Consider the following 144,179-nt stretch of genomic DNA (forward strand, 5'->3'; position numbering starts at 1 on the left):
TCCTTCAGTGCAGATATTTCAGGCTCTATAAATTCAGAGGAGTAACCTGAGGGGAAGTCATATTTCAGTGAACATATTGTAGACTGCAGAGTCACTGTGTCAGTGTGTGTGTTCTTTGCAGACCTTGTAACAACCAGTTTGGAGTGTGGACATTTTTGCCAAGTCAATTGCTGGTCTTCACTTTTTCAAATTGCTAATTTAGGGGTAGGAACTAGGATTAGGTTTTTTGTCAATCATCCAATTCTGGTGATCATGCTTCCTCTGTAGCTTGATCTTCTTGTTCTTAGCTGACAGGAGTGGAATGGATTTCTCCTGCTGTAGCTCACCTGGAATGAACCACTTATGTAAATGGGGAGGTGTATCTAATGAAGTGGCCACTGAGTGTAAACACTTGTGTACTCTACGCGCATGCTTGCACATGGTTTGGATGGGAACAGATTATAAGCATTCCCATGAAAGGCCTGATAATGTCAGGGTGTGACATTTGAGGACTCCTCTGGCCCTATGTGTGCCCCCATAGCAATGCTCTGAAGCTCTCTGTGTAGCCATCTAGCCACAACATTTGGATGGATGGAAAGGACAGTGTATTATGATAACTCCTTTGGTTGCATTTTAATTATGTTGTCATGGAGATCAGAATTTTCATGTGTGGATAGTGTGCACGTGTCTGAGCCAAATGATGCCTTTGCCATGGTAATGAGTCTCATGTACCAAACCAATTTCTGTGATTCACTATGAAACACTTCTATCGCAGAGCATGATGGGATAGCTATCAGCACGGGGCAAGGCAGCGGCACAGTGGGAAAAGTTGAAATCGGTGAAGTTCAACCCCGAGGCGGAGCGGTTACCAATCAGATCTGAGCAAAAGATCCGCTGTGTAATTTTCTCCCCCTTGCCAAATATTAGTTCCTACATTGTCATTATGGAGGAGAGGCTGATAATGGCTGTGCGAACACGCCGGTATCTCCGTAGCTACATGGCTGCAGCAACAGCAACAGTTTTCCTCTGTTGATCCATGGCAGAGAATAATAAAAAAAGTACTCTTACCTTTGTTTTATACGTAATGGTATCCCATCCAAAAACAAACAGGAACACATGTGACACGCCCACAAACGGCCAATTCTAGGAGGTGGCAGCGGTGCCTGGCGGCCTCTTCACTCAGTCACTCACTCACTCACTCACTCACTCACCCATTCACTCACACACTCACTCACCCATTCACTCACACACTCACTCGCCTATTCACTCACTCACCCATTCACTCACTCACTCGCCCATTCACTCACTCACTCACTCACTCACGCACTCACTCGCCCATTCACTCACTCACTCACTCACGCACTCACTCACCCATTCACTCACTCACTCACTCACGCACTCAATCACCCATTCACTCACTCACTCGCCCATTCACTCACTCATCCACTCACACACTCACTCGCCCATTCACTCACTCATCCACTCACACACTCACTCACTCACTCAATCACCCATTCACTCACTCACTCACTCAATCACCCATTCACTCACTCACTCGCCCATTCACTCACTCATCCACTCACACACTCACTCGCCCATTCACTCACTCACTCACTCACTCACTCACTCGCCCATTCACTCACTCACTCACTCACTCACCCACTCACTCACTCACTCACTCACTCACTCACCCATTCACTCACTCACTCACTCGCCCATTCACTCACTCACCCACTCACTCACTCACTCACTCACTCACCCACTCACTCACTCACTCACTCACTCACTCACTCACCCACTCACTCACTCACTCACCTACCCACCCACTCACTCACTCACTCACTCACTCACCTACCCACTCACCCACTCACTCACTCACTCACTCACTCACTCACTCACCTACCCACTCACCCACTCACTCACTCACTCACCCAATTCAGCAACTTAGTTGACAAAATCCTGGGAACTATCATCCTGAGCCAAGTACCTCTATAGCGGCCCGACATGATGGTCCGTGAAAACTCGTGACATGCCAGGCTTGTCTGTCTAGACACAGCCAATTGATTTTGTCCCATTAACCTTGTGTATAACAGACTCTCCCTGCTGTCTAGTCAGAAGGAGCACAAGCCTTGAGACAGAGCACTGATAATCAGGCATTGATGCACAGATGATAAATAGACTTGTTCCTCAACTTTCTCTGGCTCCTGCCCACATATAATGTCACTTTAAGCTGTCAGTACAAGACACAAGGTGTTGACAATGAGGCATTGATGCACTTGACACCTGACAGCCTAACAAATGTGGTTATGGTGCCACAAGTTGCAAGGATCTTCACTGGCACGCTCTCAACTTTAAACAAACTACATTTTTTTCAATCGCTTATTATGCCAAGTATAACCTGTGGTGTGCCAAGGACCGGATGAAAAAAAATTAATAGGTTGGAAAATAATTAAATGGAAATGATTTTTATTAGGTTTTCTCATGTGGATAATTTACCAGGATCCCCACACCCAAAACAAAAATGCTAAAGAAATGTAAATTCTATTAAAAATCTCAAAAATAGATGCTCCGAGCCCAAACCGTTTCTCATGCCTGAATTATTCTCACAATGCAACACTGAAATACTGCCAGGCTGTCCACTCGCGGTTCTTTGATTGAAAAATAGGCTATGCATTGAAACCACTCTTGTATAACCAAGTTTTCCATGGATAAAAAAAGCAGCAGGGATGTATGCAAATTGGAATGTCTTTCAGTACGTCAAACTTCCTGACCTCTCTGCCTTTATACGTGACTTTCTTCTGTCTCTCTTTCTCTTTCTCTTTCTCTTTCTCTTTCTCTTTCTCTTTCTTTTTCTCTTTCTCAATCTCTGTCTCCCTCTCCTCTCCTCTCCTCTCCTCTCCTCTCAGGTTTGGACCTCCATTTCTGATGCGTGAGGACAGGAGTATCTCCTGGGACCAGCTGCAGCAGAGCATCCTCAGCAAGCTCTATTACCTGATGCTGAATGGATCCCAGGCTCAGGTGGGCCAGCACCGCCATCAACTTATTATCCACTTTGTGTATCCTGGACCCCTCAGTTCAGGGTTTCCCTAGTCCTCTTTACACAACTGAACCAGATTAAGATGTCGGTACAGAGCAGGGATAAAGAGAAGCATGATCAATATCCATTAAGGTTGTTTGTTTTGTTTTGTTTTTAAATTAAAGGATAGTGCCAATCTTCTGTCCTGACTGGCTGAGTCACATTCAAAGCTGTAAAATATCCATTAAATGCACACATTGGACTACATAACAGTAAGTTTAAAGGGATAATTCACAACATTCCTTTGGTAATAGTGTTGTGCACTGCATTTCCCAGCAATCACCTCACAACAGTGTCACCAGTACTTTGACATCACTTGACTGACAGAAGCTTCCACGCCTCCGAACGAACAAGCATGTGCTGCTCTATTGAGACTAGTGACACAACTACAGATAGTGGAACGACAGAATTTCAGCCAGTGCTAAACAGCGACCTAGAGAGTCTACAGAGACAATAATCTCTACACTATATAAATATATCAAGCACGTTTAATTGAGCAACTATTTTGTTATTACTGCACATGTCCTACAGTTGATACCACATGTTAATTGGTGGTAACCCCTGTTACTGTTGGCTATTACTAGCCAGCTATCACTCTTATTGCTCAGATTTTTGTTTCACAAATTTTACTTGAACATGTGTCTCACCATTTCCAGCTGCAAGTTAGATAATCACCGCTCACACAGCTGGTGGATTATATATGCATCGTGGTTACCATGGCATTTGCACTGGCAATTTTCCAGATTTACTCTACACAGGAGATTTACAGTACCAGGTCTGAACTGGCTTTTCTGTTAGGTTGAAACGACAGTCAGAGCAGGGATAACTTTTTACTGGTTTGTCATCTGTACACGGAATATGAAGCGGGCTCAGAACCACATATTTCATGGAGCAAATGCTCTGTCTAAAGCCAGCTTCAGAGACTGAGTCAGGACCTGAATTAACATGGGTCCCTAAATTATTCCTGGAGAAGAGCTGAAACTGAGGCTGATGCTGGCTGTGTTATGCTGCTGCAGCCTCCCTAAATCCCTGCAACATAGAATGGGCTAGATCAAAAGAATACAGATACATTTTTTGACAATGAGCCATCAATAGCCTGTAGAAGATCTTTTGAATATGTGGTGGATAGAGAGAAAAGTAGAAGAGTTTGAAATCCACTCACCAACAATGACTACCACTGTATGTGTGCTGTAAAAGTGAGTGTATGTTTTTTTCCTGACAGCTTTCAAACACAGAAAACCTATTTTATTTATTGGGTGCAAGGTAATTGTTATAGCAAATGATTCAAATTTAAAGTATCCGTGTGCTCCGATCCCCCCAAAGGTTAAGCTGAAGCGTGAAAAACCTTCATTCAGAGAAAAAACAATTTTCTTTCAAAATTGGAGGCAAAGAGAACTCAAGTCATTGTGAAACCATGAGACACACACACACACTGACCCACAAGATAATGTCCTGGGCAGTCCAAGCCTCTTATACTTGAATAATTATGGTTTCATGCGCTGAATGTGAATTTCAATTAGGTCACCAGACTCGCCACCCACTCAAACCCCAGTAAGTTGTTTTTATTCCGCCTCTGTTAACACTACGGGAGAGACTCCATATATTAGAATAAAGAATGAGAGGAAGAATAAACAAGAAATAGGAGGTAGATCTGAATTATCTTCTGTCTATCTTCTAGGTAATTATTACTACTACACCATTCACCCTCCCTCTATATTCATAGTTAAGATTTGCATGAAATACCTGTGATTCTAATGTGTTTGTTCTCTGCAGTCCCATATGTCAAGGTACTTTCTTTTCAATCGATCCGTACTGTGAGCTTTGACGATAACCCCTGACAAGCACGTCTATACTTCAGCTTAATCTGCTTCTCATATATAGTTCCAGTCATCTCTACACCAGTAAGCCCAGCACCATAGCTGAAGTCCACACACACACACACACACACAAACACACCCACACTGTCCCCACTGCTGGTCTCGGAGTTGCCATGGGCAACGCCACGGTGACAGGCAGTATTTGAGGAGGCCTTCTCCAGAGCAAACAGCCCTCAGATTTATAAGGGGGGGGGAAGAACTAAAGAAGAGAGGAATATCTGCCTGTTATTTACCGATCACTATCTCAGTTACTTGGTTACCTCCTCAAAAGCCCGCCTGGCCAGATACGCACTCCTTCAGCCCTCCCTCACCCTCCCCTTCCCCTTTCTTCTCATTAAAGACAAATCACCAGGGTCCGCTGGTTGTAGATTGGACAGATAGTTTTGCCTGGGGAGACCGTCCATATGCCGCGGCTGCAGGGGCTCAGATCTCGCTGATGCTTTGTTGTCTCGCTCCTCTCTACTTTTAATCTTCAGCGCGCTGTGTGGAAAAACTGGGGGAAAAAAGGGCCGCAATCTGTCTTCAAAACAAGCTTGTGACTTGCGAGCGTGCTGTTACTGTATATCACAGTGTAATATGTTCATAAATAATCCATCAGTCGCAAAGGCTTTTCACAGTTCCCATTCCTTTGATAGACAGTGAGCCTGTGAGTACTTTGCTGCCATTAATTGTCTTGTCGTCCCCGTTTCTTCGTGATGAGATGCTTTGGCGCCCCCCAGAGGTTTGGATCGCGGCACACAGCTGCAGGTTCCGGGTATGAAAGAGCAGGGACAGATGACTTGACAGCTACAATCCCCAGGCCATTGTCAAGATGGTTATTAGTTAATCAGGCAGTATGCGATCTGACGTTCTGTGGGAGAAAGAATGATCAAAATGGAGAATTTGACTCACTCGGTAATGTATTCAATTGTACGCCATGGGCTATGTACTGTTTGTGTATTGTATGCCAGATGGATGATTGGGGGATTTTATGGCATAAAACCCATGCTCACGGAAAATAAAAGTTCAGTAATGGGATGAGAGGTAGAGCATAGTGTTGGATATCCTGCAAAAGCCTCCTGTTGCCTTTTTTTAATGAAGCTGACAGCCAAGCATGTGTAGAAAATGTTTAACACGAGAAAGGCCAAGCTGTGGTCAATTGTCAGCTTTCAAAATATCCCTCCATTACATTTCCTGGACTAATTTTCTATACAAAGTAGCATTGTTAGATTTTCAAAATCACATAAGGAAATAGTATTATAATTATATTTACCCCCTTCAATTAACGGCTTAATGGATTCCATTGGCCTTTCTATTTATATTGACCCTGAAATCAAGGCAAATCATTGGAGATGGATCATAAAATGTCAAAAAAAATGGCATGGGCATCAATGAGTAAAACTGCTTAATTCCTTTCATAATTCCTAAAAGCGGATATAATCATGAGGTTTGCAGGGGTCAGTGTGCGTCCTCGTCCTCCCCCCCCTTTTAGTCCAGAGAGCCAAATCAGTCTCCAAAGTTCCTTCAAAAAGCCACCAAACTCTTGAGTGATTACTCATTAGGGTGAAGTGTCTGGTCCGCTCCGCTTCATTATAGTCCAGCTTGAGATAAGTCCGACCTGCGTGTGTATGCTTGCCCAGGCCCTCAAAACAGAAAAGAGAGACTTTTTCATTTGCCGCTTTAGGCCCCTATTAACAAACTAATTTATTTCTCTTTATGCTCGGCTGCAGTTCCTATTCTCCAACGGCGGCCTGTTCAGAATGAACACATTAGCAACCCGATTCTGCTCTCCGCTCTCTAATAACTCAGCCCTCTTGTCTTTGCAGCCGAGGCAGAGGCCTTCTAATCCATCTCTAAATGCACCTTCTCCGTTCAAGGGTGGAGGCGGCGAGGCTAGGTGCCAGACACAAATAAGGGAGCTTGTGTTTTAAACAATTATAGCGTTGTTGTGCATAGATCCTGCAGGATTCAACCCCCAAAAGAGAGAATTGTTGGCTTGGTGCGGCAAGTAATTTCACGAGTTGTTCTGCAAGCTGAAAGTTTCTTCAATTTCCTAATTCCAAATTGCTTGTACAAAGCCTGACATTCACATTCTGTACAGAGCATCCTACTTCAGAGGATTAGAATGTTCTCCCAAAACAAGTCGTACCTTAACTCAAACCCCAGGTGCATTGTTTTGCATTATTTATATCCTCTACAGAATGCTGGATTGCTATTTACAGAATAGGGCACACTTTCCCAAAAGTATTTTACCTGTGTAATCATTTTGTTTATTGGCTAAAATGATCACATGGCTGAGATATTAAGATGCCAGCCTTCCTATCTGCGTCACTTCAAGATGTTGCAGTGATTTTTATAGTATTGGTGTATCTTTCTCACCCTAAAAAATGAAGTGTTGCAATTTATATTGAGTCTATCGTACAGAATATAGGTTTGATATTTATACTAGTAGTGTCTAGTAGTCTCTCTACTAAAGACAGCTGTGATATTTACAGTATTGGTGCCTTACTTTATACTGAAGCATGGACAATTGCTCTTCACAGTGTGTTGTGTGTCTGCCTTACAGAAGGCTTTCTTACAGCAGTGGTTCCAAACCTTTTCAGCGCTGCAGCACATTTATGCAAAATCCAAACTTCCAGGGCATACTTCATAATTGTGTGCCTAAAAGAATTAAACCTAGTACAATCATACAGAGAGGAGATAGCAAAAAGTTGCAGCTGCAGGCCAAGGAACGAACTGCATTAACTTTTTGGCTGTGGAATGGGAGATAGGGGGATGACTGTAGTCTGTTTTAGTTTGATTTTACTGAATGTACTGAATCATTGACTAATGTGTCACACACCTGCTGTGACACACCTGAGTGCACACACTGCTTACCAGCACACTGCCTGGGCATACTGGCTGAAAATCAATGTTTAATACAGCACTGTTTTTATTCGTGGCAAAAGCCGTTTAGCCAGCGTTCAGGCAATGGGACCCTAAAACTCTTCACTGACACCCATACAACTAGGTGGGGTAGGTGACCCCCCACCCCACCTACTGACTGGTACGGGAAAACTCTGGATTACAGCTGTATTAATGTCCGTTCCTCTCCCTGCAGAATGCTGGAGTGCTGTTTAAGATCAGAGTGGTGGGAGGATCAGCATCCTACAGCTACCTGTCACCAAAGGACAGCAGGCCACTGTACCACCCTGCGGTTGACAGGTAGGACACACACACACACACACATACACATACACATACGTACACACACACTCTCATACCTCAGAAACATGACATATCAGCCAGCGTATAATGTCAAAGGTCAAATGTCAAAAATAAAAATATGAGGCACAATGATAAAATTGAATTTACCCTAAGAACTTTATTCACATTCAGATCCACAGCGGACAGGTTGTCTGGCCTCAGTCTGGTGTATTACAGAAAAAAAAAGCCTTTTAGAAACCAATGGGCCATAAGAGGATTAAAGGGAAGAGGTTGTAATGATATCAGCTGAACGCTGTGTAGATAAGGCCTTTATTTCCTGTGTGATAGAGAGCAGCAAGGTGTCGCCATATAGCTGTAGAGCTTAGCATAAATCTCTGCTGTTGTGTTACTGCGCTACAAGGAAGGGTCAGGCCTTCCACAAAGAGCTGGGAAATGAGGTCATCTTCCAGGTTAGACTACACATTCAATAGATTCTCATGTGTGTGTGTGTGTGTGTGCCTGTGTGTGTTTCTCTCTGCGTGTCTGCCCAGTGATTTCTCTCTCATGTGTGCATGTAAGTGAACACCTCAACCCACAGTTCATTGCTCGTCTCAACCTAGCCTCATTCATCATGTGATTAGCTACTTCACTTTGTATGTGAAAGGACTAGTACCTAGTACCCAGTAACTGATAGGATTGGCACCAGTGCGCATGCTAACACTTTAGCATACAGTATGCTAAGTAATCGTAGGCAATTAGCGTTATCCAAAGTATAGAGATAAACCTTTAAGTAATCCAAAGTTAGTATTGTTTTATTTTATTCTATGGTCTGTAGATTCATAACCTCTGAAAACAAAATCACAGTCTTCATTATTAGTGAAGTCTATGATGAATTAACCGCAAAAACCTGAGCTGTTTGGCTAGCACTCACTCCCTATGTAAACAAAACAAGTTGCGCTCAAAGTCTCGTGGGAAGAGAGAGCTTCTTCCACTGGTAAGTGCATCTTTTTGATGAATTTTATGTCTGTTTTACCAATTTACCTAACCAAGCCTAACATGTTTAGACATGTGTCATTAAAATGAACAAACCATCCAGCCTTACAGCTGCTACAAGTTCTCATTTTCACACTTAAAACTTAAAACACTGTATGCTAAAGCGTTAACGTTAGCTTGCTCACCGGACAGAACTATCTTACTGGACACAGAGATGATTTTGGTGCCAATCCTCCCAAAAGGTCAATGTGGTTCTTTAAGAAAGAACATTTTTACAGCAGAATTTTAAGACATTGTTGCTGTCACCCTCTCCATCTAGCTGTTCAAACACTGCTATTGCTTTCATAGGCTGCATTTCTCCCCTTATTGGCTACACACTTGCATCAGCCACAACATACTGTATCTCCCCTATTCTTCAAAAATGGCAGTTTCACAAACTCCCTCCCCCCTTACACGAAGTAAGGGGGTTTTCCTCTGTCCAGCACAACATGTGGGACTAATTCTGTTTTTTTGTTTTTCTTTTTTTTTTTTAGGGGTTTTTCTGGTTTTTCTGTCGAGTACAATGTTCCTTAGACAATAATAGCTGGAGGCTCACAGTTTCAGGTACGAAGTAGATTAGATTACAGAAATGGGCCTTAGTGAAGGAGAGGAGAGGAACAGAGGAGGGGTGGAGAAGAAAAAAAGGAGATGGAATGATAAGGAAAGCAGAGGAGAGCAGGTTGTCTGAGGAGAGGAAATGAAATAAAAAGAGGAGGAAGAGAAGACATGTGAAAAAGGGGAGAAGGGAAGGGAAGCGGGGGCGACAGTCTTTGAGTGGCAAGCAAGGTCAGGTAGGAAAGTGAGACCCAGATGAACAATAAACAGACAGGAGAGGATCCAGTGTGGCCTTCAGCTGGAGAGAATAGAGAGAAGAACAGGCAGATGGTTGGTTCCTACTGTATGACAGTAGGAGTATAGTCATTTATTTTGAGGAATCTCCATCTCATAGCAACAGATTACAATGATTATGTGGGTTCTGGGCTGAAAAAGTTGAAAAACCCAAAGCAGAACATTTTCCATTCCTCCCTACAGAATAGTTCGCTCCATTACATTATGGCAGAACACTCTCCCCAAGGACGAGGCCAGTGGTCTCTCTCTCTCTCTCTCTCTCTCTCTCTCTCTCTCTCTCTCACTCTCTCTCTCTCTCTTTCTCTCTCTGAATCATGTTCAAAACATAACGCTTCTGAAACAGTAACTTGATTTTTTACTTACTGTCATCATCTGACTTTTAAAATAATTTTAAAATCTAAATCCTCATTTCTGTGGTAGCCAAATTCAGATTTTGTTCTTGTTAATATGTCAACTGTTGGATTAATTTTCAATTCAATTCAATTCGACTTTATTTCAGACACATATAGGTCCATACTGTTTTGAATACAGTAATTCAAAACAGCTAATGTTATCAGACTTGTGATTTTGTCAGAGAGCTATAAACTGTATTTGTCTTTATAGCAGTACACCTCTGAGGTTACTCATTCATCTAAAAGCAATTATCATCCCAGTGCTCTTGTACAACTCAAGTGCAATTACAGTGGAGAGATAAAGGAGCATTTGCAGATAGGTGGGAAATTAAATCAGAAATATGTCCCGTGTTTAGTTTCTTTTCATTTTCATAACCAGCATAGAAAAATAAGCAAAAATCCAACAAAAGCTGTGTGAACCCCTGAAATATTGCTTTTATCAACACTTCAGCCTGTATTCACAGCTTGTGTGAGCCTGACATCTAGTGGCAGTATAGTTCACATTCAAGCAATGTCCTTAAGTGAGTTCTACTTTGGAGACAGAATGAGAGTTTTCATACTGAGGATCTGTCAATATTCGCCCATGCTGCAAGTCCCCAGACTATCTGGAATAGCCTAATGTTGCCGGGTAAAATCAAAAGGGACTTGCATTTGGACACGACTCCCAAACAACAATCTGGTGCTAGTCATCAGTCATATTCCTGGAGGCTGGAACACAAACAACACTTGCCTTTAGCATTCAGTGGGTGTTTAAATGTGCTTTGGCCTCCTATCAGTGGCGTTTGGCTGGTGCATACTGATGCTGTTTCATCCTCCCTCCCGAGATCAGAGCGGTGAAGTTAAGTCTGCAAAACAAACATGAAATCCCCTGGTATGGCTTGACATCAGACGCTTGCATACGAATACACGTGAGACCAGCTGTTAGCCTTGGCCTGGTGGAACTGTCAGATGTCACGATGTGTATTCCTGCCGATGCCATAGTCAGTGTGTGTGTGTGTGTGTGTGTGTGTGTGTGTGTGTACATGAATGTGAAATGAAATGAAATAAAGATCGTTTAGATGTCAAAGCGCAAATAAACATTCAGTTGAGTCCACAAAGGAAGCCTCTAGCCTCCACATTGTCAGTGGGGCAGTTCCAGCATTTGTCACATGATGGCATCACAGAGCACAGCCTCACTTGACTCTCTGCTTTCAGGCTTTGGGAGACAAGACAATACTTCACTGACACTGACTGAACTGTCTAAGATCATAGGAAGAATAGCATATATGTATTCTGTTTTAGGAGAGTTTTACTTTGATTGTTTTTGTCTTGTTTGATTACAGAGCTCTGAAGTTCTGCGGCCTGGGCGGACCTTCCCATGTGAAGCTTGTCATCGAGTGGGAGCACAAGATTAAAGACTGGTAAACGCACACACACACACACACACACACACACACACACACACACACACAGACGGACACATACCCACATGCGCTTACACAGTGATTATCTGTAATTGAGTCTGACATTCTGAATGTCTTCACTCCATTTGCTTGATTTCCTGAAGACATACTGATTGAGTCCCTCTCTCTTTCTCTGCCAAACGCCACACAGACATACACACATGCGTAAATGCACTCGCAGATACATACTTTGATGATGATGATGATGATGTTTTGTGTGTGCGTGTGCTCCAGTCTGTTTGGCAGCATCCAGGAGGAGGTGGTGAAGGATGCGGAGAGTGTGAGAAACCAGCAGCAGCAGCATCTACAGCAGCACAGTTGCACCTTGGACGAGTGCTTCCAGCTGTATACCAAAGAAGAACAGGTAAGACTGAAGGCCACACAATTGTTGTTGGTACATCTGTGTTCCCATCTGTAGAGCCCCCACACATATTTTTATACACAGCTCATCTTTCCCATAATCCCCTCCCCCTCCTCATTTGTGCATTGGTTTCTTTTACTGTATTGTGTAATTATAGCTGCCATATGTTTCTCTTTACTATTCTTTTACAGAGCAAATTTCTTGCTCTATAAAGTGCACTGGGGCATGCTTTTCAAGTAAACTTTAAATAGAAATCAATTTCACTTATTTATACATCTGTGGACATGCAATGGCCATTCCTAAAAAAGGTTTCTGGTTACATTCATTTCAGTCGTAACATGAACGTAGCTTGAATGTAGCTCCTGCTGCTCAAGAGAGAGCGACAGAAAAACAAAAATCTCCTCCAAGCGGTATCCGTATTCACCTATTTTTAATTATGCTGCAATTTTAATTGGAGGTTTTCTGATAAGAAATTGCACCCAGCGGAATGACGAGGACGCACGTCTGTGGAGATATCTGTGAGGATGAGGGGCGTCGCATGTTCTAAGACTTACAAGAGCATTTTAATTTCCCAGGAACATGCTTTATTTTTTATCTACAACTTAGGTCCACAATGAAAAAAATGTGGCGTATCCTGGCTCTTGAATCACATCCATTCTATGAAGTAATCGGCAAAAAAAGAGTGTTCAGGACACCTCGCATCTACAATGTATCGATACATGACAGAATTTGATACATTGTGGAGGAGAGACTTAACAGAACTATGGAACACTGTGTGGTCAAATATCTTATATATAGCTCTAAGAAACCCAGCCACCAGCAGACCAGCCTCCAATTGCAAACAATGCAAACTGCACATTGTGCGCGCTAAATACTGTACTGTATACCTTCTGTCACATGGTGTGGGTTGTCCAGAAGCAGATGTTTGGCAGATGGTGGCACCCAAGCTCTTTCCCTCCATCTGCTGTTGTGTTTATCTCAGTGACCCTTCTAGTATCCGTCCGGTCTTGTATGCGGCAAAGAAGATGGTTGCACAGCAATGGAAAAAGGATATATATACACACACACACACACATCTATGATTACATGTAGGCATATGTATGTGTATGTCTATGTACGCATACATAACATATCATTACATGATACTTGCATGATTATGCAAATTTGGATAGTATAGGCATATACTGTATAGTATATGTATACACAATTGTATGAAATGTATCTATCATTTTGTTTTCCCTGTCCACCTTCTTTGTCTTGCTCTTTCTTTCTTTCTTTCTTTCTTTCTTTCTTTCTTTCTGTCTTTCTTTCTTTCTATTTTCATATACTTTCTTTCCTACATTGATATAGTGTGCATGCACATGTGTATATACCCATGTATACTGTATATGCAGCTATGTATATGGAGTGAATGTAGTGCAAATAGTATTGCCCTGTATGTGTATGCATATGCATATGTATATGGCATACTATTTTGCTATTATATCTGTTGTTGCACAATGTTACAATTAAGAAATTGAAATAAAACTTAAAAAAAAAAAATGGTCACAAAAAAAAGCAGTAAATTAGCAAGAGGAGCAGTCCTATACCAGTCTGTCTCTGGGATGGTAAATCTAGAGCCCCGCATAATTGGTTATACTGTCTGTCACCTTGGTTGAAATATTATAGCTTTCTAACTGTTGTGCCGCTGTGTACCTACTGATTTTCCACTGGACAACACTAGTCATTAGTACATTTAGGTCGCTGTGCAGTTGCAACCACGGGACACATGGCACTTAGAGAACACTTTCAGGTAAGGTTCCCTGCAGGGAGGCAGATATTTGGGTCTGATGATGAGAGGCCAGTCTAATCTGTACACTGCTGCAGGCACAACTGAGGCAGAGACAATTCTGTAGGCATTACTTGGCAACCTGCCTAAATGATTTTTTTTAAAAAGGAGGCTTTTCACTGAGTTGAGCTGAGATGAGTTTTGACTTTGAGACTATAAAGGCTGCTGTAACACACAGGACAAAAGGACCCAGCTTTTAACTGACAGAAGGTGATACTCAAGAGGCAACATTCACATTCACAATTCTGTTGCATAAATTAAAAATAAAAGTGTTGAATACTCAACTCTAACCCTTCTTCCAGAGGTTTCAAATGTGTTTATTAAGATGCAGCGATCTTACGTAATATAAGACACTGAAATAAAGATCTACAAGCATCCTGTACGAAGAAAACATAAAAACCAGTCTCCCTTTTGTCTCCCTAGACAAAGAATAAATAATAATAAAATAATAATAAATAATAAATATAGCCGCAAGCGGCAATTGAGGGGTCCAAGCACAATTTGATAAGACAGACAGATAGACAAAACATTACAGAAGGTAGAAAGACACACACAAAAAATAACATGTTGTGAAGTTCGGACATGCAGTCTAACACCGGCTTTTGTGTTGGCCCGTGACTTCTGTCAAGTTTATCTTTTCATATGGTCATTTGTCCAAAAATGAGAAACTTAAGACATGATGCTTAGTTATCACAAGCTTAATGGTGTGAGGAAATAGCATTACCCATGGGATTTGAACCCACAATCTTTTGCATTGTAGACCTATTCATTAACCATTAGGCTACTGAGTCCACAGGGGGCAATGGAGGGAGCACAAAAAAATAGGGCCAAGTAATGAGACTGTCCAAGCTATAGGCTATTTAGAGCCTTAGAGTATTTTAACTATGGTCAACTATGGTTACAATACCACCAAATGTTGCATGCTATAATTATTAATACAACGTTCACATTTTACAATTCTGTTACATAAATTAAAAATAAAAGTGTTGAATACTCAACTCTAACCCTTCTTCCAGAGGTTTCAAATGTGTTTATTAAGATGCAGCGATCTTACGTAATATAAGACACTGAAATAAAGATCTACTATACTAATTTCTGCTAAAGGTAAGATATCAAAGGCTGCCAGACCTTTTTAAATTCTTTGATCTTGTCTCTCCAAGTGTAATTCACTGATCTTTGCAGTAATAAGATGTTAAGTCAAGAGGCGTTGTTGGGCTATTCTCAGTTTCTTCAGTTGTTCCGACCCTAAGATTACATCTGGCTCTATCTGAACCTCTAGTACTTTAGAGAGAAATCTGAATATTTCAATCCAATATTTCTGTATTTTGGGGTGCAGGGAAAAGCTATGAACTAGGTCTTCACTTGCGTTTTATATCATTTATATCATTTATCACATGATGGCAAGACCTCTGGAAATATTGGTGCTCTTTTTCCCTGGAATAGTGGAATCTATGTAGAAATATATTGTAACATGTATGGAACATGTATATATTCCAGGCTGCCATCTACTGTCTTTCCCCCTGTTTCTGCTTCTCATACAGCCTTTATCACATCTGTACCCAAATGGCGAATAGCTTGGAAGGTGCCATGCAATCGAGAGATAACATGGTCTCTCCCTGGTTTTAAGCATCTAATTTATCATGGCCTGTGCTCTCCAAATGGGGAACATAAGTGCGTACATAATTTCTAACCTGGAGAAATATAAAAAAATATATAATTTGGGCAGTGCATATCTCCCCTGGAGCTGATGAAAGGATGCAGATTTCCTGTAGTTTTCTTATTAAATGAAAAGCTCTATCTAAGTTGGAGTGTAAAACAGGAACTTGCGGCTATTGGAAGTAAAAAATTATATTGCCCTGAGTTTAAAGTGCTTTGTCACCTGATTCCAGATCTGTTTAGTATCTTGAGTAATGGGATTGTTTCTATAATATGTTTTATTTGGCACCGTGGAGGCATAACTATTGCCCCGACAGAGCAGCAAACTCATTCAGCCTCTAGCCAGCCAGACAGATTAATAGTGTCATTCAGCCAGCAAAGACAGTGCAGATTTTTGCTGCCCAGTAATAGAATTTGAAATTAGACAGGTCTAGCCTCCCATTACCCAGTCTTATCCTTGCAAAGATGTTCTTTCTTAATTCTGTGTGTCTCTTAGTCCTACACAAATGACAGTGCCATTGTATCCAGTTGTTTAAAGAATGCCTTAGTAAGATAAATGGGTATATTTTGAAGGAAATACAGTAGTTGTGGAAGGAAGACGGTCTTAATAGTATTAACTGTACCTATCCGGGAAATAGGAAGTGTCCTCCAAAACTGAATATTGTCTTAATTTCTCCCAAACAACTGGAGTGAATGGAGACAGTTTAGTTCCTTTTCACATGTATTTCTTTCAAATGTAAAAAAAAAATGCATGTTTTAGCCAATTTACTACACTGCATGCATACTTATTTTACATCAGCCATTTTCCAAAGCATACCATACTTTCTTAGATTTATTTAATATTTACTCAAGTTCCCTATTTTTTTTTTTTTTTTTATCCAAACGTTCAAGTGATAAACCTACTGTAAAATTCTCTTTGTGCCCCGGTTTAAAAGTCATGGACGTTTGAATTTAGTTCATAAAACAACCTTTCTTCGGGGACTACTAGTCCATACCCGGGGATGCGCGCGTCACAACTCAGCACAGACTTGCCAAAAATGCAAATAAACAGCGTAAATTTGGGAAAATGGAAAAATCAGCTTCTTCAGTCCCCGCCTATGCCAATGCTCAATGCCCATGTGCAGTTTCAGATTGATTGGCCAACCCATTGAGGAGCAAAATGGATGCAGACAGACAGACAGAAGGACAGAGTTTTTCTCATTTTATAGTAGGATTTTCTGGCGGAGACGTACATTCTGTTGTGTCTCTGCATGGAAAGCATTTCCGAGTTCCAACAGAGAGGAATGGTGCATTCATGTGCTATTGGATAAATCCGGGGGAAAAAATCCTCCTAGTTATACAGACTATCATAACTTTTTAAAGCAAGAAGAAGTGAAATCAACATCATCATCATCATCATCATCATCATCATTATCATCGTCTTTTCACAATGTTCATGTTTGCTTCTGTGTGAATTTTCGACCAAATAGCATGTGAATACAATACTGTTACTACAATACTGGCAGTCCCAGATATCAGAGCTTTCCACCAGCATGTGAAGATATGTATTCTTTTCAAATCAATGCGGGTAAAATTACCATGCAATAAATACAGTAACAATACAAGTCAAGTCAAGTCAAGTCAAATTTATTTATACAGCACATTTCATACACAGGGCAACACAATGTGCTTTACATAAAAAGACAATACAGTATGCATATGCAATATGCATCAACAAGTGTTAGTGCAGTTACACAAGAATCAGTGCAGAATATGCCAATGTCAAAATATACAAAACACACACACACAGACTCACACACACACACACACACATACACATTAAGAACTTAGCCATAGATTGTTGTGAAAAGAAAGGTTTTTAACCTGGTTTTAAAGGTGTTCAGTGTGGGGGCCTCTCTCAGGTCCTCAGGCAGGGCGTTCCATCTACTTGGGGCATAAATACAAAAGGCAGCATCCCCTGCTTTGGAGTTAGTACGAGGGACGGTTAAAAGACCGCTGCCTGTGGACCTGAGAGTTCTTGCTGGTTTGTATCTAATTAGCATGTCTGTTATATACTGAGGTGCAAGGCCATTTAGAGCTTTGTAAACAAGTAGTAGAATTTTAAAATCGATTCTAGTTTTGACAGGGAGCCAATGCAGGGATCTAAGAACCGGCGTAATGTGTTCAGACTTTTTAGTTCCGGTGAGAACGCGTGCAGCTGCATTTTGAATTAACTGTAGTCGCCGCACAGCTGATTTTGGGAGGCCGGTGAAAAGACCATTACAGTAGTCTAGTCTACTTGTTATAAATGCATGAATTAATTTCTCAGAGTCTGATTTTGATAGAAAGCCCCTCAGTTTTGAAATGTTTTTTAGATGGTAGAAGGCTGATCTTGTGAGTTGATTGATATGGCTCTTAAAATTTAGATCGCCGTCTATGATTACACCCAGATTTCTAGCTTCACTTTTGCTCTCCAGAGACAGAGAACTGAGATGAGCTGCAATTTTCTGTCTCTGAGCCTTTGCACCAAAGATGAGTATTTCTGTTTTGTCTTTGTTCAGTTGTAAAAAGTTCTGTGACATCCATAGATTAATATCATCAATACACTGAGTTAGGGAATGTATGGGATCTAGGTCCTCGTGGGACAGGGATATGTACAGTTGTGAATCATCTGCATAATTATGGTAGTTTATTTTGTGTTTCTGTATGACATGTGCGAGTGGGAGCATATAGAGATTAAACAGTAGTGGTCCAAGAATCGAACCTTGGGGTACTCCACACATAATACTCACTCTTTCCGAGGCAAAGTCACCAATGGACACAAAGAACTGCCTATCCTGTAGGTAGGATCTGAACCAGTTTAGAACCGGGCCGGATAGGCCGACCCATTTTTCTAACCTCTGTAGTAAAATGTCATGGTCAACAGTGTCGAAAGCGGCACTGAGATCCATAAGCACAAGAACAGATAGTTTATTGGAGTCTGTGTTTATATGCAGATCATTCACAACTTTGATAAGTGCTGTTTCTGTGCTATGGTGGGATCGAAAACCAGATTGATAAGTGTCTAGAAGGCTGTTTGATGTTAGATAGTTATTAAGCTGAGAATAAACTGTTTTTTCAAGTATTTTGCTGAGGAAAGGTAAGATGGAGATGGGCCTGTAGTTAGCAATAACTGTTGCATCAAGGTTACTCTTCTTCAGAAGTGGTTTAATGACAGCTGTTTTAAGCGCTGCAGGAAATATACCTGACTGAAGAGAGCAGTTAATCATTTCCAATACCTCAGGTGCTAAGCAGTCAAAAACAGTTTTAAAAAATGTGGTAGGGAGAGGATCCAAGCAGCAGGTGGAGGAACTGAGCTGCCCAACAAAATTGTCTAGTTGTTGTAGGTCTAGAGGGTCAAAATGAGACATGGCACAAGTAATATTCCTGGAGAACTGGAGGGTAGGTTCATTTATAGAACTTGAGGCACTAATGTTCTGTCTGATGGCAGTAATTTTGTTATTGAAGAATGTGGCGAATTGCTCACATTTTTCAGTGGACAGCATCTCTGATGGGGTTGGACAAGGTGGATTAATAAGTCGATCAACAGTAGAGAAGAGCACTTTGATCAAAGTAAACCCGGGCGGTATGTTCACTTTGATGAATTACCTATCTTAATTAAGTTTCAAGTCTCTGCAAATTGATTTTCATACTGTAGTGACATGAATAGATGAATGGAAATGGAATGGAAATGAATGGCTGCCTGGAAGGTAGGAAAAATGCATTCAAACATCTATAAAAGTACACTTTGCTTAATAGGAACACTGCTTGGGCTTCAGTGTAGTATGGAGAGGTGCTCATTGAAGCTTGGGTGAAAAGGTCAGGTGTTTCAGCAGAAAAAAATTGTCCTTGGTACTCTTTCCATATAAAAAGTAAAAAGCCTTTATTGTTTAGTGGCTAATGCATTGCATACACGTTTAAAAATGTTAAGAAGCACCGACGCATTGCGGCACATACATAGCCTTCCCCAGGGTGCAAAATGTGAAAGGAAAAACAGGTGCCATATATTATCTATTAGGTCACATGACCAGGAAATGGCTGCTTTATCACATACCCATGACCTACATTTACATATCTACAATGTTTACATCCAGTAGGCCTACATACATTTCATACAAAAGGAAGAATATTAGGCACCGCTATCCCCCCATATACATCAAAAAGAATAGAAAAGATACAAATATAGAACATAACAATCCGAAAACACCATCACTTTTACAGAAAAGGAGTATAATCAAGATCCTCATTTAGACCCAGACATTGGCCTTCAACTTTACAGTCCAAAATGTCGCTCTCTGAGCCAGTTGCTTAAGTCTGTTGCCCCCTCTTTGGTTTTTGGATACTACTTCCACCACACTTGCTTTTAAAGAGCATGTTTCTCATCCCTATAGTGTTTGGCCATAGGGTAGTTGGTGACTCTAATGGCATTCTTATGTTCTGCCAATCTGTCTTTTAATCTCTTTGTTCGTCTCTTTGTTCGTCCCACATAAAAACATCCCCATGGACATTCCAACCTGTAGATTACATGTGTGGTATTGCAGTTTGCAAAGGAAAGCATTTTATATATCCTTTCCCCATGTGCATCTACAAATCTATTGCTTTTCACAATGTTCGGACAGTGATTGCAGTGGCCGCATGGGAAAGTACCTGGTGGCTCTTTGAAAATGTCCTTCAGGGTGGGGTCCAAATGTGGTCTTTCAGTTATCCCTCAGTTCCTCCTCACAATACTTTTTATTTGTTCTGCCTCCGTACGGTATTGTGTGACAAAAAAAAAAGTTCACTTGGCTTATTAGGTCTTTCCTTGGGTCCCAATAGAGTTTTCCTCTCCAGAGCTGTTGCTTTTTCCCGTGCCTTAGTGAGCACGTCTGGCTTATATCCCCTGTGTCTGAATCTTGTATACGTCTCAGTGGCCTTCTTATCGAAGTCATCCTCTATATCACAAGTCCTGCGTAAACGTTGGAATTGTCCAAAGGGTATGTTGAAGCTGTCAGCTCTTAGTATGGTATTCCGATCCATCTCCTTCCTATAGATTGTGGTGTGCAGGGTGTCTTTTTCTGTCTTTAGAATCCTTAGTTCCAAAAAATCAATTGATGTCGAGCTCAGTTTTAGTCAAAACACAGAATAATGTCATCTATATATCTGGTATACCATAGTATATTGTAAAAGTATAGTATGCTTTGGAATATAGTTGGTAGTAATCTAAAGTATACGTGAATTGTAGTAAATGGGCCAAAAGATGCAAAAGCACCGGTATGATCCTTTAATGCCTTTTACGTTGCATGAGGAGAAAATGATTCCTTCCTTCCCTACATCCTGAATACTTAAATCCATACTGAATCCATTTTAAAGCTATCATTCCTCCCTCCCACTCGATCTTCCCAACCATAAAAATAAGTAAACGTATATGTAAATTCCATATGTCAAGTTGATGCAGTAATTTCCCAGCACAATTTCCCCAGGAGGTGATAACAATCCCCCCCAATAACAAAATTTAAAAAGTTAACCTCCAAAACTTCAAGTAGATAAACAAGTAGCAGCTCAAGAGTTTTTGTGCAATAACAAAACTGGACTTCTCAGTGTCTGAAAAACATTTAGCAATTATTGTAACAGCCATGGCTGTTACAATAATTGAAAGTAGTACAAAAATAGAAAGTAGTACAGTCTGTGAGTGAAATATCCCGGTCAGTACACTTCAGTTTTTTAAAATGTTATGTACAGTCGTGTGTGTGTGTGTGTGTGTGTGTTTGTGTGTGTGTGTTTAGACCTAGGGCTGGACAGGTATATCAGACCATCTATATAACCAGTCAATATCTGGCTAAAGTTCTGCCTCGTCCTCATATCAGCACTGATGCATATCCTCCCCAGTCATTAATGCGTAATGGTAAGAGTATTACCAAAAGTATGAAATGTGATAGTCCCATCTACACAAAAAAGTAAAAATCTGGGATGTTAAATAGGAAGACAACCATCAAAGCCTTGATAAACACTGTGTGCAGATGAATTGTGTGTGTTAAACCTGCAATAAGTGCTATCAGACCTTATAACCAATCCTGAAACCAATGTGTGCTATGTGGGGATTTTATTGATACATAATGATATAAACCAATATCCACACAGCAGCCAACTGTGTTTCTGTTTTCGCCTCTTTTCTAAAGCTTATTGTCAAGTTCCGCTCCGGAACAAAGCTCCTCCCGGTCCATTCAGTAGCTTTTCAAAAAAAACTAGCTTGGCTCCTCCCTCGCTGTTCAAAAGCGGCGCTCTCCCCCTCTCATTCCGGAAAAAAATTCTCTCCTTGCTACCTACCTCTTCCCTTGTCATTGTGGGACATGTAACCTTCAGCGGGAGAAAGTTGTGCCAAAGCGAGACTGGTAACTGACGACACTTCACAGCAGGTACTTTTAGCCTAGCTATTAGCATTTATCCTTCCATTTGTCCTTCGTAGGCCTCCATAGTGCAGTGGTTTTGCTGTGTGTTATTTACAAATGTGTTGCAGTTTCTGGCGCCCTCTAGTGGCCAGAAAAAATGCTTATTGTAGTGTTAACTTAACCAGTAAGTAAATCAGTAATCAACTGTTTTGTCTCCTACTGTCCAAGCTTTAGAAACCCTCATCATCAGTCCAGCCCTAGTTTACTTTCCCTTAGTAACTGAAATAAAATGTCTTTATGAATCACAATATATTTGTTCATTCTCGTTCTGAGCTGCTCTATGTAACTGGATGAACCCCACCACCAACCCCTCACTCCTAGCTGGGAGACACTGCACAGAATTGTAAACATCTTCATTATGAACTACCTTAGCTATGAACTGAACAGTCAAATTATAAACATTTTCATTATGAACCTTACCCTATGAACTGCACAACACAGCCATCTCACCGCTCAAAGTGTTACTCACCTCTGCAATTTGCTCGTCAGTCTTATTACAAATCTCCTAGCGTATTGCTGCTATCACAGACAACACTGTATTGTTGTTGACACTCTGTATTCTGCACAGAGTTTTCCTCCATGGCAGCACTCAGCTTCACTTAGTCCTGACCCCTCACTTCCCTCGGTCTTTGTGTTTGCTCTTGATTTTGGCATTATCGGTCTTGAATATTTATCCAGATGTTTTATAATGTGTTATGGAGTATTAAGATTCAGATCCATATTTATTGTCGCCAAGTAGACATATGCACATACAAGGAATTTAAATTGGTAAATTGGTGCAGTGCAAATTGCAGACAGAAAAACCAAAACAAGAAGTGGCACCCAGTGCAATATTCAGACAATAGCAGTTAAAATCGACAAAATAGTACTATATAATCTGAATATAAAATACAGAAATGTACAAAATAATAAGTTAATAAACACCATTTACACCATGATATATATGCATGTGTGTGGACTGTGTGTTTGTGTGAGCGTACGTGTGTGTGTGAGTTAAATTTGGGGGGGGGGTTGGGGTTGAAAAACAGTCACGCCACCATGCAGAGTGAGTGGGAAACCCGGGGAATATTTATGAGTTTACCTGCCATGGGGAAAAACCTGTTCTGATGGCGTCAGGTTTTGGTCTTGATAGATTGCAGCCTCTTGCCGGAGGGGAGATTTTGAAAGATGGGGTGGCTGGGATGAGAGGAGGCCGCCATGATCTTTTCAGCCCGCTTTCTGATTCGGGAGGCCTATACCTCCTGAAGGGACGGCAGGTTGCAGGTGATATTCTTTTCTGCGGGCTGGATGATCCGATGCAGCCTGTATCATAAGTGTGTATGCTCCAAAAATATGGAATGAACTCCACGTATCATTGAGACTAAATGCCCTGATACCATTAGGACAGTTTAAATCTCTGGTGACTGATTTGACTATGGAAGAGAGCACATGCACCTGTATAGTATAACTTAACCATACTTAATTAATATTGCCTGGCTGTAATACTCTTTGTTGTCTTTTATTTCTGCTTTTTTACTGTTTTTCTATTGTTGAGTCTCATTTGGGCTTTTCCAGTATAAATAAAGCATAAATATACAAAAAGAAATTATAGCTGTATAACTGTATTAGTGCCCCACATTAATCAATTTAAACATGACTTTACAGACATCATCTTGAGAGTACAGACATTTGTCTTAAGTTTCATGAAGATTGATCAAACTATCTTGAACAATTTCACAATTGTCACAATTTCTTGGGCACGATCCTAGAGCATGTCAACAAAATTTCATCAAAATCTCTGTGGGCAATTATGGGATATAAACTTTTTGCATTTGTGACACCCACTGGTGGTAGAGCTGAAAACGCTTTTGTGAGCATGCTCAAGCAATACTCAAATTTTCGTTTGATTAGATGAATCGCCAGTGAGTTATGGTTTTGTTGCAAGTTTATTGGTTGATAAAAGCCAAACCATCTGGCCGATCAATTACCTTTATGCAACCAACCAACCTTGGTGTGGACCAAGATGGTCCAATATCTGACGTGGAAATGCCATATCTTCACAATTGCTGGCTTTGGCGGAGTTATGCACTCTACTGAGTGCCATCTTTCTAGTTTGATGATGGTGCTGATGTTCTGCTCCCACTTGAAGTCACACAGAGTGAGGGGCGTGGTTGGGGATGACCTTTTCCTGATGTCTCTCATTTCAACTGTAGGTTGTTTTTGCTGCACCATGATATCAGGTGGTCAACCTCCCATCTGTATGCCGACTCATCCCCATGGTGATTAAGCCAATGAGGGTCATGCCATCTGTATATTTTGTTTAATGATTCCCTCCAATGCAAGCAGATATCTGATGGAAATTTTGCTTCTTTTGAATATGTGGCTCTTCAGTTGAATTCCTCTTCTCGAGCTATGTTCCTAAATATCTACAGGCCACCTAAATACTGTGCAACCTTTTTTGATGACTTTACAGAACTGCTGTCTATAATCTGTATTGACTTTGACTGTGTAGTTATTGTTGGTGATTTTAACATCCATGTTGACAACCCCCAGGACAAAGGGACTAAAGAACTGTGTTGTGTTCTTGATAACTATGGACTGACTCAGCATGTGACGGAGCCCACACACAACAAGGAGCACATTCTGGACTTAATTATCTCCAAGGGTCTGAACATTTCTAAGGTTGTGGTGACTAATGTTGCTCTCTCTGATCATTTCTGTGTTTTCTTTGAGAGTACTATCTCCGTGCACACAAATGTTCAAACAGAGGCAATCGCAAAACGGTATATCACTGAAAACACCAGTGAATTATTTATTCAGGCTTTCTCTTCCACACCCGCCCTCTCTCGGGTCTCAGTCAATGAGCTTGTAGATAATTTATTGATGCCATTGCACCCACTAAGGGGAAGGTTGTCTCTGGTAAGAAAAGATCTCCATGGAGAAATGCCACGCTGGTAAGAATAGAAAAAAGAGAGTGCCGAAAGGCTGAACGCAGGTGGCGAAAAACAAATCTCTAGGTTCATTATAAAGAGAGACTTCGCATTTATAATTTGGAACTGAGAAATGCAAGGCGGTTCTTTTTCTCTGACATCATCACCAAAAACAATAATAATGCACGTGCCTTGTTTGCTACTGTTGACAGGCTAACAAACCCCCCTGTGTCAGTAGCCTCTGAACTTCTATCCACCAGGGCCTGCAATGAATTTGCCTCCTTCTTCACTGACAAAATTCAGAAAATTAGACAAGCAGTCAGTGCCTCCATATTAGGTACAGGATATGTGTTGTCCCTGTGTCCACTTAAAATCAATTCAAATACCATGACACAATTTTATCCGATCAACCATAAAAACCTGCCAACAGGCTTTTTCAAAAATGTTTCAAATTGTATGGCCTCAGACCTTTGTAAATTGTAAACATGTCTCTTCTCTCAGGTGTCTTTCCACAGGCCCTGAAAACTGCAGTCATCAAGCCACTCTTAAAAAAGAACAACCTAGACACGTCACTAATGAACAATTATAGGCCCGTATCAAACCTCCCGTTTTAAGTAAAATCATTGAAAAAGCCGTTTTTCAACAGCTGGACAACTTCTTGGCACTAAACAACTGTTTTGATGTCTTCCAGTCAGGATTTCAACCACACCACAGCACTGAGACTGCCCCTGTTAAGGTCTTCAATGACATCCACTTAAACACAGACAGTGGCAGAATTTCAGTCTTAGTATTACTGGATCTCAGTGCTGCATTCGACACGGTCAACCACAACATATTACTAGACCGACTGGAAAACTGGGTGGGACTTTCCGGCACAGTACTAAATTGGTTTGAATCCTATTTAAAGGACAGGGACTACTTTGTGTCTATAAATAATTACACATCTGAGCGGACAAAAATGACATGCGGAGTTCCCCAAGGCTCCATTCTGGGGCCTCTTCTATTCAACATCTACATGCTTCCACTGGCTCAGATTATGGAAAACAACAAAATATGTTACCATAATTATGCAGACGACACACAAATTTACATAAAAATATCACCAGGGGACTATAATCCCATACAAGCGCTGAATAAGTGCATTGAACAAATCAATGACTGGATGTGTCAGAATTTTCTTCAATTAAACAAAGATAAAACTGAAGTAATTGTTTTGGAGCCAAGGAAGAATGACTAAAAGTCAGTGCACAGCTTCAATCGGTAATGTTAAAAACCGCAAACCAAGCCAGAAATCTTGGAGTAGTCATGGACTCAGACCTGAATTTCAACAGCCACATTAAGACAATTACTAAGTCAGCCTACTATCACCTTAAGAATATATCAAGGATTAAAGGACTTATGTCTCAGCAGGATTTGGAAAAACATTTATCTTCAGTAGACTCAACTACTGTAACGGTGTCTTTACAGGTCTCCCAAAAAAATCGATCAGACAGCTGCAGCTGATTCAGAACGCTGCTGCTCGAATCCTCACTAAGACCAAGAAAGTGGATCACATCACTCCAGTTCTGAGGTCTTTACACTGGCTTCCTGTCTGTCAAAGAATTGATTTCAAAATACTATTATTGGTTTATAAAGCACTGAATGGTTTAGGGCCAAAATACATTTCTGATCTTCTGCTACGTTATGAACCATCCAGACCTCTCAGGTCGTCTGGGACAGGTCTGCTTTCTGTCCCCAGAGTCAAAACTAAACATGGAGAAGCAGCGTTCAGTTTTTATGCTCCACATATCTGGAACAAACTCCCCGAAAACTGCAGGTCTGCTGCGACTCTCAGTTCTTTTAAATCAAGGCTGAAGACTTTTCTGTTTGCCGCTGCCTTTTATGACATCAAATAACTATTCATCTCTCACACTGCACTGTAACCTTTATTCTTGTATTTTACACCTGTCTTATTCTATTTTAGCCTTTTTTTTTCTTTTTTTTTAATCTCTTAGCTCTTTAATGAACTTATGAATTTAATTTTTCTTGGTCTTTTATTTGAATTTTATCCTTTTCATTTTGTCTCGATGCTTTTAATGTTTTATATAAAGCACTTTGAATTGCCTTGTTGCTGAAATGTGCTATATAAATAAACTTGCCTTGCCTTGCCTTGCCTATATTTCACGAGTTGCGCTTGGAGGTGCAGCTGTTGGTATAGAGGGAGAAGAGTAGAGGAGAGAGACACAGCCTTTAGCACTGCCAGTGCTGATGACCTGCTTTCCCGATCTCACATAAATCCAATGGAAGTGTGTCCTTGACAACTCTTCTGTCATGAAGGTAATCCGTACCAACACACTGAGGCAGCCATTTGCAGTGCCATGATACCAAACAAGCAAAAACTGTCTTAACTATTAGATAACTCTATTATCTATAATAGAATGATATCAGCAGTGTCCTAGTTCTGCTGCAAATGTAGCTGCAACAATTGAGTTGAGCAAGCTACAAGACAGTATGTCCTATGCGCTCACTGTCCTACCTGAGTCTCCATATCTACCTCTTCCAGAGCTTCACTCAGAAATCATTTTGAAGAAATTTCACTCATTACAGTGTCAGAAACTACAACAAAGTTGAGGGAGTGTTTTAAGACAAGCTGACCAGTGCTTTCTCCTCCCTAAGGGGAGAAGGCAATAAGAAGAGCTAATATTTGAATTCTGAGCTTATACTGGTTTGAGGGAGGATTTTCACAGGAATGTCTTTCAAATGTCTTTCAAAAGATCTTTCCGGTCATCCCAAGGTTGGCTGTCTACTTCTGGCTCCAGGGTTTTTATGTCAGAGTTGTCTCTCGTCATCACTGTCACAGCTCATTCAGCCCTTGTCTGACAAGTTCCAAGGTGTTTATTCTCTTTGTTAGCCAGATGATCAGAGGTAAATATTTCATATTGGTGAGATCCTTTGGCCCATTTCGTAGTTTCCACAACTGAAAGCATCACTGTTCTCAAGCAACACTGCCATTCATTCTGGCTGTTTACGATTGGTGTCTAGCAGAAAACTTGTGGCCCGGATCAAGGAAACATTTGTGTGGGTTCAAACGTTTCGCTCTCATCAGTCAACCGTCTCAAAGATTCACAACCTTTCACAGACTTTAAGTTTTTAAACTAATTTGTATTTGGAGGTTTATCCACTGTAAAGCTCTCACTCACTGGGAAAGAAGGCTAATCAAAAGATTCCCTCCATGTGATTTACTAAGCGAGACAATGTTATTTTGCATGTGCTATTTAATGCTCAGATAAAACATATCTAAACATCTCAGCCTGTGCCCGATAAGCCTATTGTTCTGTACTCTACGACTTTGCCCTGCACAGACAAATGCCTAAGACTGATGAGAATAGACAGGGGAACGAGGGGATGAGGATGATGATGAGGATAATTATGTCCAGGTGGAATATGGAAGGTGCACAAGGGGCATTGTAATTCAATTTTTTTCTGCCATGACAAATAGACAGAAAAATAATATGAATATTTTCAGCATTTTACCAAAGAGGTTAAGGTTATGTAGAAAGTCACGCAATTATGAAGCAGCATAGTACAATTCTGTCATTTGTACTGGCAGTATTCAATTCTAGCTATAATAGAAGTCCTCCATCTCTCCTTTGTTCTCCTTTGTTTATATCAGGTATTTCAGGTAAGAAGAATCACTGGCTGCTCATCACTAAAAAATCATTTCTCTAATAACCAGCACTTCCACTTCTGTCCTTAGCTCTCATTTTACTTATTTTATAGCACTTCTCTCTTACATGATCATTACTGTTACTGTAATTTTGGTGATTTAGGATTTAAAGCTCATTCTACTGTTGCACTCACTGTAAGTCACTGTGGGTGAGCGCATCAGCCAGACATTTAAACTGGAATGTAAATGAATGCTGATGAAGACTGCACTGGCCAAAACTTTTTGCTTTTTCAATTAACGCGCTCTTCTTTAGGCTACTCCCTCACAAAACATAGCCTGCACCGATGTTGAAAACCCGTGTAAATATCAAGTCAAAATGAAAGTTGAGATGCTGTCCATGACTTTTTACTCCACCGTAGAATTATAGTACATTTGAGGATAATGAACAATAGAGGGAAGTAGGCATGTCCTAGGACAACCAGAACACCTCTCTCTTTTGGACATTTAGCCTTTGTAAAACAGGCTCACTGCTGAAATGTTCCCAGAGTCTCCGTGGCTTCAAGATAGTAGCGTAAAGTCCTACTTCTTTTTTCATTTTGCGAATGCAGTTTTTTTTTTAAATAATTACCTTTTTCAGGGCTTGAAAAAAATGTCCCCCAAAATTAGGGGGAAAAGGTCGAATTTACTCAAAGATATTCTACAATAAATAATTTGATTTGCTGATATATTTTGGGGGTTATTTGAAAAACTTTCCTTCTGATTTAAAAAAAAAGAAAAAAAGAAACACCCTCTTGCGGTTTGGAAATTGCAGTAGTTAAATGCACAGCCAGTCTCCAGAACCCCGTCTCTTCCCTCCCTATCGCTCTCTCTGATCAATGTCTCTCTCCCTCTCACTGTCCCCTCTTTGTATCTCTATCGGTTTCTTTCCTCTCCATCTCCCTCTCTCTCCCTCTCTTTCTCTCTCTCTAGCACTCATGGTCATTGAGCTGGAGTTAAGGGGGGTGACGAGGCTGTGTGATTAGCACTGCGCTAGCTTATGAAGAGTTTTATCCTCATGAAATGGTATGTAATTGTTGGACTAGAGATGGAAGCAGGGACTGAAAAGTACCACTTTGGGTCATTCAGGGAGAGAGCGGCCCCTCCCTGTCCTCACTTGGCACTGAAGAGAGAACCCAAGTAGGTTTGGTAGAAGAAGAAACCCTGAGAAAAGTAGTAGTTGATACATTTGAATGGTGGTGTATTTGAACTTAAATGGCAAGAGATATAGTGAGTCAATTAAGAGTCTAATTGACTACCTGGCAAGATAAAATTGTTCACATGTGAAACCATATTCTTGTCTAATTTTGCCCCATTCGGGTAGGATAGACTAAAGATTTAACAAATGCTGCCAAGGGAGTTTCTTTGGATCATAAATAAAGATTAGTTCAGTAATTCTACAAAGGAAAAACGACCAAGGTGCAATGCTCACACAGTAATGCTGTATGCTGTAGAGCTGCTACTGGCTAAAAAAAAGAGCCAAAAAAAGAGAGACTGATACGGGCAGAAAAGAGGCTGAAAGCACATCGGTGGTGATCAACAAAAGAGTCTTTATGAACTAAGAGTGGGAACACAACGGAACTGAAGTTCTTCCCGGATGGGCTACGACACTCACCTTTAGGCTTGTTGGCTTCTATCTTCCTGAGGACACAGAGAGACAGAGACAGAGAGAAAAGTAAGGCAAGTCTGCAACCCAACAGTCATGCAACAGGATTACAGCTGTTCATCCTTCACGGGTCCCTAGGTAGAGGAGTGTGTGGTTGTCTTCTCTCCTGTGGTCACTGCTCTCCTTATATGCAGGCAGCACCTGATTACTAGAGGTGTGAATCTTCACTGGCCTCACGATTCGATTCGATTACGATTCAGAGGGCTACAATGCCATTATAAAACTATTATCGATGCATCTTGATGCATCAAAATTTTTGATTTCTATACATGATTTATTTTTCTCATTGTGTGACAACTTGCTACTTTTAAAACATAGCGTATTTGTAATTATGGATCATTGCAAATGATCCATAATTTAACAAACAGACAAACAGAGATGCAAACTCCTCACCTTTCGGCGAAATTCGCCGTTTTGAGATCGAAATAGGTCACCTACGACTACGAGATTTGTGTAGATCTGAGGGGAAATTTTTTTTAGGGGGAGGGGGGGTCGGTTGGGTTGATCGGGTTAGATGCAGAATTGGTTAATTGAGGTTAAACAGACTGAGCACCGAGTTATTTAAGTTAGTTAAGTTGTTTAAGTGCTGCAGTGTGTGTTGGTCAGCCGGTCTCATTGTTTGTTCCTGCTGATCGCTGCTCCGCTGTGCTAACGTTAGTCTCTGAATGACGGCGTAGAAAGTTCACAATATACTTCAAGTTCGTCTCGCAAAGGTAATTATTGAGTCATTAAATCAAAAAATGCTTGCCACCGCTGCCACCTTTTTTGAAGATGGACTACAAAAAACATGGATGTATTGGCAAGATAACTCTAGCGTGTGCACGCTGTAGACTGTCCGGGTGCTGCACTGCCCTCGCAGTTGATTTCCGCCTTTCTCGTTCCGTCAACATCACGTTATTAACTAACATTTAGAAAATCGATTTTTGACATTTGTGAATCGATTCAGAATCGTCCACGTCCGCATCGCGATGCATCTTAAAATCGAGAAAATTCCACACCTCTACTGATTACTGATTGCCAATCAGATGCCCTATTCTCTGGCTCCCTCTGCTATTGGTTAGGTGGCAGTGGCACCTAATTAATTATTCATAATATTTTTTATTTATTATTCATAATATTTTTTATTAATTATTCAGAATATTTTTTGTTAATTATTCAGAATATTTTTGTTCATGAAAAAGCAGCAGCACTTTAGAAAATTAGAAAATCCCAGTCCCACATCCCAGTCGCCTCCATCCTCCGAAAGCCCAAAGAGGCTTTTCCGTTCAGTTATGAGGAAGGAACTTCCAAAATAAGCCATCATGGTGTTCAAAACTTTTTGGGGTGACCTTCTAATGGAGTATTTACTTTTTTTCCAGCTTTAAAGGCATACTGAGCAGGATTTTCCCCCTTGAAATAGCACAAACCCATCCAAAAATGATCCTACTCAATCATGACTTATGGTCCATTGGTAGTGTGTGACAGTGTGTGTGTCTGCAGAGAGCCTTCTGCCTGGATTTTCTAATTTCTCAATGTTCGGGACGTTTCTGGGCGTTGACCTTTTGGCAGCAGGTGTGTCCGGCCGCAACTAAAACCACTGCTGAATGGTTTTATATCTGAAAGCCATGCTGGCTACGGTAGCGGTCCCGAACTCTAAAACTGAGCAACTGGTCAGAGCGAGTGTGCAACAGAAAACAGGCCGACGTCGCTCTTCATCCCCATTCTACCCTTCAATACTCTCCAACAGGTGAAAGCCAACAGATTCACTCTCATTTTGGAATGAGCCATGTCTGCTTGGCGTTTTGCCTCGCTGTACTTTTTTACTGGTTTTTACCGTTCTGGCAACCGCAGGGAGGAGGGGTCAACTTTGAAAGTTGTGTTTACAAGCCACAAGCAGCAAAATCCTACTCAGTATGCCTTTAAGAACAGCATCAGGTCACTGATGTCAAACGGAGGCTTTAGGTGGATTTGCTAATTTCCACTATAACAAATCATCATTTCTTTTGGTTATTATTAATGCATTGTCCCCTGGAGCACCAAATATGGCTATTTTCAGCACTGTGCTGTATATGAGTATCAAACACGACTGAATTTTAAATACACTGCACCAAGGTGTAGGTAGTTGATTTATAGGACAGCTCCAAAACATGTGAGTCAAGTGTTCTCTGCAGTGTGACAATGGTCACACGTTTCATCCACATTAGGATAAATCCCAGACAGTTTAGCCTGACTGTAATGGTTATGGGCTAAAAGCTAAAACTGTATTAAACCAAGATGAGCACATGACGTTGTCTCATTGACTCTGATTAAATCACTGTCCCAGATTTGGTTGGTTATGTCCACTCCTAGTTCTTGTCCCCTGTTAGATCTTATTAAGAATTCCATACGCAGAGTAGCATCTATCCTGATAAAGGTGGTAAATCAGGAATAATTGGGCCTTGGGTTTTAATAAACTATCTGAAAATAGCAGAACAGATCAGAGTTTGACAGCTTAAATGTGTCTGCGAGGGAATTACTTTTTTAAGTAAAAATGGAGACGAAAAATTCATCTCATTTTCTTTCATTAATTCAGAGTGTGTTTTTCTGAGAGCTGATTTATAAGCCCTATTAACCCACTCAGATGGATATCCTCATTGGGCAAATCTATATTTCATATCACCTGCCATAAAACCTTCTGTCATGTGGCATACTCTTCTAATTCTGAAAAAATGTTTTTTGGTTAGACCCCTCCAAAGTGGAAAACTATTTGCCAATAAAAGGGCATTTGTGTCCATCTCTGCAATATAAAATCATGAATAGAGTGTCATTGATTTTTATGACCCACGTCTAAACAATGGATCTTTTCGTTATTGTAATCCAGCCTAACTTTTTGATTGACATTAAAGCTATGAAGCTATTCAACAAGAATAACATAAAATCTATACAATCCATCGACTCATTAGAATCACTTTGATACAGACAGAAAATATTAATAAATCTATACCTTTTCAAAAAGACAAAATTTCTGTTAAAAAACAAAAAACAGATTTATATAATTGGGCCTATATACAGAACCCATATTTGTGCCAGAGATTTGCAAATATAAAATATCCACCAAAGCTAAAATGGTTATGTTTCATGACAAAAGTAACTAAATAATAAACTGAATAGGAGGATTAGCTGCATTGTCTCGACTTTGTGGACTCTGTGGGCGTTTCTCATGTGGCATTTTAGTATAGAGGCTGGCAATATCCAAAGTTACTAACAGGGTATCATCTGGTAGCTCAGCTAGTCATAATCCTATTAATAACATCAGTGGAATCTTTAATGTATGTCTATGTAATGTATGTCTTATGTCAAAACCTGATTTAAAAAACTGATACACACTTTCATTACCAGCGCTACAGTGGTCTTTTTTTCTGCATTGGCTTCCAGTGTGCCATAGAATTGATTATAAATTCTGCTGCTTGTCTATAAAGCGCTAAATGGCTTAGCTCCAAAATACATTTCTGACCTGCTCCTAGGATATGAGCCACCCAGACCTCTGAGGTCATCTGGGACCGGTCTGTCAGTTGTTCCCAGGGTGAAAACTAAATCTGGTGATGCTGCTTTTAGTAATTATGCTCCCAATTACTGGAATAAACTTCCAGAAGCAATGAGATGTGCTCCCACTGTCAGCTCTTTTAAAAGTCGGTTCAAAACATTCTTTTTCTGTGGCCTTCTGCTAAATCATCAGTATGTAGATGCAACAGGTGTTATTATCTGTATCATTATTTATTTTATTTATGTTTTACCAATTTTATCTCTATCTTTCTTTCTTTTGTCATGTCATTTTAAATAGTTGTGTTGTGTGGCCCTGAGCAAGTTGGCGTAGGAGGATTTTTATGTATTTTTTCTGTTTCATTGGATTTGCCTTGTGTATGAAATGTGCTATATAAATAAAGTTTGCCTTGCCTTGCCTTGCTTAATGTTTGTTTGCCTCATTTTCATGAAAAAGTGAACGGATCGATTGATTTCTTCCAGCTTGCTCCAGATGATGCGTGGAAGTGCCCCCACTGTAAGCAGCTTCAGCAGGGCATGGTGAAGATGAGCCTGTGGACTCTGCCTGACATCCTCATCCTCCACCTGAAGCGCTTCAGACAGGTGCTGTAGGCGAGCTGCAAATTGGTGTTTAAAAATATACTCTCTGGTTTTGTTGTTAAGCTGATCTTGGCTTATTTACAACAGTTATCCCCTCTTAGAATTTAAAAAAGAGAATCTCGTAACACTATTGAAAATAAGAACAATTCTAGTTTTTTGTCTATGGATTTTTTCTGTGTATACTGTTGTTTTGTTGCGCTCTTGATTTCCACTTGAAAAAATATCTAGTATATATATATATAATACATGCACTCACATATACTCCCAGTCAAAAGTACAGACACATTTGGACGCATTTTTACTGTTTTCCACATTTTAGAATAATGTTAAAGACATCAAAACTGAAATAACACAAATGGAATTATGCAGTGACCAAAAAGGTGTTAAACAAATCAAAACTATCTTATATTTTAGATTCTTTAAAGTAGCCGCCCTTTGCCTTGATGGAAAAGCAAAGGCTTTGGAAAGAAATTCATACACAGACATCAACTTCACTATTTATGTTTGTCTAAAAAACAGGTTTCAAGCATTTAAGCATAAACCTTCAGATCAAAATGGCTTTAAGATAATGAAAGACATAGTACATTCAATGAGGTGTGTTCAAACTGTGGCTGGTAGTGTATATGGATAAATGAATAAGAACTATTGAAATAGGTGGGTGAGCGGAGGAACAAGCTGTCCACCCTGGTGCGTTTCCCCCTGGCTGGACTGGACATGGCCCCTCATGTGGTGAAGAGAAGCCAGAGTATGAGGAACTTGAACCTGGGAGCCTGGCCTCCTGCCTGGAAGCAGCCGTCAGGCCAGCACCACCAGCCCTCCGACATGACCCTCCCCCTCGACTACCTGTACGACCTCTACGCTGTGTGTAACCACCATGGAGGGATGCATGGAGGACATTACACTGGTATGGAACTGGGTGCTATAATTATATACTTGTTCACTTCTTTGCCGTCGGAGATTTTCTTTGTACCACTGTCAGTCGATTGGTGATGATGATCACTCACTCTTTCACTTGCTCATTAATCACTTTTTACTTGGAGTCATTATGCAAAGTCCCTCTGTCTATGTGGTATGGGGTGTTAATTAGGATGCACACGATTATGTTCAGACAAAAACTGTGCAAGTAAACTATTGGTATTATCAATGACTGATGAAAATAAACTTTCTATGAAATACAAAAAAAAAAAAAAAAAAAAAAAAAGATATGTATCATTTAGGTGAGAATCTGAAATGAGATGTGAGATGGGAAAATAGATGAGATCCATTAGAAAATGCCTGAACAGGAGGAACAGTGCTGTATTCTGTCTTGCCCAGTGCCTACCTGCAATGTCAGGACCCAATCAGGACCCTGCTGCAGTGAGGAAGGCCTGTTCTATTATGTTGTCTCAAACTTGAAAACTTATTTTTCAGAAAAGAGTAAAATGTAGCTGTCTCCTTCTGGTCAACACTGTTATTACTGTCATACAATCTGACTCCATCAAAATAAAGATAGAGAGATTGTTGCATAGCAACAGTCACTGTTTACAGTGGCTTTTTGAGTCTTTTTGATGGGTGTTAGAACTGATGTTCCAGATTTTTAGGAGCTTAGAGTGGCTTTTAAGGACAGTTGTCCATTATTACTCTTCTCCTATCAGACAGTTCCCCAGACGAGCTAAGAGGGGGTCTACATGTCTGCTTCTCCATGAAGACTTTTTTGTTTCAAACTGAATTTTAGTGATTATTGAGATAAATATTATTTGTAAATGTCAGCTGTGACAACTAATAATACATTATAAAGTCAAGTCAAGTTTTACATGACTTAATTTTAGCACAATGTCACACACATTCAGGTATGCATTATTCATAGTTCTTCTCTGTCATTCTCTAATCCAGCTTACTGTAGGAACTCAGTGGATGGCCAGTGGTACAGCTATGATGACAGCAGTGTAGACCTGGTGCCAGAGGAAGAAGTATGTACCAGAGGAGCCTACATCCTCTTCTACCAGAGACGTAACACCATCCCCCCCTGGTCTGCCAGTAGCTCTCTCAGAGGTATGCACAGCACACCTGACTAAATAATTGAATGGGTAAATGAATGTGTACAAAATTATGACCACCTTTACCCCCAACTCTAATCCTCTTATTTGTACTAAGACTTAAGAATAAATTGGCAATTATCAAATGTAAAGAGATCCAAGTAAAGAGATCCGAGTTTTAAAATCCTAACCGATTTTGAAATCGGGTTGCATCACGCACATAATGCCTACCATACACTAGAAGACTTTGAAAAGACTTTGAAAAGACTTTTAAAAGACTAAAGTCTGACACCCTCTCACATCCAGCTCACATCTAAAGACAATGTGTCATAAGTCACAGAGTTTTTAGTCACAGACTATAAGATTTTGCAAAGACTGCCTACCATACACTAGAAGACTTTGAAAAGGGCTACCCCTACCCCTCAGAGTTTTCCAATAGATTGTAAACATGGACTGACTTGTGAACACCTCTACAAATCCCCCTCCTATACACACACACACACACACACACACACACACACACACGTATGAGAGAAAGAGAGAGGGAGCACTGCAGCCAGATTTATATGATTGAAGCTAGCAATCTTCAGCTGAAATGTACGGTTAGCTCGTAGACTAATAGCAAACATTACAGTAGCTAACGTTAGCTTGCAAGTAGCCCCGTTCGGGACAGTGGTTAGCTTGCTAGCTATAGCATAGCATACTCACCGGGGATTTCGAGGGCTACAGCAATTTCTGTCCACTTTTTTTCCTTCGGAGAGAGCGCAACTATTGGTTGTTGACAATGTTCACGTCATTGAACTTCACTATTTGCATGAGCCAAGACTAAAGACTTCCGATAATATTAAACATGTTTGATTTGATCGGAACGTCAAGATGAGAAAAATACTGACTTAAGACAGCTTGGACTGAGTTTTCTGACCACTTTACACCAAACGATCGAGATGACAGGAGCAAACTCCAGCAAAACTCTCATGATTTTATTCCAACATTGGAAATTTGTCTGCGACAGTGAAATCTCGTTTGGTGTAAGGGAGAAACTTAACCGATTTTCTTCTCTCAAATCGCAAACAAGCTCACACTACAAGTTTAGAACATGACGGTGCATCACACACTACAAGATATTATTAAGATTATCTTGCCCGACGGAGCTTCTGTATGCGACAACTCACGTGACCATGGACAGGCAGGAGGCAGATGTTTACAAACATGGAGGCGGAACAGCTGGCTTTGGTGTGTTCAGTAGTTTGCAGTAGTTTGCCAAAGAAAAGTGAAAGACCAGACGAGTTTGGATGAGGAAATGGTTGGAGAGACAGACATAGGCAAAGCGGACTGTCCGTTCCGGAGGTCCGGAGGTGAGAATTTAACCGTCAGTTTTAATATCTGTTTCTTATAACGTTGGTACGCTATCGCTAGCCTAGTGCTAAAAGTGCTAAAAGGTTTACCGTTGCTAGGCAATACTGTCAGCTGTCCCGGCCGGGACGTTAAAGTTGTATTGTCCAATGTTGAAAGGCATAATGACGTGACGTCGCCGTGCAGATACTCGCAAATATCAGACAGGTAAGAAATTATCGGGGCGGCTCTGATGCGTCTTCGAACGGTTCGGGAGGGTTCAGATTTGATCTGTACACAGCTCACATTAACAGATATTCTGCGCCAAACTTCACTTCCGACAAGACTCAGGTCCAGATTTCTCCTCCGATTGTCGGGAGGGGTAAATCAGGGATAAATCGGCGAAAAACTCCTGTAATCTGAGCCCAGCATAAGAGTTGTACAAATGTCATAAAATACCATGATGAATTCTCACTCTACACTCACACTTTCAGTAATATTACCCATAATTATGACACTCCTTTCCCGTGGCGCAGCCGAGGGAATTAAGACGCTTATTCAGTCGAGGGACTGATAGCTAATTCGCTGTGCATTCGATGGTCGTAGAAACTTCAGTGGAGTTTTGACTGACATGGTGGTGAACAGGTAACCAAATTTTCACTTTGGGGTGAACTGTGTCTTTAAGGTTCATATTCCTCCACTCATCCCTCTATCCATACATCCCATTCCTCATTCCTTCCTTCTCTCTCTGTCTGGCAGGCTCTACGAGTTCATCTATGTCGGACCACTGGCTGATCCGGCTGACAGGGGACAGTAAGAGAGGCAGCCTGGTATCTCGTTCCTCCACCACCTGCCCTTCCTCCATACCTGACTCCCCAGAGTCTCCAGTCTTCCATGACAACACTGCTAAAGAGGAGAAAGGTAAGGGGCCACTCCCCGGAACTAGGCTCTAATCAGTTTAGGAGCTTGATTTGTGAGGATTAATTCTGTGTTGAAGTGTTCATTTAGTATTTATAATGAGGTATTATAATAAAACTGTAATGACTAATTATATTGATGAGATTAGGTAGATAATTTGTCCTTTCTTAATGTTTGTTCTGCAATGTGCTGAGTAATTCAATCATCTGACATTTAGATGACAATGCTAAAATGTATTTTTCCTCTCTGATTAAATGTCAGGTGGTTTTGAAAGCAGGCCATTTGTCAGAGGCATCCAGGGACGCAGCGTGAGCATGAGAACTCCCACCAAGAGCAAGGACACCCTGAGCAAAGTTCTTCCCCTGCGCTGGTCCTTCGGTTCCAAGGACAGACGGAAACCCGACCCAGTACCTCCACTGGTCCCAGCTCCAGCCCCTGTGGAGCTAGTAGAGTACTTGGAATCTGGCCGCCGGCCCCGCTGCACCAAGGACCCAATTGTGACATTGATGACTGGACCAACAAGCAGTAAGGAAGCTACTGAGGGCAAGGCTGCGGCCCAGGTTCCATCTCCCAATGTCGGCAGTCTGAGCTGTATCGGAAGGGCAGCGGAAGACCAGCTGCCCGAGTCTCCACAGGTCCCAGAGGGCCAGAGGAGGCCACCAGACAAGACAGCCAGCCTGAGACGCACCAAGGGGAGCCAGACAAAAGATGAGGGCACCACCACCATAAGCAGTAGTTCAAGCAGTAACACGCTAACCAGGAGGAAGGATGCCAGGAAGCAGAGCTCCTCCAAGGCCTCCCAGGATGCTGAGACAAGAAGGAGTTCCAGCACCGGAGTTCACTCCAGCTACAGCACTCCCAGCCTCCATGATGGGACTCTTAGAAGAGGGAAGGGAGAAAGGGGGGACAGGGTTGATAGGGGTGATGCCCCAGGGGAACACCAAGGTTCACATGGAGGAGATCATAAGCCCAGGAAAGGAGAGGTACCCAAGGGTCATGAGGGGCTGCTCTCTTTCTTCAAAGGCAACTTCCTGAAGAAAGATAAGGACTCAAGGAGGCCCAAGGAGGGTGAGTCAGGGAGGGGAGGAGGAGACGAAGGACGCAGGAGGAGCTCCTCAAGGCTGTCCCTGTCCAACGGAGCAGCAGGAGGGGGTGCCGCGGTGGAAGGAGGCAAGTCTAATGGCTCAGGCCGTCTGGGCGATGAGCTGGCCAACGGGAAGGTGGGACGCAGCACATCCGATATCAAACGCTCCCAAAGCTCCTCCAACATCCCCACCAAGGCGGAGCAGAGCATGCGTAGGACAGCATCCTTGCACCGTAACGGGATGACCGCCGTCCCGCCGCCACCGTCGCGCAGCCTGACGTCAGACAAACCGTCTTACGGCACCCTGCAGAGGACTCGGTACAGCACAACCTCGCTGGGGCGCAAAAGGACAGTCCCTGAGTCCAGCTTCTGACACACATAATAACACACACACACACACACACAAACACACACACAGATCCTCTTACACCAAACAAACTGAATGATGACCAGATCAAAGCAATAGAGCTCGATTCAAAGTAGTAAGCCCTTTTGTTCCCAGAAAATGACCTGTCTCAAGTGGTTGCACCCTGGAGTTGAGAGAGATAGAGCAAATGAAGGATCTTTTAATTCTGGGATGAAAAGAGCAGAAAGAAATGGCGGAACCTGTCTGTCCGATGCCAGAAGGAGACCATTTCTATTCTGTTTTTTATTACTTTAAACAAGTGCCTGAGCAACCAATATGCAGTTTAGACCAATGAGTTTGTGTATGTCTGTTTAGCACTGGAAGCACATGTCTGTTACTGTTACTCATTGATAAACACACATACACACACACACACAAACACATTATCCACACTTGTGTCTTATTATCATAGTATGAGCGTCGGAATTCATCACTCCTTTTTGAATGATTATGGTTGTTTGCTTACAATCGAGACATAATGATTGTGTCCCCTTATGAGAATGTGTCTGCTCAATTAATGGGGGTGCTTTGAGGCTATGGTTACCTATTGACATCAATTATTCATCTTGAATCCTTTGTTTAGGCAATATTGATTGAAAGTAAGTTATGTGTGAGGGCTGTAATAGTTTTATCTAAGGCTGTGTTTACATGAAAATTTGATTTGTAGCCCCATGTATTTCAGAGCTGTTGTTCCCATGTTTAATGCTGTTGTAATGCCTCTTTCAGCAGGAGTGCTTATCTGTAGAATCACTGACCTGGGTCTGTTTAATTGAATCATTATTTGAGCCAACAGGGTGGCATAGTGAGGAGTGAGACCATCCTTCAACTGGGGGACCCAAGGTTTAAACCCCCGTGTTGACAAGCACCCGCCCTGCTGAAGTGTCCTTGGGCAAGACACTGAATCCCTACCAGGTCCAGGGTGCTGTTCTATAGCTTGACCCTGACCTTTGACCTTACTGTGGAGGAAGGAAACAAATAAAGTATTTGCCTAATGCAGTGGACGCAAACAATATGCCATGGAGGTTTAAGGGAGAGAGGAATTAATCAATGAAATCACCTGGTGTAGTCATAGATTGGAATGAAAACCTGCAGACTCTTAAGCCTCCATGGTACATGGTTTGTGATCCCTGGCCTAATGTGATCAATGAAGGAATGTTAAAGGAAAAATCCACCCTCAGATACTTTTACACCTCTTATATGTCGTCAATCTCATGTTAAATTTATTCCATTTGTTTTTTTTCATGCAATTTACTTTTTTGGTGTACCCACTTTCTGTTTCATTTCCTACGTTTCCCAGAATGATTTTGGACAACCCCCAGAAAACGTGGGTGATCTTGTTGCAGTCAGCTGAGGGTTATTGGTGTAGGTGGAATGAGCGATAGCAATGGCAAAGTAAGAGCAAGAGTTTTTCCAGTTAAGAAAAAGTGGGAGTTGTGCCAATAGTTGTTTTTCAACAGTGTTACAGTGTTTTAGGATGGATTTTTCCTGATCTGACGGGTCAGACTCATCTTACAGCAGCACCTTTGCCAGCGCCAATAATGCTTCATAAATACAAATTCAGATTTGGGTCTCAGAAGGTCAAAAATCTGATTTCTGCTCCTCTGTAAATCCAGTATAATGAAGGTTTTGATGTGCACTTTGTCTTGTCACAGTTTGAAAAATTATAAAATATATGATAGTGTTTATGTCCAGTGAGATTGATTTATACGCTGCAAGGTCTACATTGTTATTGTGGACAGTATGGGGGAACATTCAGGCATTTATAATTTACTGATGTGTGCAGTATGTGTAGTTTTTGCTAACTTTATTTATCCAGGGAAGCTGAATAAGTATTCATGCTTTTTTCACATTTACACAGTTATGCACAGTCACACCTAGGAAATGCCCAGTGCAACTACTGGTGACCACTGAGCAGCTTCACCGGTGGTCAAGTGCCTTGGTCAAGGACACTTTGGTGACAGCTGCTGAAGGAGGGCAGAGTGTTATTCCTTCTGTTTCCCTTCCCAGATTTCCTCAGTCAGTCTGGGGTTTTGAATTTGATTTAGCACTCAATATAGGAATTCACACACTATCTCTATGGCCTTTCACAGTATAGTAGTTAACATGAACATGATTTCAATTAACCTGCCATCTTTTTCAGTTCATTCGCATTAGAGCTTTGCGTTGGTGTGACATCCCATATTATGGGTTGGAATAAACCGTTCTCTCTTGTTTGTGACTAGTTAAAGAAAGTAGCAGAAGTTCACTGAAATAATGTTAGGGCATGGGGAAGAAGGTTTGAATACTGAAGTTCAGTGCTTTTCACATTTAATAGGCAGAAAATTATGGCACTAATTAGACAAGACACCAGAGCGAGCATCACAACACCTCTCCAAATAGAACATGAAAACATTGGAGCAAACAGGGTTGTGGAAGCAGACTTTTCATGTTTTAACTAGCTTCTCATGTCATTATATCTTTTAGAATCTGGACATTTTCTCATGTTAATGCCACGGACACAAGCTGCTGTCCTATATGAAGTACGATACTACATAATACTATACTTTTAAAGCTTCGGTATCACAGGGATTGTGAGGCTTTGGTGTCACAATGCAGCCCTTCTTTATCGTGTTATGAGTTGTTTAGGATAAAATTCCCAAGTGTCAAACCCTTTGTTAAAGGGATACCTTGGCATTTTGAGTTTTGAGTTTTGTTATTTTTCTTTGCCAGAAAAAAATCTATTTGTCCTCTCCTTCGGTTTCCCTTAATTAGCTTATTAGCATTTTTAGTATTCAAACTTTATTGAAATCCCTGGTCACAATAAGTTGTAAGCTTGTGGCTTTCAAATAATAAGAATTCTTCCAAGCCATAGCAAATATAGATGTGATAAGTGTCTGGTAAAGAAATATGACAAGTTGAATTTCAAATTGTCAAAGTACACCTTTGTAGTCACTTTGCCGTTAGCTTTGCTCTCAACACCCACTAGTGTACAAAACTCTTGAATACTCATATGAGTTCTTCAGAAAGGTGCCTGAGAAAAACATTCCCCAGATTGTCTCCATAAGGATAGCATGGCATCACTGTTGTCATGTCCTTTGGCTCACTGGGAGGAGGAGGAGGAAGATGTGTTTTTCCGTTTCCATCCTGACCCAAGCCAGTAAGGTCATGTTGACAAGCACTTAGTCAGTGCTTTGATACACTGGTCATTTTTACATTGGATTTTTAAGACTTATTTGGAAAGACGTTTTGGCTGCATGGCTATCTAAGTAAAAATTGGACACTCACAAAGCCCATAAAAGAAAACACATCCCAGTTTTTGAATGAGTGATTTTTACAAACACTTTCAATTGCTGTCAGAAACCTGTATTTTTTTGAGCCAGTTTAAGCAATAATTGTTGAATGTCTTATCCTTTATGTGTTGATGTTTTGCACATGTTTTGACTCTGAAGTGCTGTTAATAAAAAGTTATGTGCAGGGTGCATGCGAAATTGGAGGATGAAGGAATCAAGCACAGCTGCTCTGTGGTTCACCAAATAAAAACAAAAACCTGACATTATACCGCCAAGTCCAGTGTCAAGAGGGATAGATGATACCTTTGCTTTGAAAGCAGTTGCTATTTGACTATCCTCTATAATTACTGGGCCAAACCTTATACTGGACCAAATTGAAATGAAAGCAGCTACAACAACTGTCATTCCCAACCTAAGCAACACATAAAAAAATCTCCACAAAAGGCCTTAATCACTATAATCGCACAGTTGTTTAAAATAACAAAGGCGCTGAAGATTTGTGCTCTAACAGCCGAGCTCTTATCAGCTCTAACACTGACAAAATTGTTTGGGTAATTGCTACCTAGGTATTAAATGGGATTACTACTCAGTTCAAGAATTTATATGCTCCTCCTATTGTCCTGAGGTCCACACAGTAAGACCTCTTCTTCAAAGCATGATGATTACTGTAATCTGTCACAGGGATGCAAAGCCCAGAGCTGCTCCATGACAGTGAAGGCTGACTCATGGAGTGACTGTCTTTATTTATATATCTGAGTGACCTTCATGTTATAATGGTGCTGACTATTCTGAACCAGAACGTGTATGCTTTTAATCAGAAAATCATCACAGGCGCACAGCCACCTTTTCCATTTTTTTCCAATTCATTCTCCAGAGAGCTATAGTCTACATCTAGTATGGAATCCCAGATTAAGGGGCAATCTGACGATGAGTATAGTAGAGAATCACTAATACAGATTGAACTAACTGAAATTTATTGCCATTCAACTTTCTCCAGCTGAGGACGAAGCAGTAGATGGCACATCTATGCTGTGTTTGGATAGGGACACAAAGTCTGTATCGCTCGTCATAAATATATATTTGTTTATGTCTGTTCTCATATCCATGGCTCGATCGAGATGTGGCCACATAAACACAATGTTTACTGTACCAAACTGAGCACTTGTATTTAAAAACTAATTTTGTGAAATGTGGGTTGAAGAGGTTTTATATGCAACTTTTCTACATTTTCTAAATGCTGTGTATATATGTGGACACACACAGAGATAGCTGTGTGTGTGTGTGTGTGTGAGAGAGAGAGAGTGAGAGAAAGAAGGCAGATGTGAATAAATAACCTCATTGTCATTGACATTACAGTTATGGGTCGTAGTGATTTGGGAATAAGATGCCAAGGTATCCAATTGAACTCAAGTGCAATGTGGTCTCTGCTTTGCGTAAGGGTGTAACCAGTATGCTACCACTGTAAAACAACAAAGGGTTTTTGCCTGACTTGTCTGCTGTACATGATGGTATGCTGTTTTATTTTTCAATACAACAAATAAAAAAATACATTGTTTATGACTCTTCTGCTCTCTTCTGCTTCAGTGGCCGATCTTGTTTGTTCATAGTTTGGTATAAAATGTGCATAGTTTGTGATAAAAAGAGAAAGTCAACAGCATTGCAGTATGAATACATGTGCCGTGCATGTGTTACTGCTTGAAGCTTCTCATAATGATAGTTACATATGGTAACTTTAGTTCTGTCATCACAGGTGGATCCTTGAGTCTCCGAGGTCAGAAAACGATACTAAAGGTTGCTGTAATGATCCTCGGTTACAAATGTGTCAACCTCGTTAGTGTCCCTAACAAGGCTCTATTGGCGTAGCGGGTGAAGCCTGATTACTCTACCCCCTGCTGTGACACTAACATGTTTACAACATGTCGCATCACACATCTGATCGACTAACTATGTACACAATTAGTCACAATCAGTCAAGGTCAGTCCCTCTTACACACAAACAGTGGTAAGGGAACAAACCTCATGCTATGCCCCTCATGTGGTAGGGTCTTTATGCATGACCAGCCTAGACACCACCACCATAAGGGGCCATGTCCACCAAAGACCTGTGAAAAAAGCGCTGGCTCTGTTTTTTTATTATTTCCTATGGAACAGTTGCGCTTTCAGCGCTTCCGACCCTTTTTACGAAAGAAAAACTGTTTAACCAAGAGTGAAATGTCCTTTTCAAAAAGCTGCTTGTACAGCACATAATGACAGAGTATACTAATGTAACCATTCGATAAGTTCCATTTTTCCTTCCTTCAATCCTAGTGCCAAATAGATGGAGGGTATGGGAAATACAATGGCAGTGGAAATACAATGGCTTCCACTGCACTTACACATTGTTCCCTTTGAAGCACAGTGGTTACTGGGAGAAACCACAATATCACATTATACACTGGGAATATACAGTATATTGCTAGAAACTTCAAAGTGTTTCCTACGGGAAGAAAAAAAAAAGGTAACACACAAGAAGCAATGTACTATCCGTATTTGCTCTCAGAAGTTGGGTCCACGTGTGCTTTGGGAGTTCTCCGCACAGTTGAGTTACTGTATGATCCAAGTTTGTTTTCTTGCAATTTCTTGAAGAATTGTTATGATCAAAAATGTAATTGTTAAAATAACTAAATATTGATTTTATAGAGAAAAAAAACCAAGTGGTTTCACCCAGTAACCACCCCCAAAACATAGCCGGTTTCCCTCAGTGACCACTGTCCCTCTAGAGGTCTTTCAATCTTCAGTGTTTTCATGTAGTGAGGAAGAGAGTGAGAGCAGTGATGAGGGTGACATGGGCACGGTTGAGGAAGACCAGTGCAGTAGCGAGGCAGACAAGGGCAGTGATGAGGATAATGAAGGTAGTGACGATGAGAAAAATGAGGGCAGTGATGAAGAGAAAGATGAAGCCAATGATGATGAAGATATGGGCAATGATGAAGAAGCTGCCAAGTGCGGTCCTGCATCTCCCAGAGCAAGAATTGCTTCCTTCTGTGTCACAAGAAATGAGAAAAAGTGATCCTAATGATCAATAAATAATAATAATAGAGGTTCATGGACTGTTTAAATCGCCAACAACCACCAACCATTAGAGCTGCATGTCAACTCCTACACTCCAGTCCAACATGCTCCCAGTTGGCTGTCACGAAACACATCGCCCCCTCATCTGCTTCTATACACTCCACTTTCTCTATCTCCAGGTCACCCAAGACTTCAGCCACCAATTACAGCACATCAGACATCAACAGAATCTATCCCTGTTCCCTATTCCTCTACTAATAGCTCTTAAATTGATTCAGCTGTCTTGCCTCAGGAATCATATATAAAGTATCCCATTATTATTACAGTTCACTTACAACAACTTAGGTCTGTCCATAAAGTGAAGCACTTAACCTCAGCAGTCTAAAACTATGTGTATTGTTCCAGAAGCGCAGCTACAGATGAAGCAGTTACACCAACTTACACCAACTTTCAGAAGTTGGTGAATGTGTTTTCCTCAATCGTGTTAGGTTTAAAGGCAAAGAAGGAAAGTGCATGGTTCTTGCCAGGTGAGCTACACAAGCCCTGCCTGTTCTTCAGTCGTTCAAAAGGTAGAAGTTCCTGCCCTAGTTCTCGCTCAAAACCACACTTTGATGTACAAGGCAAAAATGGAAAGACTTCAGTTTTGTGCTTTTCCTATTTTCCTTTTCTGTTATTTGGAAAAAGCAAAAAAAAAAACAAAAAAAAAAACATGGAGGTCCAGAAATAAAACACCGTACACCCTCAATCCACCAGCGCACCATATCTGGAAACACTGTCTTTTCCACCCCATTTACACCTTCTATTATGCTAGTGCAGAGCATACTGTAGATGTGTCAAGATTCTGTCAAATTATGATAAGATAGGCACCAAGCTTCATTTGAACACAGACACTGCACCCAAGAGGGAGACAAATCTATGGTTTAGGAAAATTAATTTCTTATGCACTTTCTATGAACTACATGTTTATAAGACATTATAAGTGTAGCTATAACACACTATAAACATGTTTACAATGTCTTATGACACTATTTATAAGCACTGATAGTAATTTATAACTGGTTATGAAGCTCATTTATAATATTTTATTGGTAATGTTTTATAACACCCCCTGTTAGAAAACTTCTGACACACCATGGCCTTAAAGGGCAGTGTAACTCCATGTTTATACTGTATTATAGAGCTTTATGACCAACAATGTGTTTTTCTTTGCTTTGAAGGTTTTGATGCATGTTAAAAACAAAACTAGCAACATGTGTTTAAGAATAACTTTATTCTGTCTAATTTTGCTCACATCATGTTGTATACTTTTAATATCTTTTTATTATTTCAACATTATTTCTCATAGTTTGACGACTCTCCTTATCTTTGTGTATCTTTGTGAAAATTCCCAGCATGCAGTTATTTATTACATCATAGCCCCAATAGCGGTGGCAGGACCCTTCTCACTTATGAGACAGTTACATTGCTCTCATACTGCAGATCAACTGACATTAAACACAGAGTATCCACGCATGCTTTATATTTATACCCAGACTGGGTATAAAAATATGATATAAAGGTAATGTGCGCAGTCTGGATATATTTATACTCAGACCCAGTTAAATTTTCTTCCACAGTCCCCCCTTGTTGATTATAAAATCAATAATATAAAGTTAAAATTTAACTAACCTCCCACATGCCCTAGGAGTTCTGTCCGCCAGTCCCAAACGAACTGATCACAAATTACCAAGAATTTATAATTCCTCGGACAGAGGTCCTAAGTCACGTGACCAGCATAAGGCCAAACATCCCCCTCACACTGGACATGAGAAGGGTAGAAGACCTCATGCGGCAAGCTACTCTATTTTCAAAATTACAAACATTTAGGTAAAACCTCAAACATACATACAGAGGAGAAAAACCCAAATGTTATATTTTGCCAATCTTCTGAAATTATACATTCAGAATGAAAATTTAAATCACACATTATAAAATGATAACATAATACTTCAACCCACACACATCATAATATCATTATCAACACGATTCTTGTAACACTCAAATCAAGAAGCAAAATAAAATCCAAATCACATTAAGAACATCAAATCAAAGTTATACTGAAAACACTTTTGTCAACACCAAAGTTAAGTGTTGAGTTAAGTTATGTTAAAGCAATTAAGATGCATCCTACTCTATATACGCATCACTTAAACAGTGAGGAAAACATTACTTCTAAGAGTTAGAGAGCAAGCCTCAATCAATATGAATAATATAGATAGAATTCATAAACAGAAGGAATACTATAAAGGCACGTCGTCTTCAACCCATGAGCTTTACACTCAGTAGAGGGCCACCACATCTGAAGAGGTGCTAGCACATTGATGCAGAGTGGTTTCGATTCTTCCTGCATCGCACTGGCCTGTCGTGGTCAGTATACACAGTTAAACTTCAGTAGTATGGTCATCATTCCAGAGCATCTTCAGCATCTGAATCAGAGTCATCATGATAAAATGGAGCCCAGTCCATCTCTGAACTCGTACCTGTAACCACAGAAACGTCCCCACTACTGACAGTAGAGGAGTGCTGAACATTCTGAACAACAAATTGACGAGCTGGTTTCTTCATTAGAGACAACAGGAGAGAGATACTACATTTGATAACCACCACCAGACTGACCAGGACCACAAAACCTATGATTAGGGGCTGAAATATCAGCCACAGTTTGGGACCGAGAGTTAGTTTGAGCCAATCAATGAGGTCCCAACCCGCTGAACTGGGAGAATCATGCGCCTTCATGTCTTTCAACAGAGAATTTAGGTGATGGACCACATGCGTAACATTATCAGAGGAATCTGGTATGTAAGTACAACACTCTTGACCAATTAAGTGACATACTCCACCAGTGGAAGTATTGGACATTGCAGGCTTAGAGGGATCAGATTTTAAGGTTGAATTGATAACTATTCTCTGTAAGTATGGCACCCGCATTTGAGGACACCACTTAGGAATACTCTCATACGTGCCACAACTAGATGGAATGTAATAGTCGCATGTGCTGTTACCTAGGAAAATTTGGGATGTTTCTCCTTGCCTATACCGAGAAATACAGTATTGCCCTGTTGGCACGTAAGAAGGGTGTAGAGTCAGCACTGGTGATTGTAATGAAGGGAAACTATTTCTCCGGAGAGCTAAGTCAGTGAAATTAACATTTCGCACATTATGGTCACAATAATCAGTAGGGGTTACTTCAGTAATTTTCTGATACTGTCTGAATTCTGTACAGTCAATCTGACCTCCGGAATAAGGACTCTTTTGCATTGCCAACACCCAACCTACCATGTCTGGTCCTGACAGTGGGCTGGGAATCAAAGGCATCCCCTCTCCTGAAGTATGTGGAATATGAGCACAAACATAACAGTTAGACCTTTTGATGGTGTAAGCAAAATCATGCATCAATTTTATGTACATATTAGTATATGGAACCCCATTAGCATTTGTTTGAGATGAGATAGTGTTGTCTGGAGTTGAACGACAGACTCTTTCTTGCTTGTTCAGCCTGTAGTTGGAGCCCTGAGTGTTTTCCGGCACCGTCGTTGAGTTTATCGTTGGTTGTTGGTCTGGAGAACCTTTTCCCCTGAGTTCTTCCTCAAAGAGGATGAGAATCACTCCTGCGCTGAGGATCCCTAAGAGGAGGCAACAGATGATTGCGCTGCAGTTCCCTCTGCTGGCCCCGAACCGGTGCATGGTGCTCTGCGGCAACGTGTGGCGTGAATCCACTCAGCTTTGCCTTCCACCTTTACTGCCGTCCTGGTGGTCAACAGCACCTGGTACGGTCCTTTCCACTTAGGGGAGAGAGTGACTTTATTTAGTGTTTTTACAAGAACAAAGTCTCCTGGCTGGAAAGGATGTGTTGGTTCTTCCCCGGGTTCCGGTAACCTAGAGGAAACCTGCAAGTGATGTTTTCTCAAAATGTTAGTCAGAGAGAGTATGTAGTCCCTCATAACCTCTTCTGTCCATATCAGGGTAGCTCTGTGGGGTGTCAATAGTGGGCTTGCCCCTGTTATTTTATAGACAGATCATACAACGTGATACTACAGACTGAGTTGCTGCTGTCATTCCTGGTGCAACCCATTGAGACTGAAGGATATGATTCATCCCCCCTTTTCCTACATGTGTGGGTCCATGGGCAACCCTGGCCAACACATGGAGGAGAAAACGGGGACACACAACCCTACCATCAGCGTGGAGCCACAAGCTAGACTCCTTGTTTAAACTGCAACCTTTCCTAATCCATAACTCCTTTTCTTTGTCATCAGCACTGGATTGGGCACCAGCTACATCATTTAAAGAAGGGATGGGCAGCAGGGGAGGAGTAGTTTGAGAAAGTTGTTTTAACACCGAAGTGGCTGAAAGTGCGGCTTGTTTAGCAGCAGCGTCCCCCCTCACATTACCCTTTGAAACTGGATCAGAAGCACCTGTGTGAGCCTCACATTTTACTATTGCCAATTGGGTCGGCAACAAAATTGCATCAAGCAGATTATGAATTAACGTACCGTGTTGTATTGGTTTCCCTGAAGAAGTTACAAACCCTCTCATTTTCCATAACATACCAAAGTCATGTGCTGCTCCAAAAGCGTACCTAGAGTCAGTGTATATAGTAGCAGATTTACCTTTAGCCAATATACACGCAGAGTTTAACTGAGTAGTATGCTACCGGCCTGTAGTTTGTGCCATGTTTCTGAGTGAGAATCCCCGTAGCAAACCCATCCCGTTCATGAACATGTAGATGGAAAGGCAGGTTGTAGTCTGGTAGTCCCAGAGCTGGAGCAGCGATGAGCGCCTGTTTCAGAACGTTAAAGGCCTCATTCATCTCAGGGGACCACTGGATTCTCTCTGGCTGGTCTTTGTGTGTGGACACGTGAAGAGTGGAATCGAAACGACTGTCTGCAGTAATTTGTCATTCCCAGAAATGACAACATACTTGTCTTCGTGTCAGGGGCGGGAGTGAACACAGAACCTTTACCCTTTCAGGAGACAGCAGCCTCTGTCCCCGGCTCAACACGTCCCAGATATGAAACAGTGGGTAAACAAAACTGCAACTTAGCCAGCGAAGCCTGATGACCTTTCTCTGCAAGACAGTTCAAGAGGATGATAGAGTCAGTTTCACAAGCCTCTTTGGTGGGAGAGGCTATCAGTAGATCGTCCGCATACTGCAACAATGCACTTCCTCCAGGGAGCTGTAGATGTTCTAAGTCATGCCTGACAGCGGCCGCATACACAGCAGGACTCTCAGTGTAACCCTGGGGGAGTCTTGTCCAGGTGTATTGTCTGTTTTGAAATGTAAACGCAAAAAAATATCGGCTTTCTGAATGCAACAGAATAGAGAAGAAAGCAGAGCATAGATCCACCACAGTATAAAATTTAGAATCCACCGGCAAAGAAATCAAAATGGTGTTAGTATCTGCCACTATGGGTGTCATGTCAATGACCACGTCATTTACCTTTTTTTTTTAATCTTGCACAAAACTCCAAACATCTGGTCTGCCAGGCTTTGGAATTGGGGGAATTGGTGTGTTACATGGACTTACAGTCTCCACAAGGAACCCCTGTGCTAGCAAAGAGTCTATTACAGGTTTGATTCCTAGCACAGTCTTGTGAGGTAAGTTATACTGTTTTTTTTTTTTGACACGGCATCTGAACACCGGCTCGCAATGTAACTTTATGAGGTGGTGCTGATTTTACAAAACCCACATGATTACTGTGTTTGGCCCACAATTCTTCAGGGACTTTAGAAAGCACCAATTGAGGTTTAAAACGAGGTGATGGTACTGGTGACACATGAAGAAGTTCCGAATTTAAGTGTGACTGGGGAGGTAATGTAAGCTTGTAACAGCGTTGACCCAATGAATAAAGTGTCCCAAACTCCAATTGGCCACATAGGGTGCTAATGAGTGTCTGTGAACGTTTAATCATTGGTCCCAACTCCTGGGGCTCATGATGGGGACAAACTGCAATTGGAACACATGGCACAGAATCAGACATGTAACATAACGTGTGTAGCTCTGCAGACAGAGCCACACTCCCAGCACAGCCTTCAGGTCCGAAATAGAAATCAGTGGGATGCAAGATTTTTAGCGTTTTGTGCAATGCTGTTTCAAATTGGGCTGTATGGTCAGCTGAAACACGGCTGGAATTATACAGAGCAGAACACTGAAACTCAAAAAATTGCTTAATTCCTGTAATCTGAGCCCCCAGTACAGGAGAGTGTTTGGAAATTGCCAGAACCTTCTGGAAATCCAAAAGGCCCTGCAAAACATCAGATTTCAATGGCCAATAATACATGTCAGAGTTATCGTTTAACATCTGCACGGCTTGTAACATTTTATCCTCTGGCAAGTCCAGATATAAGCCATCGGGAGTACAATAAATGACAGCATTGAGTTCACACAAAGCATCTCGTCCCAATAAATTTACAGGTGAATTGGATGAAATAAAAAAATCCTGTTCAACATGATGAGCTGTTCCCACACCAGCCACAGTGGATAGTGACATGGGTTCAACTAAAGGTACACCAGATACCCCTACAGTTGCCATGTGTTCTCTCCCCAGAATACACACATTCTCTTTCTGTTTTACTGTAGAAATTGTAGCTCCACTATCAACCAGCATACTAACTCTTTTTCATGATATTGTACTGGTAATGTAGGATCTTCTTGTGGGGAATTTGACAATTTGATTCTGCCTGCTTGAGTCACACAGGTGTTAGTGATCTCTCCGTGGCCCCCCTAGGTCTGAGTTGGAGGAGGCGGGGGAGGAGGCAAGGCCGGCAGTGAGTGAAACTGCTGTTGCTGCTGCTGTCTATTTTTAGACCTACAGTCCCTCGCCCAGTGCCCAAACTTACCACACGCTCTGCACTTGTCCTTTCTCTTATTGTTTTGGAACGATCTGTTCGGTGCGTTATGTCTGGTGTTTTGATTCGCAGCAGCCCATGGTTGCTGAACCATGGTCTGTAGTACCCCAGGTTTACATCCCTTATTGAAAATGCCATCCCTACACATGTTGGCAATGTAGGTTATTGTTGTGTTGAAGTCTTCATTTTGCCACGTTTTATGTGATAATTTATAGGCGGCCGCTACTTCAGAACGCAAACAGTTCATCAGCATTTGGATTGTTAATTGGCTATGTTCTGTTTGTTCTGGCTTATACCTGCACCGTTTTCCCACACTGTCCCAAATCTCTGCAAAAACTGTACGGTATCTTCCTGTTTTCCCTGTATGCAAGTTGTGACTTTGCTAAAATCTCCAATATTCCTAGCACTGTCTTTTAAAGAAACTAGGTATGGCCCTGCTATCCATTCTTCCCTGGTGAGGTTATCTCCATCTGACGCTTGCACCCAATCCCCATTACCTATCCCAGGAGGAAAAACAAAATTTCCCTCCACAGTTCTCCATTCTAGTTTGTAAGCCAAGGACAACAGTTGACGTACATCAGGGATCAGGACATTATAGAGTTCGGCTGTCTGGTATAACCAACCATGAAATGCTGTTGGCCTAGTCAGTGGATTTGGAGCATCATTTAGCATTTGGCGTAACTCCATTGGAGTCCATGGTTTTAGAATTGGAGTGTCTTCTACCATTAATTTAGGAGTTTGCATTACAAGCGCTTCCTCATGTTTTTGTTGTGCGGCTAGGCCCTGCCCCTCTGATTTTAGGTTGGTCTAATCGACTCTGTTGCTCCGCCTGAGTTCCGCCCCCAGCAATGTCCCCCGCTGGCCTGTCTTCCCCGCTATCACTTTGACTCTGTCTGTTTGCCTGGGCTGACCTTCGCTGATTGTTCTGCCTCACAGCTTCAGTGTATGCAAGTATGTCTATAAGATCATCAGACACTACTGGTGTTTCTACGCATTTCTGGGGAAATAGATTGACACTGCTTACTTCTACTGTTGGCCTCTCGGAGAACCGGTCACAATTTATTCCATCATTTCTCAAACGTCTCAAAAGGCTTTCAGGGGTTGCTTTGTTCTGTTTCCGCACCCAGATATGCAATATTACAGATGCCTGTTTACCAAGATTGCCTGGATATTTGTCTTGTACCTTAGTAACCTCTGCATTTCTCACCCCTAGAGCAGACACTATATGAGACAGTGATTCTAGTTTTGTGTTGTGAACAATTTTGTCGATCATTTCAATCATTTCTGGCCCAATAGTCTTACTATCTTCCTTTTCCTTTTTTGTCTCTACTGTTTGTTCCCCCTTTTTCACCTCAGAAACTTTTGGAGTTGTGGTCGCATTAGGCTTTGAGACAGGATGTTTTTTTTGCTATTTTTCTCCATCCTTCAACACATGCTTGTACATAATCATGGTCCCAGCCCAACTGTTTTGATTGAGCTGTCACAGCTTCCATAAATTCTAGCTTTTCTGGGGCAAAAGACCCTTTGATTGGCCACAAGCCTTTTGTGCCTTTGTTTAAGTCATGTGTGAATGGGATCACGTAATTCTGTCCCAATTCTTTGCTTACAATATCTGCTGGTGACCCTGGTGGGTAAACAAGAATTTGTTCTTTTCGGTGGGTCTTCAGGATATCTTTTGCTCTCTGTCTCTCAGCCTTTGGCAACTCCAACTTCCAATCCTGCTTTAACTTTGACTGTCCCTTTCCCATTTTGAGACTATACCGACACACCAACTATTAGCCTATGTCAATCAAAAGAATTTTATCGACTGGTCTCAAGAACTCAACAGTAGAACACAGTTTAAAGATTCCTTTTAAATCTAGTTTTGAAAACTTTACGCTAACCCCCCAGCATAAATCATAGCTTGGAACTCAGCCACATAACACAGCGCCAAAAGCAAGCAGTAAATACAGCACTAAACATTGCATCAAATCCAGCATCAAAACATTGCATTGAATACAGCATTAAAACATTGCGTCTTTTAGAAAAAGTGAAAACATTATTGCATCAAGACATCATTAAGAACTCACTCGTCAGTCCTCAACAGAATTATTCAACAAGATGAACACCGCACATGTATCAAGTATATTCTCACATACAAACTCCTGTGCACTTTGAAAATGCCTTCTCAGAAAGTTTTGTCTTTATCTTTAAGAAAATGTCAAGGTAACTCTCACTCCCTGCCAGGCACCATTCCAGCCCAGGGCAATGAGAGAATGGTCTTATTGTTCTTATTCTAATTAGAAGAAAACAATCAAAAGATGAGACTTACAATTCGCAGCTGTGGTTGTTCACTTACTGATAACCCCACTCTCCTCTCCTTCTTTTCAATCTGAAAGGTGTAAGAGCTTAAAACAGAAAAGTTAACAGTGCTTTTCACATAGGATAAGTTATGTCATTTTTCATGCATTAAGTTCATACTTTATTTGCATGCAAAGGGAGGGTGTATATATTCAATGCGAAACCTCTTTTTGACTCGTTTTCTTATTTCCAATTGCACTTTGTGAGTGAACCCATATGTGTATTTCTCCTTAATAGTTTCTCTTTACTCTCTATATATATATCCTCCTGCCTAAATCGACTCTTTCCTTTTAATTTTTCTTGATCAGATATTCATTCATATCAAATCTCACTGCTTCCAGCAGACGTAATCTGAGATTTAGGTCAAAGCGGCTGTCCTCCAATGGACCGATACTAGACAAGGCTTACATCTATCATTCTAGCCCACCGAGCTCCCAGCTCTGGTCGAGTTTCTTAGAATGTCGAGGGGCGCCCCCACATAGGTGTTCACTCTAGTGACCAGTTCTTTTGGATCCCGTCAAGCAGTGCCCGGGCAAGACGAATAAAAAATTGTACTTACCCGTGTTTGCTTTGTTGGGATCCTGCCGACAACGGCAATTTGTTGAGGAAAAAGTTCTTGAGTCAAAGGTTCGTCTAATTTGAATATATAAACATCGAACAAAAAGTTCGGAACTTTGTGTTTGGTAGATTATTTCTCTGTTGTAACAATGCTTCTTGGCAATACATTTTATACCGTTCGAAAGCCTGTTTATTTCCCTTTTAAAAGGTGCCTCATTTGTAAGGAACATGCATTTGTGGAATGAGCAGCACAGCTGAGTATGTGGGTTGCGCTCATGAAAAATTTGCCAAATCTTCTCTGCCAATGCCAAACAGCTTATTCTGCTGTTGCTATTGACTCTTGTTTTGAGCTTCCGGTACCCCCAGGTGCTGACAATCAGGTACCTGATTGGCACCTGCACTGGAACCTGAACATGTGGAGGAACGTTATGTTCAGCGATGAGTCCAGATTCTGCCTACGGAAGTTGGATCGTAGGGTCAAAGTGTGGAGAAGACGGGGAGAACGCTATGCTGATTGCTGCACCGATAGAGTAACACCTTTTGGTGGAGGCAGTGTGATGGTGTGGGGCGGCATCTCCATCACTGGAAAAACGAGGCTTGTCATCATTGGAGGCAATCTCAATGCAGAGAGATATCGAGATGAGATTCTGCAACCGGTGGCAATCCCATATCGCCACAGTCTGGGACCGAACTCCATCCTCCAAGATGACAACGCTCGCCCCCACAGAGCGGGGTTTATCAGAGACTACCTCCAGAATTTGGGAGTAGAGAGAATGGAATGGCCTGCCAACAGTCCTGACCTCAACCCAATTGAACACTTATGGGATCAGCTTGGGCGTGCTGTTCGTGCTAGAGTGACCGACACAACCACGTTGGCTGACTTGCGACAAATCCTGGTTGAGGAGTGGAATGCCATCCCACAGCAGTGTGTGACCAGGCTGGTGACCAGCATGAGGAGGAGGTGCCAGGCTGTTGTGGCTGTGTATGGTTCTTCCACCCGCTACTGAGGCTCCTGACTGTTCAATGAATAAATTGTAAAATTGCCAATATGTCTTGTTTCTTCCTTGTTACTGATAGACTTCAATCATCCAATCCACCAAACAACACCAAACAAGAGTCAATAGCAACAGCAGAATAAGCTGTTTGGCATTGGCAGAGAAGATTTGGCAAATTTTACATGAGCGCAACCCACATACTTAGCTGTGCTGCTCATCCCACAAATGCATGTTCCTTACAAATGAGGCACCATTTAAAAGGGAAATAAACAGGCTTTCCAACGGTATAAAATGCATTGCAAGAAGAAGCATTGTTACAACAGAGAAATAATCTACCAAACACAAAGTTCCGAACTTTTTGTTCGATGTTTATTTATTAATAGGAGTCTCATGAGAGGAAGAGATGCACACAGCTCATAGGCTACATACACTTCTTCCAAGAGGAATAGAAAGACCAGTCTTTTATGCACCGTATCTTCTAAGGATGTACAGAGTGTGCTGACATTAGAACAGATCCAGGAGCCACTCTGATAACAAGACCTCAGTCACAGAAAGTTATGGAACAAGGGTCACAGTTCATACATGTATGTTAAATTTTCTTCCACACAAAGTCTCTGAAACTCAAATTTTTCGGGGAGAGGAGCCGCAGAGCCCCCGCTTTGGTTTCAAAATCCTCCCTATTTTTGAGGCCTCAAGGTTGGCAAGTGTGGTGCCGCCAGCCAACCAGCTGTGCATTTGGAATGTGTTGGCACTTACGGCCATTTTTAAATTGAGAAAACACTTTTTGAAAAAATCATGAGCAGTTGGACAAGAGTACAGCCAATGTATTAAAATGGTTTTGAAGAACTGTCATAGATTTCTGTCATTCTAGATTTCCTTTGTGAATTGTGGAGACTTCGACGGATAGTGAGTGGCATGCAGCTGCGGACCAGGAGAAGCCGGAAGTATTGACGAGAGAGAAAAAAGAACCGTAGCCTACACCTGAGTGTTTTCATCTCCTTCATGACTTCTAATTTATCTTGCTACTTAGGGTTTAGTAGCGCATGAGTTTTTTATTTTCAAGTTAGCTAATTAATTGTAATATATTACTAGTCTATGTTTGTTCTAAACTTTACCATTTTAAGGTAGATAGAGGCTAGTTAAATAGCTAGCTTGCTAACAAACAACCTATAGCTACGTGCTATTAGCAGTGTGATTACGTTATAAATAGTAGTGTATCAAATAAAAGAGGTATACCCCAACTTTGATCAACAGTGAATAAACTCTGACATTTCTCTGTAAATGTAGGTAGTCATGAAAAAAAGATGGGTAAACCCTATTTCCCAAATACAAGGTAAACTGAGTTTAGGTGCACTGTAAAAACGAATTTGGGCTTTTAGTTACCTCAATTCTTTTTCCTTAGTCAGTTCAACTAAAAATGACTAAAACATTGGGCCTACTTGAAATTTTAAGTTTTAATGTGGTCAACTCATCAGTCAAATCAGAACTGTCCAGGTAACTTAAATTGCTGAGTTGACTCAATTAAGTGTGAGTAGTAGCCCCTGCAAAACTGCCTTGGACAACCCACACACGCCCACACGGACATACCCTCCTGCTCCACATGCATCATCCAGAAAAAAGGATCATTGCAGTTTGAGAGGACAGCAAGACAGAGCAAATCATTTCAGGTAAATATTTTTGTAAGTTACAACATGCAATGCCATCCTACCTAATGTTAAAATTGTTGCCAAATCCTCATATTATTTATAGCTAGCTAGCTAACTACAGAATTCTTTCCTCATTGATTTGTGTTCAGAACATTTTCCTCCTTGCCCCTCACTGATTAAGTTACCGATTTTTTACTGACCGGTAACCAGCTGGGGAACGTTAACCAGTCCGGGGCAACGAGGAAAACATCTGCTGCGATTTTATTAATTTTCTAGAAACAACTGACTGCACTACAGTGAAGAATATGAATTCTTCCCCCAGGGTCGCAATATTTTATGGGACATCAGAGTTGCTAAAGGAACCATGGCATGCTTCCCTCAAAATTGGCTAAAATGAGGTCCCTTGAAAGGATGCTTTCTATGGATCCTATACATTTGAGACAATCTAAAACGTGAAAAGTTTCACTTCCTACCAAGAAATGCTACCAAAAATATGTTTTCTTCCATTTGGGACAGAGCCACTGTTTATCTAGCAAGCTTATCAACAGATAGCTTAACATGGATATAATATAAAACAATGTGTTTACTGCTGCATTACAAAGCTTCACTCTTTGTCAGTGCATTGATGTTTAAATTAATCTATGATGATATTAAGATAAAATGCTCTCACTTATTGTCTATCCCTGCATGATATTAGTCAGTGATGGTTTATTTGTTAAAAGGCTGAATTTAGTTTATTAACAGTAATTCTGTATTTGCTGTGGATGACATTGTGGATTTGACTGAAATTACACAAGATATGGAGATATCAATCTGACATTGACTTGTTTTCTTTACAGGGCTGGAGGTCATATTGAGTGGTCTGGAGCAGTCTGTCCTGTCCCCTGTTGGATGAAGTTTCTTGTTCTCTTTGCAGATTGCTGCAGAGTTCTGGTTTCTGTTGATCTCCACCAGTCTTTCTTAGATGGACTTGACAAGTATTTTCCAACACTGCTGGAGTTGTACAGAGTGTGAGCCAGCAGCAGGACCAAGCTTCACAGTCTGCTTCAGTCCCTTGATGTTCAAGTAAGGATAGTCTGATCTTAATCAAATTCTTTCTCACCACTGAACAGAGATTGAAGTTGTGACATCACTTGTAAGCGTGGGGCGATGTTACCTTGTGATTATCAGAAACTAACAAATGTCTGCTGGCTCAGTTGCGTGTGTATTCTCAATCGGTGCTCAAATCACGTTCTGGTTGCGGATGCTTAGGTCCACCAGCTGTGTTTACAGCGCGGCTAGAGCAGTGACAGACAGACTTTAGTTTGTTTGAGGTGTTTTTCTCCTGTGTATTTTGTTATTTACCTTATTGTTACTTATCCTGTCAAAAATAACCTACACAAGCATGCTTACATTCCATCTTCAGGTCTTGATTGCCACAGTTGGGACACAGTGCGTCTTCCTTTACTGTTCTTCTGTGTTATAGACTTCCAACCAGAAGAGCAGAGCTGCAGTGTTGCTTGGACTGCCTCACTACCTGAGAAAGGATCCCTCCAACTTCACAAAGTCTGAGAGGTGCGTTACACATAACACTTTTGAAGGGCACACTAAGAAATGCATATGGAATTTATTTTTTCTTAAAGGTAAAATGTTAATATTTCTGGTTTACTGAAGCATAATATGACTAGAAAATAAAATCAGCAGGTTCCTGAATGGTAGTGAGTAAAACACAGTGAACAGCCACGGCACACGCACTGTGGAGATTAACTACACACGGTCATTTTGGTACTCTATTGGTTGATATTTTCACCCTGCTCCACAATCTGCCCCACCCCAATCTGTGATGTCAGTATACTTCTGTCTAGAAAAAAAAAGGTACTCTGACATCACAGACTGGTGTGGGGCAATATATCAACCACTAGAGCACCAAAATGACCATGTGTGTAGTCACTCTTTAAAACTGAGTTTCAAGGACCACAAAAACCCTCTCCAGTTTCTATTTTCTCTGTTGGCTAATCAGGCGATTAGGATAACTTATCATTGACTATACAGAATTAATATTTTTAACTCAGTAAATGTTGCTAACATTACATAGAACAGTAACTAAGTCAGCCATTGTTTATATAGTTACAGCGCTAGCTTTTATACCCTAATCAGGCAGCTTTACAGCAAATATGTTTTTACATGACATCTACATGACATTTACCTATAACTTGATGGTACATGTGATCAACTGTCTAGAAATTGAAAATATTTTGTTTACCTACAAATTCAGTCAGTCATTCATTCATTCACACTCCATGTTAAGATGAGGGATGTTTTAGACCATGGAGCGGCACCAGTCGACTTTTGTTTTTTTACAGTCTTGTGGTGGACTTTGTTTTTTGCGCTGTCACCCAATGGATGTAACGGCCATTACACAATACAATGAGGGACAGTGATAAAAAAAAGACATATAGACTCTGTGTCTTACAACTATTTATTTTCTCATGAAAAAGGGACATGTGTTTTCTCTCCTCGTTAAAGGGTTTTAACTCTAGTCTCTGTGTTAATATAAAAATGTATCATATCGCTCTCCTTCAAAGTCATTTGGTGTTAATTTGAGGATATATCATAATGCTGTCCTTGTTGTGCCAGAGTCTTTACATGATGAAGTTTGGAAAATGGTACACACACAATAATTTAATACATAATGATCTTTAGGCTACTGATTCAGAGGAGGAAGCTGTGAAGGGAGTGGACGTTGGCCTACTCTTCATCACTAAAGAGCCTGGAGGTGAACAAGACCTGCTCGCCAAGGACGCCGTTAACTTTGCTGTGATCCTGGAGGAGAGGATTCTCAATTTGAAAAAATCTTTTAAGATTTGGCATTTTTCTGCATGTTGTTAAGAATCTCTGATTTGGAAAAAAACAAAAACATTTGTGTTGAGTTGTTGAGGTCAAAATAAATACTATATATTTTTTTTTAAAGTGATTTCTTGTTTATGAATGCATTCCACTCAGTCCTGTTAGAAAATAAGTGATTTAGTTGACAACTAAGGTGCTTAGTTGAAATAACTTATGTTTCCTTGTTTGTGCAACAAAAGATAGAAATGCATGTTTGTTGGTTTGACTCATAATGTAATGTTAATGCTTTTAAAAAGTGATGAGGACAAAATGGACCATTTCAAACAGTGGTGGGGACATGTCCCCAGCATCCCCAGTGTAAATGACACCTATGTGTGTGTCTCCTCCACATTGCTGTTGTCTTGTGGTGTGGCAGCTGCACCGTGCGCACACAACTTGTTGCACATTTTTTAAATCTGTTTATGGGAAATGCGTGCCTCATGAATTTTAGAGCAAATAAAACAAAACAAACAAATAAAGTAATCCCTTCAAGTAATCTATTTTTAAAGACAGTAACTGTATTCAGAATACCACCAATTTAAACTGTAACTGTAACTGAATACAGTTACTCATATTTTGTGTTTTAAATACGTAACGCCGTTACATGTATTCCGTTACTCCCCAACCTGCTGATATCTGATCACTAATATGATGGATTAGGTCGGACAGGACTTGTGACAGTGTGTCCAGCAGCAACATGGCGGTCTCTGCTCTGCATCACCTTAACTCATGTTAGAGTGTTGAGCAGTTAGAAATGTCTGACTAAAAACTGTTACTGTTTACGAATCCCGTTATTAACACAAGCGAGTTTTAATAAATAATAAAAAAAAAAAACGCCTGACCCCTCCAATGTGATGAGCAGTTGCGGGTAGAGTACTGAAAATCTATACTCAAGTAAAAGTACAATTACTAAATTACAGTTAATAAATTACTCAAAGTACAAGTTACTTTCCATTTTAATATTTTTTAGGGTGTGCAGGCCAGTGCAAAACAATGGAAAAAACAGCACTTGTTGATAAAACTTTCTTAGCCCTTGATAAAACAGAATATAAGTCTGTTTCACTCTAGTATTTACAGATATGATCAAAGTAACCAAACCTGTTACAGCCCCAAAATGCAGTAGATACCGAATACAGTACAATTAACTAAAACTCAGATTTTCTGTTCTGTAGTAGGCTAAAGAACATTTGACTTACAAACAGGGGTTAAAGTGGGCCGGGACGATCCGGCACCTTCACAATCCATTTTCTCACGCAGTGAAAAACAAATTCATAACCGATAACGTCACGACGCGAAAAGAGACACTGACAGCAGGACACTCTCAGGAATGTGTTTTTGACATGGAAATATAAAGAACATTTTACTTCCAAACATGGAGTTAAAGGACAGAGGAGACAGAGCAGCACCGAGCAGCAGAGAGTTATTCAGACCATCTGAATAGCGAGAAATAAACACAAATGTATTATATTGTAATTTATTCCCATGCATGCTGCTCAGAGTCTCAGTCAGCGGCTCTTCTGTCTCTCCCTCTCCTCTCAGGCAGGATGAGAGGGAGTTGCTATGGTTACGGGGACGCTCTGTGTCTGTCGATCTGAAACTTTCTCGCGATTCACAATAACAGGTTTTTAGGTTAGTATGCCTATGCAAAATCGTGAATGTAAGCACCTCAATGCTGAAATCTAATATAACAGAATTTTACATTTTTGGTTAACATTATACAGGGTGGCTGTTTCTTGACTTAATCCAAGAGGTTAGGTGGTGTAGAAATGCAGGAAATTAGTTTTAAATGACTATTTTTTTTCTTTAATGTTTGTCTAATGTGTTTTACTCTACTTGTTGCTGCGGTTAACTGATGCTGTGGAAATTAAAGAGAGGGGAAAGGAAAACTGAAGACTTTGTTCTCTGGTGGATGCCATTTTTCTTTAGACAGTATCAGTCGCAGGACAAAACACATTTGTGTTTACATACTTGCATAACTTTTCCTCTGAAGACAGTAATAAGGTCATAAGTAAGTGTGAACTACATTCAGAGTGACCCAGACAAACGGGCTCAGCAAGACGATTTTGAAGTATTCCAAAAGTAATCCAAAGTATTTAGAATACGTTACTTAACTTGAGTAATCTAATGGAATACGTTACAAATTACATTTTAGGGCATGTATTCAGTAATCTGTAGTGGAATACATTTTAAAAGTAACCCTCCCAACACTGATTATATTATATTTGGGAGTAAAGATCAATGCTGTATTACTGTATTATCACTTTTTCAAGATGATGTCTCATTGATCCATCATAGTGCACTAGGTTGTAAATTAAACATATAAAAAAAACAATATATAAAATAATAAATAATCAGCAAAGTAATATGTATATTGAATTGAAGTGAATTGATTTTATTTTGAAGAGGAACAGATGGAGGTAGGTATGATTCTACGATGTTAATCTCCACTGTAGGTCTTATCATCCTCTTCTTGTTTGATGCCTGTTTAATCCCTCTGGCTGTGGGCTTGAACAGTGACCTCAGCATAGTGGTCTACTGTTCAGGGTCAGGCATGAAGGACAGAAAAGTCCAGAAAAATCCTGACACCCTTATTCTTCTTTCCGTGGCTTAGGCAGAAGCATCGTCCTCTTCATGTTTGATGGACGTCTTTGTTTAATTCCTCCGGCCGGGGGCTTGAATAGTGACGTTCCAAGCGAAGTCTTCAGCGAAGTAAACTTCAGCGTGGTCGTCCTCCTGTTTGATATCGGTTGTGCAGGTCAGAGTTTTCCAGACGCCTCTGAAAAATCTCCTGACACCTTTCATCTTCTTTGAGAAGCTGTGGGTTCCATCATTGGAGTCTGAATTATCATCATCCTCCTGTTCAATGCAAGTCTTCGCCCTCTTGCTGTGGGTTTTCCAGAGTCCTCCAGAAACTCCTCTGTTGCCCTTCCTCTTTTTTGCCCACTTGCTGCGGGTTTGATCACAGAAGGCAGAAGCAGCGTCCTCGTCCTGTTTGGTGGACATCTTTGGTTTGGCCCTCTGGCTGGGGGCTTGAACTGTGACGTTCCAAGCGAAGTCTGCGGCAAAGTAAACCTCATCATGGTCGTCTTCCTGTTCAATGTCAGTGGTGCAGGTCAGAATTTTCCAGAGGCCTCTGAAAAATCTCCTGACACCTTTCTTCTTCTTTGAGAAGCTGTGGGTTTCATCAGTGGAGTCTGAATCATCGTCCTCCTGTTCGATGCAAGTCTTGGTCCTCTTGCAGTGGGTTTTCCAGAGTCCTCCAGAAAATCCTCTGCTGCCATTCTCTTTTTTCGCCCTCTTGGAGTGGGTTTTCCAGAGTCCTCTGGAAGATCTTCTGCTACCCATCTCTTTTTCAGCCCTTGGCTTTATCACTTGGCTGTCGTCCGACTGAACTGCCTTGGTTTTGCCAAGGCAGTTTGTGGCCAAGTTGGTGGCATCTGCCACCTCATCATCTGGGGCAAAGTTGTCTGAGGTCATGACTGACTTTGTCTCCATCAAAGCCATGGCGGCCTCAGCTCTTTCAATGGTAATCCTGAGTGTGTTTGCCAACTCAGTGAGGGATGGCTCTTCATCTGCAACCACAACAATGTCAGCTGAACATTCAGTGGCTGAGTCAGCTGGAGCCGGCACACTACAGGATTTCCCACTGAACTCCATAACAGCAGCCTCCAGTGCCACAGCCGTGGCACTCATGTCCCTTTGGACAGAGGCTGTGTGGGAGGGCTGGGAGGTCCCGGAGGCCTGAGAGGTCCCAGAGGCCAGGGAGGTCCCAGAGCCCTGGGAGGTACCGGAGGCCTGAGAGGTCCCAGAGGCCTGAGAGGTCCCAGAGGCCTGGGGGGTCCCAGAGCCCTGGGAGGTACCGGAGGCCTGGGAGGTCCCAGAGACCTGAGAGGATTTCCCACTGAGCCCCATAACAGCAGCCTCCAGTGCCACAGCCGTGGCACTCATGTCCCTTTGGACAGAGGCTGTGTGGGAGGGCTGGGTGGTACCAGAGGCCTGGGAGGTCCCGGAGGGCTGGGTGGTACCGGAGGCCTGGGGGGTGCCGGAGGCCTGAGAGGTCCCGGAGGCCTGGGAGGTCCCAGAGCCCTGGGAGGTACCGGAGGCCTGAGAGGTCCCAGAGGCCTGGGAGGTACCGGAGGCCTGGGAGGTCCCAGAGGCCTGAGAGGATTTCCCACTGAGCTCCATAACAGCAGCCTCCAGTGCCACAGCCGTGGCACTCATGTCTCTTTGGACAGAGGCTGTGTGGGAGGGCTGGGTGGTACCGGAGGTCTGGGGGGTGCCAGAGGCCTGAGAAGTCCCGGAGGCCTGAGAGGTCCCGGAGGCCTGAGAGGTCCCAGAGACCTGGAGGGTACCGGAGGCCTGGGAGGTACCGGAGGCCTGGAAGGTCCCAGAGGCCTGAGAGGATTTCCCACTGAGCTCCATAACAGCAGCCTCCAGTGCCACAGCCGTGGCACTCATGTCTCTTTGGACAGAGGCTGTGTGGGAGGGCTGGGTGGTACCGGAGGCCTGGGAGGTCCCGGAGGCCTGAGAGGTCCCGGAGGCCAGGGAGGTCCCAGAGCCCTGGGAGGTACCGGAGGCCTGAGAGGTCCCAGAGGCCTGAGAGGTCCCAGAGGCCTGGGGGGTCCCAGAGCCCTGGGAGGTACCGGAGGCCTGGGAGGTCCCAGAGACCTGAGAGGATTTCCCACTGAGCTCCATAACAGCAGCCTCCAGTGCCACAGCCGTGGCACTCATGTCCCTTTGGACAGAGGCTGTGTGGGAGGGCTGGGTGGTACCAGAGGCCTGGGAGGTCCCGGAGGGCTGGGTGGTACCGGAGGCCTGGGGGGTGCCGGAGGCCTGAGAGGTCCCGGAGGCCTGGGAGGTCCCGGAGGCCTGAGAGGTCCCAGAGACCTGGGGGGTACCGGAGGCCTGGGAGGTACCGGAGGCCTGGGAGGTTCCAGAGGCCTGAGAGGATTTCCCACTGAGCTCCATAACAGCAGCCTCCAGTGCCACAGCCGTGGCACTCATGTCTCTTTGGACAGAGGCTGTGTGGGAGGGCTGGGTGGTACCACAGGCCTGGGGGGTGCCAGAGGCCTGAGAAGTCCTGGAGGCCTGAGAGGTCCCGGAGGCCTGAGAGGTCCGGGAGGCCTGGAGGGTACCTGTGGCCTGAGAGGTCCCGGAGGCCTGGGAGGTGCCGGAGGCCTTGGAGGTCCCTGAGGCCTGGGAGGTCCCAGAGGCCTGGGTGGTACCGGAGGTCTGGGGGGCACGGGAGGCCCGGGAGGTACGGGATTGCTGGGGGGCACGGGAAGGCACAGCAACAAACAAGCTACTCCAAAGTGCCGACCTGGAGTTGGATGGTTTTGCGTATTCCAGCATATCCATTATGGTCATATAATCAGTCGACAGCATCCAGAGTGCGTTCTCCACATTCAGATGCAGTGTGGCCTCTTTGGGATTGTCAGTGAAGCGCAGCTCTGTGTTGATGACCTTGACCTTGCTGATCAAACTGAGCAGCCGACTCCAGACTAGCCGGCGTTCTTCCCGGCAGCTGTATCGGCGTGTGTCGTCCTGAGAGAGGGCCCCTTTCAGGACCCTCCTGAGGGACTCTTTGCTCAGTATGAGCGTCTGGAAGAGAAGAAGAATAATGGCTAATTGTCATTTCATTTAATCTCCATGTCTCACAAATGTATCTATAGAATAGAAAACTTTAATGTCCTCATTGAGGCAATTTGTTTTGCAGCTTAAACTGCAGACAGCACTTCTTTCAACATTCAGCACACACTCATATCACACGGTAAAAGTGGAATCGCCTTTTTTACGATAAAAAAGCATACTGTGCAGTATTAATAATACTATTACAGTTTCAGAGTTTCAGTGCTTTGTTGTCAACATGCACATAGCATGATAAAATACATGCTATACAGCACATATAATACAATATGTACTTATCCAGATAAAGTGCATACTAAGTGCACACCTCATAATGCAGCAGCATATTTAACTACAAATGGTTTACAAGTAGTAAAGAAAAAAGTAAAAACAAGCAAACTTAAAGAAAACAAAGAAAAAAGAAGTAGAACTGGAGTAGCCTACATTTAATTGGCTAGCTGTTTTTATGGCTCCATCTTGTCTCCACTGCCTGTTTAACTGAGTGACGGCTGAAGGGATAAATGAGTTCCTGATTCTATTGTTTTAGACTGTGGACCTCTGAACCTGAACCAGATGGTAGAGCCCCAAACTCATGGTTAAGAGGGTGGGAAATATCTGCAGCAATCTGATCTGCTGTTTTATTCAGTCTGGTCAAGTATAGGTGAGCTAGATCTCTCTGCTGCTTGTCTTTACCACATTTTTGGGCAGTCCTACCCATTCTGTATTTGTGTGCCACCTTAGCATTACCATAGCTACACACCAGCAGATACTATTGCTATATTACTGTATGTGATAGTAAATTATTAGTCAAGTGTATAAGCAAATATACACCAATAGCCCACGTTAGCCTATGAGGATTTTGTGTATACCCAGCTAAAAATGACCAGTGTAAAGTAAATCTATCAGAAATTGAGTCAATCTGCACTCACGCAGACTTGGAATGAGGGCTACATTGTGTGTGTGTGTGTGTGTGTGTGTGTGTGTGTGTGTCTGAAATCAAGTTTTAAGCCCACAGTGCCGCAGCGACCTGACAATCACTCGGAAAACAACTCTATTATAACCGTTATATCCCGTTAATGATGCAATTTTGAAAATCGCCATACGGACACATAAGAAGTGAAATTAGCTACTGAGACCATAATCTCTTGTCAAAAAAATGTATTGACTTTATATTTTGAGTGAGAAGTTGAGCTGTGGTCCCATTGACATGAATGGAGTTGGGCGGGATTTGGAGTATTTTTGGAGCCGGCCTCTAGCGGACATTAGAGGAACTGCAGCTTTCAGCCACTTCCTTACTGGCTTCAAAATTCACCCGTGGTTTTGGCTGCTTGTTCCAGACCAGCTTGTCTATCACAGACTAAGCCAATGGGTTTCTACACTGTCATATAGGGGAGGAACACAAGGCAGAAGAAAGCACAGCCAATGTAGCTTGCTAACACCGAGTCTGTCCGGCTGCTTCAACTAATTATATAAAATATTAACGGCTATATTGAAACTTTTCAATCGGATTTTCTTGAGGCCTAAAGGGATATGGATTTTTCAAACCCAAGTTTTGTGGAATACAATCAAGTGGAATCGTTTGTCAGACGTTTGTTTAAAAAAAAAGCAAGCTGCAATGGAATATAGGCCACTTTTCCAGAAAGAATACATCCATCTAAGATATATTTCACTAAATATTGATGTTATGAATAGTTATAAAGTAATTAAATATCATTCATTAGTAACTTCCGTCACGCCGGCGTCGGGGGGTCAGACTACATTATATCTACTCAAGTTCTGTGCTAACAAAGCTATGACTGACATGCAGCACGGGACTTGTAGAACAGTTAAACCTGAGAATCAAGGTGGCTTAAAGATTGGATAACCAATACTGGGCCAACACAAACTTAAAATGGGTACCAAGCATGCACTGGTGCACTAAATCACCCTGAACAGTCTGGCTTACTTTGGACAGATAATTACACTCATTTCCATTTTCCATTCCATTTTCTCCAATTAAATTCAGTTATCAGAGAGCTAGAGAACAGGTGCACTTCCCCACATTTCTCCACATTTCTAATATTTTACATTGATAATATTTCCTAATATTAATTAGAGAAAGTTAAAGTCTTTACTTACCGTCATCAAGACGGTCAGATTCCTTGAGGTTCTGTAGAAGAAGTGTTGAAGGTTCGGTTTCCGCTGTGTTGAGGTTCTCTGTGAGTCTCAGGAGCCATGTGACCGACCGAAGCCTCAACGCTGGTATTTACTGGCAAATCCATGGAATGTTCAGCTTCATGTGTCATTGTGACCTCATAAGGCTCACCTGAGTCTGCCTGTACAGATGAGCCTGTGTATCCCTGTGCAGAGCAGCTCATTGTGATGTCATTCTGACAGTAAGCATCAAGTGGAACCAACAGTTAAAGTCCTCAATTTCATCTTCAGTAACATTGAATTATAAATTGAACTATCTCTATATTCATGATCCATGACTCAGATTCATGAATAACTACTGAAAGAGAAACAGATGCCAGATCAGGGTCTGCAGCAGATCCTACAGAGCATCACAGACTTTTCAGTTGTATCTTGCTTTTGCATGTTGGCTCAAAACTCAAATGCATGTTTTAAAGAGTAATTGATCTACAACTGGCTATTAATATTGACATTAAGTTGAAGTGTCATGGTAGCCCAAATTGCCTTATCAATGCCACAGCTGGCAGATGGTTGGAAAAGGCCACAGTTTTAAGAGCAATCAAGCTCTGAAAACAATGAAGACACGTCCCAAAAGTGAATAAGTCACCAAAACAGCAGATTCTGTCCCACTGACCAAAGAAAACACTAAGAGCAGCGGTCAATACTGCAGTGAGCCTTTGTGTTATATGGATCTTTGGTTGTTAGTATAAAATATGCATAGGCTACTGTAGATAATTTGCTTATTTTACTGTTGCTTGTAAAACAGCTCTTGTTTTACTATGTACTATACTACTACTGGAACTACTGTACTATACTAATACTGAAAGAAAGGATGATATACAATAGAAATACTGCAAATACTACAATTACAATTTTCCATTTGGCAGAGAGAGATAGATAGATAGGTACTTTATTCATCCCTGAAGGGAAATTATGGCGTTACAGCAACTAGCAGTGTTGGGAGGGTTACTTTTAAAACGTATTCTACTACAGATTACTGAATACATGCCCTAAAATGTAATTTGTAACGTATTCCATTAGATTACTCAAGTTAAGTAACGTATTCTAAATACTTTGGATTACTTTTGGAATACTTAATAATGTAGTTAACACTTACTTATGACCTTATTACTGTCTTCAGAGGAAAAGTTATGCAAGTATGTAAACACAAATGTGTTTTGTCCTGCGACTGATACTGTCTAAAGAAAAATGTCATCCACCAGAGAACAAAGTCTTCAGTTTTCCTTTCCCCTCTCTTTAATTTCCACAGCATCAGTTAACCGCAGCATCAAGTAGAGTAAAACACATTAGACAAACATTAAAGAAAAACATAGTAATTTAAAACAAATTTCCTGCATTTCTACACCACCTAACCTCTTGGATTAAGTCAAGAAACAGCCACCCTGTATAATGTTAACCAAAAATGTAAAATTCTGTTATATTAGATTTCAGCATTGAGGCACACTAACCTAAAAACCTTTTATTGTGAATCGCGAGAAAGTTTCAGAGCGACAGAGACACAGAGCGTCCCCGTAACCATAGCAACTCACTCTCATCCTGAGAGACAAAAGAGCCGCTGACTGAGACTCTGAGCTGCATGCGTGGGCTTAACCTCCACTACATCCCTAGCTATAATAAGGTATACATTGAATATATTTACACAGCACCAATTTTATTTACTTTTATTCATTTTTAACACTGTTTTATTTATTTGCTACAGCTTTAACAGGGAGAACATTTATTAGCATTTCCTCACTGATATACTTATAATTTCTCCCTATCTTATGCTGAAGCTTAGGTACCAGGTAAATGACTACAGGTGCTTATAGTGTCATAAGACATTATATTATTAGTGTGTTATAGCTACACTTATAATGTCCTACATACTTGTCTTCTTTCCTTTCTTGTCTGTATTTTTGCACTTTTTACCTTTACTGTATTTTTATCACCCTGTAAAGCACTTTGAATTGCCCCAGTGTATGAAATGTGCTATACAAATAAAGCTGCCTTGCCTTGCCTTGCCTACATACGTCATACAAAGTGTTACCAATGCTTCCTTGGTGCATTTGCAGTTGTAGATGGATCTTCTATCTGCAATGACATTTGAACGGCAGTCTAAGCAGAATACTGTTTTTTTATGCCATAAAATGTGCTGCAACACTGGAAAGATTTGTTGTGTACGTGACACTAAGGCACCATAATCATTCATTTATAACACTTGGAACAAGAAGAGATATGTGAGAAAATATCCATGGCAATACAGCAGCAGCCTTATTAGCTCCTTGCTGCTGTCAGAATTTTTGTTTTGAGCATCCAGTCTTGCAAATGCAGATCAGTGCAATGTACAGAGCAAAGATATCATGCATAAACACAACCATCTCTCTCTCACACACACACAGATGTACACTGCTATCTAATTTGGCATGGCATTGACTTCAGAGAAAGATTGAGTGCAAAACACACTCCAAGTGGCCCTAACACCCATGGGTCACTAGATATGCCCAACAAACCGGCAAAAGCGGCGATCGGGAGGAAATCTTTTCAGATATGGACAGCCTGACAAGATTTTTCCTGTTTCCGAGTGGACAAGTCTGTCAAAGAATTATTTCAGCACACTGCCTCCAACAGAGAGGGAAATGTACATTGAAAAAATGAACTTAATTGGCCTCCATCAATGTCCTTTTTCATTACTTCAATAAAGCTGGATAAATTATCCCACACAGTGACCTGAAGTGAAATACTTTGACATTTACCACTACTAATCACCAGGTAAGATAATTAATTGACCTTGAATAATTTCACTTAATATTTAAAAATCTGAAATACAGCTATGCTTTTCAGACTATAAGTTTGAGTGACGCTGACGTGATATTGGTTATTAAAATGGATTGTTGCTAAGTTAACTATCTTATGTTAGCTAACAAGTCAGTGAGATTTCTCATTACTTTTACACCCTGGACTGACAGTCAATACAGAGCAAACTATCCTGAGAGCCACACATGAACACAACTCATCTGTTTTATAGAGAGGAACTGGCTCAGTAATGTTAGCTTAGTAGCAGCCTAATGTTAGGACAGCATGGTAGCATTTAAACACATAAGGTTATCTTACAAGAATAAAAAGATAATTACTGGTACTACTTACCAGTGACAAAATGCTGGCCACATTATAAGTGTATTTACTCTCGGGGTCTGTAGCAGCCAATAATGTAACTACCATTAATGTAATAACTGCCAATAACGTATGAATTGTTCTGTTCTTAATGTAATAAAAGTCAATAATGTAATAACTGGCCAATAATGTAATACATTTTCTGAACCAATAATGTAATAACTTTTTGCGCATAATGTAATAAGTTATTACATTATTGGCTGGTTATTACATTATTAGCTGGGTTTATAAAAAAAAAAATCATGAAAATGTAATAACTGGAGCCGATAATGTAATAATATACTTATATCACTTTATTTAAGATTTATTTATTGGCTATAAAGTGACACACTTCCATGACACTTATCCTTACTGTTGCCTCTTTCAAATAGCTGCTCAAAAACCTGACCACACACACACACAAACACACACACACACACTATAGGAATTATGACTGTTTGTTTGTGGTACATTAATCGGTTAGTGAGAACTAAGTCTTCGACACAAGCTCTGAAGGACCAGGGTTGAAGATTAATTTGAGATGCAGCTCAGCACTGTGTCAGGTTTTTCTAGTAATAAATCTGTAATAAACATTGTGTTTTAATAATAAAAGATAACTTAAATTAGCATTTTGACTAGTCATAACGTAAAAAAAGATATCTTAAATTAGCATTTTGACAGGTCATAATGTAATGAGAGATATCTTAAATGCTAATGCTGCAGCAGCTGTAGTAGTAGCAGCAGCAGCAGCAGTGTTGTTGCTTGCCACTACTGACTAAAACCACGCGGCTTAAAAGTACTGCTGCAGCAGCAGCAGCAGCGGCACCCACCGCATTCCCTGGAGCCCCTGGTAAAGCTCTTACTGTGGACTTTGACAAGGCTACAACCCTATAACATAAGTTAGGATAAGATAGCATTAACGCCCTTGGGGAAATTCAGGAAAAGTAGCTGGTGAAGCTACTTTTATTAGTTTTAATTTTTTTTTTGTTTGTTTTGTTTTTTTGTTTTTTTGTTAATTTTTGGATTTTTTTGTTTTTGTTTTTTTTTGTTAACTTTTGTTTAATTTTTGTTAATTTTGCTAGTTTGGACTGGGTGGCGGGTTTGCGTCTCTTTGTACCAACCATCAGCTCTTCAATGAACCGGGTCTCTTGGTACCCACCACCGGCTCTTTAACGAACCGCCATCGCTAACCGCCAGACCGCTGCTGGCAGGTTGGCTTCATGGGGACGTGAGCCGTGCCTCAATCGCGACCGCCAGGCCACCTTTTGTAGGCTCCTGGCTGGCAGGCTATAGCTTCAGCGGGAGGCGAACAGCGTCTGATCATACCAACCAGCACCTCTTCAACGAACCGCCATCACTAACTGCCAGACCGCACCTTTGGAGCGGCTGGCAGGTTGGCTTCAGCAGGACGCGAACGGCGCCTCTTCACACCAACCACCAGCTCTTCAATGAACCGCATTCACTAGCCGCCACGCACCTGGTCCAAACTATAGAAATTAACTAGAAAAATAAATAAATAAAACTAAAGAGAAAGTCTCCAAACACGCTCATCAAGCGTCCAATAGCTACTGGTCTGCATTGAGGAGCCTGTAAAGAGGTTCCACAGAGAGCCTCTTGCCGCGGTCCAAGCATCAGCTGTACCAGCGCCCAGGGGAGGATACCTTACCGAGGTAAGGTATGAGACTCAAGACGTCCAGCGCGGCCTTTTATCCCCTGGCTGCTGCGACCAAACAGCAGAATTCTGATTGTGATGTCATCAGTGCAGCTGAGACAGGCTCTGATTGGTAGAGCCATCCAATGATGTCATAATCGGTTAGAATGGAGAAGTGATGCTGTGTTCTGATCGGTTCCGAGTTCTCTGTGTGTGTGTGTGTGTGTGTGTGTGTGTGTGTGTGTATGTGTGTGTGTTTGCGTTCTTGCCAATGTATGAATGAATTTTTTGAATGAATGAATTTTTTTTATTTACTTAGGTGGCCCATCCCACATGGGATTACAAGACACCGATAAAATAAACAAAATGTCAGTTTGCAATATTACAGCTGTGCGCAATACTCAATTCATTACAGTTAGCACATTAAGTGCATTAAGTACATTCCGGGGTAACACTTTATAATAACCATCATTAATAAATGGTAAATTGATAGTTAATTAAACTTTAGTTAATAGTTATTTTACTGTTAACAAACAATGAAATTATCATTAATAATGTTTACTAATTATTAGTAATGCCATAATTTATGTTATTTTATCATTAGTTTGTGTAATATAAAATCATTTGTTTATAAATTATATATTGTATCATAGCTGATAAGAGACGGTAAAAATTACATTCTGATTACATTAGTAAACTATTTATTAACAGTTTATTGTTGCACACATTATAACATTTTATATACTATATTAAGTATTTGTTAATTATTACCAAATGATTTGTAAACCTTTAAGAAATCGTATGTAAAACATCTATAAACATTACATAGATAGATGGACCAGATATTTCTAACACTTTGTTAATGGTTAATAATTGGTTTGTAAACCATCTATAAACATTATTTGGATGGCTATTATAAAGTTGCAACGGATGATTATAATGCTTTGTTATATGGTTAATAAATGCTTTGTAAAACATCTATAAACATTATTTAGATAGTTAATACTTTGTCAATGGTTAATAATTGGTTTGTATACCATCTATAAACATTATTTGGATGGCTATTATAAAGTTGCAACTGATGATTATAATGCCTTGTTAAATGGTTAATAAATCCTTTGTAAAACATCTATAAACATTATTTAGATAGATAGTTAATACTTTGTCAGTGGTTAATAATTGGTTTGTATACCATCTATAAACATTATCTGAATGGCTATTATAAAGTTGCAACTGATGATTATAATGCCTTGTTATATGGTTAATAAATGCTTTGTAAAACATCTATAAACATTATTTAGATAGTTAATACTTTGTCAATGGTTAATAATTGGTTTGTATACCATCTATAAACATTATTTGGATGGCTATTATAAAGTTGCAACTAATGCTTATAATAATTAGTTAATGATTAATGAGTGGTTTATAAAGCATCAAGTAACCCTAATCAGTAACCCCTCCTTTTACGGTCCCCTAATTACTACGTACTTACCTGGTAAATATATGGTAAATTATAGAATATTATTGGGTACATCTTCTTAAATACTGGGTACGTCCTTGCAGATGTTTTTACAATTTACTCAGTAAATAAGCTGAAACTGTACTGTAAAAGGAAGCCTTGTTTGTTTCCATGGTATTACCATATCCTTTGTAATAGATTATTCCATTGTCCATGCAATAAACACAAACCTTTACCATGTATGTTCTGCAACGTTACTAAGTAAGACATTAAAACTTACGGAGTAAGTAACCTGAAACTGTACTGTAAAAGAAAGCAATGTTTAATCCCATGGTATTACAAAGTCCTTACCACATCCTTTCATCAAAATGGATGGTTTCCTTTCCCATGCAATATAGACAAACTTGCACCATATGTTCCATAGTGTTACTAACTAAAACATGACATTTTATTGAATAAGTACGCCGAAACAGGAGAACTGCTGGAGAAACTGAGTACTCCAATTTGACAATAAATTAAATAAGTAAAGCTAAATAAGTAAAGCATTTTATGTTGTATTGTCCTTTTTATTATACAGAGAGAGAGGCTTTGTTCAGTAAGAAAAAAGGGGACATAGATTTTTTGGCTATGGAAGATCCTGAAAAATTTAGTTGGGTTTTTGAAAATAAAACATTTTTAGTAGCTGATTATATAGAGAAGGCATGGGAAATGCGTAAAAAGGCATTGTATTAATTAAATGAGTAATTTATTTTGTGTTGCCTCCTCCTGTGTATAATCATATGCTTTATCCATATAAAACAGTATTATGGAATTTGTAACTTGTGCAGTCATGGGGTTTGTGCTGGGGGTGAGGGGGTGGGGGGCTGGTGACTGGGTCACCCAGGACTCCCTCTCCATCTGAGCCTTGCCCTATATGGCAATTTTTTTGGTTTGCAAAACACTGTGTCATGTAATCTCATGTAGGATGGGCCATTAATTTGGCATGACACACAAATAAAATGTCATTCATTCATTCAGAACCGGAATGTACTTAATGCACTTAATGTGCTTACTGTAATTAATTGAGTATTGCGTACAGCTGTAATATTGCAAACTGACATTTTGTTTATTTTATCGGTGTCTTGTAATCCCATGTGGGATGGCCCACCTAAGTAAATAAAAAAAATTAATTCATACATTGGCAAGAACGCAAACACACACACACACACACACAGAACTCGGAACAAATCAGAACACGGCATCGCTTCTCCATTCTTTTTTTTTTTTTTTATTGATGTTTTTGCGTAAATCTTACAATATAGTACAGTCCTTACATGGTATAAACCATCACCATCATACAGATTTACATTATTTTTCTCAAAGAAAACGACATAAAAAACAAACCAAAACAAAACATTCATGCCATAAGCAAAAATGAAAATAAACAAATAAATAACAAAAAAATACCACGTGATCAGATCCTATACCTCACAGTAACCACTTACATTATAAAAAGGATAAATCCTTATCTAGATCTCGGTCCTTTCAGTTATCATCAAAAAGTGACCAGCAACTCTATAAGTTACCCTTTCATATGATGCCGTGCGAAACATTAGTTCCATCCATTCATCAAAGGTAATAACAGTGGATGACTTCCAATGTCTTAATGCAATTCTACATCCTGTTGTCGTGGCCATTCTACACCACAGTCTTTGGTATTTAGATAACCTATTATCTTCTGGTAACAGTCCAAGTAATCGCTTCTCCATTCTATCTGATTATGACATCATTGGATGGAGCTGGCTCTACCAATCAGAACTTGTCTCAGCTGCACTGATGACATCACAATCAGAATTCTGCTGTTTGGTCGCAGCAGCCAGGGGATAAAAGGCCGCGCTGGAGGTCTTGAGTCTCATACCTTACCTTGGTAAGGTATCCTCCCCTGGGCGCTGGTACAGCTGATGCTTGGACCGCGGCAAGAGGCTCTCTGTGGAACCTCTTTACATGCTCCTCAATTCAGACCAGTAGCTATTGGACACTTGATGAGCGTGTTTGGAGACTTTCTCTTTAGTTTTATTTATTTATTTTTCTAGTTAATTTCTATAGTTTGGACCAGGTGCGTGGTGGCTAGTGAATGCGGTTCATTGAAGAGCTGGTGGTTGGTGCGAATAGGCGCCGTTCGCGTCCCGCTGAAGCCAACCTGCCAGCAGCGGTCGGGCGGTTAGCGATGGCGGTTCGTTGAAGAGCCGGTGGTGGGTACCAAGAGACCCGGTTCACTGAAGAGTTGATGGTTGGTACAAAGAGACGCAAACCCGCCACCCAGTCCAAACTAGCAAAATTAACAAAAATTAAACAAAAGTTAACAAAAAAAAAACAAAAACAAAAAAATCCAAAAATTAAAAAAAAAAAAAAAAAAAAAAAAAAAAATTAAAACTAATAAAAGTAGCTTCACCAGCTACTTTTCCTGAATTTCCCCAAGGGCGTTAATGCTATCTTATCCTAACTTATGTTATAGGGTTGTAGCCTTGTCAAAGTCCACAGTAAGAGCTTTACCAGGGGCTCCAGGGAATGCGGTGGGTGCTGCTGCTGCTGCAGCAGTACTTTTAAGCCGCGTGGTATTAGTCAGTAGTGGCAAGCAACAACACTGCTGCTGCTGCTGCTACTACTACAGCTGCTGCAGCATTAGCATTTAAGTTATCTTTTATTAGATTATGACCTGTCAAAATGCTAATTTAAGATATCTTTTATTACATTATGACTAGTCAAAATCCTCCAAAAAAATTCCAAGGCACACTTCTTTGCTGAAAAAGTTAAAAAGCCTTTATTATATGGGCTACGCAACGCATTTCAACTATACAGTCTTCATCAGGGCATATAGAGCCAAGTAGAAGGGCTTGCTTATATAGAGCTACCTAGTGATAACAAAATTGGCACCAGGTGTGGCCCATCAGCAGCAGAAAAGTGGGTGGATATTCACTGACACTTATCTGTTAAAAAGTATAAAGCAAATAGAGTTGTAGTTCACAAAAACATCTCACAACCATTATTCAAAATATCTGAAAAATCCTTAGGAAAAATTCCATCTAAACTGGAGAAAATTCTTTATAATCTGGATACCCCAAAAGGCCAGTCACCTGTAGATAAAGGGGGCTGCAAAGTACACAGAGAGAGAGAGAGAGAGAGAGAGAGAGAGAGAGAGCGAGCGAGAGAGCGAGCATATACATATTCAAAGTTACAGATAAGGGACAAAATCAAGCTCTTCATTTAAGCCTGGATTCTTGATGGCTCTTAGGTTGGAGATCCAATAAGATTCCCTTCGCAACTTGATTTTGTCCCTTATGTATATGGTTTCTCTCTCTCTCTCGTGTGTGTACTTTGCAGCCCCTGTCAGTACCCGATCCATACCAGCTGCCCGATCCGTTCTGCACATGCACACGCATGCGCGAGCGGGTCCGCCATCTTGGACAGCTAGGTACGGCAACGCCACTTGGACAAACTTGATACTGCATGTTTTATGGTTTTATTAGGTTTTATATTTAACAGGACGTGCCGGCTGCCCGATCCGTTCTGCACCTGCGCGTGCTTATTCCTGCCCGATTTGTACCACGCATGTGTGACCATTTTACGGTGGTTGAAACACTTGACGGCCACCGGCGACTTTACGTAACTGGTCACGGTTTGCGGTTACACTTTGGGCCAAAAGAGTTTGGCTGGTGCAAATGATAACTAGCAAATAACTTTAGAAATCAACTATTGATAACTTAGCCACAGTAGCTGGTGAGCCAGAACAGTATCAGACATAGCTCAATCTCATATCACTAGCTAATTTTACCCCGCATGCGTGGAACGGATCGGGCAGTGTATAAAACATACAGTATCAAGTTTGTCCAAGTGGCGTTGCCGTTCCTAGCTGTGTGTGTGTGTGTGTGTGTGTGTGTGTGTGTGTGGTCAGGTTTTTGAGCAGCTATTTGAAAGAGGCAACAGTAAGGATAAGTGTCATGGAAGTGTGACACTTTATAGCCAATCAATAAAACTTAAATAAAGCGATATAAGTATATTATTATATTATCGGCTCCAGTTATTACATTTTCATGATTTTTTTTTTAACCCAGCTAATAATGTAATAACCAGCCAATAATGTAATAACTTATTACATTATGCGCGAAAAGTTATTACGTTATTGGTTCAGACTTTTATTACATTAAGAACGGACAAATTCTTACGTTATTGGCAGTTATTACATTAATGGTAGTTATTACATTATTGGCTGCTACAGGGTCCCAAAGTTTCCCCCTCTTCTACCATGAGCCACTGTCAGCGCCTCTCTCTTTACGGTCTGGATCCACATTTTTCTTCTTAACAGCTCCTTGTTTTGCTCGGGAGCAAAAAAAAACGTAATTCGTGGTTTTTAAGTTTGTTGGCTGTGAAGCCCACCACACAACAGCTTTTAAGCATGTTTAATTTGGGCAATAATGACAATGATGTGTATTCAGTCACACAAAGTGAATGGAGAGCAGTGCAGTGATTTCCCCCACAACAGGTGTGGCCTATTTTATGCACTGTCTCTATTGAGCAGACTGATGGTTCTTATGCTTTAGTGTGTAGCTCCCTGACTGCCTGAAAAATGCATGGGTAAAGAGGACAACCTTCACAAGGCAGACTGTCTTTCAGGCTTTAATGTGTATATTCATGCTCTTTGTGTAGGACCAGTGGAAAAGTGCTATCAATATCTTTAGGAAATTCTAAGTAAACCACTATTTCAATTATTCAATGTGTACACAGGGATGCTCCATGGCCCATGGGGGCCCATTTGAAAATTCTATAATGAGGCCCTTTCCTCTCCTTTCATCCCTGCCCCAGCCACTTGCCTACATAGGCCTACAGAACAGTGAAATTTGTTATTCACGACTGGAATTTTGAAAGGTTGTGTTACAAAAAACAGACATTAAACGTCGCCTGTGTGTTTCCATAGCTTTCAGAAATTAACCACGTTATAGAAATTAAAAACTGTTGCGAATGTTGATGTTGCAATTGCTGAAAAAAAAAGTATAAGTATAAAAAGTATAACTCACTCACCTTTAGTTAAAATTCTGGCGTCTCTGCTGTCGCGCTGCAGAAGCATTCAGCTGTTCCTCTCAAGTACCCCTCAATGCCTTGGACCTGGGTTTCGAATGATTTCGTGTTCAACTGAAATCTGGGCCAAGGCTGTGAAGCGCTCCTGAATCATAGTTTACCTGAGGTACGTTTTAAGCTTTAGCCTTGAGAAGCTCCACTCACCTGACACTACAGTGACTGGAACTGTAGTGTTTAAGCGCAATGGAAAGATTAGGATGATAAATATGGTGTGTTGCTATTGAATTAGTGACAAGTACTCTTGTAAGAACAATGTGCATTTTGTATATAACCTTACTGAGTTTGTCCTTGTCTGAATTTCATTATTAAACTCAGAGTCATTGTGCTTTTGTTGCATCTGTGCCACTGCGGAACAAAATTGCTCAAAGGCCTTGGCAAAATACAACATTATAACATATAACATTCAATAAGACACTGTAAAAGGAACAGGAAATTGCAAAGCCAAATAACAAATGTGGGGCTGTCCTTGAAAAACAGACAATGACGTTTTCCATGTAGTTTGGGATAATTTAGGCGATTCTGTATAGCAAAAGTGAGGCAGAGGCCATTCAACTTTGAAAACCTCTCTGACAATCTCCAAATAGCAGAGTCCACTAAGGGCATGTAACAACGCATTATGTAATAACACTGCATTATGTAATAACTCGACAAAATGTAATACATTTTCACTTCATTATGTAATAACACCCACATTTTGTAATAATCTGCCGCATTTTGTAATACACAGCCAATAACGCAATATGTAATAAATTTCCCGGCATTTTGTAATAAATTATTACATATTACAGTGGTTATTACAAAATACGAGACTTACACTTTTTTTATGATGAAAATGTAATAATAAGGTGCATTATGTAATAACCAACCAAAATGGATGTCTTCAATCATAAACATTATAACGATATAACGTTATAACAACAATATTTATTTTATGCATTCTAGCATGAATCATACTGACTCAAAATTCATTTTAAAAATATACTATTAATTCAGTAGATTAGTAGTATCTTTCATTGGTCAAAACTACATTAAGTGTCACTGTATTCCTTAGCTTAATAGAAACTTTCACGATCTGCTCCTCAGTCTCCTCCTGGTCAACCACACCTTTCACTCCCCAGTCCTGCCATCCTCCTGCCAGCCACCTGATGTCCTCGGACTTCCCCTCATCACCTTTCCCCCCTCCTGCACCACCACACCTGTCTGTCATCAGCCTGTTAGCCTTGTGTCCTTGTTCTGCCTTCTCCTGCCTGTCATCTGCCAATCAGCTCCCGGACTCTTCCCTATCCAGCCAGCTGTTTCCTGTTTGTAATTTGCCTCAGTGTGTTTATATGGGCTGTGTTTCTCTATTGTCTTTGCCAGTTTGTTTGTTGTTCCCCGTTTAGTCACCAGTTCTGTTACCTGCCTTGTCACCAGTGTTGTTTTGTGTCTGCTTAGACCTTCTGCCAGGTTTGGAGTCTTTGTTTTAGTTTTGCCTTTTGCCTATCAGCCTGTTTTAGTTTTTGCCTTTTTGGATCTTCTTTTGGTTTTTGTTCTTCTGCCTAAGTTCAGCTATTAAAGCTCTTGCTTCTACCAAGTTCTCTCTCTGCCGGTCATTGCATTTGGGTCCTAGTCTCTGCCTCCTGACAGAAACTGTACTTGAGGGTTCATAGAGACATAGAAACTGCACAACACTGAGTGTTGTACTGACACAAACATCTAAGTACTGGTACACACAAATGTCAGAAGACACATACACACACACACCGCAATATGTAATAATTTTTTTTACAAAATGCGGGAAAATTTATTACATATTGCGTTCAAGCTGTGTATTACAAAATTATTACAAAATGCGGGTGTTATTACATAATGAAGTGAAAATTTATTACATTTTGTTGTGTTATTACATAATGCGGTGTTATTACATAATGCATTGTTACAGGGCATGAAGAAGACTCAATCTTTGCTTCTATTGCCTCCTACTCAAGCCTTGTGAAAGACCCTCCTCAAATTAAAAGTAAATCCAGGCTGTACAGTATCACACTGGATAACAGAATAGAAACAGGTGCAAACGCAAAGGGCGTGATCGGCTCGTTCATCATCCGGATAGCATATCTGGATACATATTACATTTCAATACCACGTCTAGAGGGGGTCATAAGACGGCCAATACCATTTGTAAATGACCTCACTGCTAAAATTGGCTTCATGTATCCACTCAAATGTCGTTCAGTTCAATAGAACAGGTGGAAAGGAAATGGGAGAAGTGGGAAGAAAAAAAATGAAAACCTTGCTCTGATTCTAATTAGAAGAGGGAATCAAAGCCCACTGCACTATTAATTAGGTACAGTAGCCCACCTCAACTTCAAAAGAGCAGGTCCGTTCAGTTCAGTTCAGTTCAAATAAATATTCAAAATGTCATACACACATACACATACAAAACATAATAATTAATATTCATGTAATGCAATATCTCATTTCATCACACATTATCAGCATTTAGATCCAAGGCATTATTAAACAGAGTGCTCAGTAATAAGGAATTGTTACCATCTCACCTTCAATTGCTGTCAATTTGATATGTGATGTTGGAGTTTTGTATTAAGGGTTTCCACTAGACAGAGGATATTGTGGATGCATCCATTTGTGGGACCCGAGAGAGATGAAAGTCCAGTTGAGATGGATTTATGGTCTGAGGGCTAATACCCATCTAGAATTGAATCAATGAGCTCTCTCTCTCCCTCTAATACATATATACCTGCTCCTCTGAAAATCAAGACCATCCAGTGCTTGCCTTGAACCGCACTTTAACTACATGCCCCCTGGCAACATGTCTGAGTCTTAGGAGTCTTAAGTGCTTGTTCCATTAAGAGTTATCTCGTGGTACAGGTGACACAGCCTGTGATCTTGACCCAAGGTGAGATCTCTAGACTTTATATAATCCAATCAATAATGGTAAACCCACTTCAGGGAAAGCCTGCTGTTAATTACGGCTGAGATAAGCCACTGTAAGTGATTGCTGATGCGAATGATTTTTAAATACAGTGCTTTACTGTTACTACAAAAGAAAATCTGTTCAATTACGCTCCATTGACTGTTTTTTAACAGAACTATAATGTAATCCTAAAATACAGCACTTTACAGCTAATCAACCGTCCAAAGTATCTTAAGTAACAGTATCATGCAGTATTTTTTGCATTGTGGGAAGAGCAATTTCACCTGAACTGCACATGTGAAGCTGGATCCGTGCTTTTCTTCATCCATCCCCATATTACTAATTATTTGGTGAGTAGCAATTTTATTTAGGCCTAATTCATAAAACAGTGCAAATTCTATCAGTGATGTTTCCATTTTGTTTGCATTACTGAATATGTGCATGTCATGATAGAAGGATTCACGAGCTAGCTAGATGATTGCCTATTAATGAGACAACACAAGGAGCTCATTTTAATTTCTACATATATAAGTTAATGTGTGGACACATGTATTTTGCCAGTGAATTCATGAAGCATAATATAGTCTTGACAGTGTAAACCTTCAGTGCACGCTGGTTATTGGGCGGTAATTCAGCAGTACAGATTCAAAATTTAAGGCAAGGTTATTTTCAAGATAATCGTTGGATCAGAAATTCGTTGGATCAGAAATTAAGTGCTGAAGAAGATTTGCTTTGCTGTAACTTACTGCTTCTTCAAATCTGTGTAAGTGTGGTTGTTTTTCTCAAACTTGTACTAATTGCATTGGCATGAGTCTGCTTGATGACATGTTGATAGTGCGGTAAAGGCCATAGCGCAGAAGCTGTGGGTTTATTAGTTGAACTATTAAGTCTTTTGTGAGTGTTTTGTGCATCATTTCAATCAGACTGTTCAGTTGTATTTAGGTTGATTTTTGACATGTTTCTCTGACATTACAGATGCACCAGGCTGCCCTACTGATCATAGTAAGTACTTGCCTGTTCATCACATGACACAATTGATCAATTCATTTTTCAGACCCCTCAAACACTGAAATAGGCAACTGTCAGGTGAACTGGCAAAAGGAGCTGTTGTTTTCTTTCTTGCTTCACAGTCTTACAAATGCAGTTTACTGTTTATTGAACCATAACAGTCAAGTCTGTTTGGCTTGCAATGATGTTTTCTTGTCAGATCTGTGGATATCAGTCTAGCACCTCAGTGGCCTATGTGAGACATATGAAAATTCACAGCAATATACCTAATTTAGTATTGCGGTGTTGTATGCCTGATTGCAAAATGACCTTTCGAAAAATGTGCAGGTCTGAAAGCACATCTATACAGAAATCATAAGGAATGTGTGATTAAACCCAGATTGAGTATGTCAGTGCACCTGACGTGCCATGTTGACTTCCGCAGTGTCAAATGTGATTCCTTGACTGAGTTTTATTCTCACCTTAAAGTGCACATCAAAGAAGGACGAGCAGTTGCATGTCCTTATAAGCAATGTGATGTGGTATCTACATTTACTTCTCATTTGTCCAGAAAACATAATAAAGTGCAGAGGGAAATTTAATAGAGTCCATCATTGGCCCAGCAGGTGTAAGTGGAACTAGTGGCACTCATAATGATAGTGATTTGCTGTGTGACATGCAGCTTGATGCTGCTGACAATACTGAGCATTTGGAGGTTAGCCCAGAAAGTATTGATGATACATTGTTTTTGAGGAATCTTGCTCTCTTTTATCTTAAATTACAAGCAAAGTTGCTGCTTCCGTCCTCCACTATTCAGACAATCATTGAAGATTTGCAGTCAATACATGACATCAGCCAGTCACAATTACTTTTTAGACTGAATGAGAAGTTGCATATGCTTGGGATTCCAGATGATGCCATTAGGACTCTTATTAATGATCTGAAAGCAGAAGATCTTTTCCGGACTCACAATACCCACACACTGAAAACAGATCAACGGAGAAAGACTGTGTTCAAGAGTCAATTTAATTATGTTGAACCAGTGCCTATATGTCTTGGACAAAATGAAGCAGGCAAAGAGTGCTTTGCTCAATATGTCCCCATAAAACAAACACTTGAAGCTCTTTTTCAGTGCAAGTCTGTAAGTGAACAATACAATCAAGTACACACTCGTGCCCACACTAAGGATGTTTTTCAAGATGTGTGGGATGGGGAAAACGTTATTGAGAACTCACTCCACTCACTCACGCCTTACTCCACAAAATACTGTATCTCACACTGGCAGACCTATTACCACAGCATAGGTCAAGTATTGACCAGATGCAACTAGTTCTTCTCTTTTCAAGATTTCAAGTATTTTGGTCAGGGTTTGGTCATGGGTTGCCTGGTAAAAGATCTGAAAGACCTCAAGAACAATGGTATAGTGTTACCTGATGGACAGGTCTGTAAAGGAATACTGCATGCTATTGCTGGTGACAACATAGGGTCACACAGCATTGGAGGATTTCTTGAGAATTTCAGCTTGAGTGTTAATTTCTGCAGATACTGTGAAATAGACAGAAACACATTTCAGGCAGATCCTCTCTGCAGGGCCACTACTCGCACAGTACAATCATACAGAGAGCATGTTCGGAGACTTGAAGGGGATTCAGTCCATAGTGGAGGTATCAAATTTGACTCCTTGTTCAATGAGCTGTCTTTCTTTCATGTATGTCAGCCTGGATTGCCTCCATGTATTGGCCATGATTTGTTTGAAGGCATTGTAGCCTCTGATCTCGCTTTGTACATCCAGCATCTGGTGAAGGTAGACAAACAGTTTACTTACCTTGAATTGAACCGAAGGATAAGCCAGTTTAAGTATCTAGGGAACGATGCCAATGATAGACCTTGTGAGGTGACTCAAGGAAGTGATAAGCTGAGTGGGCATGCTGTCCAAAACTGGTGCTTGCTACCAGTGCTGATTGGAGAGAAAATTGAATCTCCAGGTGAAAATCAAGCTTGGCAACTGGTTTTACAATTAAGAGAAATGGTTTCTCTTATTTGTGCACCAGCCATTTCCACTGGCCAAATAGCATATTTGAGAGTGCTTATTGATGAATATTTGTATTTCAGAAAGCAAGCTTTCCCTGATCAACGACTGAAGCCAAAGCATCATTATGTCAGCCACTATCCAGAGCTCATAATCCGCTTCGGACCACTTATTCGTTTGTGGAACAGTGTGCAAGGAAACTGCATAATTTAAAAAAACTTGTGCTTAACTCTTGCAGAGAGGCATATCTTAGTGCTGGCGATCTCTTTCCACCAGATGTTGTAGTGGAAAAAGGCGGCTGAGTTTTTTCCTAGGGACTACAATCATAGCATCAGGGAATCGGTATCGAGCTATGATTTTGACCCTGACAATACTTTGATTGCTCATGAGGCAACTGTGAAAGGCACAAAATACAAAAAAACGTGCTTGTTGTTATAGATGAGAGTTCTGAGGGCCTTGTGATTGGAAAGATGCCTGCCTTCCCCCACCACTGCAGTCAGCAGCAACTCTGCACCATTTTCCAGTCCATCCAGCACATATTTGCTCTCCTGCTCGGAATCTAGTGGAACTGAAGACAGCCAGCCCTCCTCCCACGTAAGGAAATCATGGCCAGAATCCTCTCAGGTGCCATGGAACCTCATGCCTGTGGACATTCGTTCAGACATCTCAGATGGTAAGAGGCCTTCACCTGCCTCACGACGGCAGATGGTGAGAGTGGTAGCAGATGAGATGAGGAAGTATGAGCCAAACCCAACAAGCTCACAGTGCCTCACAGTTTGCCGAAACATTGTTCATCAATACCCAAACAGTTTTGCGGATCAACTTGACAACGGTCAGCTTCTGGGAAGTGGATATACATCACTCCTAATCCAAGTAAAAAATCGGATCGCAAACCTGAACCGCACCAGCAGCTTTCGACAGCACCATTCATCTGGCCATGGACAAAAGAGAGGACCTACTGACACGTATGGCTGTACCAGATTCCAGCCCAGCCTCCCACCAGAGGAGACTGAAGACACAGTGGAGAGCAAACGTCAAAAACTGGAAGGGATCTACAGTCAGGATGGTATAAATGGGGCTGAGAGAGCAGAGGTAAAGCAGCTAATGGAAACAACTTTCTCTCTGCAGCGGTGCCACGTAAATGCTCTACCAACACCAACCATTGAGGATTTAAGAACCAAGTGGCCATACCTGTTCACTCAGAAAGGGCTCTATGCTCACTTTGAGCTTCTCACTGATATCCCTGTGCTGCGTACACTTGAGCTTGCCATGGAGGAGTGTGGTAGAGCCATTGTGGAACTCTTCAAGACTAAACCAACCAATGCAGGAGTCAAGGAAGTTCTCTCTCTGAGTGAAGATGTCGAGCTGTCATTTTTTGTGTCATCAAGCTTTTGATGGCTCACTTCTCAGAGACGATGTAGTCTAGTAGGAAAGTGGGGTCCCCATGCACCCCACTGATATATTTTTCTAACTTAGTTTTTTGTAATCCTCAAGGTGTCTAGTAAACAAATTTTCATGTTCCCAACTCGAAATATTGTCCCAAGGGTCTGTTTGGCGGCCATCTTTGCGGCCATCTTGGATTTCCGACAAAAATTGAAAATCAACATTTGAATTAGACATCATACAGAGACAAATGACCCCATTTTTCTGTGTAATTTTGGCATGAGGAATTGATTGAGAGAGTTATTATCATGATTTTAACAAGTTAGATACATTAAAACTTGAAAAATATGAAAAAGTCAGATTAATTTACACTCAGAATCCTGCATGGGTACCCCATCTTGTTGTTCGACTAGAAGGAACAATGACAACTTGCTTGTTTAGGCTATGCATATATATATATATATATATATGTGTGTGTGTGTGTGTATATATATATATATACACACATAAAAATATATATATACACATACATACATAAATATATAGCCTAAACAAGCAGTGAAATTTTTGATTTATGTTCAAATTTGTCATATGATGCTTGATAAGTATATACACAGTGTTATTACACATCTTCACATAAAAAATAATTACTAAATAGTGTGATTTAATACAATTTATGAAGCATTTTATGGGTCCAAACACCACTTTTGTTCATGTCCCACAACTGTGGTCTCAATGTTGAGGTATGTAAAATGAGCTAATTCAATTACAATATGACATTATTTCAAATGAAATTGTAATATAAATATTACTTTACACCATATTAAAATTCCTTTTTTTTTGTTTACTGATTTATATGATTTTTTCATCTAAATGCGCCTGTCCCACACTTCTGAGTCCTTATGGCGACACTGAACAAATGCCATAGTAAAAGTTTTTATCAAAGCCAAACAAATCAGTTAGCAAGTGGATGGCATGGATGACAGGTTGGGCCACCCACACTAGGTGACCCTGAAGAACAAGAAAAACAAGGTAAAGATCATCTTTTCTTCTGACGTATTTAGTGTCCTTACCATACAGCTCAGTAATTGTGTATTTTGAACTACATTTTAAAAATAAATTAATATTACTGTTGAATTAATGTGTATTAGATGTTAAGAGTCAAGAGTCAAAGCTAACATAGCAGACCTTGCTAGCTGCCATTTATATGCACTATTAGCAAAAAAGTCATTTCTGCAACATCTTTACCGCAGCAGCTTTAGGTAGATTACTTATGCCTACCATACACTAGAAGACTTTGAAAAGACTTTTAAAAGACTAAAGTCTGACACCCAGCTCACATCTAAAGACAGTGTGTCATAAGTCACTGAGTTTTTAGTCACAGGCTGTAAGATTTTGCAAAGACTGCCTACCATACACTAGAAGACTTTACATACATACATACACACGCGCGCGCGCACGCACACACACACACACACACACACACACGTGTGTATGTATTAGAGAAAGGGAGAGAGGGAGCACTGCAGCCAGATTTATATGATTCAAGCTAGCAATCTTCAGCTGAAACGTACGGTTAGCTCGTAGGCTAATAGCAAACATTACAGTAGCTAACGTTAGCTTGCAAGTAGCCCCGTTCGACAGTGGTTAGCTAGCTAGCTATAGCATATAGCATACTCACCAGGGATTTCGAGGGCTAGATTTTTTTAATTTGGGAGAGTCAAAAGTGACCATAGTTGCAGAAACACCCATATATATATATATATATACACACATATATACTGTATATATACACACACATATATATATATATATATATGTATATATATGTATATATGCTTATTACTAATGCAATCTCTATTTTCCTTTCTTTCTGTAGAATTAGGTGGAACTGGTGGTAGTTAATCATGCCAAAGTCAACCAAAAGCAAGAGAGATAATGGTGGTGGGTCAGAAGAACTGCAGAAGCGTCCTCCTGTAACTTGTATTTTACATGTAACTGGCATCGAGCATCTAGATTTCACACCACTCAGTCAAGTTAAGGGGTCTGCCAATGACAAGCTGGCTCAGCTACATAGCATTCGTGACAGACGTCTCGTTGAACCTCCTGATTCACCTTATCGCATGGATGATGTCTGTAATCACATTCCAGAGAGTCTTGCTGGTGCAGATTTAGAGACAATTGGCTATCATCGAGGCTGCTACCAAAACTTTACTAAAAACCAGAAACGGTTGAAGTGTAGTGTGACATCTAATGAAGCCTCAACATCACGCTCCCCTCGTAAACCACCATCATCCTCTGCCACGCAGCTGTTCCCTCCAGACTGTATCTTTTGTGGAAGGCCTGAAGTGAAAGTGTCGGGAAAGACTGAACGATGCATCAAGTTCCCAGTATTTAAGGACAAGGATGGAGCATTGAAGGAGCCAACATGGAAACAGATTGAGCCTCGAGCCCTAGAACTTGGGCTACACCATCTACATCGCATGGTGCAAGGCGAGGACCTGTTTGCGAGAGAGGCCAATTTCCATCAGTCCTGTCGCAAGTCATTCAACCTGAAGTATGCCAATCATCTGCGAGATACAGCCCGAGCTACAGCCCAAGCTACCAACCGTGTCACTGATACAGAGCAGAATCGTAAGGCTGCTGCACATCTGAAGGCATTCACTGCTGTGCTTGATTTCATTCAAGATCTAGTGATTCGGCAGAACAACGTTGTGCAGCTTGCATCGTTGCGTCTTCTCTACACCCAAGAGTTGGAAAGAAATGGCTTCCCCAGTCCCGAGTACAGAAGTGAGAAGCTGAAGGCCAAACTTGAGAACCATGATATTCATGAGTGGATCGCCTTTGCCAAGGTCAATCCAGGTGACAAAGGTTGTATCACCTATAACCTGGTATACAGTGCCAACATATCTGTCACAGATGCGGTGACCTATGCATATAAGCTGGGGTCCAAAGACAAGTATGAGGATGTGGCCCTGCTCCTTCGTGGTATAATCCAGCAGACATTCAATGAGTCAAAGTCACTTCCCTGGCCTCCTACAGCTGATGATCTTGAGGTCAAGTCATCAGATGAACTCCTCCCGCTTGATCTCATGAAGTTCCTGAACCTCATCATCTCTGGTGATGCAGACATGGAGAAGTCTGAGAAGACAAGACGCATTGTGCTCTCTATAGGCCAGGTATGACATAACCCTCCACCTTGATATGTACTCAGCTTTTTGAGTAATAGCCCTGTCAAATTGTGTACTTATTGTTTTGTATTAGGCTAGTTGCTCTAACACTATAATGCTAATTGCTCTCTTTACTATTCCAGGACATCTGCCGTGCTGTGACGAAGGGAGAGTGGAAGTTGCCTAAACATATCCTCCTCTGCACCACCATACGTCACCTCTACCGCAGTAGACAACTCACCACTATTCTCAGTAGGCTAGGTCACTGTGAGACCTATGACTTCGGCTTGGAACTTGAGACAGCGCTGGCCAAGGCTCTCGATGAGGTTTCCACCTCCCTCACTCCTCAAATTATTACCGGCGAGGGCAACGATGTGTTTCATCTCGAGTGGGACAATATGAACAAAATAATGACGAACATCCATGGCTCAAATATGGTGAACAGCACCGGTGGGATCATGATACAGGAGGTGAAACCTGGATTTGATGCCACCAACCAAGATCAACGGATGCTCCCTCTCTACAAGCGGAACAAGACACGCTCTCTGAAGGTGGATATACCTGAGACCCTGGACCCCGTCCACATCTATAGTCGAGTCGGGCCCAAATTTCCTGAGGGAGCAGTGTTCACTCCACCCACTGTAAACAGTGAAGTTTACTCAAAGTACATCCAAGAGTATCGTGTCTGGTTACTTGCGCGGGTGGTGGGGAGCAGCGGAGAGAAGCAACTTGTCCCAGGGTTTGGTGGCTTCATCTCAGCTACTGGTGACAAGCCCTCCCGAAAATCAACCATCGACTATTTCATCCCAATCAACCAGCCTTTCACCGAGTACTCAGTCATCAAGGAGCTGCTGAAACGGTCTCAGGATGCCACCATGGAGGTGGGTCAGGAGTATGTCCTCAACACCTTTGACCTTGGTGGCTGCATGAAGGTCCTCCCTCTCATTTGGAAATTCCCAGACGAGTACAAGAAGCATGTGGTCACCCTAGGGCCATTCCACACCGGGATGAACTACATGGGCATGGTGACTGGTCACAAATGCAGGGGCTCAGGCTATTCTGAAATCCTCATTGAGGCTGGACTCATCACTAGTGGCTGCCTGGTTAGTGTGTTGAAGGGGAAGGCATATGCTAAAGCCCTGTTCTGTCTCAAAACAGTCAGTGAAGCCATGGAACGGTTGTTAATTGAGAGATTCATTGAGGAGGACAAAGTTGAGGTCACCAACCCCAAGGCCCTGTTCAATCTCGTCCAGACCTGTAGTCGTGAGACGCTTGACCTCACATTGAAGGACCCCTCCACTCTCACCATCCTCGAGAAGTATGTGGCATATGAAAACAAGGTGCGTGCCGGCCACCTCGGCAAGACCGCCACATTCTGGCTCAGTGTGATAGATCATACCCGTCTGATCCTAATGTTGCAGTATTCTGTGAAGACTAACAACTTGGCCCTATTCCACAAGTGCAACGGGGATATGGCAGATCTATTCTTTGCATACGATGGGCCAAACTACTCAAGGTAATTCACATTTCAGACTAAAATTACTTGAGAAGTATGATGAGTAAACTAGTAGAATTTATTTCATCATACGGTTGTGTAGGGGTGATGAAATAGCTATATGAATCATATTCTATTCCTCCACAGGTACTTGGTGTGGCTGGAGGTATTCCTGACGAATATTGATCAGTCTCATCCTGGTGCCAAGGAGCTGCTGAAGAAGGGTGGCATTGCAGTGGCACGGTCTCTCATCCCTGGTGCTCTCAGCGCAGTGGACAAGACAATCGAGGAGACATTCATGAAGTTCGCCAAGTCAGCAGGTACTGAACTACTATTACTACTTCAATGCTTTAAATGAAAGTTTTATTACTTATTACTTATTTATTAAAGTAGTATTACTAAAAACTATTAGCATTACTAAAAATATTTTCTATAATTCCAATATTTATCTCTCCAGGTGGCTTCGTAGGGCTCTTCTCCATGTTCGGTGCCTACCAGCGATGGTGCCGTTCAACGTCAACCCGGGCTCAGTACTTTCAGAAGATGCTGGAGATGTGTGGCCTCATCGATGACCCTGACTGCCCGAAGGCCGGGAAACACCGTGAGCTAGAGAGAGCTGAAATCAAGAAGTCTGAGGAGGCAGTTCAGCGGACCATCTCTGCTATTCGCAACTTCACCAATCCTTTCTCCTTGGTTGACAAGGAACACCTCTACAACCTTGCATCTGGTGCCCCTGCTTCCCCAGAGGTGGAGTTTGATGTCCTACGTGCTGAGGCAGCTGGTAAGGAGTCCAAGGAAGCATTCATCCGAGATCGCTTTGTGAGTGGCTCTTCTGAGGAGCTGTTCTTTGAGCCAATCAAGAAGCTGAAGCTGAAGACAATGGAGGCCTCCAACAAGACAGTCAAGCTCACTGCCTCACAAGGAAAGGTATGTGACCCCATACTCCTAATATAAATATATTATTGTTGCAGAATTATTACGGGCTTGACTGAGGTGTAAGACAATGTTCACATATTCATCTTTGCAGGTAATCCAGTACCGTGAGCAAAGTGACCTTGCTTTCATGCTGCTCATCAAGTCACAGAACCTGGATGAGCCCCTTAATCTTGACGAGCTGATGCGGTACTCACTCACCCCTGTCCCTCACAGCCTAGGCACGGCTGATGGGTTCTTCAATAAGACCAACAAGGCTGCAATCCTTCATTGTTTGATGGAAGATGCTCCTGAAGATGTGCCTTATCCAAAGGAAGCTCTCTACATCCAGGATGGCAATGCACTTTTCCACGCCTTGATGAACCTCCCCCCAACGTTTGAGGGAATTTGCCTCCAGGTTCTAGATCGGATGGTGGCTAAGAAGAATTTTGTCTTCTCAACTGATTCATACCATGCTGACTCCGTCAAGGCTCAGGAGAGATTGCGCCGTGGCTTCTCCCAGCGGTACATCATAGGTGGACCTGCAACAAGGAAGCCATGTGACTTCAAACTATTCCTGGCAAATGAGGAGAATAAGACGCAACTCTGTCAGCTACTATTACAGGTGTGGGGGAGCAAGGTATCTGCATCTCGGCTCGAGAAATGTGGGACAGCGGTGGCAGTGGTGGAGGGCAAAGCATATCAGCTGGAGTCATCTGATGGCAATGTGAGTATATTGAAATTTATATGATGCACCTGTGAGCCTTTCTCAGCCTCACCATATGCTTTTTAATTTGACAATTTGTAGGGTAGGGGAAAAATCTTGTCTGAGGTCGGTCAGACATGAGAAACTGATAATAAAAAATGGATCCCTAATATATAATCACAACTCACACAATAACGTGTTTCAGGTGACCACAAGTGAGATCCATGAGCTGGTGTCAAACCAAGAGGAGACAGACACCCGGGTTGTTCTCTACCTCAGGTATGCTGCTAAGCTGGGGTACAAGTCAGCTGTGGTGAGGACGCCAGACACAGATATTTTCTGTATCCTCCTGCACCATGCCCAATCCACTCCACTTACCATCTACCTCGATATCGGGACTGGAAAGCATCGCCAGATTGTGAACGTCAGTGATCTGGCAGAATCAAAGGGAGCTGACTACTGCACCACAATACTTGGCCTGTATGTGTTCACTGGGGAAGATGTAACGAGTACCTTCAAGGGCAAAGGCAAGGTCGGACCCCTGAAGAAGCTACAGAGCCATCCCAAGTACCATGCAGCCTTCAGGTGAGAGTGTTTTCTTTATATGACATTTTCAGTAGTATTTCATGGCAATCAAGTAATTGCTAGCAATCAAGTAATTGCTGAATATAAGTACTAGTACAGCATGATTTTGTAATGTACCAATGTCTTTTTTTTTTCAGAAAACTTGGTGATGAGTGGTGTAGTGGATGCACCTTCATCATCATCATCATCATCACACATCTGGAAGGGCCTCGCATCCTGTGTGAATCTCTTCCCTGATAACAGATCAGGAAAGTGGTTGGATCGTAAAGGAGGTCACTGACCTCTTGGTAAATCACTCCATTTTCACTCTTCATGGATGGTACCAAGAAACAGACTCAGTAAACAACCATAAAACACCAACACACAGCCTGTCTCTGATAAGCCCCTAGGCTCCAGAGAGTCTGAAATGACACCCATTGGAATGTTGCCAAAATAAGAAGAAATCTGTGATACAGACTAATGAAAATTTGGATATCACATTGTGATGGACTTTAATGTATGTCTGTAATTTTGTGTGTAACTGTGATGTTTTATATGATAGTTATTCATGGTATTCGTGTTGTGCATCTTTACATGGGACTTAGATGACCATGTTTGATATTAAAATACTCAGTAATGTGCGCTGAATGCAATCAGGTTAATGTTATGACGGTAAAGTATATTGCATAGAGCTGGGAGACAAAACCTAAGTTTTGTGCATATGAAATGAGATTTTTCCCGCTGTAACACTACACACACTAACCCACACACACGCCCCCTCACACATCACAACAAAACCACATGCACACAAGCCCAACGCGGATTTCACGCCTACGTGGTCATGAACACGTTACAGTGAATCTACACAACTTTGCCTTAAACTTTGTCTCTGAGACTTTGTCTCCGAGATTCGACTCAACATCAGCTCCACGAGCCAAGAAGAAGAATCTGCTTCACCCTCCAACTGGTGAAGTGAGTCTGCCGCATCTGCCGGACAAACACACACACAAACGCCTATTCAGCGTGTGTGTCCTGCGTCTGCTACGACATCGCTATTCAGCTAAAACGCAAATCTGACAATCATCGGATCCGCTGGTCAGCGAGAGCCTTGAGAGACCAGCACGTCATTCGTCCAGAACTTCGAGTGGGTCAGCCTTGAGAGACCCACTCACCACCAACTCGCCGAGTGTGCAGCCTGCTCCGCCCCGCTGTGACCCTGCCGAGTTCAACTCAGAATCTTCGTTGGATCTTCATCACCTACCGGGCCCGTTGAGCTGAGATTCTTCACAGCCTCCCAGACTCTGCGTGCCTCCTCCTCCTCCAGTCCCCGTCTGTGGCGTATGTATGATCATTGTCCGCTGGGCATCACGCATGCACTACACATAGTTATTCCATTACATGACACTCCACTTCATCCACTTAGTGTCTCCCTATGATTCATAACTCAGCGCTCTGCAAGTCTGTGCATAATCAGATATACCTCCGTTATTGATTATTCAGCTTGTTCAGTGTCAGGTATTATTGCCTTTGGTCCCACTTCTTAGCTGGGTCATATCCTCCAGCGTTCAATTTATGCCATTGTGTGTTGATTACCTCATTACTATTATAAACGCACTTATTCATGTTACTCATTCACCACATTTCACTCGTATCTACCTCATATGCCTTTATTGATTTCACTGATTATTGAGTGTGCTTTAGTAGAAATAAACATATTCTTTCACATAAAGTTCTCTCTTGTGTTTATTGTCTGGGTTTAAAATCAAGCATGCTCGGAATTCATTCCTTCAAATGAGACTAATTGATTTGTCTGTTATCTGGTGCCCCATTCTTTAAATTCTATTGAACTAATTCTAAATTGTTTGATATCAGACACCATCAATACGTAACACCCACTACAGTGGTCAGTAGAGCCAGAGGTGATGGATGATATTGAGGCATTCACGTGTCTGATGTATGGCCAAGCCCGGGAGAAGTCTGTTAATGCTGTACGGAGCATCATGCTGAAGAAGATGGTGGGGGAGGATGAGCAACTGACAACCAAATCTAAGGTGGATCTCTCCCGGCTCCCACCTTGCAGAGACAACCTTGTCCCGCACATCGGCCGTGTGAACCACCGCCTTGCCATCTACAAGCGAGCTGACAAACCAATCTTCTGGTGCCCCAAGCTTTACGATCCTGGACAAGGCTGGGAGAAGACTGAAGAGGGTATCTTGGAACCAGTGTGGTCTTGTGGCCCTATCCTCCCCCCTTCCCTCATTGACTTGCTGGAGAAAACTGCTGAGGAGGTGGAGGAGAGTGAAGAAGAGGAAGAGGAACAAGACTATGAGGAGCTTCTTAATGATGATGATGACTAAATAAATTTTCCTTGTTATTTGACTTATTCAACTCATATTTTGTTATTTTTCCCAAGTCACTGTCAATTTTAGTTTATTCCAGAGTTTTCGTGAATCGTATAGTTTGGTATATATGTAGACAGATATTTTGCAAGATTTTGAGTGTAAATTATACAGACTTTTTTCTTAATTTTCGAGTTTTAATATACCAAACTTGTTCAAATCATGACAATAACGTCATGATTCGTCGGAAATTCAAGATGGCCGCAAAGATGGCCACCAAACGGACCCTTGGGACAATATTTCGAGTTGGGAACATCAAAATTTGTTTGCTAGACACCTTGAGGATTACAAAAAAGTAAGTTAGAAAAATATATCAATGGGGTGCATGGGGCCCCCATCTTCCTACCCAACTAATGACAGGACTAATCCTTCTTGCAAATGTAAGTTTCCTTTTTATCAGACACACACACACACACACACACACACACACACACATATATATACATACATATACATATGCCATGTCATATAATGACATCTTATCAAGAGTACACTTTGTCCTAGGGATCTGCCACTGCAGCTGACATTGAGAGGACAATCTCCATACCTGCAACTCCTCGTCTGATTCTGCTTGGTATGTTTACATCATTGGATAGGCAAGCAACACATTTTTTTTAAAGCATAATGCAATACTCTTGTAAAAAGACAGAAATTTGACAGAGGAAAATTCTTCTAAGTTTCAGGTGAAACGGCAGGAAGCTGTATTCAGCGCTGGATGATCAGCCTTTAGGGCCACGTCATACGTGAGGGGATCCAGCCCACCTTCTTAACGGGGCTTGCTGCATTATTTTCCACCTTCTACACCTTTAATCTCCAATACCACGAAGAGGCAGCATGCACACTCAAATTCATCCAAAGGTTAGATCCTTTCAGTAAAACCTGTATTTTTCTTATCTTTTCGATGACATGCTATTGCACATCTATACATTTGCTGCCTTTTATTGTGTTGTTAATCTGAGTGAGTTACACAACTTGATTTTTACATAGTGTCTGAAGAAACAATATCATTTTTCAGGCGCTTCGTTGGAATAAACCCTGAGAGAGGCACCAAGGCTGGATGGGGCAAAGTCTTATCATAGAAAACTGGCAAAGTCACCAACAAAAAGACAACAACAGTCAATCCACATGTATACTCTGCTGAGGAGACTCATGGACTTTGAGTGGGACTTCATTTAAGATGGTGAGTTCACTCAATCCCATTGCTCACATATATTTATCAAAACACCAGCTTGTCTCATTCCTCTAATTCTTTCTCTCTCTCAGTAGAGTAGAAAGTCTGAATCCCTCTTCCATTCTCTCACTCTGATATTATTTTTTTATTCTCTCAATTATTCTTTTACTCATGAAATCTCTTATTCTCACACCTTGTATTCTTTCTGTCATTCTCTCTGTGTTATTTGTGTTCTGTTCTGAAACTACACATACAACTGTTTGAATGTTCCAGGCTGGGATGTTTTGGCTGGCTGAGAGGTTAGTTCAGGGCTTGGGATATTTTTCTTTGGATTTTTATGTTCATGGTGTCATGATCTGCCCCTGTCTGCATGTTCCGCCCCTGTTCCTGGTCCTGGTCTATCATTCCATTCTCTCCCCAGTCCTGTCATCCTGTGGACATGCACTAGATGTCCTCTGACTTCCCCTCATCACCTTTCCCCCCTCCTGCACCACCACACCTGTCTGTCATCAGCCCGTTAGCCTTGTGTCTTGTTCTGCCTTCTCCTGCCTGTCATCTACCAATCAGCTCCCGGACTCTTCCCTATCCAGCCAGCTGTTTGTAATTTGCCTCAGTTTGTTATATGGGCTGTGTTTCTCTGTTGTCTTTGCCAGTTCGTTTGTTGTGTTCTCCGTGTTTCCAGTTTAGTCACCTGAGCCCTGTTCCATAAAGTGAGTTTACCAAATAAGACAGGCTTCTTTCGGTTAGTCTAACTCATTTTCAGTTGATTCGTAGTATCTAAATCCATATGCCTCTATCCTCTACTTAGATGTGTTTAGTGGGTGTATGGTTTTTCAATCAATTCAGTAAAGGTCTATAAATAAGGACCTCAACCCATGTGTCATTCTTTGTCAATCATGGCGTGTCCTTTCATTGATGAGTACTAAGTGGCATGGATTCAGACACTGTTCCCCCCTCTATTCCCTCAGTGACTGGCCTCCCCTTGTTCAGCTCCAAGGCCAGCTCCTCTGCAGGACTTCAGTGTGCTAGTGGTGCCAGCAACATCACTCTTCTTTTTTGCAGCTGCAATTAATAAACATCATGAGATTGGACAGTGAGCATCAAGCTGATTATGCTTAAGTGCTTATATAGCCTATAGGCATACTTACCATTCTGAACAATATTTTTATATTTAGTTTTCACCTGCCGCCACGTTTTTCTCCCCAGTCAAGTTGTTGCTGTTTAAAAGTGCCCCCCCAATAAAAATGTTTAATTTATCAAATATACATAATATATACGTATATATTAAACGAGTGAACATACATTTGCAGCCTTGAGGTTTAATATCTATGTATTCTTGTATAAGATATTTTAATAACCTACAGGTTTTCTGTTCTTACTAACTGTTTGAATGTATTGTGCCCAAGATTTAATTTGGTTGTATCAAAATATTTTATTACATTTTAACTTAGTTGCTACTTACGCATTCAATCGATCAGCAATTTCTTGCCAGGCTTTCTATCTTGTTTTGTTTATTGGAGCTGAATTACATTTTTTGGTTATTATATGTTTAATTCCTTCATATACCGTATTTCTACTAATAAGCGCTGCTCGGTGGTCGTGAACATCGCCGCTCTCTCTTTACTATTGCTTTTTGCCACGGTGTATCGATGTGATCCATGTTCGACCTCTCGGGCTGCTTAAGAATGGCGTGCACACGCAATTATCCTGACTACTTGAACCTGTCTCGAATTAGTCTGATTGCGAGAACTTGAATTGACCTTTTTAGCCCCGACTGATTTGTTAGGTTCATTCAAGTCAGGTTTTGGATTTTAATCCCCACTTTTCTTGGCGCGCTTTATGGAACGGGCCCCAGCTCTGTTACCTGCCTAGTCACCAGTGTTTCGTATTAGTCTGCTTGGACCATCTGCCAGGTTTGTAGTCTTAGTTTTGCCTTTTGCCTGTCAGCCTGTTTTAGTTTTTCCCTTTTTGATTTTGCTTTGCTTCTACCAACTTCTCTCTCTGCTGGTCATTGCATTCGGGTCCAGTCCCTAAGTTTTCCCCACACGTGACACATGGTCCACATTATGATAAGAGGAAATGAGGGGCACACACGCTGATTTTGTATGTGAGAAGTTGCAATGAAAGTTATTTTGGAACTCATATCTCTCTCTTGCGCGCGTGTGCGCTCTCTCTCTCTCTCTCTCTCTCTCTCTCTCTCTCTCTCTCTCTCTCTCTCTCTCTCTCTCTCTCTCTCTCTCACTCTGTCTCTCGCAGTCAGAGGGCTACCAAGGCTGGATTGAGAGAACTGGTGTCTTCGAGTGGACCATAACTCATTCACTAACTCACTCCCCCGCCATCGCTCCATACTTGGACTTCCGCACTTAGCCATGTGCCTTGTAAGAGCCTGAATATACAGTTCATATTTGGACATGATGTAACATGTCTGGTGGTGTTCATTATATTTTAAATTAAATTTGAACTGTTTTTGACAGACAGCATTTTATTGACAAAACAATTTTTATTTAATGTTCTTTTTTCTATTTGTACCACTGATATGCCTTATGGCTGGGCAGTATATTCACATGTTACATGATATAGGGCAAGATATTATCTGAGAGTTTTGTTGTAATTCTTTGATGTAGCTCGACTGTCTGTAACTGTGGGTATTCCACAAAGCAAGGTTAGTAAGTTTGCCAGATTACTTTAAAAATGCTATAACTTATGAAATTTGGTTTGTTATCATCATCAACTTGAATTGTGAATCATATTCAAATAGCTAATTCAAATTTTTCTTTACAGATTCAAAACACTATTTTCAAACTTATCTGGCTAACTTTCTAATCCTGCTTTGTGGAACAATCCCCTGGTTAAAAGCTGCATAACAGCAAATGATGCAGTTTATTCAACTGAACTGTTCTGTTCTGGTCACCTGGTTTAGTTTTCTAAACACGGTTTCATATTTTTCAATATTTATATTGTTAGTCAAAAAAGGTGATATAGTTGATCATGTCAATATAGTTGATCATGTCAATATTTCTGAGCCTGTATCTTTTATTATCTGTACATACATACTTGTTTTAATTGATTGTTTTTTATATCTTGTATCTTTTATTAACTGTACTTATATATTTGTTTGAATTTATTGTTTTCTTTTATTGTATTTTTATTATTATTTATCTTTTATACTGGACATCATTGTAAATGAGGGCCAGTCCTCAATGATTTTCTCGAGTTTAAATAAAGGTAATATAATATATATATAATGTATATAAATTGGAACTAACCTAACCCTAACCTGCCACAGCACACAGCATGGTACAGGGATGATGTGGCGGCTGATCCTGCTGCCTTTATAGTCATATAAAAAGGTGAAAATCACAAATCCCAGAAACTACAAAACCTGTGCTGTTCTGCTGTCTGTACTGTCTGATGCTGAAGTGTGTTGGATGGCACTTGGCTGCTGCTCCTCTTACGCTGAACTCTACAACATGCAAATTAAATATGTTCTAAAGAGTGTGTCAGTTACACTACAGTCATAGCCTCAGGTCGAACCCTGAAAGTATGTCAAATGCAATTGCAAATAAGAATACACCAAACCCTCCCTAACACTGAAAATGTAAAACGTAATGTTCTCAAACAACCTTAAATGACTCAGTTGAAGTGATCACTTGAAGAACTATGTAACTGAAGCCCTCCTCAAACCCTGACAATACAAAACCTACAGTAATGTCTCAGTTATTGGCTAAAGCATAACATCATTCTATGTAGCCTTGTTGTTTGTCTTTTGTAAAGTGCAGTTACACATGATGAAATTCCACACTCACCTATAAGCCTACACCTGATCCTGTAACTATTTTAGATTTAGATCTTTGCACATCATCTATAAATGGGTTTAGGAAACCCGGCTGTGTGACCACTTGCAGAACTTAAACAAAGAAATACTCCTTGTTTTTTCAATTCCATTTGACTACAATTAGTCCTGACCTGATGGTATTTATCCAGGAAGGTTGCTGCGCTTTAATTCAGATTGCGTTTTATAACATGCAGCCACTGGCTTGAGTGAAGAGAGTAGATAGAACAAGTCATAAGAGTAAGTGACTGTGGACAATAAACCAGAATTTGACACAGATGGCTTCTGGTGTTGAGTGTGCTAAAACAATCCTGCTGTCTTTTTCACGGAGCTCTGCCTTCTTTGATACAATGTCGTATCGGTTGAGTGGTGTGAGGTCAGATTTAATGTGTCCTGAGACACCTATTTATGGATGCAAATTTATTTGTGAAGTGTCTTTACTACCAGGTTCATCACAAACTGTTTTACAGAGAACAAAGGACATAAACACTTCGGTCATTAACCTCACACACCTTAGATGATTTATTCCCACTGATGTGCAGTCTAGACTAGAATGCCCTTGATTCTGAGGGACTGACACCGACTAGTGCAATCGTTTGACTTCAGAACACTTGGATTGTGCTGTTTGGAGTCATTTTATGGTAATATTTTGCCCTTTTTGGAACTGAAACGAAACAGTCTTCACTCACTGCAGTTGTTTTGGAGAAGGCTGCTATGGAGCAGCACTAGCAAAATCGCTGTGTTATATTAACATAAGAACTCCACCAGTGTTTCAACTGACATGAGGGAGAGTAGATCATAACAAAATTTTTGGGTGAACTGCTCCTTTAAACTCCATTGTAGCTGCATTGGAAATATAACATGATGTCATGTTGTCTACGTTTGGCCAGTTAAAATGAAAAATACCACCAAACAACAAAATGGACCCAGAAATGCAAGCTACATTATATAATAGCTTTTTTTTTTTTTTTTACAGTGTTAAAGTGTATCAGGATGGATTTTTCCTTTGACCAAAGTTAGGCTAAGCCTCAGAATGTCTGATGCAATACTTGCTCTTTTTCTGTTTGTTATTGGGTTTTTTTAATGCCTTTTAATGGTATTTGTTAGACGGTTTATAGTGGAGAGAGATAGGAAAGATAGGATAAAGAGAGGGGGTGACATTTATATTTAGATTTCATGACGTGTTGCAACTAATGATCACTAGGGGTTTGACAGTCATAATTAACACAATAGGATGATTCATACTTTCCTGTCTGCAATATTGACACTTCCCTTAATAGAAGCAGCCACTGAATCTGATGTATTGGAGGAGTTCTAAAACGACACACACACACACACACCCATAAACTCACATACAGGCAATACGTGACACACATACACTGCCACATGCATACACTGAGACGCAACCTCACAGAAACACTTGCACACACATACAGTATATTAGCAGGACTAGCCTCATTCATCTATCTGTAGCTCTCTCTTTTTTTGTGGATTTCAGCTTTAACTGGAGATAAAAATACTTATACAACTTTATAGAACTACTTGGATGAATTTTTTCAGCTGTGACTTTCATGGTGCAGAAGATGGTTGCTGCAGGTACTGTGCAATCTCCCTCAATCTCAACCCATGTGCACGTCACAAGCTTATAAAGAGTCTGTGCACATAATGTGATTTCTTTTGAAATGTGGCATTGCCCTGGGTGTGTTTATAGTAAATCAAACAAAAGGCAACATGTCTTCAGAGTTGATTGAAATCAATGGCTCGGCTTGAAATAAAAACACATGAATGCTTTCCAGTTGTACCAACAACAACAAGATATACCGTTATACCATTCTTCTTCTTCCTCCGATATGACTTGAATGCAGCATTACAGCCGCATTACAGAGTTAGAAACATCCCAATGGAACTGGTGTTGGAAAATGGATCCTGTCTTTGCTATTGATTGTGTTCCGAAAAAATGGGAAACAGATTTTGGTTCTTTATTTTCTGGAAGTAACTGTCCAGCTAAGTGGGGTAATTGTTTTCTTGCAAGGATAGTTGATCTTAAAAATATTATGGAGGCTAATATGCAAGAAGGGAGAGTTACAGACTAAGTTTAAATTTCATTTTGGCTCAACACTTCTGTCATACACTGAGCATTACAAATACTTAGGACTTACTCTAGATGACCATCTTACCTTTGAAGAAGGAATAAAAGTCTTATCAGACTCTGCAGGTAGGGCACTGGGAGCTATCCTTAATAAGGTTAAGCTATGTAGGGATCTTGGTTATAAAACCTATACACAGTTGTATAAATCTTGTGTCTGTCCTATTTTAGATTATGGTGCAGGGGTCTGGGGTTATTGTAAGTAAACAAAATGTGACGCAGTTCAGAACAGAGCTATGCGCTGTTTTCTGGGTTTGCATAAAATGGCCCCAAAACTTGCAGTATGTGGTGACATGGGATGGGAGCCATGTGAAGTGCGGCATAAGGGTGACATGTTGCGACTGTGGAATAGATTAATCAACATGCCCGATAACAGACTTACCAAACAAATTTTCTATTGGGATTTTTCAAATAATTATTCTTGGGCAAGGGAGCTTGCAAAAATATATGGCAAGGCAGGTCTCCAATATATATATTGAAATAAATTATCTTGTAGTGTTAGTCAAATTAAAACAATACTATTTGAAAATTATAAACAGAAATGGTCAGAAGAAGTTTTATGTAAACCAAAATTGAGAACGTACAGTCTGATTGAGTGTATTTACCATCCAGAGCATTATGTCACCCTTAACCTGACCAGAGCACAGAGGTCTGTCTGTGCCCAGTTGAGATGTGGAATCTTGCCTCTGGCGGTGGAAACCGGACGCTTCCACTCAATTCCAGGGGATAATAGGAAATGTCACCCGTGTGATCTGGGAAAGGTCGAAAATGAAATGCACTTTTTGTTCTACTCTCCATCATATCACAATCTTAGATATAGGCTTTTCCGTAAAATGTCTGCAGAATGTCCTGATTTGTTTTCTATGTCTGATGAATGTAGACTTCAGTACCTGTTTACAGACAAAGTGTTTCACCTATCTCAGTTTGTGTTAAATGCCTACCAACAGCATAGGAGGGCGCTTTATGTTTAATGTGTTAAAGGCACAGTCTGTGGGCCCTATTTAAATTATCCATGGCGCATGGTCTAAAGCGCATGGCGCAAGTGCATTTAGGGCGTGTCCAAATCCAAATTGCTAGTTAAACGACACACAATGTGGGCGCAAAGTAAGGCGCAAGGCGCAAAGGGGTTGTACTAAGTCCCATAATTAATCATAGGTGTGTTTTGGGCATAGCATGAACTCAACCAATCAGAGTGTCATCTCCCATTCCCTTTAAGAGCCAGGTGCGCTTGCACCTTGGCGCATTGCTATTTAAATGACGGATTCGGCAAGTTGGAGAAACGAACGGTTTTCTGCTGAGGAAACAAATCTGCTCGGGTGCGATGGCGATGTGTGTGTGCGTCGGGTAGGCCTATGTTGTGCGTCGGGTGAAGGTAAGATGCCTTTGCAGTTTATTTTCATGACTTTTTGTTGGGCTGTGCTTTTTACATATTTACTGTGTTGTTTTTCTTGGTTGTAGGTTGCGTTTTTAGCAATTGGCAATGTGTGATGATGGTTAACGGGACATGTACGTTGCGCATTTGGCACTGCGTAATGGTGAAAGCATATGGCTATTTGGCAACAAAATACCTGTCAGGAACGAAGTAAAGTGCAAATTTTCATAGTAGATGATTCTATTTTTCTATTTTGCATGGTAACGTGTGTGTGTGTGTGTGTGTGTGTGTTTGAGAGGGAGAGAGAGAGAGAGAGAGAGAGAGAGAGAGACGCATCTTACTATCTGAATAATGCACCCTTTAAATAGCAGGAAAATACTGCGCCAGACTTTAGACCAGGTTTTTGTTGGTCAATGGCGCAATCGCTTTCCGCTGCCTCAAGATAGCAATGCGCCAACAATGCGCCTGACCACACCTCATTTTAAGACCAACACGCCCATGGGCGCAAAGATGGGCGCAAGTACATTTGCTATTTAAACAACGTGGGCGCTGGGCGTGAAAATGACAACTGCGTCGGTCGGAAACTAGCAATGACACTTGCCAGGTGTAAGATAGGGCCCTGTGTCTCAGATGTGTAAGGAGCAGGACTGTGTTCATATTTGGTTTGACATTGTTTGACATGTATGGAGGTGTATTATATTTGTTCTTTCGCTCTCACTATGTTATTGCTCTTGTTTGTTATGTTTGTAGTGTCTTGTAAGCCCATGTGGGCTGGGCACCTTTTGGTGCATGACACTTTGAAAAATAAATTACTTACTTACTTACTTACAGCCTGTACCAAATTTGAAAAACCTGTGTAAATTTAGTGAAAAAATATAACTATTATATAAACATTTGTGTTGCTGTTATTAAGAACAATTTTTTTATTATTATTTATTTTACACATCTAAAGGCATTATTGGTTTTATTGTTGATTTTGTCCTTATATCTCCTCCTTATTTTACTTTTTTATTATGTTCTCTGATCCTTTTTGTGTTATTTGATTCTGTCTTACTGCTGTATTTTGTACTTGCTTTGTGAAGCACTTAAGAAAGTGTATTATTATTTTATGTATTATTATTATTGATCACAAGTCCATATGTTCACACTTACACACACAAAGACTTTTCACTCTTCATCCAGTCGTGAATAGTTGAATGGCTTTTGTCCATCTTCCACAGCCATCCATCCATTTTCTTGCTGCTTCTTGTAGCAAATGGAGAATGGTTATTATTATAGTTATATGTGCTTACAAAAAAGAAAAAGAACAGAAAGGCTTTCTTTGTCCCAACACAAGAAGATTATCTCAGTTCAATATTAGTTGTTTGGTTTGTGACCCTTTGTTCATTTCAATAAACGCAGGCAGGGATGTGATTCCAGTGTTACAATTTCATTAATATTTATCACAAACTATGTTTGGACACTAAACCATGTTATGTACGTTAAGAATGGAGATAATTGTATGAGCATAAAAAACGTTCCACACAAAAACACTCTGTTACACTGGATGCAGTTGTCTCTGGAGTCCTTGACAGAATGCTCAATTGAAGTCTGTTATTTGGAAGATTTTGAGAGTTTTGCACAGAGCGGTCACAAAAGGACTGGTCCCCATTTACTGCAATTGTTTCAAAGAAAGCTTCTCTGGCAGTGAGCCTGGCGAACTCCTGGTTAAGTTGTATGGAGAAAAAACACTCATCCTCATGCCTGTTTGTTCTGGCATGAGAATGAGTAGATAATGACCCTTATTTTAATTTTTGTATGAACCTTTAATGTAGAAAAGGTTAAAATAGAATGGGTTAAGATGGGCAGACTAGGGAGACATGATGTATTAAGAGATGGGATAGGGCTTCTGAGAGATCGAATGAATAGCTATTTTTCCTATCCTCCTCATTACTCATTTCAAGTGGGAAATAAAGTCCTCTTTCCAGTTTGCTGGAACTGCAACAGGAATGAGCTGACGAAGACTTTGAAACTGGACAATTTTATCTCCCTTACTGCTTTTAAGGACTCCATTGCAGAGATTTACACACACACACACACACACACACCTGCAACTGCATTCCAGCACTTTAACATGCAAATATGTCTGTTCTGCTTTTATGACTTTTATTATATCATTTCCTAGAACCTAAATGCATGCACGCTGATTGATGTACCTCCCAGATTACAACTGCAGCTACTAACAAGATGTCAGGGAAGAAAAGAAATCAAACCTTGTTGTCTTTATGGTCAAAATGCAACCAACCTTTGTCAATAATCTCCAGACAGACTGAGACAGAAAGACACCAGGCAGAGGCGATCCAAAGCAATATTAGCTTGGAGTCAGTGGGAGAGGAAGCAGTAGGTGTAGATGCAACCCCAGAGGACGCAGATGTCCAAGCAGTGGAAGAGCAGGGGAGCCAGACCCTAGAGAAGGACCATAGCATCATCCTCTCTCCTCTCTCTTTCTCTCCTAATCTTTCCTGTCTATCTCTACTGTCAACTATCCACAATAAAGGCACAATACCAAAAAAAAAATCTTAAAAAAAAGTAAAAGGACAAAATGAGAAGCAACAAGCACTACAATTGTCTTCAACAATTAGTCGATTTTCTGTCCCTGCACTTAATTGACAAGACCAAAGGGTAACTTGTTTGCGTGCACATCAAAAATGCGATTAGAATGTGATTAAATAATAATGTGAGTAAGACAGAGTCCACGTAAACACCATACTGTGATTATGTTAATGTGATTATGCTCGTAAATGAAGCATAATCACAGTATCATATGGGGAGTACGCAATCACATTAATAGACCAGTTAGGACATGCATAGGCGGATTATGAGACAAAGGGCCCCTGGGCACAGATACCTACTAAGGCCCACCCCCGTGCTACCACAACAAGAAATTATTGCAACAAGTAAACAACACAAGTATACGCAGAGCCAATATCACCTGAATCTCAACTCAGGATTTACAGCTCAGAATTTACACACTCAAAGCCAACAGCACGTTAGAAAAACGCCTATCTAAAAATTATTTTGGAATCCGTTTAAGTCAGCGCTAACAACTGAATGCAAGTCATGTTGCAAATTAAATAGCAGGTAGACCTCTGAAGGATAAACAAATCATAAAATAGTCTTACCTAACACACCCGTTAATCTAGTGAGAATGGAAACAAAAGTGGAAGCCTATCAGCTTATCTTTTTTTAAAGATGATAACATATGTAGGGATACTAGGCTATTAAAGATTGCATTCAAATTCATATTCAAACCAGTTTTGTAAATGCAAAAGTGAGATGAACATAAAAAAAACTATTGTATGCCCTCATTGCGTAGGCTATATAATATTGCTATGGCTATTATCTTTTTTTTGTTATTGCACTTATGGGAGACAAAACTAAATAAACAATTACTTAGGCCAAAAACAAAAACATATTTTAAAATGCAAAATGCCTCTGATTGCAATTGCAATTGCAATGCCCCAAAATCTACTGTATGGCCACACAGTAGCTGCATGGTATTGGACAATAATGCAGCGCTTTACTGCTAAAGCGCTATAGATGAACTGAGGGGAACACTCACTGTGACAGTGCCATGGTGACACCTTCAAAACTAATGTTTAGGTTATTATAGGGGGAATATTGGAGCTTTGGTGTTGATATAAATGACTAAGCCCTTTGACTGCAGGGCAGCAAATGTAAAGTTAGTGACAGCATCATCATGTATCAGGCTCTGGCTCAGGGGCCCCCTGAGCTCTTGGGCCCCTGGGCCTTTGCCCGGTTGGCCCATTCAGTAATCCATCCATGAGGACATGTATACACCATAGTCGCATTTCTTGAACTGTGGCCTTCAAAATAAAAGCGCGAGATTTGAAAATAAATTACCCTTTTTATTTTGAAGGCTGTTGTATAGACTAACAAACTTTACCCGATTTTCTACTGGCATGGGGGTGAGTAGATAATGACTGAATTTTCATTTTTGGGTGAACTATTCCTTTAATCAGACTATTGCCTATCGCAGTATTGGCAATAGTCACATTATTGTGCAAGTGTAAACTCAGTGAAACATGATTTTATATTTATATGAAGTATTTGAAACCTGTTGGAAAGAAAGAGATGCCATCTCGCACAGCGCTTGGAATATGCGCACCACATCTCTCAAAGTAGAGGCTGCAGATGGATATAGGGATTTAATCAACCGAAATATGTCTTTACTTACTTGCATTATTGGGGAGGTGATATTGTTACTATGAATACATCCCAACTTCATTTCAGATACAGGAGTCTGCAAACTCTGAACTGAATAACTAAATGATCTTTTATTGCAGACACAAAGGGCTGAGATAATAAAGGTTGTTTCCATGGTGCAGTATTTACTAACCATCTCTCACCCCCGCTGAAGGACTCACTTATAGACTGTTGAACAGCACAAAGCTATGCATGCGCATGAACAAAGACCACAGCCATGATAAACAATCCATTCATCCAGTCTATGAGACAACAATCCTACACACTTATTGATGGCTCAAATGACACGTTGCCTACTGTAGCTGCAATGATTCTATTTTCCATTTTCTGTGTTTTTGATTATTTTCCCAGTCCCTTTCTCTTTGTTAAGGGAAGTTGTGTTGTAGGGCTGCATGATTTGGGCCAAATTAATTGATTATGATTCTTGCTATAGTTCAATCAGGATTATTTATCACAGTCTTGACAAGTTTCAGACATCACAGCATTCAAACCACAATGATACATTTAAACATTTTGTCATATTTTCTTTATATATTATTCTCTGGCAGGAAATTATAATAATATGTATTGTTCTGCCCTCTGTTTGAGTGCAGTATAATAGCGAAGTAGATTTTTGTGTACTGCAGTGCCCCCTCCTGGTCATTTAACAGCAGTAGTGGTAGCGCAGGGAATTTCCCTCAGAGTTAATGAAGCAGGGTAGAGAGCGTGACTGTTTCTCCTGTTGCAAATTGTCTTCAGCGTTGTTGCCTTGGACACTATTTGTCCGTGAGTATTTAGTTTTGTCAATTTTTTGATACTACATACATAATATAATTGCTGTATATTTGTTTTGCTGCAAATTAGGTCCTAAAGTGGTTTAATTGATAGCTAGCATAGCTGTAGCCTGTTAGCTAACCTGCCTTGCCCTGTGACTCAGCATTCTGTGTAAGGAGTATTGTTCAGATTCTGATTTGTGGTTGCATTTTCTGCTATGTTGCAGTTTTACAGTAAATCTGTGGATCTTCATTAAATATCCAAGAAAAGTTACGCCTTGTATTTATTGGAGGACTTCATACTGTTAGCTAACTGTCTAGCTTTGAATAAGGACTACTCATTGCGAGGACAGTATATGTATAAAGAGAAAGAATCGTGATGTGTGTAGGTGGTGAATAATGTTCTTCTAAAGGTAAGGCTTATTTACTATTATTTCTGGGCAAATATGTGACCCTGTGGTGGTGTTCATACTTGTGGAAATGTTTTCTCTTTGCACTGGTTGCGCAGTGTGTGATGCTTAGCAACCATAATACAATGTGCTATTCCTTTCACCTTATGCAATTCTCACTGTCAAATCACCTCACCTGGCGCTTAAACTGTTGGAGTGATTGCTTGCTACAGTCATTATTGAGCTTGCCTTATTTGGTAGTATGGATGGCCTAGTCCATGGTGCTGAACTTGCAGTAGATGTCTGTGTAATGATTTTGCTCTGTAATTGTTTGGCATTTAGTCTTCATTCAAGCCTTTGAAAAGTCTCATTTGGCCAGGCCTTTCTCCTGCTGAAGGTTACTGTAACCGAGACTGTCCGTTACTATAGGACAGTGTATTGATTGAGCAGTACATTTGCACATATAGCACAGTGTTGCAGAATACAATGATTACACATGGCGATTATTTTGCAGTGATATTTATTGATTATATTTGCACATGAATACATTCTGTTGCTTGTTAAGATGTGTTGCAGACACTGCGGCAGGTGGAGTTGGCCAATCCACCTGTAACAGAAATACGATTAGCGCTCTCGCAAACAGGAGACGGAATAATCTTGTGTTTGGGTGGTGAACGGCTATGATGTATGTAGGTGTTGCCGTATTTAACAAAGCCAGTCTAGTGTGTAAGAGTAACTTGAAATAGAACAATATCTCTGCCAACTTATCTCTTCCTGTTGTTTCCTACTCCCAGGGTGTTCGGGCAAAAGACGTCCCCGGGGCCTGCGCACCAATATAAAGTTCCGGGAGGGTTCCATTTAGCGAGGTTGCAGGGAGGGGGGGGGAAGTGATAGCTATTGGTGGTGTAATATTGAATATTAATATGTTGTTTATTTATTGATGTATTAATAAGACATGTGTAATTATGTAAATAGTAATTTTGTATTATATTTATTATTCATTAGTTTGTAAAGTTGAGGTGTTTGTATGTGTGTGGGAGAAACCCCCCATTGTTGGTAGCATCCTCCTAATTACCTGCAGCAGAGAACTATAAAGGCTGCCAGTACCCACTCAGTCTCTGTTCTGGTAGGTGGCAGGATGCTGTAACGTCATGTGCACAGGTAAATAAATGCCACGGTGTGGTTGCAACCGCATGTCTCTGTCTCCTCACTAAAAGTCCAGCCGTTTTGCCGTCCAGTTGACAGTTAGGTGTGGTACAAAACCAAAAAACTGAAGAGGTAGGTAGCATGTTTACTAAGTTTACTCCCTAGCTTCATCAATTCCGCCATTATGCAAACACTTTCAGTAATGGGAGGGGGTGAGGGCTGCTTTTAAACAGCGAGGGAGGTGTCAAGCTAAAAAGCAGGTTTAAATCCACAAGTATGTTTTACATTATATTTAACTATAAAAGTGTGTGCAAGACTTTGCATTCATCAGAAGAAATTGTGATTCAGTTATTCAAACAGCATTGTTGTATTCACAAATGAGAAGCAAGCCAGGCTTAAACAGTTGAGGGATGCATTTTGTAACCCAATGACGGAGATATAGGCTATCTGCTGTTCCTCCAAGCCCACCAAGCTACATGAGGAGGTAAGCTAATACAATAATTGTAGGTACGGTGACCAGACGTCCGGGATTGTCCCGGTTTCAAGAATGGTGTCCCGAGTCCCGACAAATATCTGTAAAACACTAAAATGTCCCAGTTTTCAACATTCCCTACCAAACTGTCCCGGTTTTCACCACAATTAAAATAATATTAATAGTATTATACTTGTTTTCAGCGCTTACATAGACGTTTATCATGTTCTGTCCCGCTCGTTATTACCTAACCCAATCAAAAAACATAAACAATGCACCACATAAACTATGTTTTGGTGGATTTTTGGAGACAAAACTGTCACTAGGTGTGCTAAGCGCTGAAATAATTGTCCCCCATCCTGATGAAAACGCCTATGGTGCGTGCATAAGCACATACATGTGCGCGTGCATGAATGTGCGGTACACTTAAGGGTCCCGGTTTGGGGGTTTGAAAATGTGGTCACCCTAATTGTAGGGGCAGAGGACAATAGTTGGGGTTCTACTGTCTTTCAGTTCTATGTATTTCGCTAGAAATTGTTTCCATCCATGTGTAGGCTACATTGCTTTAGATGGTGTCATTCATCAAGAAGCTCTGTGCCTGAAGCCTGAGGCTCTTCAAAATACGACTGCGGTCAAGCCAGCCTCCACTTCGAAAAACACGGTTAAACTAGCCCCCACGTTGTTTTGCGGTACGCGTATATACCAGACATTACGATAAGAGCGTGTAAGAACTGATTTCAAAATAAAAGCAATGTTCCGGTGAACGTGACAGGACGTGAACCTGATTTCACATACATTCAGTAATCAGTCTGTCTGTCAATAATGAATGAATACATAAATAAGTTAAATAAATAAATGAATGAATAAATAAATAACATACATACATAAAACAAAATTAATAATTATTAAATAATAACATGAATAATAATCAAAATAAATAACTACCGCCTGCAAACTGTATTTCAGAGAAAAATTGAGGCTTTGAAAATCAAGGCTTTCTCATTTCAATTGTGTGAATAATTAGTCAAACTTAATAATACAGAATACATTTCCAAAGACCAATCTCAGTTCAAAATGACAGTACACCACCTCAGAGTGTCATTGAGAAACGTCCTGTTTTCACAGACCAATTTCACTTCAGGATAATAGCAGACCACCTCAGAGTGTCACTCAGACCATCTCAGGACATTCTGATGTGGAATTTCAAAATTAAAGCCCTCTAAAATGTCATAAATGAGATATGTTCCCTCTAAATTCAGATTAGAATTAAAAGGAAACCTCCTGTTTTCACAGTCCAATTTCACTTCAGAATGATAGCAGACCACCCCCCCCCCTCTTTGGGAAGAAGGCCCAGCAGAGACCGTTATTCAACTGAGAGGTCAGCGGTGGGAAATGAGAAGCCGACTACTCATTCGACCAAGGTGTAGCTCCATGCGTCTTACCTAGCAACCCACTGGATCGGCTACTGGCTTGGCTGGTCATTAGCTTCAGAGGCTGGTAACTAGCACGCCGAGGCTAGCAACCCACTGGATCGGCTGCTGGCTTGGCTGGTCATTAGCTTCCAAGGCTAGCACCCGGCTGGATCAGCTACTGGCTTGGCTGGTCATTAGCTTCCGATGCTGGGAACTAGCACGCCGAGGCTAGCAACCGGCTGGATCAGCTACTGGCTTGGCTGGTCATTAGCTTCTGAGGCTGGTTACTAGCATGCCGAGGCTAGCTAGATTAGCTACAGATTTGGCTGGTCACTTTGTTCTTTTGTATTTTATTGGCGGATTGGAGCCAAATGCGGCGCGTTACCGCCACCAACTGTAGACAAATGGGATTTATCTAGATTCTTTCAATTAGTCTGTTTTTTGTTAATAAAAAAAAACATTCTTTCTCCTCCGTTTCCGGCAGCGTAGTCACCGACTTTCCTTTGCTGACAATTTTTTATATTTGTGTATATGTGTACTCCTGTTTCTTATTTTTATGTAATTGTCTTTTAAATTTTTCCCTCTATGTTCCTCATGTACATTTGTGTCCTTAAAGTCGAGATGAAATGAAAAATGCATTTTTAACCCTTTTAGATCACATCCCTGGTCATATTGTGCACCTATTTAACAATATATGCCAAAAAAAATACAAAAAATCAATTTCTTTGTATTCTTATATCAAAATCCAATCATGTTTTCTTCCTGTAAAACAAAATATGCCGTGTGCTTACGTAAGCATGAACCAACCAATTTCAACCAATAATATCATGACATCCACCCATCAATCATTCTTCAACCTGGTGTGTGTGGAGCCAACAGTCCTCTGTAGCTCCGTTTCTCTCTGTAGCTCCGTATCGCGCTAAACTCTAAGCCCCGCCCACTGTTTAGCGGTCCAATCAAATGCGAAGGATTTGATTTAAATCCCTCTTGTAACTGTACACCGTTCAAATATTCTGTTTCACTGGGAAATACGTCACGGTACAGAAGCTAAAGACGCTCTAACTTCCGTTTCAGTGGGACTTTAAATTTGATATAACATGCTGCGATTGTTTACCTGAATGTTTGTATATTATCCTTTTGCTAATAAAAAAATAAATAAATGTGCGGCATTGCTGCTTAGAACGTGCATGTGCACAAAAATATCTTGACTTCAAAATATGTTGAATTGTAGGCTACATTTCAGACCATACAACTGCCAAGAAAATGTTATGTTTAATAGTTAATAAAGACCACTGGCCATTACATTTAAACCTACCATTACAGTAATCACCCATTATATTTAAACCTACACTAGTTAGTTTACCCAGCTGTCAAGTTGCCTTTTCTGTGGGTTATGAATATGAATGTATAGTCCAACTGATTATGTCTGAGAACGATCTGGTACAGCAGGGTTCGCCTAGATGGACAGTGTAATAGATTCATGTAGACAGGCTATTAGATCTGCATTGGACTACATGTAAGCTGCAGTTTCGTTTAACTGACAATAGATGTCACCATAAACACTGTAAGTCTATCGAGCCGGTCAACAACCGGCACAGCTGCTGGGGCATCTCAGACAAAACGCAATTTATTAACAGTGGTGGAAAGACTAGTAGAATGTCCTACTCAAGTACGAGTACTGTTACTGTTACTTTGCCGATATTTTTCCCATGTTGAGGTAAAAGTACTGGTCTAAAAATCTACTTCAGTAAAAGTAAAAAGCAACTCATTTAAAATGAGTTGAAAGCCGGTGAATCAGAGAAATAAAACGTTATTTTCTGATTGTTTCACAGCGGTTACGTTCTAAAGCGCAGAGAGAGAGAGAGAGAGAGCCCTGTATCAAAATAACGGTAGCCTACCTTAGAAAAGATCAACAGAGAAATGTCTTGCTGCTGCTTCTCCTGAGTTTTGTTCAGCAAATTTGACAACTGACAGCTTGAATTTTTTCTCTGTGCCACCATGGCAATCAGCAAATGTGACTGACATTTGAATGCAAGAAAAAAAAAAAGAAAAAAAGAAACTGCTTCCTCATCTATCAACATGATGCCGGTCCATCACGTTCATATGGTCACTGTTTTGGCCGATACACAGGATGCTCGCTCGCGCCTACGGAGTGCGGGCACATGCGCGAGCACGAGCAACAGGATGCTGACTGCAGTTACCTTAACGGCCACAGGTGTCACTAATAACAAGCATTTTCTGAATCTTACAAACAGTACCTTTAAGTGTTCAGCCAAAATCTTTATTCCAGTGTCTGTGTGTAAATGTTCAGCAAAAGGATTTATTTGTAGGTGCTGAAGAAAGCCTTTTGATGATGCATGAGTGCTGCTCTCTTTAATTACTTTTTGAGTCAGCATGAGTTCAAGCATCATTCATTATGGAGCCTTGCACTCTTCATCACCTCAGAGGATATTTTCTTCAAAACGTCCTTGCTGAGGCTTCTAGTTATGTTACCGCCCATGATCTCTTCGACAGGGGTCTTTTTCAACAGAGTAATAACAATTGCTGACAACATTAGTTAGAGCTTTGGCAATCTTTCCTCTTTGCAGGTATTTTGCTGGTCTAAATCGTCTTTGATTTTTATGGTGTGTAACAAAGCGCCAAAGTCCATCACTTCAAAACATATTTTTTTATCCGTTGATTTTGGCCTGCTTTTTTTTGAGAAAATGTAGACAGCCTTGCATCCATCAAATGTGCATTGTGCTGAGGCACGGAAAAATTGAGAATTCTTTTTACGGCTATCACTTGTCATAACATGCTGGTATTTGAAAGCAAGTGTACAGCATGGATTCTTTTTCAAAAATTCATGATAAAATGTATCAGTCCATGGGGGACTGAGATTTTTCTTCCCATGTTTAGGTTTCATTTTGTTCCGTTGTTTTCTTGTTATCACAATTTTGAACACTTTTGGCCATGCTTTGCACTTTCTGTAGTCAGTTTGTTCATGGTGACCATCTGTTTTTGTGCACTGTTGTCCTTTTCCTTTCCCACTTTTACTTTTAGGGAGGACTTTTCTCTTTGTCTGTCCCGCAGTCTTCTTATATTCGTCTCTGTCCTCTTCTACACTGTCTGTGTCAGACTGTGGCTGTGTATTACATGTTTCTCTATCATCCTGTGCACTGTCCCTGTCTTCTTCACCTGTTGGTATCTGTTCTCTGTTTACATTGAAAAGCTCTTCTCCTTCATCATTCTTGTCTTTATCTTGTTTGTCACTCACTCTGCTCTCTTGTCTGTTACTTTGCACAGCATTGCTCCTTGTCTGCTTTCTCTTAACCTTAACATTGTCCTGTCCATCTTTTTTAGCTGTCTCCTCAAGCCTCCCTCTCTCACTGACTTCTCTTCCTAAACATAAACATGTCCCAAAAATAATTAATCTAATTTCAACTTTAAAAATCTCTTAAACCTAAATAATAATATAAGCAAAAAATATCTAAAAAGCTACAGTGCAACTACAATCTGCTTTTCTTAAATCAATCACAGTGAAATCATATACAGTTTACACTGTACTGTACATTGCAGTAATGGCTGCAGTATTTAGAAATGAAAAAAAGTCTAAAATAATAGGACATTGTCGGTTATGATGGAGACTGGCTAAGCCGATACTTTGAGATTAAACAGCATTGAATTTGGGAATTGAATTATGAAGTATATGACAATATAACAATGGATCCACTGTCGTTAACAAGAGAGATCAAGGAATCCTTTACAGACGGCCAGAATTCCATTCATTACATCCAAATTGCTTTACTTTGATGTAGCCTAACAAAAAATTAGGCTAACATTTCACAGCTTCTGGGGGCTCAACAAAGTACATTTTTAACAGTACCTGCATGAAGCACCTCTGTCCGGACTCCTCGTCTGTCTTCACACCAGATGACCCTCAACCACTTTAGATAATCTTTGTTGTTGCTTTTAAACACAGCAAGTGTAACTGAGGACCACTACTCAGGTTTAACATTTACCTCACAAAAACCATGAAAAATGAAAGACTTGATGATAAAATCTCTACCTCCAGCTTTTTGCCAGAAGTCTGTACTTTTCTGTCTCTGGTCTTTTTTGAAGTGCCCCATTTTGAGGTTAAACGACACACTCCTTTTCCATGTGCTCTTCTTCTTCTTCTTTGCGTTTTTTGGCGGATTGCAATACCAACTTTTAGGTGCATACCACCATCTACCGTACCGGAGTATGTAGAACAGGATCTAGTTTACATTAGTCTGTGATAATAAAATACAAAACATTAAAAAAAAAAGAAAAAAAGAAACAAACTATATTCTATTAAACAAGCCGGTGTTTAAGAAATCTATTACCCCTCTCTGAGTTTCCCACACCTTATCTCTATTTGTTCCTAGCATCCCTTCCAAATCCCATCCTCGACCGGCCTCTCTCACCCTTTGCATACCTGCCAACACTCCCGATTTTCGCGGGAGTCTCCCTATTTTTAACCCTTTCTCCCGCTGTGCTCCCGATTGGTAATTTCTCCCGTTAATCTCCCGATTCCATAGTGATACAAATCAAATGGGTGTTTCTCAGTTTCTGTGGGGGATATGTGTCGTGGTACCTGGCAACCCAGCCCAGAGGCAGAGGTGAGCGTGCGCGGACGACCCTGCCTGACGTGTGTCACTCGTCACCGCGCTCGCTCAAGCCCCCCCGCTCCGCTCCGCTCAGTTTGCCACTGAAACCAGGTCCCAAGAAGAAGAAATACACTTCCACACGTCAGTCCGCTTGGTGCGAGACCTTCCCCTTTCTAACCGCGAGCCACATCAGCAAACTTGTAAATGTACTAGCTATTTACGAGCTATTTTGTATAAACCAAGTGACATAATCTAGAAATATCAACACTGACTGAATGCTTGCTTATCTGGTATAGAAACAGATTTTTTCTTAGTTACTGGAAAATGGAAATGGAAACTACCATGGTAAACAAACAAACTACTTTGGTAGGGTCATATTTGATATTTTAAGTGCTTTTTTTTTTTACATTTCATACTGCATTTCATTCTGTTATTTCTAGATTGGATTACATAGGCTATTAATCTCTGTGGGAGGTCACAAATGCAACTATATTGTACAATAATGTACAATAAATGTACAAAACGCACCAGAAAATAGTTGTTAAAGGCAGATTTTGATTCCCCCCCCCCCCGACAACAGACAATGTATAGCCTATCCATTCGTAAGAAAATCTCCCTCTTTTCCACAGCCTAATGTTGGCAGGTATGCCTTTGTTGCAAACTTACCCTTTCCTCATTATATTTGACACAGTGCATTATTACGTGTTAAGCATTTTCAACTATATTACGAGTGTTTCCCCTAGGATGGAGTTGTAGCAGCGGAGGTGAAGCACGCGCGTGCGAAAACAATTTTTTTGCACAACATTGTTTTGTGTGTTTGCAAAGCGCGCCCTGCCAGGAGGTTTCTATGTGTCTGCCGGCACCAGAAGGGCTCTTGAGGCCTAAGTACATACATTTGTGCACAGTAATGAGCAGGGAAAATGTCTGTCTAGCTTACATATGAGGTGTTTCAAGATTTAGGAAAATACACTATTATTGAACATAATAAAAGTATAATCTTTAAAACAATTATTGACATTTATTGTCAATTATTAATTCTTTCTTCTTTTGATCAGCCAGTCTTTTAAACTCATCTGAAAATTCAAACGTGATTTGACAAACAAGCTATTAGTTTATGTGTGACCCATATCACCCACTGGGTGACCGTTTACATCCACTGGGTGTTAGCTAGCGGCTAGCTAGCTGTCATTCATTCATTCTTCTAATTATTAATTCTTAACTGTCCTTTTTTCCAGAATTAACTTGCATCACCACACTGTTGTATTAACAAACTGTGTTAATTTACTTAATGATATTTTCAATGATAAAATAATTTACATTTAAATATGTAATGTTAATATCTCTGTGAGGGAATCTGTCAGTTGTCTTTGAGACTGACAGCTTTCGCGCGTCACGGTGGCCCTCGCACATAGTAAGGCCCGCCTCCAGGAACAAGAAAACAATCGGTGCATGTGGAATACCTGCTATCTTTGTATCAAGATGGATCTTCCAAATGTTGTTTATTTCACAGATATGTGTTTCCTTGCGTATTCCTATCAAATGATTGCGTTTGCTGTAACTACTGTGCGATACTCACGTGAAGTTGCAGGACTGTTTTGAATGAATGATAATCCTGAATCCGTGATCAGCATTGCTTGCTTCATAGCCTTTTAATCAGAATAGCAGCCCAATCAGAATAAAAATTCCTCATATAAACGCCTCAATCAGAATAAACTGGCCGATCCGATTGAAATTTCATTCCGTTTGAGAGGGTGGTATAACCCTTTCATAATCCAGTCAATGGATAAAATTTTGTCATGTAAACACTCATTCCGATCACTTTCTTTTTCTCCCCTCTTTCCTCACACGCTCGCGCATTTAACATAAGTAACGTCAATTACGTTACCCTTTTTCCAGGAGGATTCGAATCAATGTGCTTGTTATTAACCCCGGGGCGCTCGGGCTTGATGTAGGCGGTGCAGCCTGTGTTTATATCAAGTCCTGACTCCGCCTCTCCGGGCCAGTTTCGGTTTACAGCGGTGGAAATTACAAATTAACCCAATCATTGTGGGGGCAAAACAAAACGTCTTTTTCTGACACTTATGGAGTCGTATGTTTTGATAAAACTGTTGCTTCATCAGAAAGAACAACAGTAAAGAAATAACTGACGCAGGTCCATCTTTTAAAAACGTAAGCCCGTGTTAGAGTGCTGGATTCGGTGTTTTGCGCATATCAGAAACTTTTATTCTGATTACATACTGTGGAGCATGTAAACGCACATCTCAACACTATTGAAAAAAAATTCTTATTTTTTCATAAAAATATTCATATAAAATAGAAGCACTAAAATCCAATAAAAAGAGGTGTGTCTCATTTGTCCAGTGTAGCAATACAACTCTGCATTGGTTTGGAGTCACTGGGTCACATGACATGGAAGCTATTGAAAACAAAAAAAAAAGAATTTTCATAAAAATATTAATATAAAATAAAAGCACACTAAAATCCAATAAAAAGAGGTGTGTCTTACAACATTACATGGAAGCTATTGAAAAAACTGCAATTATTTTCTATTCAAATATTTATGTAAAATAAATTAATTACACATTAGCAATCAAAATAGGTGTGCTATATGAGACGAATTTAGCATAATTTTTTTATCATAATTTTCACTAATATGGGCAAGTCAGCATGAAGGTATTGAAAATAACATTGGTTTTGTGTCATTCAAACAGTAATTTATTGATGGTCCCTAAGTGAAACCCCTGTGGTTAAGAGCGAGCGCTCGGAGGTGAGCTAACCGCCCTCTCACTGCCAACACTGGGTGAAACTGAGTAAGAAGATGCTGCTGGATCTGGAGTGAATGTCTGTCGAATATCCAACCTAAAACTAACTTCACCGCAGTCTTGGACCTCACAGGAAGAAAGCTCCTGTCAAGAGCTACAGTCAAAACCAGCAATATTATTATAAAGCCTAAAGTCTGAGCTTACTACGGAAGCCGTTATCTCGAGATCACGAGTTAATTATTTCGTTATCTAGAGATAACGGGTTAATTTATCTCGTTATCTTGAGAAAACAAAAGGCAGATTTTTCGAGATAAGATAATTTATCACGAGAAAACTTTTGTTTTCTCAAGATCACGGGATAATTATGGAGGACTCGAAAATGAGTGTCTGGTTCATTTGATCACACCTGATTTCAGCCTTCAAGATCACTGCCATAACTGTCAGGGAGGATTCATAACTGAACAGGAAGCATAAATGTGTAGTTTTGTTTGCTGCAGTTACGATTTTCATCTTAAATCAGTTGCTACAGTTGTCAAGACGCCATATGCATGCTGGCATTGCACTCCTGATCTCTGATAAACATTATAACTAATAGGAGGAAACAACGGGGTTTTTTTCTCATGATAATGGGTTGATTATCTCGTTATCTCAAGATAACAAAGCTCGTTTTAACAACGGTTTTAATAACAGCATTTAAAAAAAATAATTGCAAGCACAGCCGTTCTCGGCTTCCGTAGCTTACCATCAGATGGAGATGCTGCTTGAATTAAACCAGTGTCCAACTCCGCTGATGACTGGACACCTGACAGCACAGTCTCCATATTATTCCCCCAATCCTTTTGACAGCGCCCTGCCGTCTGCCTGGAGCTGATAAACTGCATATTTGGAATTAGACTATCGCCCTTGCTTTAATAGATTCTAACTGTAATTCAAACCGTTTCTTTTTAATTTAATTCAAGGTGTGTGTTTCTGATGTTGCAGCATTGACAGCATCAGTAATTTCTTGCCATGTTTTCTTTCTCAGATGCTGTCACTCCACCGCTTAGGCTTTTAAAAAAGTATATAGCCTATATTTTTTGTTCTCTCACTCCCGACAACAACACTTCTATTTCAGAGTTTGAATTTTTCTTCTTGGGTCTGTTTGCCATTCTCCACCACTCCAGTAATGCTTTCCATTTGCGCACGACCCTTCAGACAGCAGGCATTTTATGGAGTTGCCTGGGCGTCTACCTATGCTAATCAGCGTCAACAGGCATGCGCATCCAATTAAGGAACACGTGGCATTCATCATCACTTACACCTGGAATACGCAAAAATTGAGACTCTGCGCATGCTTCATGAATCCCACGCTGGTCTTGCGTAGGCATGTTTCTTAAGAACAAAAGTAAGAACAATTTAAGAAATGTTTTGTGAATGAGGCCCAATGTCTAGAAACCTCTGTTGAATTAGGAATAGAAGTAAGGCTGTGTAAACTGTTGCATGGTAGGATAAAGTAGCAAACTATTTCTTTTATATTACTGTATCTGTTTGCAGGAGGAAAGCTAAGGCTGCAGTCGAATAGTCAAAAAAATACGTCCTAACTCCTATTCCTAACCACTTTTCCTTGACCTCGTTGGAAAACGTCATGAGGTCAAGGAAAGATGTGAAGGAGAATTCATAAGGACTTAGGAAAAGACAACCGCGGTGCTAAGAGAATCCGACTGCACTTACACTAGGCTACGTAATTATGCGACGGCGGATGTGAATGACGTGGGTCTGCTGTGTGAAACTACAATGTTCTCAAGATGGACTACTAAAAGCGCATCTTAGATACTTCGCCCCGTGCGTTCTTACCATGTTGTTTCATGCAGGCTATATAAACGTGAAAAATATTGCTTCATCACCAAGGTTGGAATTGAAATAAAAAAAGGAATATAGGCTACCAGTCACAAAAGTGAAACGAAATGGTTGTCACATTGAGAATGGTTGCTCACGCTCACCCTCCTGTCCACTCATATTTATCGACATGAATCCTAATTAGTATGATTGTATGAAAATAATTGTTAAATTCATGCAAGACAGGCATAAGATGTTAGGCCTACAAATCTACTACTGTACATATCATCATTCTTAAGTTTCAAACATGTTTAATTAAAAACATCATCTGGCTAAAAACGTCTCATATCCCTTTGTCTTGTCATTGTCATTTAGATCATGGCCAAATGTTGTAAGGTCACCCACCTTTGATCCAGTCGGTGTACAATCCCATGACTTCAATCCATTGGTACAGCAGAATAATAAGGGCTGCAAGCAACAGATTGTGTCAGCTAGGTAGAGTCCATCCCCTCTTGCTCCAATTGTGCAGAGAGTGTGGCCGAGTAGAGTCCTTGCTAAAGAAAGCTTTCAACTCCACTGACTGGAAAAGCTTGAACACTTTTATTTTTGCTGTGAAAGGTTTGAAAGTGTTTTATGTTGGAGGCCACGGGGCATGATTGCTGCGCCCGTCTGCGCCTCTTATCACCCTGACGTGTCGTACCTAGATTTTTCCAGCTATCATCCATTTAATTTCCCCTCCTCTAGCAACCACTCCACTGTGTTTGCCTTTTCCCCCGTCTCTCAGTCAATTATGCTGGTAGTTGTGAGACACTGGCATATTGTCCAGCAACTTAACAGTGAGTCCTCCTTTATTTGCTACCAAGAATGCCAGCAAAGAGTCATTTATGTAAGGCTGAAACATTTCTTCCTCCTTCCTCGTAATTTCCCCTGTTCCAACTGTGTTAATTGCAATGCCATGATCAAGGGTGAACACATTATGCACCTACACACAGGCAAAAAAAACAAGACTAGGTCAAAACCTAGTATATGGCTGGACCGTGTATGAGTGTGCCACGTGCCATGGCCGACCAATGGTGTAACTAACTCCACTGTAGACTGCTAATACAGAATAATAGTCCATACATCCATACTGATCGTTCCAGCGCGTCCCGTCTCTCTCTCCACCGCTGTCGTCTCCACTGCACCCACGGCCCACATTGATCCTGCCGATCCAAGCGGCAGGCGCTCTGTTACCCGTCGGTGCCGAAAACGCTGTTCGCCGGACACCAGGGGCGCATCGTCGTCGGGACCCCGGCCGAAATCTCCGCCGGATCATCGGGAACAAATCGGCGGCCAGCTAGTTGCACTGGCCGGAACCGTGGCCCCGGGAAACTTCAGGAAGGTCGGAAATAAGCCCTCGGCGTGATGAAACCTCCATGCTTGCTTGTGTCTCTCTCAGAACAGAGGGGCTTCAGGTGGACTGAGCTCGCGTATACAGTATGCATCGACATAAACGGTGATATGATATAATTGTATAGATTCTACTTTAGCTTCAGCTTACATGCATGATATTGGTCAGCCTGCTTACTGTGTGGGAGAAACGGGCTCCTGATCTCAGCGGAGAAACTAGACGGCGGGGAAAACGAAACTGAAATTTCTGGCTCTGTGATCCTATGATGTGCCACGTGCCACGGCCGACCAATGGTGTAACTTGATCACTCAGTCACTCAATCAGTCACTCAGTCAGTCAGTCAGTGACAGACATTTGCGTTTGTAGGGCTGGCCCCACTGTTGCGGTTCAGCCAAAAATCAAAGTCGGGGAGAATCACATGTAAAACTACGCATGCAGTGTATTTATTGAAATGTGCTTGTGGTCATGTTGAGAAAACGAGCAGAGAATTGAAGAGCAGAAGTCTAGCTGCGTTTTCAGGATTTTGAGTGCCACTGAGGAGGGGGGGAGACGGATAGAAAACTTCTGCAAAGAGAAGCTTATTGGATACATCAGCTAGTATTCCAAGGCTTTGAATGAGGAGTAAACATTGTCTTGCTTCTTATTCTTATGAAACTGATCGATAATAATGTGTCCATAAAATGTGACTGCAATTGTTTTTAGCTGCAACCAGCAGCTCTATAGCTCGCTCTGTCGGTCGGTCGGTTGGTTGGTCCACAAAAATTTCCCCACCCTTTGGCGGCCACAGTTTTCGCCCTAGGAGGCTGATATTTGGCATGGAGGTCAAGTGTGTGTGTGTGAAGGTGTGTGTGTGTGTTCATGCCAATTGGCTAAAAGGGGGCATGGCAATGGGAGTGGCCTATAACAAAAAGGTGCATAACTTCTAAATGGATTCACATAACATGGCCAAACTTTGGAGAAAGACAAACACACACACAGATAGACAGACATACACATACACACACACACCATTTTGCCACGTCCCATTTCATGGTGTTGTGCAGGAATCTGTGGCAGGAGCCCTTGTGGACTAAAGCGTAGTTAAAAATGTAAAACAAAACACAAACTTTTTGCAAACATTTAAGTGTTCATTTGTTGTGTTGTGTTGTGCAACAGATGCATAACCTTGTAAATATGTGGGTTTTTTTTTATTGTGTTGCACAATACTGTTCCCTTTGCACAAATGTAAAAAGTTGAAGTAGTTTAATCTTTTTGAGTAAATTAAAGTGTATTGTTGTGATGCAAAATACTGTGTACTTGTTTGAATGTGAAATTCTTTCTATACTGTAGCCTATATTTGGCCAAAGAAAGTGAAGAAAGAAAAACTGTCCTCTCTTAAAAAAGAGACCTGACAGAACAGCTTCTAAACTAGAACCACGACAAATACAAAAAATGATCTTACTTGCAAGTGATATCAATATGGAATTTCCATGTTGGTCCCATCTGTAATCATAATGCTACTACAATAAATTATAGAGACCATTTGGAAAATATCTAGAAACTTTAAAATTCTCAGATCATCCAGGAAAGTTGGTGGAACATTTGTTGATATATTGATTGATTGATATTGATTACATCACTGTCTTGAGATTTGATCTTTGTTATTTGGTACTTGTCATTTGTCACATCTTCCAAAAACTGAAAAGCTTCTTTGAAGAAAGTGACAATGCCCTTTCCTCTTGCCTTACTGTTGTAGTGGGCATTGAATCCACCCATTGTAAAAACCTGTCCTTCCTCAGGTTTCACCCATTATCCCAGGTTTCACCAACACATTATATTCTTGTTCAAATTTCTTTATAGGGGTAACTTTCTTTGCAACTCAAGGTGTTTCTTCCTCAGTTCCTGTCCACTTTTTTCTTTGAGAAACTCCACAAGGCTGGTTGAAACATTTCCAGAGGCATCTTTCTCAAAGTCTACAACTTCTCTGAATAAACCATTAGTTAATAAGTCTGCTGTTCACATTTGCTCATCACCTTTGCTCCAATTTTCAACCTGAATGTCTTTTGCAATTGTGTTCCAAGAATGGCATGCGTGTTGTCAATCCTGGGTTTTATCTATTTCTGTATTCGACTCACTGTGATTGCTTCAAAGACGTATTCTTCTCCCTCCAGTTCGGCCAGCTTTTGGCCATTTATTTTATTGACTTCCTTATTGACGCACATCACTACCAGGGCATCATTTTGTAAATCAGGGTGATCCTTACTGTTGTGAGACTATGCTCTGGGAGTCCCAATTCCACCTGCTTCTTGTGCAGTTCTCTCTTTCGGTGCCAGCTGTGCGAAAAGGAGGTTGATTTCACGGCAGAGTCCGAGGGCGCGCTCTGTTGTTTGTCTTTGGTCCTGCACTGCGTTTGTAACAGCCAAGTTAAGGTTGTAGCCAAAACAATTAAGCCACGGCCAATGCAGAGACCTGATTCAGGGCCATTCCGCCGAATGGGTGCCATTTGCTTGTTGTAACTCTTCCAAATTAAACTTCATTTTTTATCTTTTTTCAACACTGAATCTAATAACACATATTTAACTATTCAAAATGTGTATTGGTCAATCTCAGGCAACTTTATTTAATTTTTTACAAGGTTTCTAAATGGAAGATGGTTGCATTTTTCTCAGTCCTGTTACCAAAACTCATATGTCATTTAAAAAGCATGTCAACTAATTCCTTTGTTTTCCCCTCAAGAAAGTGTTTATTTTAAAGAAATGGTTGGTTACATGTTCAAATATATGATATTTGTGACAAAAAAATCACTATATATGCACGCAAGTTGTATTTTTCTAAAAAAAAAAAATGCAAAGCCATTTTTTCCTTTTAAAGGAAACCCAAACCTCAAGTTTATCAATTTTTTTATCATGTAATTTATTAAACAATTGGATAAATGATGGACCAAACATAATTGAAAAAAAAAGTGGTTTATCTTTATTTATTTTTTTTAGAAAAAAACAATTTAGTAACAGGAATGAACATTGGGTAACAGGAATGTGTGTCCGTATGTGCGTGTGAGTGTGCATGTGTAACCCAGGTTAATATAACCTTAAACAAATAAAAGGTTTTGCTCTGTTGATTTTGCTATTTTACTTTGTATACTGTTCCTTTAACATGTGCAGCGGTAACAGCCAATCAGTGTAACTGTAGCGCCGCTTGCTGGAGAGAGAAGAAGAACAGAGAGGTAGATCGTAAGAGGCTAGCGACAGAGAAGCTGCAAACGAGTGAAAAAAGAAGGAAAATAAGAGAAAAGACGCAGGTTTTGAGGAATGTAAACCTCTATTTTTCCATTTATTTTGGAGGATTTTGTGTTCACCTTCTGTCTGTGTCATTGGATTCTAGTTTTTTGTTTCAGTTTTGAACGAGGATTTGGTGAGTTAAAACTATTTTTTAACATGTCAATTAGCATGCTATTTCTCCGTCGTTCAAGCTGAATGTGCAGCCGAAATTGACGTTAGCTAAGCTAAGACAGTGTGAATACGTTTTATGTTGTTTATTTTTTCTTTGTGTAAAACTAATTGAGATGCTACATGCAACAGGCATTGTCAAGTTTAGCCTCGTTAGTGAAGTGAGGTGAATGGCACGCCGCCACCATTTTAGGGTGCGGTTCAGATTTAATTACCATTAACCTGTATTAAGGTACTAGTTCTCCTAAAGTACTTCAGTTGTGTTGAAATGTGTAGGACTAAAATAATTGTATGTATATTGCACTGTTGTACAACAGGCCAGGTTTTTAGTTGAGAGGACCGCTTTGTGTTGCCCACCCGAAGCTGGGGAATCAAGATGGCGAGCCACCCATAGGAGAAATCGTGTTGGATAGGCGTCTGCTTCTGCAAGACAAACCTACACTCCAAGGATAAGGACACTGATTCATGCACCTGAGTCGTGGTAGGACTAAACCTTCAGTGTTTTGCTGAGACACGCAGTGGAACTCATTTGGACTTGACTTTGGACTTGAAAGGACTGATTACACACAGAGTTGTGAAATTTGAGTTTATTGATCATATACATTGATCTGTGGAATTTTGAGTTTGTGTTTTGATACTGTATTGCATTGTATTTTATTTTCCATTTATTGTGTGCTGAATTGGTAATGCAAAAAGGGTTGTGTTACTGTAAATTCTAATTTGTGTACTGGTTAAGTAAACTAACGAGAAGGTAGAACTAAACTATTAATTAGGCCTTACTAAGATAACATGAGAACTTAGAACTAAGTCAACTCAAAGAGAAATGAGAAACTAAATAACAACTTAAAGGAGTCTAAAGTTGAAATTTATCTCTTGAACTCAAATAGGTTTAAATCAAACCAAAGTGAGATACAACTGTGAGGAATACTTACCTTTCTGAGGTTTGGGTTTCATTTTGGATTTAAATGCACAAATCCTGGGTGTGTGTGGGAAATGTGTGATTTGGTACCAATTACTGTGTATGTCTACTACTAATTGTCCACATAAACGAGCCGGCAGTTCAAACTTACCCCTTGGTCTGTGGTCTGTTGTTTCTGAATACTAGTTATAAACTGCTCCTCTGAACCTAGACTCTGGTCCTAGCTATCTGTAAATACAGACAAGTGCTACACATGCATGTATGTGTGTGTGTTTTTTTGTGTGTGAGTGTGCATGGCCGCATGGGTGGAAATGACGGGGGGGACAGGGGGGTCCGGACCCCCCCTTCCTGGGAAAAACAGAGAGTTGTCCCCCTCAATATATCATTGTAAACATAACTATATAATTTTAAATAATATAATAATATGTATTGAAAGCACTTGTACTAATTATAGACGCAAAACAATATGTTTTTAATTTTCGAAAGATTGCGTCCCCCCTTCGTATGCCTCACAGTGGTTTGGTCCACTGCCTACCATCCCCGAACCCCCGAACACATTAGCCCAGCGGTTCCCAAACTTTTTAGGCGACGCACCCCCTTCTACATCCCGACCGGGTTGATGCACCCCCAATCCCCCGCACCTTCAAAAAATACATACGTAAGATACATAATTGGTGGGGGGGGGGGGGGTCAGAAAAAAATAGTAATTTAAAAAAAATGTCCTGCATTTCTACGGCGGGTAGATACATAATTGGTGGGGGGGTCAGAAAAAAATTGTAATTTAAAAAAACTTTCCTGCATTTCTACACCACCTCTTGGATTAAGTCAAGAAACAGCAACCCTGTATAATGTTAACCAAAAATGTAAAATTATGTTATATTACTAGATTTCAGCATTGAGGTACTTACATTCACGATTTTGCATAGGCATACTAACCTAAAAACCTATTATTGGGAATCGTGAGAAAGCTTCAGACCGACAGACACAGAGCGTCCCCGTAACCATAGCAACTCACTCTCACTCCTGCCTGCGTGCGCACGGCGCGAGAGGAGAGGGAGAGACGACTGAGATTACTCTGAGCAGCATGCATGGGAATAAATTACAATATAATACATTTGTGTATATTTCTCGCTATTCAGATGGTCTGAATAACTCTCTGCTGCACGGTGCTGCTCTGTCTTCGCGCCGCGACGTTTATGAATTTGTTTTTCACTGCGTGAGAAAATGGACTTGTGGCGTGAGAGCGTGTGATAAATGTCAATTGCGTGAGTCTCTCGGTCAATGCGTGAGAGTTGGCAGCCCTGTGAACTCGCTTGACATTATTATGTATGAAAATGCCAATCAGATTTATTTACTTATTGATCGAAGGTGCCGGAACGCCGTTCCGGATCGTTCCGGGCCACTTTAACCCCTGCAATTAACCATACATAACATAGCGGTTACGGAAATTAGAACACCAGTAATTTGAATCAAATTGCAATAAAGTTACACACGATCCACCAATTAAAGAACAAAGAGAATGACACATGCATAGGCTCAGAAACAGATAACATGGACAAAAAGAGGATCCCACAAAGAAAATCCCACTTAAAAAAATTACAGTGTAATGGTGTAGTTATTACACCATTACACCACCATTACATTTTTCCTCTCGCGCACCCCCTAGAGGCAGCTCGAGCACCCCAAGGGGTGCGTGCACCACACTTTGGGAATCCCTGCATTAGCCCTTGGTACAAGTGTGGAATGATCTCTGGAAGTGTGTCAGTGGTGGCTGACCTCCAGTCAGTAGCTACTTTGCAAAGGTTAACATAAAACAAAGGATGTGTCAGACATTTTTCTTTACTTCTACCACTCAATAGAATAAAACACATTTACAGTTGTAACCAGACTACATTTTATTCACTCCATTACCTCGTGGTTGAATCTTGTGTGTCAGCGTATTGGTACTGGGCAGCCGCGTCTCCTAATGCCTGATGTCTGTGGAGGCAGGAGGTCTATCCACAATTAAAATCATCATAACTTGCTGAATTTCCCACCGATTTTCAAGCGGTTTGGTTTGTTACAAATGCCAGACGTGTATTTATGATACAGGACACCTGGTTAAATTAAAATTTGGGTTTTCATACCAAAATACTTTATCTTTTTTAGATGTAACAGTAATATTTCTATAATATAATATTTAAGATTAACTTACCCTACATAATTAGGTTCTAAGTATATTCTTATTTTCTTACTGCATGTAAAATGGCTGCCACTATGTAATGTGTTTATAATTTTGGAAATAAATGAAGACATATGGGTTTCCTCTACATACATTACAGTACTTTTGGCGCTTCAGGAATTGTTCTTGAGAATTTTTTCTGTTTATTGCCCCCCCCCCCCCCACCAGTGAAATGAAATATCCGCCCTTGCATGGCCGTGCGTGCATGTTGTGTGTGCGTGTGTGTGTGTGAGATTTCTGTGTTGAAGGGATGTGCTATGTGCTTGTACTTCACAGCGAAGGAGGTGGAGAGAGAAAGGGGGGGGGGGGGGGGGGGGGGAGGGAAGGAGAAAGAGAAGGAGGGAGAGACAGATAGAGAGAGGGGAGAGAGAGAGGGTGGCGGGTGTGTCTCGCTCCTTCCCCTGCAGCATGCCATGGGTGGGTGTTTCTGGCTCCTGCACAGTATGGGTTCTCTCTATCTTCTTCTACAAAAGGTATGACAACAAAGACAAAAAGCTGAAGATATTACGTAAGTCCTCAGATCTCTGCATTGACTACCAGTACCTAAAATCAACTTGAAAATATTCTTGCTTGTCTACAAAACACTAAATGGTTCAGTTGCAAAAACTACATCCAATAGTGTTTTAGCTAGAATTGCAATAAATTCATGAAAACAAACTTAATGAAAACAAAACCGCTGCTTTTCTGCAGCACTTAGCGGTGGATTGGCTCCCTGTAAGTATGGTATTCACATTGTAAAACTGATCTTAAATGTCAACAACTAATAATAATTTCAACTGTAAAACTTAAAAATGAGGTGAATAGTATTATATGGACTAATATTCACACTAATAAGTCAATAAACCAGAGGACGCTACTCACTCCCATACCTGCCAACACTGCCTGATTTTCGCAGGAGTCTCCCTATTTTTAACCCTTTCTCCCGCTGTGCTCCTGATTGGTAATTTCTCCCATTAATCTCCCGATTTCATAGTGATACAAATCAAATGGATGTTTCTCAGTTTCTGTGGGGGATATGTGTCCTGGTACCTGGCAACCCTGCCCACAGGCAGAGGTGAGCGTGCGCAGACGACCCTGCCTGACGTGTGTCACTCATCGCTGCGCTCGCTCAAGCCCTCTGATCCGCTCAGTTTGCCACTGAAACAGGTCTCAAGAAGAATACACTTCCAAATTTCAGTCCACTTGGTGCGAGACCTTCCCCTTTCTAACCGCGAGCCACATCAGCAAACTTGTAGATGTATTAACTATTTTGTATAGACTTTGAGACACGCTCTCACGCCACAAGTCCATTTTCTCACGCAGTGAAAAACAAATTCTTAACTGATAACGTCGCGACGCGAAAAAAGGACACTGACAGCAGGACAGACGAGACAGAGCAGCACCGTGCAGCAGAGAGTTATTCAGACCATCTGAATAGCGAGAAATATACACAAATGTATTATATTGTAATTTATTCCCATGCATGCTGCTCAGAGTAATCTCAGTCAGCAGCTCTTCTGCGTCTCTCTCTCTCCTCTCGCACACGCAGGCAGGAGTGAGAGTGAGTTGCCATGGTTACGGGGACGCTCTGTGTCTGTCGCTCTGAAACTTTCTCATGATTCCCAGTAATAGGTTTTTAGGTTAGTATGCCTATGCAAGATCATGAATGTAAGCACCTCAATGGTGAAATCTAGTAATATAACATAATTTTACATTTTTGGTTAACATTATACAGGGTTGCTGTTTCTTGACTTAATCTAAGAGGTTAGGTGGTGTAGAAATGCAGGAAATTTGTTTTAAATTACTATTTTTTTCTGGACCGCCCCCCCATCCGAAACAGGGTTCCCCCACCTGCCAAAACTCACAATATGTAACCACACAACAAGCACATCTATGTGTTTGTTGTAGTATTATATATAGTATGGTATTATTTGCAAACAAAGACTCACCCAAACTTAGCTCCATTTGTAGTCAAAACTTTCAACCTGTAGACGTCCATGTTGTTAAAATGGACTAATTTATTTTCATAAAGCTAAACAGTCGTTTCCATGGTATTGCATGTGACATCAATTCACCAGAAGAAGATGAACACGGAATTGAGTGTTTGAACTACAAATGGAGCAATAAAATACAATTTTTTTTGGTTTGCAAATCATACCAGACTATATATAATACTACGACAAACCCGTAGATGTGCTTGGTGTGTGACTTCATGTTGCGAGTTTGAACGAACTTGCAGGTAAATGGCAAAAGTGACAGACATTTTCTGCGGCCCAACTATGTGCAAGCAAGCTGGGACACTGTTGCGGCTATGTTAGGCTAGGGCTGCTGAATGCTGTTAGCTAGCGTTGCATAGTTAGTTTACCTCATGAAAGTTTTAAGGTGTTTGAATGGAAAATAAGATCCTTTATGTCACTGAGGCTAATATCTAGTTTACTTCTTCAACATCTTAGCACATGGTCCAGATGAGGTAACTGCATGTTACCGGAAAGTGTTGAGGGCCTACAAGAAGAAGAAATCCATGGCTGCTGCTTGCAAAACAGTGGGAGTGGATCACAACCCAATTGCCATGAATGCACCAATTGCAGAACTGGCCATTGCTGCCTGTAGCTGCCCTTGGAATCAATCAATACGCAGAGTCTCTGACAGGTGCCTTAATTTTATTGTCTCTTTGAACACCTTGATGAACACCGTGAAAACTATAAATGAAAATACAAAACAAAGGACAAATGCTTATTTTTAGTTTCACAAGTGTAATAAATTGTTGCTTTAAAGGCACTTTACTGAGCACAGTGAAATACAATAAGCTCTAAGTAAATTGTATGACTTAATATCCAGTTTTAGTGTTTTAACTATATGTACAATTAACACACTTTAATCCATAAATACATTTGTTAGACAAAAGAGTATGTATTAAACTTAAATTCACAGACACTGATATGGTAATTTAGTGCTGATTGACTGTCATGTGTAGAATAGCTGACATCAGTTAATTAGAAGCAGCATTACTTTCAGTGACGCTACAAAATAAACAATAAAGACATACACTTCAAGGTTTTGTAATATTTGCACATAAATTGAAAGCTACATACCTCGCTCCGCTTACCAAGGGTGCTATATTTTAGGAAAACCTCGTAGATATCGCCACTTTGTGGATCTTGCCTGAGTTTAAACCAACAATAGCACATGTATGTAACAACGTAAAATATCAGCGGCACAACTGGCCAGAATGTAAACATTACACGGCTAAGAGTACAGCGTCAAGAAAGGGAAACTTACTCGGTAAACTCTGATAACACTTTATAAAACGTCAAAAGGAAACGGGGATGGAAGCAAAGGTAAGTAACGCAGCCATTTTATTTCCCGCTTTCTCTGCAACTCGCATTCTTCCGCTGACGTCACAATGTAAACAACTGCTGCTAGGGCAGTCTTAAAGTGATCTACCGTCATTTACACTGCTCCTGACAAGTATGCCGAGTTCAAAGATCAGCATACAAGAAAGCACAAGCTGGGTGATTTTGCTGGAAAATGTCTAGATGCCATTCGTGGCAGTACAGATATTGACAATGCAGTTCAGGGGTCTCATTTATAACCATTGCGTACGCACAAAACGGGGCCTGAAAGAGGCATACGCCACTTTCCACGTGAAAGTTGTGATCTATAAAAACAAACTTGATGGGAGAATGCACCTGTATGTAAACTCTGACCCATGCGTACAAACATTTTGGAGACAGGGGAAATTGGTGATGCAGATGGTGAGGTGGTGAATTGAAGCCAGATTGTATAATGATGCCTCTCACACATTTAATTTAACTTAATATCAAACGTTAATTATAAATCCAGACTATCATAAACATTCAAACCAGCAGTGTTATTTATACGTGTGCTTGTAGTGAGCCATAACTATTCCATAAGCACCTTTCAATTTGAAAAGATATTGTGTTACGTGGAGGTGTGGTGAGGACCCAAATGCTTTTGATTTGCATTTGATTTAAAAGAAAATTAATTAAAAGCAATGGTAAACAGGTAGGTCTTTAGCTTGGATTTTAAAGTAGTCAGAATTGTCTCAAGTCTTAGCTCTACTGGCAATTTGTTCCACATTTGAGCAGCATGGAAGCTAAAGGCAGCTTCACCATGTTTAGTTTTTACTCTGGGAACAGCCAGTAATCCAGAACCAGCCGACCTGAGAGGTCTGCAAGGTTCGTACTGGGTCAGGAGATCTGACAAGTATGTTGGACCTAAACCGTTCAGTGATGTGTGGACAAGCAATAGAATTTTGCAGTTGATTCTGTGAGAAACTGGTAGCCAATGTAGGGATCTGAGAAGTGAGTTATATGCTGAGCTTTTTTGGTCAGTCCTGTGAACAGTCCATTGCAGTAGTCCAGCCTGCTAGAGATAAAAGCATGCACAAGTGTCTCTAGGTCAAGTTTTGACATCAAGTCTCTGATCCTTACGATATTTTTAAGGTGATAGAAGGCTGATTTTGTTATTGATTTAATGTGACTACTGAAATTTAGGTCTGAATCCAGGATAACACCGAGGTTTCTAGCTTGATTTTTAAGGACAGACTATAAGTCTTTCTTCTTTGGCCCCAAAAACAGTGACATCAGTTTTGTCCTCATTTAACTGGAGAAAATTTTGGAACATCCAGCTACTAATTTGTTTAATGCACTGTCCCAGGGAGTCTATTGAACTGTATTTGTTTGGTGACACAGCTATATATATTTACGTGTCATCTGCATACATGTGATATGAAACCATAAAATTTTGAATAATTTCAGCTAATGGGAGTATGTAAAGATTAAATAACAGAGGTCTGAGAATCGACCCCTGCGAAACTCCACACATTGTTGGGATACGCTCTGATGTACAGCTACCGATTGATACAAAATAGTCTCTGTCTTGAAGGTAGGACTTGAACCAATTTAGGACCATGTTAGAGAGACCAAACCAGTGTTCAAGTCTGTCTATTAATATATTGTGATCAACTGTATCAAATGCAGCAGTAAGGTCCAATAACACGAGGACAGAGACTTTACCAGAATCTATGTTGATATTAATGTCATTCAGAACCTTGATAAGAGCAGTCTTGGTACTGTGGTGGGGCCTAAATCCAGACTGGAAAATGTCAAGGTAGTTATTTACTGCCAGAAAGTTGCTGAGTTGTCTAAAGACAACTTTCTCAATAATTTTACTAATAAATGGCAGGTTTGATATGGGCCTGTAGTAGTTTAGTACAGATGCATTCAGATTAGCTTTTTTTTTTTTTTTTTTTTTAAGTGGCTTGATTACTGCAGTTTTCAGGGCTTTGGGGAAGACCCCTGAAAGCAGTGAACTGTTGACTATCTGTAAAACATCTGTTGCCAGGCAACTAAAAACCTTTTTAAAAAACACTGAAGGCAGCGAATCAAGGCAGCACGTGGAGGGTTTGAGATGTAAAACAATTTCTTCAAGAGTTGTGAGGTTTATGACATCAAAATGAGTCATCTTTACCAGATTAGTTCTAGTTGATTGCTGAGTGAGGAAGCACTGATAGTTTGCCTAATCTTTTGAATTTTTTCTGTGAAAAAAGAAGCAAAATTGCCTGAGAAAATGCTACACTACTGTCTTCACTGATATATCGTTTTTTGACTGTTTCAGACCTAGTGCGACTGTCCACTATGACAGTCATATCAAACAAAACACAGAAATGATCGGATATGGCAGCATCAAGGACCATGACATTGGAGATATTAAGACCTTTGGAGATAACCAGGTCCAGTATATGGCCTTTGTTGTGAGTAGGCTCTTTTACATGCTGAGAGAGTCCAAAGTTTTCAAGGATAAAGAAAAGTTCTTGAGCATTCCTATCATTTGGGTTATCAGCATGAATATTAAAATCACCAGTAATAATTACACGGTCAAAGTCAGTTACAATAATGGAAATTAATTCTGCAAACTCATCAAAAAATGTAGCTGAATATTTCGGTGGCCTATAGATATTTAACAGAATAGTTTTAGCACTCCTATTTAGTATAACAGAGTGATATTCAAAGGAGTTGTATGTACCAAATGATAATTGTTTGCACAAGAACCCATCTTTGAATATAGTGGCTACTCCACCTCCTCTTCTTCCTGCTCTAACTACATCCAGAAAGTTAAAGTTGAGGGGCGCTGACTCAATAAGAGCTGCTGCCCTGGTGTTACATAACGTCAAGTTTATGATCTGTAATAAAATCATTAATCAAAAAGGATTTGCCTGCCAGGGATCTTACATTCAGCAAAGCCAAATGTATTGTGTCAGGTTCAGAGAGTATTGTCTCTTGGCAAGGAATAACAATTAGGTTTAATAATTGTGCAAACTGAGTTGGATACACCCTGTTACCTCTATCTCTAATCATGACAGGAATTTTTGATATCACATGATCAGGGCTGATCTCACATGGAGTGGTGCTTTGTGAGGGACAACTGATGGGACAAAATCTAGAATTACCGGTAGTTTTGTAAACAGAGTGAAACACTGAATGAAAAAAGTTGACATTTTTCAAAACAGGAACCTGAGAGTCAGGAGATTTTACTTGATTGTACAGCAAGAGGCGGTCAGATTTAAAAAGCTCAGTTCTATTATGAAAAGAAGTAAAATTGTCCACATAAATAACGTTTTTGGTAGATATGGAGCTGGCTGGCGTAAGCAGCTGAATTTAACATCACCAAAACATGGGGGGAGAGTAGGCTGGAGATGACGTAATGTTCACCTGTCGCTTGCAGCACATCCATAAGACGAAGGAAGTCATCTTTGAGTTTCTCAGACTTTATGTCGAGAGATGTTATGTCGTTTAATCCGACGTGTGCGACGACTGTGGAGATGGAGGGGTGATCTTGAATACATTTTGGAATAGCATCGGTGATGTCCTGTACTCTGGCTCCTGGGAAGCAGAGAGTTTTTGCTTTAGGGAGCGATATATGACGAACAATGGATGATCCAAGCACTAGAACAGCGGGGGGACGGCGTCCCCGGTGTGTTGCTTGGAGGTCTGTCCAGTTCAGATGACGTAGGTTGTAGAAATCCAAGATTACATCAAATAGCATGAAATAATTGCAGATATTATCAATAGTTCTTGATAATATCTTCTAATACTGTGCATATCACCTAGTACGATTTTAGTTGTTATATAGTTTTTGTGTGTAAAATCGCTGCAGTGAACACGACTGTGCTGTGAGGCACACAGAGCGCACTGGAGACACCGCGGTGGCTGCCACACACACACACTCTGCCTTCTCCAGCCACTTCACCCGGCACATCTTCACCACCTGTACATGGATTGTGTAAATTAGCAAAGTCTGGAAATAAAGCCAGTGACAGCTCTCGCACAATCGTTACACTCCATGTCCTCATTATCAGTCCTAATCATAATGCAGGCCAAGTTCACCATAACAAAACCGACATAAATAAAAAAAATTGTGTTCATCTATCAAACTTCCATCTTCAAATGATATCCCAGGGTGGGGGATACCACTGATTGACGCAATCATTTTGGCAAGGTGTGAAGCAATCAGTCAGATTGCTGTAAACATATAAATACTGCGGTGACACTCCTGCGTAATGCTGCATGATGGATGCACTGGCACTGCTAGAGGACTACGCGAATGGAAGGATTAGGAGAGAACGAGTGTTCAGGGACTACGAAGATTTCCTGGCCCATGATGATGACTGGCTAATACGCCAATTTAGATTCCCTAGAGCCGTGCTTTTGGATCTATGTGCTGAACTGGGTCCAGCATTAGACAGACCAACCCGACAGAACCGCGCCATCCCGGTACAAATACAGGTACTAACCACTCTGGGGTTTCTGGCAACCGGCTGTTACCAGCGGGAATTAGCCGACAGGTATGTGTTTGATATGATTAACAATATATAATGCTTACCTTTCTGCCTAAAGCCCATTTTGGGAATAATATAATTTTGTTAAATTCTATCTTTAGGTCTGGGATATCGCAGCCGTCCCTGCGTGCAATAATAGAGAGAACGCCCAACATTACAAGGCAATTTGCAGCAATGTCCAGTTTCCTCCATATGGCTCCATATGAAAATGAATTTGTCTACATTAATCGAAAGCATGTGCATTCAATTAATGTCCAAGTCATATGTGACTCCAACATGGTCCTATATAGTGGCACGATGGCCTGTCTCCACACATGACTCCTTTATCCTGACGCATAGCAGTTTAGGGAACAGACGACAGGCAGGTGCTGTGCGTGATGGCTGGCTTCTTGGTAAGTTAATAAACAACGTATTGTAGAAATTCTAACCATTCAAGCCTGATGTATAATCACTCTTCCGTTATAACCTGCAGGTGACAGTGGCTACCCCCTCAGGCGTTGGCTCCTCACCCCATTTCCAAACCCGCAGAGCGCCGAGGAAATGTGCTATGATGCTGCTCACGCTCGTGCGCGCTCAGTTGTGCAGCGTGCCATCGGCCTCCTCAAATGCTGATGGCGGTCTTTAGATGTCTCAGGTGGCAGACTTTTGTACCACCCGACAAACGTCTGCAAGATCATCAGGGCGTGTGGCGTTCTGCACAACATGGCACAGAGGTTTGGCATTCCTCTCCCTCCTGGCCTCCCTCCCCCCCCAGCATGAGGACCCTGACCCACAGCCCCCTCCCCGACAAGACAAGATCTTTTAATGTAGTTGATATTTCACACATCACGGTTGATATGTTACACATCACGGCTCTTATTTGTTTACGTTATTTGTTGTCTCTTTGTGTCTGTAGGACAGCGTCAGTCAGAACCCGGCCGCTTCCAGACGCACCATGGGCACGGGACGCACTGGTGCTGGGGACAGCTGGACGCTCTACAGCCTCTACTGCGGCTACAGCCCCCTCGCCGGGAACCTCCTCACCACCTACCGCTCCCGATTCTGGAAGACGAACTAAAGGACACAACAGCACATTAGCCCACTGTGCTTTTTCACGTCTCTAAATTGTTTACACAGCCATGTAATAAAAGATAAAAACCTCCCCGAGTATTGAGGCTATTTGTGTTTCCAGCGGTGTGAGCTCGGGTGTGCCTTTGCCCCCTCCAGTAGCAGACACGCTCTGACGGTGGGATGCAATTTTTTTTTTTGCCTCCAGCTTCAGATCTGACCACTTTTTTTTCATTACTGGTACTGTCCTGTCTGTCATGCTCACTGCATTAACCGCAGCAGCAATGTGTTGCCACTCACTGCATTTTCTTTTATTTGTGACTCCGCTGTGGCTACCAAACAATATGTGCTTTCTCGATTTCTGTTTCAGAAAAAATCCTTTTCTTCGTCTTCCTCTCAGTAGTTGCCATGATTCACTGGAATGTACCATTGATCAGCTGGCTCATTTATATGCATCAACATTCATGTGGTGCTTTGCATTGACCATTTATGGTTGAATTTGGGCGTGTAGAGGTTGATCCAGGTGCGCACATTTCCAGGTGGACTGTGATTTATAAAAGGAAAATGCCTGCAGGTGTGTGTACGCACAGTTTTATAAGTCTGATTTTTTTTTTGCCGCACGCCATTTACGGCTTTTGTGCGCACGTACACTTTTAGTATGGATCCTACGGACTGTTTTATAAATGAGTCAGGGATCAGGGAAACTGTTGCCTGTTGGGAAGGGGAATTTTTGAATTGCTTTTGGAAGGGGAAAAATTAGTCAGTGAAGTTGAGTTGTTAACGTTATGCTCATCTAAATCAACCCTGATTTAAATTTGTTCCCCTACTATTCTCAGTGTTGCATCACTTAGCAGCATGTAGCTTGTCTTTGTGGGCCAGTTATTGACATTAGAATTAGTTTTGCTACCAGAGATAAAAGTTCATGATGACTGGATTACAGTAAGCTATTTTTTTATTTTATTTTTTTTTAAAATTCATATGATTTTATGTCTTTTTTTTTTATTTATTTAAAGGCAATCCTGTGAAGTGATTTCTTGAAAGATTTTACATGTATACATTCAGTTATTGATAATTGAATTAGTCATGCTATATCAGAATAATGGTGTAAATGCTAGATTTTATGATGCATCACAGTTTTTCCCAAATAATGAAAATTGGATCATTAGATCATCTCACAGATATGGCCAGTAATTGCCATTTGATTGCTAATTGTCAATCAATAACAAGTTTGATGCCGGTGCATCCCAATCAGTAATTCTTTCAATGAGTGCTTGACAGCGTATGTTATTCTGTATAATAGAGACCTTGCACTGAAGGTTTGGATTGCCAATGTTTCCTTCATGTTGAAAGAGACTAGTACATGTGCAAAACAGCGGTTGCTATGCGTTGATATATTAGAAATATATCAATAGAAATGTTTAAACATTGTTTAATGGAATTTTTTTGGAATTGGAAGTTTTTTTTTAAATTAAAACCTACCTCAGTTTTTATGTTACAATTGCACTATTTTGTTGTTGATGTGATTAGTGATGTTTTATATCACGTTTTCAGAATGTCTTTTACAATATATAATTTTGTTGTTTGTTGAAAAGATACTATAATTATACTAATAATTGTACTTTTTTTTCCAAAGGCCTGTTTGAGGCTATGTTTTATAGAACGTTCTCTTTGTGGCCGCATGTGGCTGCCATTTACGTGAAAATGATGGAAAGTTAAAAAAAAATGTTTTTAAAGAGCTGTTTTAAAGTGTGTTTTTGTGCTTCACCGCTAAAACATTGTATTTATATTTAATTTTTTACATATAACTCCTCCCTACAACCTGTAGGGAGAAGGAAGTGGAGGAGGCTCATGCGAATCAACAGCACGCAAAGAGTTGGCAGCTGATAAATGAGATTTCTGGCAGAAGATCGGCACAGGCGACTCAAATCAAGGGAGAAAGTGGCGAACAGCGTGTTGAAGCCTGGTGCAATAATTTCAAGAATCTCCTTGGCAACCCCCCAACTGTGAACAAAGATGACGAAATTGGCCAAGTTTTCACAGACCTCCCTATTGATGATTGCCCATTTACACAGGCAGAGTATGTGATGCAAAGGCATCCCTGAAGAGTGGCAAGGGCTGCAGTGAGGATGGAGTGGTTCCAGAAGTGCTGAAGTATGTTCCAGTTGACAACATTGTACTGGACTTCATCAACCAAGCCTATGATGCCGGAGAACTACCGGACCAATGGAACCTTCTTGATATCATCCTGATCCCAAAGTGTGGTGACCTAACAAGCACAGACAACGACAGAGGGATCAGCCTCAGTTCAGTTCCTGCCAAAACCTTTAACAGGTTGATTCTCAACCGCCTGTGCTAGACCCCCTGCTGAGACCTCAGCAGAGCGGCTTTCGAGAGAAGCGCACAGCCGTCGAGCAGGTCTTGGCTCCGAGAAGGATCATCGAGGGAGTGCGGAACAGGAACCTCCCAGCAATCATGACCATTATCGAGTTCAAGAAGGCCTTTGATACAATCTACCGAGGCAAACTCATCCGCATTCTGAGGGCATACGGCATTCCTGAGAAGCTAGTGCAAGCTATCAGCAGGTCGTACGAGCACACTCGAGCCAAGGTCAACTCGCCTGACGGCGAGACAGACACCTTCAACTTCCTCGCCGGCGTGGTTCAGGGCGACACTCTCGCTCCCTACCTCTTCATTATTGTACTCGACCACACGTTGAGGAAAGCATCGCTGGACGTGAAGAGGAGCTCGGGGTCACCCTAGCACCCAGGAGGAGTCGTCGTGTACCTCATCGCTTCAAAACTTGTCCTCTTAAGAACGTAATATAATCAGAAAATAATATTTCATTTATAATATTCAATTTCATCCAGATTGAATCACTTCACATCAGATGTAACATTTATACAAATTAAGCTAATGTTACATGGAGCAAGAACCAAGCCACAATTGCTGTCAGATGGCTCTGTTTTAAGATTTGACCTCTGGGCTAATGTTACTGTGAAATACTTGTGAAAAACTAATTGCTTTTTTAGTGTATTAGTGTATTTATTCGAATGACCTGTGCACTTTACTGGTTAAGTAGTGTATTCAAATTTATTGCATATTGAATTAGGTTATTGTGCTTTCTATTATATGTTTTCTATTATGCCAAAGGAGGGAGGCATGGCAAGGGCTCAAAATGAATGGGCAGAGCCCAGAAGCCAGCTCAAATCCAATGCCCCGACCCTGCCTCCTTTGCAGAGCAGCTGTACGTGTTCTACAGCAGGTTCAACAGGTCTGACCCCCAGGACGACTGGACCCTCACCAGCCTCAGCCCCCCACGTCCACCGATCATAGTGGAGGAAAAAAAGGTGGTGTCCGTCCTGTCCTGGGTTAACCCACGCAAAGCCTCTGGCCCAGACGGGCTCAAAGGCAGGGCATTTTAACAGTCGTCTACAAGTCACTCATTGAATCTGTTCTCACCTTCAACATCACCTCCTGGTATAACTCCCTCTCCGTAAAAAACAAATCAGAACTTTCCAGGATCATCAAGCAAGCAAGTAAAATAACCGGCACCCTCCAGCCCCAACTATCAGAACTTTACACCCAGTCAGTCAGAAGGAAAGCCGCTCTCATAACACAAGACCATTCTCATCCCCTCCACA

General features: G+C 41.0%; 1 protein-coding gene and 1 long non-coding RNA gene across 2 annotated transcripts; both read left to right on the top strand.

Annotated features, from left to right (window-relative positions):
• The first annotated feature begins 2,884 nt into the window (after positions 1–2,884).
• On the top strand, positions 2,885–45,021 carry LOC139661645 (ubiquitin carboxyl-terminal hydrolase 43-like). Its single transcript, XM_071540162.1, has 9 exons — positions 2,885–2,997; positions 8,012–8,115; positions 11,693–11,770; positions 12,047–12,176; positions 34,339–34,458; positions 35,110–35,359; positions 36,328–36,486; positions 38,562–38,723; positions 38,982–45,021. The coding sequence occupies exons 1-9, from the start codon at positions 2,905–2,907 to the stop codon at positions 40,175–40,177; spliced, it is 2,292 nt and encodes a 763-aa protein (XP_071396263.1). The 5' UTR covers positions 2,885–2,904; the 3' UTR covers positions 40,178–45,021.
• Positions 45,022–58,750: 13,729 nt separating this feature from the next.
• Positions 58,751–61,794, top strand: LOC139661643 (uncharacterized). Its single transcript, XR_011696602.1, has 4 exons — positions 58,751–58,979; positions 59,798–60,023; positions 60,424–60,512; positions 61,641–61,794. It is a non-coding gene; the product is annotated as an uncharacterized lncRNA (long non-coding RNA).
• The last annotated feature ends 82,385 nt before the right edge of the window (positions 61,795–144,179 follow it).

This window comes from Centroberyx affinis, unplaced genomic scaffold (assembly GCF_046629955.1).
Source record: "Centroberyx affinis isolate AG114_WGS23_722 - 3 ecotype Tasmania unplaced genomic scaffold, CSIRO-AGI_Caff_v1 ptg003570l_1, whole genome shotgun sequence".
In the NCBI taxonomy this organism is placed as follows: domain Eukaryota; kingdom Metazoa; phylum Chordata; class Actinopteri; order Beryciformes; family Berycidae; genus Centroberyx; species Centroberyx affinis.

What these genes read in the sequence shown, in the direction of transcription:
- LOC139661645 (XM_071540162.1), top strand. Translation starts at nt 2,905, where the DNA reads ATGCGTGAGGACAGGAGTATCTCCTGGGACCAGCTGCAGCAGAGCATC. An exon ending in GAGCACAAGATTAAAGACTG is followed by an intron (nt 11,771 to 12,046) that starts GTAAACGCACAC and finishes CGTGTGCTCCAG; the next exon opens with TCTGTTTGGCAGCATCCAGG. An exon ending in ACCTGAAGCGCTTCAGACAG is followed by an intron (nt 34,459 to 35,109) that starts GTGCTGTAGGCG and finishes CTATTGAAATAG; the next exon opens with GTGGGTGAGCGGAGGAACAA.